Source organism: Helicoverpa zea, chromosome 29, assembly GCF_022581195.2.
Source record: "Helicoverpa zea isolate HzStark_Cry1AcR chromosome 29, ilHelZeax1.1, whole genome shotgun sequence".
NCBI classification, from domain to species: Eukaryota; Metazoa; Arthropoda; class Insecta; order Lepidoptera; family Noctuidae; genus Helicoverpa; species Helicoverpa zea.
This window is the reverse complement of record NC_061480.1, coordinates 2,775,165-2,917,099: the sequence shown is the minus strand read 5'-3', so window position 1 is coordinate 2,917,099 and position 141,935 is coordinate 2,775,165. Positions and strand designations below refer to the sequence as shown.

Below are 141,935 nucleotides of genomic sequence, written 5' to 3'. Positions count from 1 at the left end.
TACAATAAAATGATAATGTGTGCAGTGGGTATAAAATTACACATTACATACAGCGTCGCTTATCTTATCGTGGTGACATTTCTGATTCTTGACACCGACCTCACGGTAGATAACGTTATGTTAGAAATTACTGTCTGATGTTACTGAATTGAGTTCAAATAAGTCATCATTCTCCTGCAGTAATCCCAATTTTATTTGTAGACGACGTACCATGTTTTCTTCGTCCATACTCTTCTATCTGCCGCCATCTCACAAGTAACATTCTTTCTAGCCATATCAACTTTCACACAATCCATCCATCGTTTCTCTGGTCGTCCCGTTCCTTTACATCCTTCCACATTCATGCTCAAAACCTTCCTCACAATATGGTCCTTATTCCTCCGTCTCACATGTCCATACCATTACCCTCATCCTCCGAGCCTTTTTCCCAATCATGTTGAGGTCGGCTTCCAGTCTAACCGGATTCAGCTGAGTACCAGTGCTTTACAACAAGCGACTGCCTATCTGACCTCCTCAACCCCGTTACCCGGGCAACCCGATACCCCTTGGTGAGACTGGTGTCAGACTTACTGGCTTCTGACTACCCGTAACGACTGCCAAGGATGTTCAATGACAGCCGGGACCTACAGTTTAACGTGCCATCCGAAACACAGCCAATGGTGTCTAAAATATACTTAGAAAGTACATACAAACTTAGAAAAGTTACATTGGTACTTGCCTGACCTGGGATCGAACCCGCGCCCTCATACTTGAGAGGTTGGTCCTTTACCCACTAGACCACCACGACAGTTCATCATCAGTTGATCAGTCCATCCATACCATTACCCTAACCTACAAAAATCATAAAATTATTGATCTAAAGTAGTTTTTTTTTCATGGAAACTCAAACTATTTTTTTCTTATTTCAAATAGGCCTATGAAATCTGGTTAGGTGCACGGTTCCAAAGAGTTGGTCTCATGGAGAAGAACCGGCAAGAAACTCCATGGACACACTTTTTAAAAGAAAATAAAATTAATTACATATTTCATTTAGTAGAAACCCAAACTATTTAAATATTCAGGTTAAAGTGGAACGTATAATAGTAATAGTAACTAAATTAAATTAGCACGTGTTTTTAACTTCCTGTGCGATAAAAATACACTATGGGAATTTTGTCTAATTAAATTACCCATACATAGTAATAATCATGAATAAAAATCAGAAGTAGGTGTTTGCATATTTCCTTTAATTTTAATGGAAATACATTTGGTAAAACCATGTCAATTCTATTTTTTCTCCTTCATTTAAGTGACTAAGGTCTCTCTTTGTCTTTGACTCCCATACAAAAAATAAAAGTTTTTTGACCATTCCAGAGATAATGGTACGGAACCCTTCGCAAGAATCCGAATAGCACTTGGCGGGTTTTATTTTTCAAAAGTAAGGTCCGGTTAGTACAAAGTTAATATAGTTAATCACTATTGTTTTAGTAATAAGAGTAAAACAAATTATTTACAAGAAAAAAAATAATGAACGTGTGTGCGTCATTCGAATCATAAAAATAATCATATTATTATCAAGTTTTTTTTTATACAAACTGGTTTGAAAAATCGCATGTCATTTCATCACGCGATTACTAATGAAAAAAAAAGTCGTGGTGGCCTAGTGGGTAAAGAACCAACCTCTCGAGTCGAACCACCATCGAACCTAGACCCTCATGTGTGGGTTCTAGGTCAGTCAAGTACCAATGTCGTTATCGTTACAGTTACAACCTTTTTATCGTCCCACTGCTGGGCTGCGGCCTCCTCTCACACGGAGAAGGATTGAGCATTAATCACCACGCTAGCTCAATGCGGGTTGCTGGTTTCAGACTTTATAGTCCAGGTTCCCTCAAGATGTTTTCCTTCACCTTTTTTATCAGCCATTAGTGTTCAAGATATACTTAGAAAGTACATACAAACTTAGAAAAGTTGCATTAGTACTTGCCTTAACGTACGAACCAAATGAATATGACCACGTAATTTATTTTTGACCTAGTCAACTACCTACCCAATTTATGTGAAGCTAGTCTCAAAATTCAATATCCAATCCTAAAACAACGATAGATTGATTATTCAAATCCGTGGTAAGAAAAAATGGCAGCCGCTCTAAATGGTATGGTCAATGACCACGTGCTCGCTACTTAAAACACGTGGTCAAAAATTATCTTATTTACATGTATATTGCAATATTTATCTTTTTGTTATTTCGTATTTTGTTTATATCTTAAATATCTATGTGTTTGTATCCTGTTAGGTACTTTTTGAGATATATTTTATTGTTTTAAATAACTTAATAGACGTACTTAACCTAAAAAAACAGTAAGTGCGAGTTTCGTGCATTAATGATTCCTTGATATTTTATTTACAGAATGTTCAAAAATCATGTCGGTTGTATCATGTATGTTGTATGGTAGACCCCGTAAAAAATAATGTATTTTTATAAGCATAGGATCGCCTTACCCTTTGGGTATGGAACCCTAACAAGAGCACAGATTTTGGACGATCGAATTAGCAAAAATAAAAAGGCTTTTTAGTTTAGATACCTACCTAGTTACCATGTTTAAAATGTATAACTTCATAAAAGTTGAATTTAAAAATTAATAATTTAATTATATTAGTATTAGTCCGTGATTAGTATTCAATTAGATCTCTATATAAAATTTAGGTACCTAAGTATATCGTTTTAAAGTTGTAGAATAAAGTTAAACTTGAAAAACTGAAATAACATTATTTTAAAACATAATAAAGTATGTTATTGATAACAATTTGCCCTAGTTACTGATATCTAAACAGTTATGACCTAAATAACTATAAAAAAACAAAATGATTAAGTAGGTATAAAAAATATGGCTCACTCCGTTTACGAGACCTTTATCAGAGTTCCGTTTAATAATTCTAAAACCAGGCTGAACCAAGGTTCCGTATCATCTATACTAATATTATAAAGCTGAAGAGTTTGTTTGTTTGCTTGAAAACGCTTATCTCTATTGGTCCGATTTGAAAAAATATTTTATTTTATTTTATATCGAGGAAGGCTACAGGCTACTTTTTATCTCGGTACGGGCAGTAGTTCTCACGGAACGCGGGTGAAACCGCTAGCAGAAGCTAATTTTCTATAAAATTGCAAAAAAAAAATGTTTTTTGTATGGCAGTGCTCTGAAATATAAATGATATAATTTGATTGAATCATTAATTAAAACTAGCGGTTTTCTTTAGTTTACCTGGACTAAATATAGCCTATGTTACTCGGAAAGAGTGTAGCTTTCTAACAGTGAAAGGATTTGTAAAATCAGTTCAGAAGTTTCGGTATTTTTTTACATTAGTACCTACAGATTAATTTTCTGTAAATATTCCAACATTTCATCAGAGTTAAAAACACAATAACAGTTTGCTAAGCTATAAATAGTAAATACTCAAGTACTTGTGTATTCAAATGATAAAAACATGACATGTAGTCCCTTTAAAAGGTCAACAGCCCTATTTCCTTTGTCAACTACCAAGTTATAAATTATTTATAACCATATATCGTTGCGTTAGATGGAATAACTTAATTCTTGTATGTTATACTTAGTTTATATTGTAAGCCTAGCTGTGCATAGAGGTTTGACTTGCGTCCTTCTTCCTCCTGCCCTGTTCCCAATTTTATTTGGGGTCGGCGCAATAAGTCATACTCTTCCATTTTTCCCTGTCACTCGTCACTTGCGTCCACAGAGAACCCCAAACCTAGATAAGAACATGTTATAAGTTGCTAATGTTGCAATCAGTAAAGGTTCCGTCAAAATCTATCTAGCCAATTGAAACTTGAGCCGGGACTAACAGACAAGATAAAATTCGACAAGTGTTGCATGTCATCATCATCTGCTGAGCCTTTTCCCAACTATGTTGGGGTCGGCTTCCAATCTAACCAGATGTAGCTGAATACCATGGTGCGACTGCCTATCTGACCTTCTCAAGCAAACCCAGTTACCCAGGCAGCCCAGTATTTCTTGGTAAGACTGGTTATCAGTCTTTCTGGCTTCTGACTACTACTTCTACTACTACCAGTAACAACTGCCAAAGATGTTCCTATAACAGCCGGTCAATCACTCAATTTTATGGCTTTTTTCTCAAAAAGTATCATTGGTTTAGACTGGAAGCCAACACCAACATAGTTGGGAAAAGGCTAGACAGATGATGACTTGCTTTTACAAAATCAGTAAATTAAGTATGCCACAAGCTTCTACATAAGTTACAACATTCAGTTTAGTAACATTTTAGCAATGGCCCAACTATTGGTAGAGCACACTGCATGAAAATTACTTAAAAGTTGTTTGTTTGTTTGAATGAACTATCTCTGAACAGGCTTTGCCTGGTTGGGAGCTCATGACGATATAAAATGTCATATTTAAGTAATAAAAATTCTTACTTGAAAAAATATTTTCAAGTGTTAGACCAGAATCACCACAATTATTGGGGAAGGCTACTTTTTATTTTTTATCCAGGTGTAGAAAGTGCATACGCAGTTGGAAGAGCTACTGATAGCTTATCTGTTACCTATAATAGCAATGTAAGTCCAGTTGCAGAGCAGATACTGAAATAATTCTCAAAGAGAATTCATAATGCATAGCAATTAGCATAGCTAGGCAGAGCTAGGCATTGAATGTGCTAATACTGCAAAATTTCTTAAGTAAAATCCATTGCACATAGCGTAGCCTAGGCATTGAATGTTAGCTAAAATAGTTATCTGATTTCTTATTATAAAATTATGTTAACTTCTAAAGTAAATCTAAAAGTTACATTGTCATCATGATTTTCATAGTAAAAAGGTGAACATATATGTGGTATGAAGATAAAAAAGGCTGGAGATCATGTTGGCTAAGAGAGAACCAAGTGCCTAAACCTATACTGTATTTGAATAGGCACTTAACTAAAGGTAAACAGTCTTGATGGGACTTCACACAAATACATATCAAACAAATAAACTACTGCTTGAAATAATGATTCAATTAATTAAGTAATTGTTATTATTGTATTTACAATACATTGATTTTTAACTGCATATCATTTTTAAACAGTGTTTTTAAATTTTCATATCAAGATTGTTTAGCTAAGTGACTGTGTTTTATGATGGCACGTTAAACTGTAGGTCCCGGCTGTCATTGAACATCCTTGGCAGTCGTAGAAGCTAGTAAGTCTGACACCTGTCTAACCAAGGGGTATTGAGTTGCCCGTGTAACTGGGTTGAGGGGGTCAGATAGGGCAGTCGCTTCTTGTAAAGCACTGGTACGCAGCTACATCCGGTTAGACTGGAAGTCGACCAAAACATAGTTGGGAAAAAGGCTCGGAGGATGAGGATGATGATACTCAAATGGAGTATAGTTCCTTCACACAAATGTTAGAAATTAATTCATTCAGAATCTAAACTACTGTTATTATAAGTTTAGTGTAAACTAATATTATTAAGAAGAGTATTTGATAAAATCCCTATGGCTCCAAAAGTTCTGAAATGATTTGCAAAATTCTTTTATAATTGGAAAGCTACACTATCTGGGCCGAACATGGGCTATATTTTATCCAGGTATGGGAAGTATAGTTCCCAAAAAAACGGCTTGTTGTACAGTCATAATTAAAGCTTGTTGGATCAATATGTGGATGAAATCATCAATGTTTTTGTTTATATTTATGTTTTTATCACCCAAACAAACAATGGAATTTACTATTTATTGTGTCATTAAGTGTTTGTTATTGTACATGTTTGGCAGTCTGAAATAAAAAGGCATATACATAGGAGAATGTTTTTAAAGGACTTACCAAACTTCAAGATCCCCAGTTTTCTTGCAATTCCAATATTGTTGCTGTCGCAAGTTTTCGTTTGTTGTAATTGTTTGTATGTCCCATATTATGTTTGTTTTGTTGTTTTTCTTGTCAGTCTCTTGTAGACTAATGTTTTCTTGCTGTTTTGTGCTAAAAGAGAAAATTTGCTCCACTCTTGAAGAGTGACGAGCTTGTGTACGTTTTTAGACCTCTGCAGAAACTCAGAACCATCTGGCGGGCTCCGGAGAGCCCTGGGAACAGGACAGGAACTGGGGATGGGACAAGGTGGGACAGGATGCTGCGGACAATGTTGCGTAGAGCGGCCACCGCCAACGCTCAATCTTCACTTAAAGTATTACATTACAAATTAATTATAAAAAACTTGTAAAATTCCAAATATACTCGTTTTTTTTTTGTACATCACAGAAAGCTCCTAGACGAGAGGGCCGCAAGCGCCCGCAGCTGAGATCAATATACTATACTGTACAAACATATATAATAGACTCCCAATCTTCAACAGTCGGCTTTCACATTTACCGTATTGTTAAATTTTAAAATCTACAACTAGGGTGCGCCGGGCCGGGCCTCACACATACGTTTAAAGCTTTGGACGGCAGGTCCTCCCGCCGGGGCGGGCCCGGCGCGCACAAATAAAATACACATCGCTCTCAAGATAAATAAACGATACGACTAGCGACGCGGCAGCGCGGCGCGGCCCGCCGGCTGGCCGACAACATAACAGGCGCCGCCGGGCGCCCGCGCCTGCCGCGTCCGCCGCCTCGGCCCGCGGGCGCTCCGCCGCCGCCCCTAACATTTTTTTGTGTTTTTCTCTTGTTTATAGGGCCAGAGCGACGGCGGCAGCGCCCTCCGGGCCGCGGCTGCACTTACCTACTAAAATTTTCACAAAATAATACCTAACGCCGGAATTTGGTCGGCGGCGGAGCGCGGCCGCGGGCGGCGATGGCTCGCGGACGGCCGCGCCTCGCGCCTCGAAATAAAAAACTTAGCACTGAGCGGCGGACGCGGCCCGACGGCCGAGCCGCCGCGTCGCGCCCGCGCCACTTATCACTAGCTTAGAGTCCGTATGGCGGGCGGCGCTCTACGCCGTCACGTTGAGGAGCAGCTTGAGCGGCAGCGCGCGGTCGGGCTCCGGCCGACAGCGGCCCTCGCGCCGCCAGTGCGTGGGGGGCGGCGGCAGCGCGGCGGCGGCGGGGGCGGCGCCCCACTTGCTGGCGGCGTAGCGCTCCGAGCGCTCGTCGCGCCGCTCGCGCCGCAGCGCCGAGCGTCGCCGCCCGCGGGCCTGCTGAGCGCCCGCGGCCGTGGGGGGACTGGGCCGGTTCATGTCGCGAGCCCCCGGGTCTTCTTCGTCAGACTGCTGTTGATGCTCCTTCACTGTTACGTTTTCACGGACACTTGTATAATATGTCGCCGGGCACTGCGTTGTTTCAGTCGGGGGTGCTCCGTAGCGACGCTCGCGTTCTCTAAGCCGGCCGCGACTCGCTCGGGTGTTTCACAAGATGGTCGCCGCTCGCACGCGAGATTGTGTGTGTATGTGGCTTCGCTCGATCGCCGTGATCCGCCGGGGTCGGCCTCGAACCGCTGTCGATCTGCTTGGATGACACGTCGAAACACTGCACTTCTTAACTTTCACGACTGATACGTCGGCGGTCGCGCTGCTAGCTCCTATGATGATGATCGATTATGGGAATAAAATATGGACGCCACCTCTCCATTATTCGCACCTTCACCTCTCGATTTCGACTACGTGACGTCGGTGGCGCTCGCGGTATTTATACCGTAATGGCGGCTGCGCGACTCGGGCTGCGCAGTGGGGATTTAAAGCGTTCCATTCACGACCCTTCTTTTTGTTGCGATTATAATAACGCAGCTTAACTGAGTTTGTAGTATAACGGTAATAATTTAATAATATGCGTTTTATTGGGGTCTATCCAATACTACGATGGGTTAAAGGCTCACAGATAAGAAAAGCTTAAAAGATTACAGATAGATTAGATAGAAAGATATTACATTTTGTTTCAAGGTGAATTCTTTAACTTTAGTTACTATATAAATTGGCTTTTTGATTTTTTACCAAAAGTTCTTACAATTCGAATATTATCCGACATACTATTATAGGTATATTGCATTAAAAAGATTATTTTATTTTATTATTTAAATGAGAGGTTTTCTTTTTAAAATTGAAAAAAAAATGTTCCTAAAAAAGTGACAGATGGCGTTGTACCTACTCCATGAGTGTGCCTTTGCCAAACAAAAAAACAACATTGCAAAGAGCCCTCAAAAGCCGAGACCCAAGAAATTCAGATTTCGGTTTTCATTTCTGGACATTTGTTTTCTCTCTCTTGGGACATTTGGATGATAATCAGACTGACTTCTTTTCTCCTTTTATTCCTTTTTTTTTCATATTTTCTATCTTTAAAATTGTTCATTACAAAAACGTTTCGTTATACCTGAAAGTGATATGAAATTGATAAGATATGACGCCCCATTCCTTGCAGTAACTGCGCTATCTAACTGGCAGCTAGAAATATAATAATAAAAAAGAAAATGCATCATTGTAAGAACTTTCGGAGTAAAACAAATACTTAAAAAAAAACATACCGGCCGAATTGAGAACCTCCTCCTTTTTATTAAGCCGGTTAAAAAATACTTTGTTTTAACAGAATAAATAATCTGTTATCTTTGAGGTAGATTATTACCTTGATCCATAACATCACGCCAAGTTAATACAGTACATTCTACAATTATACAGTACATTCTAAATGAGGCGTTTCGCCTGAAATATCAAATAACTATTTTTATTTTTGAATTTTCCGCCATCAGTCGTAGCAATCACCTTAAAAATTATCAATGCACATTTTGCCATTGCTGGTCCTAGAAATCTGAGAGCCTTTTAAGTTTATTATTTTTAACCAAGAACAAAAAAATATGCCATACCTACCTAGATTTTGAAAAATCGTTTCCCGGAATTAAATAAAAGCTTTAGTGTGAAAAATTCTTTCTACCTTCTTATCTTATCCCCAGTCATTAGCGAAGTGAAACGATACAATTAAGTTGTATACGGATTGCATTGACTACGTGACTCAGCTAATGGATTACTGCGACAATTGTCATTTCGTAATCTGAAGCCATTCGAAACAATTAGAATAGTTAACGTTCTCGTAAGTCGTCTATTAGTGTATTTCTAATTTCTAAGCATACTTTCCTTGAATTTAAGTGGTAACCTTGAAAGTGATGGTATTAAATTGTAAGCTTAAGTTGTACCATAGGAACTCAAAAAACAAATCTTTGTAAAAAAATGGGGGAATAGGTATTAAATTCTGACATAAATATATAAAACTAACTAATATAAAAATGCCAGATAACATTAAAAATCGCAAAAAAATATTTACAAAAAAAACGCATTATCATATTCTAGAAACATCTCGAAAAAAAAGTCGCTCCGTCCAACCGTGAATGGAGCGCTTTATTTGCAGCCTAGAACCAATCTGCTAGCAACGTTGAAAAAAAACGATGAAAACAAGGAGGTTGAGGGTATAACCCAACCATGTTTGGTAGGACGCTCATACAAAGACTCCCGTAAATTCGTGCCAACATTTCATTTAACCGGGTTATTGCAAATGGCCGTTGTGTACTAACTGTGTGTTATTTTCGCATAGCCCACAAGTAGATAAGGAATTGTTTGTTTTCATTTCAATAACTAACTCCTTGTTATCAGAGCTAATAATAATGTAATTTAGTAGGTACACTGCTATATGTAGGCATAAAACCGTTTCATAACAACCCATTTAATACGTAACACAGTAGGTAAAACTAAAGTTCCTTTTTCGGTCTAAAAATGTAAACATCGATCTATTTTGGGAGCTAGGTAGCTTGGAAATAGCATATTTTCGTTGCTTGCTCCTCCTTTAACACTTAAAAGAGAAAGTTTAGGGAAATGGGCTGTTACTAACCAATGGTTCAGTAATTTTGTAAGAGTTTGCAACAAAATACTACGTCATCACAATACGTGCTTGGTTGTTTGTTTAGCAGAACGCGTATTGTCGTTTTGTCACGTCACACGTCTGACCCTCTCCTTGAATGAACGACAGGAACTACTGTTTTGTATTTCAATATCATAGTTTTAATATATTGAGAAGTTGTGTAAAAATAAACGCTACTGTACTGCTAGTAGGTTGACTACTGGAGCGTGTAAACGAAGCATAAAACCTTTGAATGAAAATACTGGGTTGGCGCTTGGCGCAGCTTCTGTAGGTTTAGATACAATTTAAAAGAAACCTTATCAAAGTTCTTTTCGTGAATTGTCTTTCGCACTCAAATAAATACCCTTTTGTAATAATTTATTGAGAGTCCAGTACTTAAGTAGGTATTCAACTCGACCACTAGACCGAATGTAAACATCATAGATGTGAATTTGCCCGTTTTTTTTTACAATTTGTACAGCACAAAACAGTGAATAACTGTTCCTTTGCAGAAAATGTAACAGACAAAAGGGTAAAAACAGGTGTTTTTGAAATTCTAAAGAGTCTGTCTACATGTCTGCCGTTATACCTGACCTTTCGTTTTTATTTGCTTTCTATAGTGGTGTATAAAAAGAAAGGGCGAGCTCTTAAGACTGAGTTTGCTAGATCAGCCAGCTGCGCAGGACATATTTATTATAGTTAGTGTGCATTTGCTTGAACACAGGTGCTCTCACTATTCTTTCACTCTCATAGCGCGGTGCGACTACAATCCGACACCACCGGAGAGAGATTACAAGCACCACCGACATTAACGTGCGACACGATGCACGGGTGTATCAGTCACCTACTGCCAGACTGTCTGAAAGTACAGAAAACCATACTTACTATGACCACTTTAAATCTTCATTACTTCTTTGCTTAAATCTGTAGCATCTAAGCGAGATGCTCATAAGCGTACTACGCAGGCCTGAATAGGACTGTATTTAATAAAAATGCTTCAGCAAGATTGTAAAAGTATTTGTAATCTGTCAGACCATTTTTGACGGAGAAAAATTAATAAAATATAAAATAAAACACGCACACAAAAAGGTAGGAAGGTATAAAGGTTTTAGTCCGCCACATGTTCCCCCCGGCCAGACCGTGACTACGGTCGATAAAAATCGGGGAACTTTACACGACGCCCGCTTCTCGTTATTTTCGCCCCAGATGTCGTATTGGTGTTAGTAGTGTCAGCTCTTGTGATTTCATGCTGCGCCTCATCACGTGCTATGAAAGCTGGTTTGAGGCGGTCGACTGACACGTTGCTTGGCTTTCCCCGTATCTCGATCTTGAAATATTTTTCATGCCTCTGTAGAACCTTGTAGGGCCCCGCGTACGGTGGTTCCAGTGAACGTCGTACATGATCTCGACGGAGGAAGACGTGGGAGCAGGAATGAAGATCTCGCGGCACGTAGAAGGGCGACGTGCTATGCCATGCTGCAGGTTTCGGAGTGAGGCTGGCCATGTGACGTCGTAAACGATTTGCGTACTCGGTGACGTCAGCTGTGGTGAAATCTGCTTGCATAGATATGAACTGACCGGGAAGCTGTAGTGCTTCCCCGTAGACGAGCTCGGCTGGCGTAGCTTGGATGTCTTCTTTCCACGAGTTACGCATGCCGAGTAGTACCAGTGGAAGAGCTTCCGTCCACTGCGAAGAGGTGTGGCACATGATGGCGGCTTTCAGCTGCCGATGCAGCCGTTCCACCATGCCATTCGCTGCTGGATGGTAGGCAGTGGTGCGAAGATGCTCTGCCCCCAGCAAGGCAGAGAGAGCTTTGAACAGGTGACTCTCGAATTGGCGGCCACGGTCAGTGGTCACCCGTGCCGGACAGCCGAAGCGGGCCACCCAATTGGCCACCAGCGCTGCTGCGCAGGCCTCCGCCGTGATGTCCTTCAAGGGGTAAGCCTCGGGCCATCGAGTGAATCTATCGATGACGGTAAGACAATACCTGTAATCAGACGAAGGGGTTAACGGTCCTACGATGTCGAGGTGGATGTGAGCGAAGCGAGAGGATGGGGTTAGGTAAGAGGAAGGTGGGGATTTGGTATGGCGAGTGACTTTAGAAGTCTGACATGGCAAACACTGCCTCGCCCACTCTCTACAGTCTTTGCGGATCCCTGGCCACACATAGCTTTGCGTCACCAGTCGCACTGTAGCTGAACATCCAGGGTGATGCAAATTGTGCAACGATTCAAAGGCTTGCTTCCGGAGTTGTGGTGTCAAATACGGTCGGGGCGTAGCCGAGCTAGTGTCACATAGAACTTGTGCGTTGCCAGTTGGTGTAGCAACCTTTTCCAGCTTCAGTGAGGACCCATTTCGAATGAGGTCTTGCAGTTCTGGATCTGTTTCCTGGAATTTTGCAAGATCTTCAAAGTTTATTGTCGGTGACACTTCCTCGATTCGTGACAATGCATCAGCAACCACATTTTCCTTGCCCGGGATATACCTTATATCGGTAGTAAATTGCCCTATAAAGTCTAGGTATCTGAATTGCCTTGGTGAATAGCTGTCTCTGTTCGACTTGAAAGCAAACATCAGTGGTTTGTGATCGGTGAAGATCGCGAAGTCTCTTGCCTCGACCATATGTCGAAAGTACTTCACTGCTTCATATACCGCTAACAACTCGCGGTCGTACGGGCTGTATTTTCTTTGAGCACCATTTAGTTTGTGCGAATAAAAGGCTAGAGGTTCCCAGTTAGCTTCTCTTCGCTGTTGCAGGACAGCGCCGATAGCAGTATCAGACGCGTCAGTAACGATGGCCAACTCAGCTGAAGGATCCGGATGAGCCAGTAGGGTTGCGTTGGATAATGAAGTCTTGATGTCTTCGAATGCTTTGAGGAGTTCTGGAGTCATATTGACTGGATGTGCTCCTTTGATTTTCGGACCGGCTAGTATTGCGTTCAATGGGGCTTGTAATTTGGCCGCGTTTGGGACGAATCGACGGTAAAAATTAATGACACCTAAAAATCTACGAAGGTCCTTGACCGTCTTGGGAACTGGATACTCTTGGATAGCCTGTATCTTGGTACTTAGAGGTTTTGTTCCTGCAGCTGACACATGGTATCCTAGAAACGTTACCTCTGACTGTCCGAGGTGACACTTTGAAGTGTTTACCACTACCCCGTATTCTCTTAAACGGGCGAATAACTGCCGTAAATGCCGCTCGTGCTGTTCATGGGTCTGCGAGAATACTAGGATATCGTCGATATACCCATAACAAAACTCTAAACCGAGCAGCACTTCATCGATGAACCTTTGGAATGTCTGAGCGGCGTTCCTTAAACCAAAGGTCATAAATGGAAACTCGTAAAGACCGAAAGGCGTAGTGATGGCGGTCTTCGGAATGTCGTCTGGATTTGTTCTTATCTGATTATAGGCTTTGACAAGATCTATGGTGGAGAATACTGTGCACCCTGATAGCTGGTAGGAGAAATCGTGGATGTGGCGTATAGGATACCTGTCTGGTATCGTCCTAGCATTTAGTGCCCTGTAGTCGCCACATGGTCTCCATCCGTCGTCTTTTTTTTTCACCAGGTGAAGAGGAGCGGACCAGGCGCTCTCCGACCGTCTGGCCACACCACTTGCTAGCATCTCTTCGAATTCCTTCTTGGCGATTAATGTTCGAGCTGGATCGAGACGTCGAGGTTTGCTTGCTACCGGTGGGCCTGGAGTGGTTCTTATGTGGTGCACCGTGTTGTGCTTACCCAGTACATGTGTTCCTGGTGGTCGGGTGATTTCTGGATACTCACGAAGTATTTTATGGTAATCTGTATCACCGACTACTGCCTTCACGGATGCAATGTCGTCCGATGACTTGCAATGGGCTCCTGGAACCGATAGTGTCGTAGTGTTATCTATCAATCTCTGATTTCGGCAGTCGACAAGTAAATTATAAAAACTTAGGAAGTCGACCCCTATAATCGGTCGAGAAACGTCAGCTACCGTGAACTTCCATGTGAAGTCCCTTCTGAGCCCCAAGTTGAGTCGTAGCTGTGTTGGCCCGTATGTGTGTATCATCGTATTATTAGCTGCAACCAAATCGAATTTTGACAGTTTCACCGGCGTTTTTACTACCGACCGAGGGAAAACACACAAGTCTGAGCCAGTATCCACCAGGAATTGCATTTTCGTATTTCGGTCGGTTACAAACAAACGGCCTGTTGAAGAGGGGCAGTCGTTGGCCGCTACTAGCGACCGCCCTTTGCGTTTTCCGACGTAAATGTGCATGGTTGTCTACACTTGTTTGCCTTGTCTCCAAAGGTGTAGTGGTAGTAGCAATGCGGGTGGTTCGGTGGTGGCTGTGGAGTCCTAGAGTTATTAGAGCGACCGCGATAATACCTTCTTTGGTTGTGCCGAGACTGTGAGCGAGAGCGAGAGCGCCCTCTCCACTTGCTGTTCATTTGCGATGACAGCCGGGCAACTTGTTTTGTAAGTTCGCTTACTTCTTTGACCAAGTCCGGCGCGGTGCTGGTAGATGCAGAGGTGGCAGCGACTTGCGGGGTGCATGGTACAATGTCGTACACCCGGTCAGCAATCTCTGCTAGCTTTTCTACCGGCAGGTCGGCAATCTGTGAAGCAATCACTGTCTGTATATTTTGCGGCAAGCGGTTAGTCCACAGACTTTTCACAAAATCCGAAGCACCAGCGGGTCCAGCTAAATTTTGCAGATGCCGTAGAAACTGAGAAGGCCGGCGGTCACCTAGCTCCTCATGGATTAATAATTGCTGGATCCGCTTCTCCTGTGACGCAGAAAGACGATTAATTAATTCAGTTTTTAATTTTTCATACTTATTTGTCTCTGGCGGCTTTGTGATAATGTCTTTAACCTGCATTGCGTACTTCGTTTCTAGTTGAGTAACCACGGTATAGAATTTTGTCGTATCGCTACTTATTCTTCCTAGGACAAACTGGCCCTCTATTTGGGCGAACCATACAGCTGGTTCTTCCGGACAAAAGGGCGGACAACGCATTGGAAGTCCGACTTTCGATACTTCGCACTTACTGTCAGCGTCGGAAAAAATTTCTGGCTCCGACATTTTTGTAAAATCGCTCACCGCTTTTTGAATAGATCACGTCGGGGTCACCAATGTAGCATCTAAGCGAGATGCTCATAAGCGTACTACGCAGGCCTGAATAGGACTGTATTTAATAAAAATGCTTCAGCAAGATTGTAAAAGTATTTGTAATCTGTCAGACCATTTTTGACGGAGAAAAATTAATAAAATATAAAATAAAACACGCACACAAAAAGGTAGGAAGGTATAAAGGTTTTAGTCCGCCACAAATCCATAGCTTCGGCCCAACCCGGCGAAATAATAGCGGAATGCCACATACGCTTCAATCGTAATTGAGTCGTGATTGGATCTCAGGCGGATAGAATCGTATGTCGCTTAAGAAAAATTTGCAGAATCGAGCCCCAGTTTGAACTTGGAAAGTACACACAAACTTAGAAAAGTTGCATCGGTACTTGCCTAACCTGAAACCGAACGTACTCTCATACTTCAGAGGTTAGTTGTTCAGAAAATAGGCCACACGACATGAGTAAAACAGGGTCAGAAACTATCTAACTGCGACCTAACAACAGGACGATTTAAACTACACAAACAAAGTAATTTAAATTATCATAACGTAATACTGTAGCGTATTCATGCATTTTAAGGTCAAACGGGGTCACGAAATAAATAGTATTTATAAACATTCGGCCTAATGAATGTTATCAGTAAACTGTAACTTAGTAACGACTTATTTACTGAGCCCAGCCAAGTTATCCTCAAAATGGTGCTTCAAAGGGGCGTCTCCATCTAGATGTTTGCACGTAAAACAGTTAAATATATTGGAAAAGATAATTTAAAAAATAAAATTAATTGCATTGATCTGGATTCGAACCTATACTTACGAAGTAACTATTATATAATCTGTGCCTATACACATACTTCGCATCAAAAAATTCGTCCCCATCGCTGTCGACTGGGAGCGTACCCAAGAGGCTGGCAGCATTACCTCGTTGGATGGCCATGCTGATCCTTTGTCCGAGGTAATAGCCAGCCTTTTGGTCACGAGAAGCGTCAATTAACCATTAACTGTTTTGTATCCGGGCTTTTTAAATGTGAAATCATCAAATGAAGGCTATCGCTGTGGGTGCAGCGTGAGGGAGTGTCAGACTCTTACTGACTAACGCCCACCATGTTCCTTCTTAAGCCCTTATGTACCAAGGCTAAGGTAACTTTGAATCCGGGCTAATAAAATACATACTGCTATAAATAGACTAACTTCTTTATAAAAACATGTTCTTCGTACTTTCAGTTTTTCACGGGTTTTTTGCAGTCTTTATTTTTGTAGATTGCATTGATCATAAATAACAAAGCAGAAGGATTAGGATCTCCTTAATTGCAGTTTTTTACTTTTCGTAATTAGTACAAATAAGATAATATCTGTAAAACTGTACCTACCTAAGGTGTATTTTTTTCTGCTTATTTTATGAATCGTTTAGGTAACTTAGGTTTTTTACCCACTTCCCAAAAAGGAGGAGGTTCTCAATTCGGCCGGTATGTTTTTTTTATTTTCTATGTATGTACATCGATTACTCCGAGGTTTATAGACCGATTTACGTGATTCTTTTTTTGTTCGACGCGGAATAGCTGCCAGTTGGTCCCATAGTCATCAGGTCAGGATCTGATGACGGAAACCCTGATAAATCGAGGGATACCTTCGAAAGTTGTAGGCATACATAGGGTAAAAACTTGACACTCAGATGTATTCCTGAAAGCACTATTCAACAGTGAAGGTTTGGAGCTGACCTGATGATGGAGACCAGAGAGGGTCGAGGGAACTTGACATCTGAATATGTAAACTACCTCGTGTTTGGGCTTGTATTATTTGTATTGACAAGACCTTTGCAAAGTGAAGGCTTGGAGCTGACCTGATGATGGAGACCAGAGAAGGTCGAGGGAACTCGACAACTGAATATATAAAATACCTGGTATTTGGGCTTATATTCTTTGTATTAATGAGAACTTTCCATTTATATGGATAGCAGCAGACAACTATTCGTATCACTGAAACGGTGTAAATAAAAAAACTTTTTTACAAAAATTAAACCGACTTCCAAAAACACTAAAAAGCAAAAAACAAAACTAATTTTAGGTGCATCGGTGCATATACACCACACACACATAGCACATAGGTGCATGCCGATGTGCCATCATGTATTTTTATCATAAGCTTTTTTAATACCTAACAATTAGTAGTTTTACTGAGTAAACGAATATTTTTGGATACTCTCTATTCGAAGGCAAAGTCAACGGTTTTTATTTCATACTAGCTTCCGCCCGCGGCTTCGCCCGCTTTGAGTTCGGTTATATCGCGTTTCCAAGAGAATTCTTCAAAAGTCCGGGATAAAAACTATCCTATGTTCTTTCTCAAGGTCAACTCTATCTCTGTACCAAATATTAAAATCAGTTCAGTGGTTTAGATGTGAAAGCGTAACAGACAGACAGAGTTACTTTCGCATTTATAATATTAGTAGGGATTGGGATAGAAGTATTACAAAGACTAGACGAGAGATTTTAACTTTGATGCAGCTGAGGGGTATAGGTACCTACAGTTCGAGATATCTATTTTAAAAATTGGTATAACGGTAAGTCATTAAAAAAAACCTTTCTAATTTACAAAACTTCAATATTATACAGGCCAGCTCATTACTACCCCTACATTTTTATTTTTAGTACCTAACAACTTTTTGTCCCACATGACGTTTTCAATAAATAATTTGTAAGTACCATTAAGTTTCACCCTTTATGAGAAATATAATGGCGGACTGCAGCTTACAATAGCGGATAGGGGTGAATTGTTAAAAGTTTTTGGATCGATAAATTCAATGCTTTAATTTAAAATGGCGTCTAGTATGTTAAATGTCGAATTTTTGATAAGTTTCTTTGTTAAAAGTAAAGTCAAATCGTTCGCATTTAGGCCTTTATTAGCACTTATGAACGTCAAACATATAGGTAGATAAGTTTGATTCTAGTTGCCCATTCCAAAAGTAGCTTCATATGGAGAAGAACGGGCAAGAAACTTCATGGTTTGGAATGAAATAAGCTCTAGTCTTTAGGTCTTATATAGTCTCTAGTCTTTTTAAATATTATATTCTCTATCTCTTCTCTATAGTAATTAACACTCTCGACAAACAAAACTGTTTATTTAAAATGCTTATCGTATTACTGTAAAGGCTACTATTTCGCTTTGAAAATTCAAAATCAATATACAAGGGCTTAAAATACACAATTTAATTTTTAAGAGTAAGTATATAGGTACATTTTCATAAAATAAGCTACTCATTTGATTCACATTTAACAAAAGCTGCATCCATTTTGTATTTGGATAAAACATGGCCGCCACGCCGACATACTAATTGCAGGAAGGGCAGCTGATTTCGACTTTTTTTACGCATTTTACGGCCTACATTAACTTGAAACGCGGTGAAATATTAAATTAATGGAACTGAATATTTAAACATTTCTATAACATCGTCATTATCATCATCGACCTTTTATCGTCCCACTGCTGGGCTGCGGCCTCCTCTCACACAGAGGAGGATTGAGCGTTAACACCACGCTTGCTCAATGCGGGTTGGTGATTTAAGACTTTATTTATATAATCCAGGCTTCCCCGAGATGTTCGTCAGTCATTGGTATCCAAGATATACCTAGAAAGTACATACAAACTTAGAAAAGTAGCATTGCTTGCTACTTGCCTGTAGCTTGAACATTATGCCAACTTATAACAATAAGTTTGTATATCAACATTTAACAGCTGTGAAACCTGCCAGGATGTGGGTTAACAGCTGACTTGTTTTATTTTTATTTCTTTATCTCTCTTTCCAACACTAACCACGTCCCTTTCCCAATAACCTATCCATCTTTTATTTTGGTTACTACAGATAGGAATTTGACACATTACTTGTATGGGGCTTATGTCAAAAGTCCTAGTAAGCAAGTTAAAAGATGGATTTATTATTGGGTCCGGTTATAAGTGTGAGAGAGATAGATAAGCTTCGCGTGGGACTACAATCCTTGGTCCCGACAGTTATTTTGATAAAAAATCGGGATTGGAATGTTAAAGCCAGACGCTCTTAAGTTTCTGAACGATTTTTTTTTGCTTTTTTTTTTGTTACGACGCTCATACTTGGGTTGTATTCTGCCTTAGCTTGTTCTACGCGATAAAAATGTGTTATTTTTATGAATTTAATATTATTTGGTTACCTATATACACGTGGTAGATAAGATTTTATTTCATTGAAGTTAATTACGGATACACTTAGGTAGGTACTCAGTAAAGTGCATACCTACAACTAGTCGGATAACTTTGCCACTCTCAAGTCAGCTACCTATTTGATCCCAGCGGGGCCCAGCAGGGCCAAGGCCTGCCGGGGCTGCGGGTTGTTCGAAAGAGATACCGCGGCCCTGGTACATAAAAGGCCTATGACGGAACACGACGGTTTTTAGTCAGTAAGAGTCTGACACTCCCTCACTGCTAACCCACAGCGGGAGGGGTCATTTGATGATTTTTAACGTCGGAAAAAAAAAAAAGCTACCTATTTGATGCCTTGCACATTCGTAGTAGGTACTAGTGTTTTGCTTACACTTGAAGTCAACTTCAGAGAGGTACAGGCATTTGATGAGAGCTGCACTAACACATACTCGTACTAACACCTACATTATATCCCGAGCCTTTTCCCAACTATGTTGGGGTCGGCTTCCAGTATAACCGGATGCAGCTGAGTACCAGTGTTTCATAAGGAGCGACTGACTATCTGACCTCCTCTCAGTTACACATACATAAGGTAACAAAAATGTTTATGATACTGACTGCCGAGAGACAGTAGGTACCTAAATTAAATTTAAAGATATAACCACAAAAGGATGTTTTCACAAAAATAATTTATGTCATCATTACGTATTTTTATAAATACTAAGCCTAACCGGATAATGTTTTGTTTTCCGTTAATAACAACGTTTTCTTTTGCATAGATTAGATTATTTTCTGTCAAGTCTAAAAACCAGTTTTACATAGGTGCATTTGATTGCTCGGGTAACTGGGTTGAGGAGGTCTGGGGCCCGATTCTCCTAATTTTACTTAAGCGACATACGATTCACGTTCGACTCGGTTCGACTGAGATCCAATCCCGACTCGATTACGATTGAAGCGTATGTGGCATTCCGCTATTTTTTCTTTGAAATAAACGTTTTTATCCTTTTCTGTCATTAAATAATGAATCATTTTGTCTGCAAATGATTAACTATTGCAATATGATTGTAGAGCAAACTACCGTATAGACCAAAATCACCAAAATTACAGACCAATCACAAACCAATCGAATGTCGTTGGAATACGATTGGTCTTATATTAGTAGATAGCAGAATGCCCGATATGGTTAAAACTGCTATTGCGATCATATTGCGATTCGATTTCTATTCGATTTTGACATTATTAACTTAGGAGAATCGGGCCCCAGATAGGCTGTCACTCCTTGTGGCACACTGGTACTCAGCGGCATCCTGTTAGACTGGAAGCCGACCCCGACATAGTTGGGAAAAGGCTAGGCAGATGATGATATGTAATTTAGGTATACCTAATCGTAATTACGCATATTGTTATTGTCAGACCGAACGTCATTGACATGATTACTTTGTTTTGTTGGTTTTTTTAATCTCCTGAAATTAGGTAGGTATTTAGATTTTTATCGTAAGATTATTTTTTTAGTTTGTCTATTTCACGTAGGTAAGCGTATTTTTTCAGACAACTGGATCATGACTTAGCTTATGGATCTATAAATATCTGAACCTGGGTTATAGGTTCCAATCTAACTTTGGAAGTTCCAAGTTCTATTAAAATTGATACAGCCATCCCGTTTCAACAAAGTGAGTAACTTTTTTTACATTTTAAGTAAGAATAGGGCTTGAGAGTGCACCTGTCTTTCGTAGGTCGTCCGGAAACCACACATCCACGAACCGACCGCGTCCAACGTTGCTTAACCGTTTTTTATTGGAAATCATCAAATGCCGGCTTCCGCTGTGGGTGCAGTGTGAGGGAGTGTCAGACTCTTAGACTCTTACTGACTAAAACCAACCATGTTCCTTCTTAAGCCCTTTATGTACCAGCGCCGCGGTAACTCGCGCGAACAATCCCGCAGCCCCGGCGTTGCTTATACTTATGATAGATCGACATCGGTGGCTGTTGATTAGCCACGAGCACCTCCAGCCTTTGAGTAAAGCCACAGGAAACCTAAAATTCTTCAAATAACAGTTTTTGTTTGTATAATTCATAACAAATTACGTCATTAACGGTTATCATAAAGATAGATATCTTTGTATGAGTTATCAAGCGTTTTATTTGCTGTTTCACTCAACTAGGTATGTATACTAATATAATAAAGAAGAAACGTTTTTTGTATGTTTGTCTGTCATTTGAACATCTTTGGCAGTCGTTACGGGTAGCCAGCTGAAGCCCGTAAGTCTGACAACCAGTTTTTCCTAGGGGTATTTGGTTGCCTGGTTAACTGGGTTGAGAAGCACAGATGGAGCAGTCGCTTCTTGTGGCACACTGTGGTACTCAGCAGCATCCGGTTAGATTGGAAGCCACACCAACATAGTTGGGAAAAGGCTAAGTAGATGATATTTTTTTGTTTTGATCCACCCTAAACGCTCTAAAATACTGAACCGATTTGAAAAATTCTTTCACTGTTGTAAAGCTACACTCCCGAGTAACATAGGCTATATTTTATCCCGGTACGGGCAGTAGTTCCCACGGGTCGAGTGAAACCGAAGGGAAACATAGTTAGAAGATAAAGTACCGGTTATCTTTGCGAGGTTTCCATTGAAAATGATAAGTGGATAGTAAGTTTCCTGTCAAGCATGACTGCATGAGTATTTTAGTTTTTTTTTTAACAAACAATAACTGTTATGACTCATTTTCTTAGCCCTGTTTAAGGGTGACTGGTATTTAGTGATTGATACTTGAAAACGTGATTTTACTCATGATTCCAAACAACTTTTCCAAATCGATTTTCTATCTTTTACGAGTCACACTATATCAGTGGCGGCGTAGCATCGGGTGGCACCCGGGGCGGACTACCTATTGAGCACCCCAAAAAAAAAAACGACAAAATATTATCACGGACTAAAATTGTAAATTAAAGTAGGTACTTAAAAATCTTGTAGAAATCATTAATGGTGCTTTTTGCTAGGCTTAACATAAAGAAACCGGAGACAGATCACTGCAAAGTTATAGAGCGCTAGCGAAGCGAGCCCGTAGTTTTTGAGTTTTGAGACATAAAAAAACCGAAACATGTTTCATAAAAACCAGAGTCAAGTGAAAAAGCCGCGAGCGCAGCGAGCGCGAAATTTTTGAGTTTTGGGACACAAAAGTACCCAAACATGTGTGAAATGAAAAAAAGCACTCCAAAGAGAAGAAGCTGCGAGTGCAGCGAGATTTTTGATTTTTGGGACGCAATGATACCTAAGGCAATTAGAAAGAAGTCGCTGTTAAGTGAAAGGCGCGAGCGCGAAGTTTTTGAGTCTCGGAATACAAAACTACTCAAACAAGCACGAAATTTTTTGAGTTTTGGGACACAAAAGTCTCCACCTCCTAAGCAGCTAACAGAAATCGGCAGCGTAGAGCATCAGTTGTTTTTGATACTTCGTTTCTTTAACTTTTTTTTAGATTAAAGACTCAAATAGTAAGCACAGAATAAATCAGAAATGATGAAAAAACCCCGCGAGCGAAGCGAGCGGATTTTTTTTTCTAACTTTGAGGAAGTCATTTAAGTAATCAGGTAAAAAAAAGTAAGAGAGGGGTGACAGCCGGACTGGCACCCCTCTCAGTGCCGCCTCGACGTTTTGCGCATGCACTGTTGTAGTTTTGTTTAAAATTTGAATAGCGTGCAGTGACTGGTAGTGAATCTAGGCTTTGCAGATTAGAATGGCATCCTCAGTGAGTTCTGCCTGTACCATCCTGGTCATGCAGATATGTGCCGACCGAGATGGCACCCCCCTAGACGTGGTACCCGGGGCGGACCGCCCCCTCCGCCCCCCCCTTACGCCGCTACTGCACTATATACTTAAAGGTACTTATGTAAATGAAAAGAGTTGTCTCCTCCAGTGAAGAGTTCCCCCGTGTTTCGAATGGCATAATAAACTGTAGGTCCCGGCTGTCATTTGAACATCTTTGGCAGTCGTTATGGGTATGCAGAAGCTAGGAAGCCTGACAACCAGTTTTAGCTAAGCGTAGGTACTGGGAAAAAGCTCAGCAGATGATGATGAGAAAAAACCTCTAGAATATTGCAAGTAAACTCAAAAATATTCCACATCAATATCAATAATACTTATTTAATTAAAAACTAAAATGTTTTGAAACACTTTGGTAGTCGAAATATCTAGAACAACGGATAAAGGAGGTTTGATAGCGACTTGTTTTCAGCGTCATTGTAAAATAATAACATACATTATCTGTGAACACAAACAAAGCTATCAGTTTGTTTTATTTTATATCTTAATACTTACTAAGTAGCAAATCCGCTCTGTGTATCATTTTGTAAATATTTCTCTTCTTTGTGGTACTTAGGATCGTAAAAATATAAAGCGACTTCAAAAATATAGGTAGCTAAAACCTTCTCCTAAGTCTGACTAAACCGCATCAGAATAAGTTCAGCCAAACGTACATTCAGGTTAATAATAGCTTAGTTATTGACTGATGTAGTTACTGTTATTCAATTATTATTATTACACATGACGAAACATGTTTTCATAGGTACCTTTACTTCAGTTATTTCTGAAGATAACTGAAAGAATTAAGTATTTTATTCTGACGTTAACGCATGGCGCCATACCGTCTCAAGCCAAACCTTCAATGGTTAGGTGATTTATGTACCAATATTGATAAAAACTTACGTTACCTACAGCTTTCGATTTTATAGGTATCTTTATCTATTAACAATACTCTTTTAGATAAACGTTTTACACACCTTATTATAATTTCTGAACTGTGCACCATGTGTCACGGCCGCTGTCAAACTGACAGCAAACAAAATTTTCGCACGTCAATTTGACAGCGAGTGAATCCTGTAGAATTTTGATTTTCGCAACAAAAATATTTACGAATTTACAGAAATGCGAAGGGAATTCATCATAGTTTTGTTAGGAATTATATGCACATCGACTTTATCGTCTTTGCTGTCCGGCTATGTGCAGATAGAGACGGATAAAATACTTTTAGACACGGTAATCGGTGCTGTAGGTGCGGGAAACTTTTCTTATTGGCAATTAGGCCATACTGGACCTTTGCTGGTGGAATTAACGTCTTTATCCGGTGATGCGGACCTTTATGTATCAGATACTGTGAGGTATGTCACTCAAAATAGTCATTTATATGTATTTTTTTAAGTTTTCCATCATCGCCTTCACTAGGTTATGTTTTGGTTTTAATTAAGCTGAATTCATTGAAAAGGATAACTATGGCTTCTTTTTTATTGAGAACTGATGGCACATATGTTGCCTAGACCCCCAGTCTCGCTAAGACTGTCCAGTGAATAATTGTTATATTAAGCACTTGGTAACCTTTATTTCATGTTCATATTAAAATATTGATCTGTTTTGCTTCCAGGCCAAGTTATGAGGTAGATAAGAACAACTTGAGCTCAGTGACATGTGGTCCTGACATGGTGCATATACCATCGGACTTCCCTAGACCTATTGGTAAGTATAACATGTAAAAAAACAGAACATAGATGAAAAATTAGAACAGTCATTTACTTTAAGTAGGCTGAAAAACAGCACTTGTCAAAGGTAGATTTAACCAAAGTACAGCCACTAAATATGATTTTACTGAATAGACAATGATGAAACAAAATTCCAAGTTCTAACACTGTCTGTCAAATTTAACAGACAGTGGCTATATCTAACTACTACTACTACTACTAACTAGCTTCTGTCAGCACTTACCTACAGTCACATCCAGTGAGAACTACTTTGTGCCTCCAGATAAAAAGCCTATAGCTTTCCTTGATAAATGGAAAATCTATCACTAACAAAACTTTACAAATACAGTCTAGTACTTCCTGAAATTAGCAATTCAAACAAACTCTTCAGAAGTATTATATAAGCAAAGATATCTTTGAAAACAAGGAGTTTTAAAGTAATATAATGTTATTAAAAATATATAAAAATACCATTTCATCATCTACCTAGCCCTTGCCCAACTATGTTGGGGTCAGTGAGCTACTAGTATATTTCACACTATATTACTTAGGTACTCAATTCAATATTTTTTTGTAATATTCCAGGTATAGGCATATTCGGTCACTGGTCCCACTACATCTCGGAGTACAGCATCCAGGTATTCCTAGACGCGTCTGCCGTGCTCACTGAAGAACAGGTGCTGGTCATCGAGAGAGCCCAGCGGGGACTCGGAGAGAAATATCAAGGTATATTTATGTAAGGCAAAGTTTGTGTACTGAGGGAACTTCTTCCTGCTTATGGATAAGTAATAAAAAAAATTAATATTATTTTTGCATTCACAAAATAAGGGTGAAAGATGTTATGTTCTTTATTTACCAAAATGATAATATTTTTTTACCATCTTTCTGGCAAATAAACGATTTATTATTGTTTATTTATATAGGCTGTTTTGTTACTCTGATATAAAAAGAATACGTCTTATTCCTGCCAAGAATTACTGCTTAGTCCTGAAAACAAATAAATAAGAATAAAGTTTCGAAAAATTCGTCTATTATATAGTTTTAGGTTCAAAGAAAAAGCATATTTCGCATTTATTTATACTATTACCAGCGAGGAGACTACTTAAAGTAGCGTGTATGTAATTCTACATTACTGTCAAGTTTCATCAAAATCCAGTAATTTTTTGTCTGAAAGAACATCAAACAGAAAGAGGAACAAACATCCAGTACATACATACAAACTTACTCTTCTATAAGTTTGTAATATTCTTAATATGTATCTATGTTTGTTACGCTTTCCCGCTAAGCTACTAGACGAATTTTATCAAACATAGCCTACAGCTAACTTCAGAGTACCAAAAGTTATTTTCCAGCTCACTATAAATAAACATTTTCTTTTCCAGAACTCGACAAGAGAAAAGAGAAGCCAGCGGCTCGTACCAGTAAGACGGGCGAGGAACCGAAACCACGGTTCCTGAAACTATTGAATATCATGGACATGATATTCGAAATGTTTGTACTATAGGTAAGTTCAACTTTTATGATATGACCAGAGGCTCAATAATTATTCTGCTAAGTGAACTATTTATTTCACAGTGTGACAATTGGATAACAATTTAATCTCAATATAAAACCAATCGTATTCCAATGGCATTTCATTGATTTGATTGGTGTATAGGGTAGTCTGCTCTACAATCATATTGCAATCATTTGCAGACAATATGATTCATTATTGAATCACAGAAAAGGATAAACTTCCATTTAAAACAAAAAAATGCGGAATGCCACGTATGCTTCAATCGTAATTAAGTCTTGCTTGATTGAAACTTAGTTGGTTCTCAATCGTATGTCACTTAAGTAAAATTAGCAGAATAAATCCCCAGCTGTCTCTCGCAGTATCACTCGCGTACCGTGGGAACTACTGCCCGTACCGGAATAAAAAAAAATACTCAGGTGGTATAGCTCTCCAACAGTGAAAGAATTTTTCAAATTGCGTCATTACTTTTGGAGCCTTTAAGGCCTAAGCCTTTTCAACTAAAATTGTAATTACTTTTTCAAGGATTTTTTATGTTTTCAGGTAATGCTACTAGCAGCTTTTAAGACAATTTCTCTCTAGCAATATTCCCCCGGTGTGCGAACAAAAGAAATTGCGCGCGAACATTTGTAAAATGTCCGCAAAACTGCAATCGTCTCGCGCGAACACATGCTAGCTGTGGACTCGCGGAATAACCGTATCATCATCATCTCAGGCGGCGGACGTCCACTGCTGAACATAGGCCTCCCCCTTAGATCTCCACAGATACCTGTTGGGGGCGACCTGCATCCAGCGTCGACGGCGACCTTTATAACGTCGTCTGTCCACCTTGTTGGTGGAACAATCTTGTCATATGCAAAGGCAAATTAAAGGCTTTTGAGTCTTTGAAATGAAATGTGACTTCCCCTGTGGCACCCGGATTAAAAGTAGGTACATAAATATTATTTCATCATCCTCCGAACCTTTTCCCCAACTATGTTGGGGTCGGCTTCCAGTCTAATCGGATGCAGCTGAGTACCAGTGCTTTACAAGAAGCGACTGCCCATCTGACCCCCTCAACCCAGTTATCCGGGCAACCGAAAACCCCTTGGTTAGACATATAGAAATATTGTTTCAAAATGAAAATTCTCACTTATTTTTTATGTAAAAAATAACGCTTCCTAATTGAAAGAAAAGACTGTAGTGTCCAAGATAAACTTAAGCCTATGATGTTTACCGACAATGTACCTACAATTGAACAACTGCGTAAGAAATACATAATATATGTACAGTAGACTGCAGATCAGTGGTAACTGTCATGCACCTTAATTCAATAGTAATAAGTACGATTTTCCTATAAAACTGTTACCACTGACCTGAAGTTGAATGTACCTATTGTCTTGCCAAAATAGCAAATATACGTATGTAAAACATTATGTAGTATTTTTTATTAGGTACATAGAAAATTTTGTTTTCGCTTTGTCACGTCGAGTTGAGAAATTCGTTTATTTTACCTACATGAGTAAACATTCTATCATTCTAATATTGAGAATCCATTAGCTTTTTATATTTAGAAAGTAATTAATATAATTAGAAAAATATTAAATTGTTTTTATCTAGTCATTAAAGTTATTTAAGATTTTTATTTGGTCTTTTATTAAAATCCTACCTAGCTAAGTGTGAGTTGCACTATCCAAACTAATATAGGTAAACGCGAAAGTAACTCTGTCTGTCTTTTCTTCACGCCTAAACTATTGAACCGATTTGTGTGAAATTTGGTACAGACATAGTTTCTAACATGAGAAAGGACATAGGATAGTTTTTATTACAAAATTTGCCCGCGCACTTCCGATAAATCGGTGGCCAATTTTATGTAGGAGAAAAAAGAACAAACTGACAGCACTATAAGCACAGGTCCTATAAAAAGTCGGTCAAGAATCCCGTAAAAAATTACTTGTACTTGCTATAAAAATCGGCACGTTTATTTGTCCTACAAGAAGTCGTAATTTCTAATCGGACCAGTAGTTCCTCAGATTAGGGCATAATAAATAAGACAAAAATAAAAGCGTGTCATAATTTTATTTACAGACTAGTTACACTGATTTGAACACATAAAGTACTTCATTTTTCAGCTACCTAAATACCTATGAAGCTTACACTTAAAAAACATGTATAAAAGAAAAACTATGCATATTGCCAAGTTGCTTTTTAATATTTTTCAATTCATATTTATAATACACGGTCAAAAAACGTTAAAATCGTAAATTTACGTTTTGAATGCCAACTGCCGACCGCACATGCAGCGACTGCATGAAGTCGGCCGCAGCTGCACTACTGGGGCCCGATTCTACTAATTGCAGACCAATCGCAAGCCAAGCAAATGTCATTGGAATTCGATTGGTCTTATTTTAGTAAAACTGCTACTGCGATTCAATTTTGACATTATTAACTTAGCAGAATCAAGCCCCTGGTTTGTACATAATGTATTTATATGAAACCGTTTCGGATCGAAGCGGCAGCACTACGTGCAGTCGCCCTCAGATATCGACCGATATCATGCAGTCCAAGTGCGGTTGGCAGATAGAAGATAAATATTCGTTATTATAAAAACTGGTAAAAAAATGCTAAAATTAAATGTTAGTTATAATTGACTATTATTATCAGATCTTTAAACTTAATAAATAATTTGTTTGGTACATTTAACACACAATCTTAAATTAGAAAAACAAAGAAAATACACTTCTGGACACATCTATTGGCCCACCTTAGAGTTTAGGTTTTGATGGCCCCTACCGAAATATGATTGCTAGATTGAACAAAAACTGTTGATGCAGTTTTAAACCTGATACATTTTACCATCTTTTTCGATCGTATTGTCTTAAATTTGAATTCAGAATACCATACGACATGGAGCTACGCCTAAGAAGTCGGATATGTGCCTCGTTAAAAGCAAATGATTTTTGAATAAAAAACATGTTTTATCAAATACAGGTTTAATTTAATAACGCGTGTTGCCTCCATAGGCATCTACCACAGCTCTCATACGATTAGGCATAGAGTTTATCAACCGCTCTATGAAGTTTTGAGGGATCATCTCCCATTCCTCTTCAATAGCAGTTTTCAACTCCTGCATCGTCTGGGCAACTGGCTGACGAGCCCTAACACGTCTTTTTAGCTCGTCCCACATGTGCTCAATGGGGTTCATGTCTGGACTTCTTGCTGGCCAGTCCATAACTGTGATATTCACATGCCAAAGATATTCCCTGACGATGCCGGCCGCATGGGCTCTTGCATTATCATGCATAAAAAGGAAATTTGGGCCCACATAGTCTGCGTATGGTATCACGTGAGGTCCTAAGTACTCACGAATGTACCTTTCAGCATTTAATGTTGGCAGCCGTGGTCCTGTAACAACCTCAAGTTCAGTTTTGCCGTTCGCGGATATACCGCCCCAGACAGTCCATGAGCTACCGCCATAAGCAACCCTCTCTTCAAAGCAGCATTGTGCGAAACGCTCTCCCTTACGTCGGTAGACCTTCTTCCTTCCATCATTGCCATGTAACACAATTTTAGACTCATCAGAAAAGAATACACGGCTCCAATCTTGCTGTGTCCAATTTAAATGACTGCCTGCGAAATGAATTCGCGCTGTTCGGTGGGCTCTCGTTAGTTTGGGCCCATTAGCTGGCTTGTGTGGTACCATATCGCGTTCTTTTAACCTTCTCCGAACAGTTCGAGCGCTCGCACGTGCTCCATGGAAGTCGCGAAGTTGATTTTGTATCTCAATGGAGGTAAGGTGACGATTTCTCAAGCTGGTCGTCACGATGAATCGATCCTGCCTTTCAGTTGTGACCCGAGATCGTGGCCTTCCTTGGCGACGAACAAAGCCGCCAGTCTCTAGGTACCTCCGATAAACATTTCGGACCGCAGATCGACTTAAATTAAGTTGAGCACTCACGTTTCTTTGGCTGTGTCCGGCCTGAATAAGTGCCACAGCTTGGGCGGCGACTTCAGGTGAAGTATCCATAGATTATTGAGAGAACCTCACCTTAATGTTAAGAATAAGTAATGTTTGTTGCAAAACCAAAGATATCAATCACTTTTTCAAGAATTAAATCCAAGTAAACCAATAAAACCAAGTTTTCTTAGTAATCGATTGTTTGATATCAACAAGCAGGCTCCAAATTGTCTCTTGTTTCTTTGAATTCTGTATTCGAAATTAAAAAAAAGACTATTGAATGAAATTGTGAATGTGCAAGGTTCAAAACTGCATAAAAACCTTTTGCTCGACCTAATATAAAAATTTAGCTAGGACCAAACGAAACTGAAAATACAAGGTGGGCCTATAGATGTGTCCAGAAGTGTATAATATTAAATAAAATATGAATGAGTATATCGGGTGTGTCGTACCTAATCACATTAAATCCTATCACATATACTTTTTGATATTCTATAGCGAATTGTTAAAAAAAATAACCTAATCCATTCACTTGTTTAGCCACAGGAGTCATTTTTCGTTTTCATAATTTACAACATCATGTGTAAAGCAGAGATAAAGATAGGAGTATCGAATGTTTTGATCCGTTGACATTTTTCAAGGGAGAATTTTCGTTGTTTGTAATGACTGACTCTTAAATGGTGTTTTAATTCTCGCACAGTTTTATTCCATTTACTTTGTTTGTTTTTAGGTATTCTATTTTTTTCTTTGTGCTAATCGACATAATATTAACCAGTATATTAACGTATTTAATTTAATGCGATTAGGTACGACACACCCTATAAATAGAAAAACCTTATTTATATTTCTCTTAATAATATTTAATGCAGCCTGTCTGCAAATTATTTGTAAAATAAAACAGCGGTGTTGCTTGCTACCTAAATATAAATTCTACGCTTAGAGCATTAAACCAACTGGAACCGCCGTGAGCACAAATTTCTATGCAAGGCAAAGAAATAGTCGGCGGGTTGTTCGAAAGAGATACCGCGGCCCTGGTACATAAAAGGCCTACGACGGAACACGACGGTGTTTAGTCAGTAAGAGTCTTACACTCCCTCACCGCGCGTAACCCACAGCGGGAGGGGGCATTTGATGATTTTTGACGTCGTTAAAAAAAAGGCAAAGAAATAGTGACAGTTCAATCATGCATTTGGAGGAAGGAAAGATATCGGAGATGCCATAAGGCAGGTAGGTCAGGCGCCTTCTTGTAGCTCAAGCAACGTGCGGTAGCCGGGATCACTTACTACAACTAACGAGGCGTTCGGGTTCCTTGTCTAATCAAAACCAATCTGTCAAAGATTGGTCTTGATTGATTGGTGATTTTATATTGAAAATAATGGGCGGAGCCAGTAACGTTCGTCGTCACTCGCCCCGCATGTTGTCGCGTTACTTTCTTAGGAGATATTGCGTTATGACATATCCGCTAGTCATTTTGTTCTAAATGCACACGGTTAAAGAAGTCGTGTTGCGATTCCAGGTCAGGCAAGTACCAATGCAACTTTGCTAAGTTTGTATGTACTTTCTAAGTATATCTTGGACACCAATGACTGTGTTTCGGATGGCACGTTAAACTGTATGTCCGGGCTGTCATTGAACCTCCTTAGTAGTCGTTACGGGTGGTCAGAAGCCAGTAAGTCTGACACCAGTCTAACCAAGGGGTATTGGGTTGCCCGGGTAACTGGGTTGAGGAGGTCAGATAGGTAGTCGCTCCTTGTGGCACACTGGAACTCAGCTGCATCCGGTTAGACTGGAAGCCGACCCCAACACAGTTGGGAAAAAAGCTCGGAGGATGATCTCCGCTCGTCATTTTGTTCTCCATGCTCACAGGTATTGCATCTCCAGTTGGTCACATACTCTAAGATTTCTACTACAATAAATAACTATTATCCTACCGTTTATATTGCACTACTCATCTTTTTTAACATTCTTAGCGTTCGCTAATATCTTCTTGCATTCTTGATAAATGCCGTCGAGGTCAAATGCTGCTTTTACGTTGTCTTTTGAGAAAAGGAATCTGAAATTGAAATAGATTAATGTTTTGACTGGAAGTTATGCACGACATAGTTTAATTTATAACTCAATTATTTTTTTTTAAACTGTTACAGTTTCTGCTCCTGGATAAAAAGTGGCCTATTATAGCCTTTCTTAATAAATAGGCTTTCTTACACTGTTTTATTTTTTCAAATAAAACAGTGTAAGAAATAGAATGTAGATAGGCCTATAAGGCCCAGTATGCATGAGCCAGTTATTTATAGTACTAGGTAAGTAGGTACTCCTCCTTTTTGGGAAGTCGGTTAATAAAGGGAATGCTAAAGAACTTACTTCTGCAGCTTCCCAGTGTGGTCAGCCTGTGGCCTCCTCATCTTCTCCTGTCCGTCTGCCAGGACCAGCACGGTGGGCAGCTGTCTACTGGTCGGACCGTCCTGTACTCGGTACTTTGTGGCTGATTCTGGGTATCTGGTGATGAAAGAGTATGGTGGTTATTAAAGTGAGTTGGTGAAGAGGATAAAATATGTGTTCTTTTGGATAAATAAAAAGAAACTGATATATTTTTTAGAGGGAAATCAGGTTCTTTTTTTAACGTTTAGGTATAGTTCGGCCATTCAGAGAATGCGTTCCTGACACGTCGCGATTGAACTGACGACGTAACTTTGCAATGGCGTTGCAGTTACGATAAAAATATTTTTGCTGGTTGTTTACCGTTTTAACAATTGAGGAGCATTAAAACAACATTATTATATCAATAATCAATGAATGTTATTACGTCGTCAGTTCAATCGCGACGTGTCAGGAACGCATTCTCTGAATGGCCGAACTATAGTAGGTAATGTTTACGTTTACTCCATTTGAGTAGAGAGTTAAGTAACTAAAGGTAAATAATCTTCATGTGCTTTTTTTTACACAAATACTATATTGAACAAATTAAACTACTGCTTAAAATAATGATTCAATTGCTTAAATTATTGTATTTTGTTTTTGAACTGTTTTTTTTAATTTTTTTTTTTTAATTAAGTCATATTATGAGAGTTTATATACTTCTGTTGTTACAGATGGTTTAAGAGAGAGCGAATGCCTATATGACGCGCACTGGTAAACTAGACGTTGACCATAACGTTGTTAAGAAAAGCCTAGGCACACCCATAAATTCTTACCTTCCAACATCAAGCTTCCCAAACTTTAAGTTATCCAGCCCATAACTCGCCGACAGCTCCGCAAACACCGGTGCAAAGTTAACGCAAGCTGGATGCCAAGCCGCATACAGGCAGACTATCCACGTAGTATTCTTGTGGTGTTTGAGCTCGTCTTCTAAGACTTGAGGGCCTCGGAAGTAGGTGACGTGTTCTGGGCCCATGTACGTTGGTTCTGGGAGTAGGAGAGCTGATAGAATGAGGATGGCTCCATATGGAAGACCGTATCTGGAAGAAATGAGGATTTCATTTTTAATACGAAGGTGTAAGGTAATAATTTTGTTGGTCTGTTGTGGAGTTACAATTAAGAAGGTGGGTTGCCCAGGTAACTGGGTTGAGGAGGTCAGATAGGGCAGTGGCTCCTTGTAAAGCACTGGTACTCAGCTGAATCCGGTTAGACCGGAAGCCGACACCAACATGGTTGGGAAAAAGGCTCAGAGGATGATGTCAATAAAATTATTATTAATTATATATATTACTACATATTATTCATTCAAAAGTCTATCTATCTGTCCAGCTTTTATGCCAATTTTACTTGAAACCAATTCAACAAGATATATCTGGTATACAGATTGTGTACTGCAAGAGTGTCTGAGAAAGGACCTAGTCCACTTTTTATTCACATAGAGGCAAACGGCTAACTTTAAAAATTTATTTTGTACCAACTGTGACAGTTCATGACTGTTTGTTTTAGTATAATTAGGTTTATTTATGAAGTTAACAATAACAAGTCTTATTATCATAAAGGTGATAATTACAGGTGATAAATATGTAATAAGTAAGGTGACAAGTCTTCTTAGGTTACTAATAATATAAAGAATATCTATTGTACTTACTGAACCAAAGAAAGAATGAATTTGATAAAAGTGAATTGATATTGATAAATTATTTATATGAAGTTACAAAAAAGGACAGTTTTAAGCTCCAGATAACAAAAATCTGGTTCAATAATCCAGAATACCGCTCAAAACTGGTTACAGTTAAATATAAATAAGTTTTAATTGAAAAAATAGGCAATAAGGACCACTTACCTAATATCAGCATAAAACCATAGAATTAAGTTTGCAATCTTCGTATAAACAAATGAAGACGAAAGATAATTCACCATGGTCACGCTTCCCGCCTTCCTAGTCCTTAACATTACGACTATAATCAAGAAAAATAGGATTTCCGTTTCTCTGCTGTCTAGCTCACAGTCGGCACTTGGAAATAAAAAGTTACAAATATAACCCGTACGCTTACACGTAACGTAAGATAAACTTAACAGGATGTTAAACCAGTAATATGGTTTTATTAATTGCTTCAAATCTGTTTTGTAAGACATGGTTTTATAATATTTTTATGTTATTTTAAAACACAATTTTGGGCTCGCCGCAGTCCTCAATTTATGACATCTGGGATATGACCAGGGGGAGGACACTCCGTACATTTTGACAGCTAAGTAAACGAAGAGTCGCCACCTTTTATTTGGCCCGGAAACTATTTACTATCTAAAAGATACCTTAAATTACCAACAGATGGCACTACACTATAATCGATTTTGTTTGTTAATATAAAATTATTTATGCAATATTAATTAGAGAAAAGTATGAGGAAAATATTAGACACTTTAAAAAAAGATATAATAGGCGAATAAATTAAATACGGTTTAAAAAAGCACAAATATCAAATTTCATCTAAAAAGACCTGGTGTCAGTATTCCAAGTAACTTAACAAAACCGATCATAATAATATCAATATGGCGGTTTTTTGCATTCCGCATACACGCGTAAATAAAAAGTAATATATAATAATTATTTGTTTTCCTTCGACCTTTTACTATATTAACGATGACATTTTCTATTAGGGTAAGTAGCACCATGTAACTATAACGATAACCAATGTTATAGTTATATGGTGCTACTTACCCTAATAGAAAATGTTATGAATATGATGCATAATTATAATATTTTTATAGCTATAGCTATGTAGGTAGTTCGGGGCCAATTTAGAGAAAGATGGCGCATTGTCAAATTGGGTTGCAAGAATAACACGTGAGTGGGCTCTCTTTTCCCTATATATTACTTTACTCTTTGGATATGACTCTGTTACACGAAGCTATCTGCAAAAGCAGTCAACTGTCAAGATAATGCTGTCAGAAGAGAGAAGGATGGCAATAACGGTAACGATGTTGGGTAAAAGAAATAGCGTATCTCTAAAAGTCGGCGAAATTGTTTCGTGTATACGAGATTTTTTCAAATTCATACTCAGTCGGAGTAGCTTGTACCGGGGCTGCGGGATTGTTCGAGAGTTACCGCGGCCATGCCGCGGCCCTGGTACATAAAAGGCCTACGTCGGAACACGACGGTTTTTAGTCAGTAAGAGTATGAGAGACACTCACTCAGCGCTGCTAACCCACAGCGGAAGTGGTCAATTGATTTTTGACGACATAAAAAAAAAGTCGGAACTTTCGGTACTTTATTCAGAAACCGTGGAATTACGTAAAAAATACCTGTTCACTTTACAAATTATCAGCCTGACTTAAAAAAAACGGAATTTAGCAAGATTTTTTTTTAGTAAGAATCTGAAAACAGTCATTCCGGCTGTAGCAGGCCTAGTTTTTATTGGTGTTCGAAGGGAAAACATTTATTTCAGTATGCTTAAAAACCGTAACTCTAATTATACAAGAAAATCAAAATGAAAAACATTAAATCGTGTCAAAAAATAGATTTTATTATCAGAAAACTTAAATTAATGAAATATTTTTTTTATATTCTCTAGCGGTATTCGATAAATAACATACTATATAATTACATAAGTTGCTGTTTGTTGGCGTTTAACTCTAAAACTACTGAACGGACTTTTATGCGGTTTTCACTCTTTCAATAGACGACTGATTCATGATGGTAATCGGATAACATTGATGCGCAGGAGATTATCTATTATTCCTGTAAATATTAACGAAATGTCTTATTGCTTAGATATTCAGTCAAATTATTTTTGGGAAAGCACCATATATACTATTGTAGCATAGCAAACATACATATGACTATTATATTTAATCATCAATGTAGCTCAATTACAGAGAATACGGCGTATATTTGAACTTAAACTTGTCATGTCAATTAAAATCATTTTGAAAGAGACATCAAAAGAAAATGCCATATTTATTTTAAAAAATGGCAAAATACAAAGGTTGGCTTTTGAGTTGAAATCGGTAGGTAGCTACGCAAAATACATGTCAGCAAGTCAGCCTTCGGCGTCGTCCTAATTGACAGCGATCGCACGATGGCGCGATGCGTTTTTCATCTCACGATCTCACTATCTCACTTGCGAGGTTCAAATAGGACACGTGTGCGTTCGCGCAGCGGAATGTTGTTGAATTTAAAGATTTTAATTATGCAGATAATTAGTGTAAGACGTCCTATAATTGTGTATGGTAAATAAAAATTTGTGTATGCAGCCATTGTGGAGAAATTCACCAAAAACAGATTCCGCTGGTGTGCGTTCGCGCAGCGGAATGTTGTTGAATTTAAAGATTTTAATTATGCAGATAATTAGTGTAAGACGTCCTATAATTGTGTATGGTAAATAAAAATTTGTGTATGCAGCCATTGTGGAGAAATTCACCAAAAACAGATTCCGCTGGGCGAACGTTGGCGAACGTTGTCCTGGCAGAACTTTTTTTAATCCATAGACTTTAGAAGAAAAGAGATGTGTCCGAAAATTAGTGTGTATTTGTGTATAATTGATTATGTATGAATGAAATCAGTGCATGCATAAACTTCGGAGAAATTCAAGTTTCCGCTGCGCGAACGTTTGGCCATTAGCTAGTTTTCATATAAAGCGCTTACATAGAGAGCTGTAGATTTTTACATACGTTGTTTTGAATTTGTTTATATTTGTTTAAAAAACAGATTTAGAAAAAGTCGTAGGGTTTAAAAGATAAAAATATAAACGTAAAATACACTTATTAGGTCTTAGTTCTTAAAGTATGCAGTTTGGGGTCTAGATTTTCACGTTTACACAAACCTTGTAAGTGTCTCCAACATGTTGCCAAGTATCAATGATGTTCCGTTAGTAATTAAAAAGTTATAGGATATTTTACCATGAATAGATCACTGTTTACAAAGCAGTCGAATATCAAGACGTTCTAAAGGAATTGCATGGTAAAATGTATGCCAATAATTAGTTTAATCATTCAACTATTCACTTGCAAAATTTCATGTCATTAAATTCAGTAATTAAAGAAAGACAATTATAATACTGACGGAGCATCGAAAACCTACATAATCCGACCAAGTTCGGATAGCTACAAAAAAGCGGCCGTGCCATATGTCTAAGAAACGTTCTTAACTTGGAAGGTTAGTATATTTATTAATATGGTACAGTTGCGTACACAAGCTTTAGGCAAAAATAAAACAATTGCATTTCTTGAATGAAAAATATTTTTTTAATAATAACGCCACTATCTACGACATTTTAGTTAAAATACGTAACGTTTATTAACGTTATTTTTAATCACGTAGTTAAGTAATTTATGTAAGTATATAATAATAACCCCCCCATGGGGCCACCTTGACGTGGTGGGGGGGCTTGTGGGAAGGCATGAACACTAAAAACAGTCAATAAGAACTAGACGACCCTGTGCCAATTGGTAAACAGGAGGTACCATCAGAAAATATAGTCATAACACCTCGACTTACCCTTTCCAACTAACGGTCCCAATTTCCCAATTTCCCATCCCTTTTCCTTAAAATCTCTATCTTATAAATTATAAATCCTATCTTCAATGCCTAATAACATATTTATCTTATTATTTACTTTAAAGTATGTACTTTGCAGTCATCTTATAGCTTTTACCTTTGAACTTTTCTCTTTCATAGTATTTTGATATATTTCTCCTAATTTAATGCGACTACGAAACAGAGTAATAATACCCCAGGCGGGTACCGGAGCTAACCGCGATGGAGAATCCCGCTCCACGGCTTCCAGCCTGGGCTGCCCTTCGTATTCTGGGGGGGGCAACGTATCGCAGCGAGCTGCCCAGTCACAGATTGTTGCAGCTCAACATGATGATGACACGTCATCAACTTCATCAACATCATTATTCCCTTCATTACCATCATCACCACCTTCGTATTTACTACGTTCATCACCAACATCCTCATTAATGTCAGTAGATGTTGTGACGGAGGCCACATTGGCCGATAATCCCTCACCCACTACTGTCCCAACCAGTACGCGCAAAAAATGGAGTGAAGATATGAATACTTTCATTTGGCGTACATATCTCACCATCACAAAACTAGAAACCGACACAAATTCATACCTCACATCACTACATCAACAGTTCATTAACAAATTCCCACACATGGATGTCTCTAAACAAAGAATTGGAGACCAACGCAGAGCAATAGTTAACAAAAAGTTACTAACGCCCACTACACTTGATACAATTAGATCAGAAGTTAGCACAGATTTACAGACAAACACAAATTGCACACAAAATCAGACACCATTTCAACTAGATACCACCCAAATTAACTCAACTTCACACACAACAACACTCCCAAAGAGCAGAATGAAATGGTCAAATGAGCTCAACGAGACTCTAATAAAATGTTACTATATTACTACGAATATGGAAACAGACATTACCATGTGGCGAAAAAAGCTAAGAGATATGTTTATAGAAAGGTACCCAGAATTGTCACACTTGTCTGAACAACGAATATCAGATCAAAAAAGAGTAATAATTAATAATAAAATGATATCAGAATCACGCCTTTTAGAAATAAAAAATCATGCCCTTCACCAATTAGGTACTTACAGAGAAACGCAAAATCTACCTACACAAACAGTTATCGAAAATACGTCTAGACTATCAACAAATACATTTGAACAAAACCCATATACACAAGCGACAGAAGTAGAAACGGTCACCCACTTCTTAAACAGTATCGACCCAGACGCACTTACACACACCTTAGTAAACGTACAAAACATACCACACAATGACACCGACACAGACGTAATTAGGAAAATAGAGGAGACCTTTAGTTTAGCACTACAACACTACACAAACATTCATCCGACAAAACGAGATTATATACCCAAACAAAAACCGTCCAGAAAGTTAGCAAAAATAGTTAGTCACATCAACGAACACATTTTACCTAAACATACAAGTAAAGACACAGAGTTTGACCAACTGCAGACTATCATTTACAGTGCAGCTTGGACAGCTGCAAAAACTAATGGGAGTAGACTCTCATTGGGCGCTTCTGATAATACAACGACGGTACGACACAAAATCCGTAAACCCAAGTGGCAAAAGAGATTAGAATCCAGAGCTGCAGATCTAAGGGCCAAAATTGGAAGGCTAACAGCATATATGCAGGGTTATAGGAGTAGGAAACTTAATGAAAAAGTAAATATTATTCTAGAAAGCTATAAAATACATTCGACTCATGAAGAACCAAACACAGAGCTTGTACACTTCCTAGATACTCTCAAACAGAAGCTTACACTTATAACCAGCAGACTAAATAGGTATGTTAAATGCACATTACGCAAAACTCAGAATAATAAGTTTAAGTCCAACGAGAAACAGTTTTACAGATCATTAAAACAATCTACCACAAATCAAACAATAAACAGCAATGAAAGTAACACAAACGCCTCTTTGCCTAGGATAGACGAATTTCATCAATTCTGGGCAGGGATATGGGAGAGGCCTATGAGCCATAATAGTCAAGCCGAGTGGATTAAAACAGAAAGAGAGAGCCTTAAAAACTTAGAAGAAATGTCGTTCGAACATATCCCAATAGATACTTTCCATGACGTCCTTAGCAAATTACATAATTGGAAAGCACCAGGTTCAGACTACATACACAATTTCTGGTACAAAAAATTTACACACATTCACCCATACCTCTACAACTACATAAACAGCTTTATTAAAAACCCTAACACATTACCTACATACATAGCGGAAGGACTGACATATATGATACCAAAAGACACCAATGACAGTAGTAACCCAGCCAAATACAGACCTATCACCTGCCTCCAGACTATATACAAAATTATAACTTCATGTATTACCCATATAGTTTATAAACACCTTGAAACAAATTTAATTTTATCAGAAGAGCAGAAAGGGTGCCGAAAGTTAAGCCAAGGTTGCAAGGAGCAGCTGACAATAGACTCTGTAATACTACAGCAGGTTAGACGCCAGAAAAAAGATCTGTTCACGATGTATATTGATTACAAAAAAGCATACGACTCGGTGCCACATACGTGGTTACTTGAAGTCCTAGAGATATACAAAATTAACCCACAAATAGTTTCATTTTTAGGCAACATCATAACACAATGGACAACACGTTTACATGTAACAACACCCACTGGTAGCACTGAAACCGAACCCATTAAGATACAGCGAGGCATATTTCAGGGAGACGCATTCAGCCCCTTATGGTTCTGCTTAGCATTAAACCCGTTATCGAAAGCATTAAATATAAGTGCACCAGGATTTAAACTGATATTAGGCGACAATACTCATGACACACACAAAATAAATCACCTTCTATACATGGATGACATCAAACTGTACGCTTCCTCACAGGAGGACTTATACACGCTAGCTGATATCACAGACAGTTTTTCACAAGATATTAAAATGGAATTCGGTATCGACAAGTGTAAAATCAACTCAGTCATGGGAGGCAACAATTATGAACACACTTACACAACGCAAACAGGCGAAACAATAGATTCTTTAAGTGAACACGAAACTTACAAATACTTAGGATACATTCAGGCTACACAAATAAAACACAAAGACATAAAAAACAAATTAACACAACAATTTAAACACAGACTTAAATCAATACTTAATACTCAACTACACGCCAGACATACTATTAAAGCAATCAACACCTACGCTATTCCCGTTTTGACCTACTCATTTGGTATTATTAGTTGGACCAAGACAGAACTTAAAAATTTACAGCGCATCATTAACACAACACTAACCAGACACAGAAAACACCATCCTCGCTCCTGCATCCAGAGACTATAGTTCGGCCATTCAGAGAATGCGTTCCTGACACGTCGCGATTGAACTGACGACGTAACTACATTCATTGATTATTGATATAATAGAAAGAAAAGAAGAAAGAAAATACATTTAATTACGTAATTGAGGACGCATACATAAGTACCTACATAAACAATCAATATAATAAATAAAACAAAAAAGGGCTAAAATAGAAAGAAAACAAACATGAGGGGGTAGTATGCGTCACAACCACGCAATACGGCCCTCGCTCAGCATGATGCTGCGACCCCGTGCGAGACAAAGTCCCAGCGCTGATTTTCAGCGACAGCCGAAACTAACGTTATGGCGTCCAACGGGTGATTATGCGAATATGTGTTAAATAAATTGTGTTTAAATATATATTAAATAAATAGTGTTTCTTTGAAGAATATAATAGAATATAATTAGTTTACTCCATATGATCAAAATACATGTGGTCGCGCCATTAATTATCTATGCCTGTAAACCATAGAGGTCAGTGCTGTAACTTAAACATCTGTCAAAAACTATTTCAGCTACTGAAAATAAAAATGTATTTTTAATGGCGACCGACGCTTTCGTACTTTATTATAAGAGGGTAATATGCTTTACAAAATATTGTATAGTGTGTATGTATCATACGAGATAAGTATCTTGAGCAACGAGTGACTAAGTTTTATCTTATCCCAGTTTGGGATCGTGCGAGGTGTTATAAAATATGCTTTGTCATGACGGTGGGTGAGTAGAAGTTACACGTGGATTGCGAATAGTACGTAGTAAGCAGCATTCAACTTTAATTAAAAAACAACATTTTAGTTAAATTAGGGAATATAAAAAGTAAGGAATAATAATGATTTAATTAAATTTAGAATTAACATTAAAATCGTAATGAATTGATATCACAGGTACATAAAAATATATGAGGACATAACAAAGAACACAGATGAAGGATATTTGGAGCAATATGAGCCGACACAGCCCCTCCTCCAAGATTGCTCAACGATCAGGAGCCACGCTTCTGCTACAAGTGTGCCTCCAATGCATCCCACGCCTCAGGAAATCCCTACACCAGCGCATGTACGCCATGACCCCGTAGGTAAGTGACAATACAAACAGTTACCATGCGTATCAGCCAGTTTGTTCCCTTAATAAATGTTTTTTAAGTAGGTATTTGAATGGTAACTTTGATTTCAGGCGTCGCAATGGTGGAGGGATATCATTCCAACAGCGTGTGGCTGCAAACTTGAAACAACCTCGGAATGCTATGGTACGATGCATTGGTACCACCAGAGGGCATACCACGGACCGGAGACCATGATCTGAACGGATGGGTTTCCAGGTCAACTTGCTATATAGGTATTCTGGTTTTTTTGAATCAATAACTCCAAAAAGCAAATTGGCCAAGTGCAGCCTCCTCCTGGCTGCCATCTTTAATATATCCAGATTATTTATGTACGGAGTCACGTGGCTTCTTCGAGGAATGTTTGTGCAGAACCGAACACAGGCATTTTGAATACGCTGTATAACGTGTTCTGTCCTAGAAAGAAGGCATGGTCCATACACTATATCACAATAGTTTAGCCTAGATAGAATAAGACTGTCAACGAGTTGTTTGCGCAATGGGATGGACAGGTACTTTCGTATTCCATACAGAACCTTCAGTCTATAAAAACAGTTACGCAGAACATTATTGATATGGGCCTCAAACCTTAATTCGGGATCCATAGTTAAACTCAGATTGCATACTAGCTCAACTCTCTCAATGCTCTCGCCCATGACTGTCAACGCAGGATTAGTGGTCAAGATTGTACGCACTTGGTTCCTAGAACCCAGAACTATAAACTTCGATTTAAGGGGGTTAAGTACCAGAGAGTTCACTTCAGACCATTCAACCACTCTCTGCAAATCTTCGTTGATTTTCTGCACAGCCACAGATGTTTCATCAGCCTTGAAAGAGATGTACAATTGTATATCATCGGCGTATATAATATCGGCATATGGTAATTACAGTGAATGAATGACTTTGTGATATCTGCACTGTACAGTATGTACAACAGGGGCCCCAAAATCGAGCCTTGAGGAACGCCCCTCGACACGCGGAGGGGGGCGGATGACACCCTTGACCCATCTTCTGTGTGCAATTCCACTAACTGAGATCGATCGGAGAGGTAGCTTCTAAACCACTCAACTGCATCAGGGTCAAAGCCGTAGAAAGCCAATTTGGACAACAATAGAGTGGTGTTGATTGCGTCAAAAGCGCGGGAAAAATCTAGCAATGCCAGGATTGTACCCTCCCCCCTATCGCGCGCTTCAAGAATATTCCCTACAACATCAGCCAAAGCCGTTGCAGTACCCCTACCCTGTCTAAACCCTGATTGCAGATCTGGAAGAATTTTATTTACCTCCAGAAAATTTACTACTTGGGAGTAGACTACCCGTTCTAGAATCTTGGAGAGGCAAGGCAGAATACTGATAGGTCTCAAGTCCTTTGTACTGACTGGATTATTATTTTTGGATATAGGTCGGACGATAGCGCATCGCCATAGTTCAGGGAATGTACTCGTGGTAATAGAGCAGTTAATTATACCAGTAATGGCTTGCAAGGCATTAGGCAAAGCAAGGGATATCATATCAAGGCTGATACAGTCGATACCTTGTGCATTAGATCCCAGGCTCTTAATTATCTTAAGAACAGCCTCGGCGTTGGTCGTTGTAAGACTGAATGTGGCATCACCAAAGCTATGTGTCTCAAAGTAGGACTGCTGTGACACATTTAGATGACAGTTGCCCGGCACATCCAGGAACGCAGCATTAATTTCATCAGGGTTGTTGAAATGTCCTGGTAGTAATCTTTGCGTGTGATCTGGCAGCACATCAGACTTTAGGTTGCGCCATAACAGTTTAGGGTCCTTAATATGGTCATTGATGCTCTTTGTGAAATATGATTTCTTCTCGCTAGCCAGGGCCGTAATAGCTTGATGCTTGAGTTGAAGATAATATTGCTTATGTCCTGGTAACTTAGTTTTGCGAAACCGTGCCCTTGCCTCATCTCTCATCTTCGATATTAGCCTAACATTATCAGTTATCCACGGAGTGGGACGGGTTTTAAAGGTCATGCTTTTGAGAGGAGCATGGAGATCAAAAAGCTGATTCAAAAAGAAGTTAAATGTTTGCACCATATCATTAACATTACTCATGTCACCAACCGATGACCATGGTATATTCCCCAAATCCATTATGAAGTAGTCCTCCAGTATGTTTTTGAGCGGACGAAATACAACCGACCTGGGTTTGAACGTAGGCTTTTTAAAAATTGTCTCGCATGTGATAAACGAGTGATGGCCAAGCTCACTAATATGATTCACAATGACGTTACGAGTAGGAGCATCTGTGCAGACAACATCAATTAGCGAACTACTGTCTCCCACATAGTGTGTGGGTGTTTGCACTAGCTGTTGAATATTCAAGTGATTGAGAAACTCCGTAAGTTCTTTCGTTTTTGTGCTATCAACATCTAACATATTAACGTTAAAGTCTCCCAACAGAATCAGATGATCATAAGGTGCCAACCCACTAATGCTGTCAGTCAAGGCGTCCAGAAAAGTATGTAACTCTAGCCATGGTGGACGATAAGCAGTGCCAATGAGTAGTTTTTTTTTATTGACATTGAGGTTCAGCCAGAGCTGTTCCACATTGCTGTGCTCAGGATGAGGTCTGATGCGCGCAGTGATTCCATTTTTAAGGTAAAATGCGACCCCTCCGCCTCGCCCACCACGGACAGTCGTGGGACGCGGTATGTGTTTAAGTCTATACCCAGGCACACTAGGCGCGCGGCCATCCTCACCCTTGCGCAACCAAGTTTCGTTGATAGCCATTATATCCACGGAATAGTTGCCCATGGCTATCAGAAATTGATCTTGATTAGTCCCCAGTGAACCTGCGTTTAACAAACCAAACTTGATGTATTTAGCTGGAGTCATTTGCATTTGTTATGTACTGTAAATTTAATTATGTATATAGATTTTGTTTGTACTGTATATAGTTTTTTGTGTATAATGTATATAGCTATTGTATAAAATATATATAGTTTTTGTAGATATTGTTTGTGTATATAGCTTTGATATATAATGTGTATAGCTTCTATATATAATGTATATAATAATAATTTTTGTGAAATGTTAGTGTAAGATTTAACGTGTTTATATAATATAGTTATATAGATTTGAAACAATTTTGACTCACCATATAAGCAAAATATGATAACCCCCTGATAGAAAAGAGTGTGACGCATATTCCCCCACTCATGAATGCTAGACACACACAATGACAAAAATAATAAAAACAGACAGTAATCAAGTTGTTTCATTGACAGATCCAATAATCGCAGCAATGTCCTCGTCGGTGCGGATTCTTTGGGTGGAGTCACCCGGGCCCTTCCTAGCCAGTATGCGACCTCGCTTCGTCCAAACAAACCTCCAGCTGAAGAGGCTAGCAGCGTCTCGCGCCTTCCGAAACAACCGGCGATTAGTTTTAGTGAGGCGCTCGTTAAGGAAGAAACGCTGCGGCGGGCCAGACATGTCCAGGTCAGCAGTCGTCGCGCCCCGGCGCACGCGCGCACTCGCCAGCAGCTGGTCGCGCACATCGCGCCGCGCCAGGCGTACCACTATGGCGCGCGGCCGCGGCACCGCCGGACCGGCAGAGCTTGTGGCGTTGAGCTGCCTACCGCCCACCCGCTCCGCACTGACGATGTCACGTTCCTCCAGCGTGACCCCCAACTTGAGGCCTATTACCTTGGCAATGTGAACCGGGTTGTCAGCTGTGCTCTCGGGAATATTTGAGATTTCGATGTCATTACTGAGAAGGTCTTGATCCCTGTCGTTCAGTTCCCTCCTTAATTCTTCCACAATCCCCTCCACGGATGAATGTGTGGAAGGGGAGGTCTCCCGCCGCTGTTCCAGTGCATTAATTCTGGCCTCCAGGCCGTCAATACGGGTATTGCAGCTCTGCATGGATAATTTAAGATCCATCATCTCCTCCAGCATCTTGCTGCGGAACTCCAGAAGGTCAGCACGCATCGCCCTCAACTCCTCCACTAGAGTCAAGTCGGAGCCAGCTTGCGGCGCAGGGGGAACAGACGATAGACTCGCAGATTGTTGCCCGACGGTCTCAGGTAAAGGGCTGGAACAACTAACAGTCCTGGTGTTGGGTGAACTCGGCACCACGCTTGTATGTTCTACAGGGCTGGTGCTAGAACAGGGAGGGCTTTCCGCAAGACCTCTGACTGGAGTATCCGCCCTATTGTCCCTTAACAGGTTCTTCTTACACTCTGGGCAGCGCCAGCCTGCAGGGACAACGCCTTTTGCTACAACTCCTACGCACCCTCTGTGGTACGCCATTTTGCATTTACCACATTTAGCGCCCTCTGCCGGTACCATAAAGCGACCGCAACCGTGGCAATTGACACCAGGCATGATGGTAGGCAAATAGGTAACTTGCGTCTGAGGTGATTCGCCGTTCACACGCTAGATGGCGCTGTTAACTCGATGTCGATCGTTGACAGATAACGAGAATATCAGCCCTCTGTCTATGCCGTCGGTCTGTCAAATCGAGAGAGACGAGAATATCCGACACTTATTAAAAATAGAGGGTAGAACTCAATTACGCAAAGTCACTGTAAGTATTGTTTTGTATAGTTTAGAACCTTAAGCACTGTTTTTATTAACCACTTTAATATATGTCACTGTATGTTTCACTGTGTTCACTATAAATAAAGTCACTGAGCCGAAACAAGTGTTTATTATTTTTTAAGAATTAAAAGTATGGACACAGATCTACACCGATAGACGTCACAACTGTCAGTAATAATGTTGTTTTAATACTCCTCAATTGTTAAAACGGTAAACAACCAGCAAAAATATTTTTATCGTAACTGCAACGCCATTGCAAAGTTACGTCGTCAGTTCAATCGCGACGTGTCAGGAACGCATTCTCTGAATGGCCGAACTATAACGCTGCCAAGAAAAGACGGAGGACGAGGTATAATAGATATTATGAATTTACACAACAAACAAATAACTACACTAAGAACATATTTTAACACAAAAACTACACATTCTACTCTACATAAAGCTATAGTCTTCAACGACCACAAACTGACCCCTTTAAATATGCACGATAAAACACCACAAAACAACGAAAAGCAAACAGATAGGCAGACTAAGATAATAGAATGGGCTCGGAAGTCACTGCATGGAAGACATCGTCTGGACCTAGACCAAGAGAACGTCGACAAATTAGCGTCGAACGACTGGCTAAGGCGAGGCGACCTATTCCCTGAGACCGAAGGGTTCATGGTGGCAATCCAAGATCAGGTGATAGAAACCCGCAACTATCAAAAGCACATCATGAGAGCCCCCATTCCGACGGACGTTTGCAGAAGATGCAGCAGCGCATCTGAAACCATCCAGCACATCACAGGTGCATGCAAAGCCATAGTTCAGACAGACTACAAGTACAGGCATGATCAGATAGCCAACGTGATTCACCAAAAACTTGCCATCAAATATAAATTAATTCTTTCACCGCCTGTACCTTACTATAAATATAAACCCGAAGCAGTTCTTGAAAATGCCACACATAAGCTTTACTTCGATCGCGCCATCCTCACTGACAAAACAGTTCATTACAATAGACCGGATATTACTTTAATAGATAAAACTAACAAAACAGCACAAATTATAGACATTGCAGTCCCAAACACACACAATTTACAAAACACCATAGCAGAAAAACTTTCTAAGTATACAGACCTCAAAATCGAAATAAGCCGAATGTGGAGATTAGGCAGTGTTACCATCATACCTATAGTACTGTCAACAACAGGCGTCATACCGAAACAATTACATCAGTCTCTAAAAACCTTAGACTTACCACCGAATACCTATCAAACCCTACAGAAAGCTGCTATTCTGAACACTTGTAGAATTGTCAGGAAATTCCTACAAAACGAGACAAACGATACACGTACAACAGCATCACACACAGCACACATTCAATCGCACATTCAATCGCACAGCCAACACACACACAATCATACCACATTAAACACACATACAACCCGCAATCAAGACACATAGGCTAGCACTTGGCTTCGGCCCGTGCTAACCTACAAAACCCGGTAGATAACTGCCGAGATACAAAAATGTATAACAACAAATAATAATAAAAATATTTTTGTACACGGATATTTAAATAGAGAAGTACTTGTTAATTGAAGATTTATTTTTATCGTAGATAGTGGCATTATTATTAAAAAAATATTTTTCAATCAAGAAATACAATTGTTTTATTTTTTCCTAACGCTTGTGTACGCAACTGTACCATATTAATAAATACTAACCTACCAAGTTAAGAACGTTGCTTAGACATATGGCACGGCCGCTTTTTTGTAGCTATCCGAACTTGGTCGGATTATGTAGGGTTTCGATGCTCCGTCAGTATTATAATTGTCTTTCTTTAATTACTGAATTTAATGACATGAAATTTTGCAAGTGAATAGTTGAATGATTAAACTAATTATTGGCATACATTTTACCATGCAATTCCTTTAGAACGTCGTGATATTCGACTGCTTTGTAAACAGTGATCTATTCATGGTAAAATATCCTATAACTTTTTAATTACTAACGGAACATCATTGATACTTGGCAACATGTTGGAGACACTTACAAGGTTTGTGTAAACGTGAAAATCTAGACCCCAAACTGCATACTTTAAGAACTAAGACCTAATAAGTGTATTTTACGTTTATATTTTTATCTTTTAAACCCTACGACTTTTTCTAAATCTGTTTTTTAAACAAATATAAACAAATTCAAAACAACGTATGTAAAAATCTACAGCTCTCTATGTAAGCGCTTTATATGAAAACTAGCTAATGGCCAAACGTTCGCGTAGCGGAAACTTGAATTTCTCCGAAGTTTATGCATGCACTGATTTCATTCATACATAATCAATTATACACAAATACACACTAATTTTCGGACACATCTCTTTTCTTCTAAAGTCTATGGATTAAAAAAAGTTCCGCCAGGACAACGTTCGCCAACGTTCGCCCAGCGGAATCTGTTTTTGGTGAATTTCTCCACAATGGCTGCATACACAAATTTTTATTTACCATACACAATTATAGGACGTCTTACACTAATTATCTGCATAATTAAAATCTTTAAATTCAACAACATTCCGCTGCGCGAACGCACACATAGGACACTCTGATGAAATCTGTATGTTTGAACTCATCGAACGACGAGAACGCATCGTGTCATCGTACAATCGCTGTCAATTAGGACGACGTCTTAGATGAAAAACGCATCGCGCCATCGCGCGATCGCTGCGAATTAGGACGACGCCTTCCACTATTGTGATAAGGTTGAAAATGTATTGAAATGGATGGCTGTGCCGTAAGGACTGTTTCGAAGTTGCGTATACAATGATATACGTACACAAAAAAATCAAAAATTGTCTTTAAGGGTGCATCTACACGGTACAAATAGCTTGCGCATTATGGTTACATGCATTTTAAAATAGTGCTTTTCCAGCGACTCGTGCATGTCCCAAAGCAAAATAAAACCCGCGTGCTCTTGTCACTTGCGCATGTTAACTCGCTCCAGCTACATGCACCGTGTGGATAATCTTAGAGTCAATTTTAATTGAATACCTAAAGCAATTAATAAAATCAAACAAATACTAAGGCCAAGAAAGAACACTGTCAGGTTCTCTATGAGCCTTGTCCATATGCTTTTTAAGTTCATGTTTTCTAACGAAATTCGCAGGACATTTCAAACAAGGCAGCCTAAATCCCTTATTGTGCCTCCGTTTAGCATGTTCCGATCTACGCGACGCAGAAATGAATTTCTCTCCACAATCTTCACATTCATACGGTCTTTCTCCAGTATGCCTTCGCCTGTGGTAAACGGCAGCCATTTTGGATACTAGCTTCACGCCACAAATGTCACATTCGAAATTTCGAACGCGGGTGTGTACAACTGTGTGTTCAGCCAGTCGCGTTGGGGTGTAAAACCTTTTTCCGCACCATTGGCACTGATGAGGTCGTATATCCATGTGTATCCAGAGTATATGGTTCTTAAGTTGGGGTCTAGAGTTATATGTTTTGCCGCAATGATCACACGTGAACGTAGCTGGGTCACGGATATTGGAGCGTCTATTTCGCGGCATATTTTGAGCGTTAGGCTTAGCGTCTGGTTCACATTGGGACCTATGTTCTCTATAACAACCTCTGTTTGTAAACTGGCTCCCACACGCTCTGCAGGTTCTAACCGCATGCATTTGGGAATGAGACTCAAACGAAGCGTTTCTTGGGAACGTCCTTCCACAGTCAGCACAAGTCAGAACGCCAGCTTTATGTGCCTTCTTCACATGTTTTTTTAACTGTACTTCACTTGGACATAGAATAGGACACTTTTTACATAAAAATACAGTCTCATTATGTACGGAAGACAGGTGTTCTTGCATTTCTTTGCCTCTGACGAAGACGGAGCCACATATTAAACAGGCTTCCTTATGCCCACTGTTTCTTAAATGAGTATTTAAGTAATAAGGGCTGAGAAAACTTTTACCACAATCAGGACAGCTGCAAGACGGTCCTGTACGAGCCCCTCTCGGTTTTCTATCGACTGTTTTCTTTGTTACTCGATTCCTTAATCGATTAATAATCGTTTTGGCGTCACTAGTGTTGTAGTCCTTGAATGTTTGTATCGTTAAGTCTGGGGTTATGAAGGCGCATACAGACTTCACGGGTGGGGCAGCTGAGTATGGTAAAGTGGATAGGTTAACGAGGGCCTTTTTCCATACTTTTTCTGAGTTTCTGACGAAAAGGCGGAACTCCTGGGCGGCGAGGGCGGTGCTGGCACAGGTGACGCATGCGCCTAGTGGTATTAGGGATTCTTCGGTCATCTGGAAAAATAATAATGGAATTGATAAAACGGTGACACGGAATTCTACATAGAAATGCCTATCGTATTCTGTTTCCACTTTTGAAAGTAATTCATATCTTAGTATGGCCCGGGTAACTGGGATGAGAAGATCAGATAAGCAGTCGTTTCTTGTTGAACACTGATACTCAGCTGCATTGGGTTAAACTGGAAGCCGACCTCAACATAGTTGGGAAAAGGCTCGGGAGATGATGCGTGAATCTGTACCAATTCTACATCAGATATTTTAATGGCTTTTTAGTCAGAAAACGGTCAATTAAATAACTGTTCTAACATTTAATGATGTTTCTAACTGCAAGATACCTACTATTTACTTTTACGTACCTACTATTTCTATTTACGTACTATTTATAGTTTTTCAAATAGGTTGGGCATAAAAATAAAAAATACCGTTGTATATTAAAACTATATTCTTAATTTATCAAATATCATTGTTTCGAAACAGTTAACTTAATTAGAACAAGAGTATTAAAAGCAAACATACGAATTTATTATGAACACAAAATAACTTAAAAAAATAAATACTGAAAAGAAATTCTTTAAATATTTCCAACTCTTTTAATTACGGTGAGTTGCACGATTTAACTATAACGATAACCGAACCATTTTCAGTTGTCAAATCGCTGAGTTGACCAATGGGTGGCAAGTATACGGCTGGTTATGGTTTGGTTATCGTTATAGTTAAATGGTACAACTGGAGGAGGCAAAATACGTGTTTAGAAAGTGACATTTGCAGTCATAATCAAGTTTATAAACAAAACTGAATAGGTTTTCAGAGATTTTTAAAAAATAATTAACGAAAATTTTCGCCAACTTCGGAACAAGCGAGCTTTTAAATTAATGTAAAAAACAATTCATCACTGCCGAGAATCGCACTTAAAAACAACCTATCCCGAATTTTTAAACAATATTGGTTCCATCAATGAGGTAGTCAGCCTACTCCTTCTCAAAAGTACTCCTCAATCTTTTAGTAACAGGATTAATCTCCCTTTTGGCAGGCATCACTTCGACCACAGAATAATGTACGGACAAATAGTGTTTCTTTAGCTCGCAAGGTCTCACAAACCGAGCCGAACACTTCTCGCAGCCATGCTTCAAATCTTTAACTCCTCTATGCCGCCTCTTTATATGATCCAACCTTCTAGAAGACGAGAGGAACTTATCGCCACAATGTTCGCACGTATACGGTCGTTCACCAGTATGAATTCTCTGGTGTAATTGAAAACCTATCTCAGTACGTAGTTTAGCCCCGCAACAGCATTGGAATATCTTCCGTTCTGTCTTATGGACTCTTTCGTGAGACCTCAAGTGGGATAGCGTAGAGGTTCTCTTTCCGCAAGTCTGACAAACGTAGGGTAAGACGTTCAGATGTTTTTGTATCATGTGAATCCGTAACGAGGGTTTCCGATCGTAAGATACGCCGCAGTGATCGCAGGAATAGTGGGAAAACTCTACGGGTTGCCGGTCAGAGTACTTGCAATGTTTCTGGTGGTATTTAAAACATTTGTTGTTTTCATAACTTTGGTTGCAAGAAGGACAGTGGAAGAGGGAGTGAGAAGGGGCGTGAGCTCTCAATGCTCGTTGGTTTATGTAACTTTTACCGCAAACATGACAAGGATGGGATAGCTTATCGTGAGAATCTTTGATATGTTGTTTCAACAGAATTTCGGCGTCAAAAAGTTTGTAACACATATTGCATTCGTAATAATGTAGCTTGTGTTGGCTCAACAAATGCTTGCCCAACTTTTTCTTGTTCACTACCGCACAGCAGACGCGGCAAGCTCGCTTTAAAGTGTTACCAAGATGGTGGTTCAAATTATCAGGCGTGGAGAACTTCTTCCCACAATCCGGACATTTGCAAGCAGCTTTCACGCCTAAAATACGTCTATGTTTCTGCGGTTTTTCCGGCTCGACCTCATACTTCATATTTAGTCTTTCTACAGCGTGTTTTGTGGTTGGTACGCTGTCTATTTGGTCTCTAACTATGGTCTTTTCCTGGTTGTAGAATATGAAGTAGGCCTTATCTTTGTCTGTTGGCGGGTAGACTTGGGAGATGTAGTTTGAGGCTTCTGTCCAGTGGTGTGAGGACAGCGCGCATAGGTTCTTGAAGGTAATGGCTGCTAGGGTGTCGTCAGAACAGCTCCAACATAAGCTGCAGGGGAGCGCTGGGTCCATCTCCATCTGAAACGACGTTTTCAATCAGTCCGCTCCTCTTGTTTATCTTTAAGTTGCCAATCTTTGGTTAAATTGACTCGAGTAAAACTTCCTATTATTGCTTTAAAAGTCGTAACGCGAGTTAACGAGTTGGGTTTAATCTGGTTGTGTATTAACGTAGTATTTTTTCGTAGGTTATTTTAATTATATAACTTAATACAAGCTGGATGGCAATTGCATTGACAAAAGAAAAAAACATTTCACATTCTGTGATATTTATTGAGAAAAATAAAATAAACCTGTAGTATTATGTACAACTGAACTTTAGAGTTAGATAGAATAACATATTTAAGTTTAAAATTGGAAAATAAATATTTAACAATGAAGTTAAAACTATTAGCCAAAAGGACTTTTATGGGATTAAAACACGAAGTCAGCCAACAAAAATTGTGATTATAAATTATTATTAATACCAAAATAAAAATATACACCATTTTTCAGAAATTCAGAAAGAATATTACTATCCAAATGTGAAGCTTCGGAAACGTTCACTTTATCTAACTCGCAACACCCACCATTTCTAGCTCATGTTTTTTCTTATGCTTCTGAAAACCCCTTCTAGTACTATACTTGGCACCACAGGGACAAATAAACCTGTCTAGGACTTTCTCATGAATATTACTATGTTCTATCAAATGACTGCGACTGGACATTTTCTTTCCACACTTATCACACTGAAAGGTCCAACCAGTCATATGTACATGCTTTATATGCATTCTTAATACATTCTTATTGGTATATGAAGCTTGGCAGTGGTCACAAATGTATATTAGTCTATCTTTAATGCGAGGAACACAATTTCTTTTGTGGTAGTTAAAACAAATGCGGTTTGGGAACTTTTTACCGCATCCGCAAATATTAGGGATATGTTTATTCATGTGGCTGATTAAGTGGCTAGAAGTGGCGAAAGTTTCGTGACAATCTATACATTCGTGGGTACCTTTATTGTGTTTTAATTTATGTAGTTCTAAATCAGACTTTCTGACGAAACTATTTTCGCAAAATAGACAAAAATGTACAGATAATTTGTGGGTCTTGCAATGATCTTTGTAATGTTTAAAGTCAAAAATTTCAAAGCAATGCAAACACTTCTTTTTGCGAAAATAACCTATGTGTTTGTTATATTTGTTGATACAACGAAATGGCGCATCGCATTCCGGACACACAAACTTCCTAAACTTAGACGATTTATTTATTTTCCCTCTAATTTTCACTTTATGTCGTCGAAGCCTATTATTTAGACCGCGTAAGGCGTCTTTCCGCGTTTCAATTTTGCCAACCGTTCTTACGGTATCAATGTAAGTTTTAATATCATTCCCGATTTCTATATAGACATTTTTAGCATCGGGAGAAGGAGTGTAATTGTTTAAAAAGGTTGATATGTCATTCCAACGTTTTGCGGACTCCTTGCAAAGTCTTAAGAAAGGCAGTAAGGAGGTTATATCTTGGCTGCAATTGTCGCATATGTTGGTTGGCAGCGGTGGTGTGAACTCGACCTAAAACAATGAGTTTTTTTGGTCTTTAGCTTTTGTTTATTGCAATAGGTGGTTAAAGAGGTCGGTCATTTTTTTACTGATTTTATTTGCCATGTTTGTTTGGGAGAAATGTTTAGATTTTTGAAACCCTAAAAAGAATACAGTGTACCTACGCATAATATTGCAAGTTTTTTGTACGTATTTTAATCAATAAGTACGCCGTATTTTGAGTTTTAAAAGGTGTAGAAACCACGGAACAAAAAGTTTTTGGAGGCACGAAAGTTCCATAGGAAATGTTTAATCCGAAAGGATATTTAGCTTAAGTAGGTACATCATCATCTGCCCAGCCATTTCCCAACTATGTTGGGGTCGGCTTCCAGTCTAACCGCAGCTGAGTACCAATGCTGTACAAGGAGCGACTGCCTATCTGACCTACTAAGCCCAGTTACCCGGGCAACCTAAAATTGCGGTGCATATATTAAAAAGTAAAACAATATTTTCTTGAATATTTGGCTAATCTCTAAAAGTGTTGGACCGATTAACGGGATTTTCAATGGCAGATGATATAATAAGTCTTGAATTCGGCTTATTTTTATCTGAGTACGGGAAGCAGTTCCCTTCAGACGTGTGTGTGAACGAACTTGTTAAAGATCACCTAGAAGGTAGTCCAGTCTATTCCACCACCTCCTTAAGCTTGGGTACTCTGATAGGTCCTTCACAATCCTGATGCTTCCTACTATGATGCAGTAACCCTCGACAGCTACTGAACTTCTGATGGCACTCATTGCATTCAAACTGCATCAGTTGTTCCTTCCCTTCACCATGCACCGAGTTCACATGCTTCTTCAAACGATAAGGCAGTCGGAACCTAGCTGGACAGAACTCACAAGCGTGCTTCAGAACGATGTCAGAATCTCTGTGACACTTTCTGATGTGTTCTGATCTTCGAGAGGATGCGGAAAAGGAATCACCGCAAAATTTGCAGGTGTATGGTCTTTCCCCGGTGTGCAGACGAACGTGTTGGACGTAGCCTAATTTCGTTTTTAAAATGATACCACAGTGACCACATTGGAAGGACTCGGTTGACTCGTGTTTTTTGACGTGAGTGGTCATGTGAGCTGCTGCGAGCAACTTCCCACAGTACACACAAGGTCTATGTGTATTCTTCATATGTACTATTTGTATGTGTGCTGCAACGAACTTCTTGCCGGCAAACTTCTTCTTGCAGTAGTCACAAATGCATTCGGAGTCCGCGCTACCACGCATACCAACTTTGATGTCTTTATTCCTCTTTTTTACAGTAATTGTAACTCTGTTTTTAGTTTTATGAGCGTCGAGACGCGTTCTATCAAGATTACAGCAGCGTTTAACGTGGTAGTGGTAACATTTCTGGTTTCTAAACAGCTCATCACAGCCAGGACATGTTTTTGGCGTATGAACTGATAGATGAGCGTAATAAGCGTGTTGGCTTTGAAAGTTTTGGCCACATTCACCACAGGTGCAAGCTCCTGACGCATGCGCTTTAGAAAGATGTGTTTTATATTGCGTATAAGTTCGAAACATAGCCGGACACTTCTTACAGTCATAAGGCTCTCTTTTATGTTCCTCAATTAAATGTTCTATCAATTCCTGTCTAGTCATGATTGCAGCACAAATGTGGCACGCACGTTGGTTGTTGGACGACTCCTTCAAATGTTGGCACAAATGTTGGGCATATAGGAATCGCTTGCCACAAGTCGGGCACTGACATTTAGTGCTTTTAATATTGTCTGATTTTGTATTAACTGGGGACGTTGGTGGTTGCGTGCTCTCCTGCTCTTTTTTAAGATCCTGCTTTGTAATACAAATACTATTCTCAGTAATAATAGCTACAATATTGCTGGTGCAATTTGTGTGGTTTGGTATGCCGTTCAGCAGTTCGAGGGTGGTCTCCCACTGCGAGGCAGCTCGTCGGCACTGGCTTCTGAAGTCAGCGGCTTGGAGCGCTGACACTGAGCAGGGGGAGCACAATCCTAGAGGCAGGTCTTCATCCAGCAGCACCTGCAACCACCGGACTAGTCAAACGGCCAATACGCTGTATTCCTTGCCTTCTTATAAGATCCTATGCTTTCCATTTTGGAGATTGTTTTTATTTTTAGGATACAGAGTGGAGTAGTTACGTGGAGTACTTAATAATTTAATGTACAATGCTAAGATTCTTAAGCTATTTTAATGTCTTGAAGTTAGATAAGGGTAGAGTTTCTCTTGTAGGTTTAAATAGATTAGGTACTTTGTATAATGATTCCTGCATTTGTAATAAATTAAGAGCACAGCTATAAAAGCTGGTGCAAATCAAAGTTGTGTATAAAAATAGGTTAGTTGTAAAAAAAAGATTACGGAATGTTTGAAATAATTATCTGATGCTATGGAAGCTGAGTAAGATGATATGATCCTAGATGACAGCTCTATTCCAAAATAGCCAGACCAAATTGGATGAGAGTGGCAAGAAGTAGGCCAAAATGGAAAGATTTGGAGGAGGCCTACATCCGAAGACGGACAACCTAGGGGCTGTGGATGAGCCAGATGGACAGATGGATGGATAGTTCTATGGTCATTAGGTATGTAAGATAGACTTAATTATTGGAGACCTTAATTGCAGAGGCTGTAAGCAGTCTAAACCTTAAATTTTCTTTTTTTCTTATACAGCCGTGAGATTTATACGAGGATGTGTAAAAGATTAGGCTTATAACAGTTTTTCTGATTTTATATAACTACATCAAGTTCCTGTTTTGCACAGAAATTAACAGATATAAACTTTCAATGTAGCTTTTAAAACAATTTCAAATCTTGTTCATTTTTGTTTGAGTATTTTGCGAAGAAAGATACAGCCAAAATAAAATTTGGCCTAAATAAGTCAATAGGTAATAATAATTTGGCACGATAATTTTGTGTATCGAATTAATACGAACATAGTAAATTGTATTAGGCATACTTATGCCTACATTATTATATTTATTTAATACCTAGTAAAATAACAAGCGGAAAGTACTCTATCGCAATCGAATGACGTCATAGCTGGCTTCGTAAACGCCAGACAAATGAAAAACAAACGAATTATTCCCTAAAAAGCGTTTAACTTCAGTAAATCTAATGATTTTTCATAATTTAAAATTTAAATCTACAATCTATATAGAAGTAATAAAGCCGCAACATCCAACGAGATTATAAAAAAATAATAATTTTCATTTTTCATCGAAACCCAACGGCGGCCATCTTGCGACCACCTCGGCGGGAAGACGCCGTTCCGTTTTGCACAGAAAATAAACAAATCGTTGGATGCCGAGCTTTGATATGTCAAAAAATATGTTACCTCAACTCCTGTGATGACTTCTAGCAGTTCAGCGAGCGTCACAGGCTTGTCTCCATCCATCATGACGGTGTCTTCTAAATGAACTTGACCCTCGCTCGTATCGCCCATGCATATTCGGCATCTGTCTGAGCCGTCTCCACGCACAATGTGGGACACCAAAGCCTTAATATCCACTTGCCGGCTCATTTTCGATATTCCTCCGAGTAGGTTTTAATAATTCAGATAGTTTTTCAATTATTTTTTCTGTAAAACTAAATTCAAGACGTCACATGCGTGTCGCCGAAATAAAGTTTGACGTTTGTTTGTAGTGATGGAGTGGTGTTCATAGGAGTTTGATGTTATCGATATGTGTAAAGGTTTTATTTATTCTATCGATGAATAAAATATTAGAAAATTGAAAAGTGAACTATACTTCTTTTGATAGGGTTTTGCGAGGATGACATAGGTAACAAATATTTTAATAAAAAAGCAGGATCACAGTAAGCAATTAGAAAAATATTTTTTTTTGGATGGCCCTGAATTAAAAGTTTATTTTATTTTATGGAACTGTTTAAATCAACCGTGATTCATAATTTTTACATTAGGGACTTTTCAAATAACTTTAAACCATTGGTTTCAATGTTCTATTCAATATATATATACAGTTTTTTTTTTTGTTTCATGATCACCAATCTTAAGTAGTTCATTTATTTATTTGTCAACATATTATTTACATTTTTAAATATTAAATTATTAAAATAAAAAATCATTCTCTATTATTATAGTTCGGCCATTCAGAGAATGCGTTCCTGACACGTCGCGATTGAACTGACGACGTAACTTTGCAATGGCGTTGCAGTTACGATAAAAATATTTTTGCTGGTTGTTTACCGTTTTAACAATTGAGGAGCATTAAAACAACATTATTATATCAATAATCAATGAATGTTATAATTTTGTGCCAAACTGAGTGTCAAATAACTTGGTAAACAATATTTTTCTAAATCTATACTGCGCTATTACAAGGTTATGTCAGCGGTTTATATTTTGTAGTGCTGTGCTAAAAATAACAGGCAAGTATCGTAATCTGTTCTTATACAGTTATAATATAAAATAATACGTTTTGATTTTCTTTTTAAGAATTGGAAAATAATGGACTATAAGACTTAATTATAACGTTTATGAAATATAAAAATAAAACTATGACCAAACCGCATTTTTATACTTAGATTAAAAATGGTAACCCCAAATGGCGTTATGGGCCGCCATTTTGTGACGCTAAAACAGTCGTCCGTTGTCGTTTCGTGCGCATAGACCACGTTTTTCAAGTGTTTTCGATCTGTTTTTATTTGATTACCCGGCTTTTGTTAGACCGAGATATCAGGATTGATTCTGTTATTGATAATAATATAATTATACATGTAGGCGAAGATGATGATGAAGACACCACCTCCTCAAGCAAATCGGAGTCTGATTAATATTCTGTTCGCACATTCAATTCAATGTGCTTGTAACAAAGAATAAATAAAACAATTTTATTATATGAATATTACCTTTTTTTGGTTTCCACTTAAATAACTAAAATATAAAACAAATGATTCCGCCAATTTAAAACGAAAATAATCTTAAAATAATGCGGCGGTTCATTTTGAAGGAACGGTAACGAACTCAGTGTTATGTTGTGCCCATCACTAGTCGTGACTAACTGATAGGTGTCAGGAACGCATTCTCTGAACGGCCGAAGTATAACAATAATGGATTACATATGACATGACGATAAATCGATACTAATGGTTTACGCCACATCCCTAAATCAAACCGTTCCATTTCTCTCTGCCGACCAATCAGAATCACGTTTAGTTACTACACCTGCGCCCTCAAATACCCATATCTGAAAACAAGCACAAGTCTCCTTATAATAAAGATCCATCTAAAATAAGTTTACGTTTTACTGATATTTATAAGAAAAATATTCTTACTGGAGTATTTGCGAAGCATTTCGTAAACAATTTTTATATTTTATTGCTAAATTCCAAATTTTCCCCGTCTTTAGGCAGCGAAGCAAAAGTCTAGCAACTCTCTTAGTCAGCTGTCAAAGTCATTCGGTTTTTGAGGTTTTATTTGTGGAAAAATCTAAGTCAAAATGGTAATTTAATTTAAATTTTCTGCTATAATCTTTAACATTTTCTTACTTTAATCAACACAGATTTTTAGAGCGTGATGTAAATTATAAGTCTGAGTTAATATTTTGTGTGATTTGTGGTTAATTTTATGTGAAAAAGTGATACAAAAAGTTGAGGGTTAAAATTCGAGATAGATTCGGAATATTGTGAATTTCACGCAATTTTGTCGTGAAATATTGCTGTAATGGGTATGGAAGTCTGTCGTTATAATAAAAGCTATTATAAACCGGCAAAAACAGTAGTATTTGATACGTAAATAATAATTTTCTCCCGGCTTTATCTGATGTTCAATTGTCATTGTCTATGAAAAGTATGACTCGAAATCACAACTGTTCATGTGACTTGCTTTTAAACCTATAATTAAGTTAAAAAACACTTTAATTCCTACTTATATAGCTATAATACGATGAAATACGTCTAATATAACAATTAAAATTCATGTATTTTCTATTTTAAGTCTAAAAATACAAAAAAGTTTAAGAACACTCAGTTATAGCTAAAAAAAATTAATTAAAGATCTATTTGGCCTCAGCTGCCTTAGTAAATCATTATTTATAATGTAGCCTAACAGTAAACATTACTCTTAATTGATAACAATATAATAAGTAAAGATAATAATAGTAGAAACAATGGATGGATTGTATGAAAGTAAATATGGTAAGAAAGAATGTTACTTGTGAGATGATGGCAGATAGAAGAGTATGGAAGGAGAAAACATGCTGCGCCGACCCCAAATAAAATTGGGATAAGGGCAGGAGGATGATGACGATGAAGAATAGAAGCTCAAAGCTGCCATAGTCAAACCGTTCTTGTATGCACTTGTGCAGACATAGGTGCACTCCCTACTCCTTCACTATTAAAGTCCTCAGGACTTCTGGGACTTACCTGTATGTGTGAAATATTTATCAAATCAATAATATTTCCTTACAGCAACCACAGATCCTCGTGCTAAAGGAAGGGACGGACCAGTCCCAAGGCAAGCCCCAGCTCATCTCCAACATCAATGCCTGCCAACTTGTAGTAGATGCAGTAAGTACATATCATCATCATCATCATCATCTCAACCATAGGAGGTCCACTGCTGAACATAGGCCTCCCCCTTAGATCTCCACAGATACCTGTTGGAGGCGACCTGCATCCAGCGTCAGTACCTATAGAATATGTAATCACTAGCTCCAATGAGCAGGTTCACCTGCGTACTGTAGGAACTACTGCCCGTACCGGGATAAAATATAGCCTATGTTACTCGGGAAGAGTGTAGCTTTCCAACAGTGAAAGGATTTTTCAAATCAGTCCAATAGTTCCTGAGATAAGTGTGTTCAAGGAAACAAACTTTTTAAGCTTTTTTACAATTATTAGTCTATGTAACTTAGGATATTGTAAGCCAATGATTATAAACAACGGATCCAATTTCTGAACAGAACTTTGAGGATTAGAAAAAGATATGAGGCTTACTATAACTACTTATTATCCACTTCGACCAACCCATCATTAACTTTAACCAGACCCAAAAATTCTTGCAATCTTTTTTTTATTTACCACCGTTTCACCTGTGGCCCTAGGAAACCTTTCCCACTCTCACCTATTGTTTTCAAGCTACCTTACCACAAAAATTCATTAAAATCGGTTCAGTCATTCTTGATCTATAAAAACACAGTTACTTACACATATTATCTAATACAAAAGGCTCATGCAGAAGGCAATGTATTCTGTTAACTCACACCGCACTCCTTCTTCTCATATTCTTATGTCTACATGTGGACATTGGAGTGGGTTACATGTTTGTGCAACTATAGTTCGGCCGTTCAGAGAATGCGTTCCTGACACCTGTCAGTTAGTCACGACTAGTGATGGGCACAACATAACACTGAGTTCGTTACCGTTCCTCCAAAATGAACCGCCAAATTATTTTAAGATTATTTTCGTTTTAAATTGGCGGAATCATTTAAATTTTTATTTTAGTTATTTAAGTGGAAACCAAAAAAAGGTAATATTGGAGGAGGTGGTGTCTTCATCATCATCTTCCCCTACATGTATAATTATATTATTATCAATAACAGAATCAATCCTGATATCTCGGTCAAAATGTTCCAAAATCAGGTTTTTAGTCTTCTCAACAACCCTTGCCCAGTCATCTCTTGTGACTTCCCCGCAGGCTTCTTTTAATAGGGTCATCATCTTTTTCGTGCTGAATGGCGGGGAAGTATTGTGGCGGGCGGCGTAACCTTTTATTTGAGCCCAGATTAGCTCGATCGCGTTATATTGGCAATGATACGGTGGAATTCTTAGAACGCGATGACCGTACTCCAGAGCCAGTTCATCGATTTCGTATCGCACATTTGCCGCTTTATTTTCTTTAACTAATTTAATTAGCTCTGCTTTTAGCATCTGCATATTTGCGTCAATGCCTTTTGCTTGTAACCAAGCCACCATTTCTTCTTTTTTATTAGCTTGGGTAGGGGGTTTCTGTATTTGAACCGAGTGATAGGAGGCATTATCCATGAATATTACAGAAGGCTCTGCTAGGCTGGGCAAAAGCACGTTCTGGAACCACTCTTTAAATGTAGTGGCATTCATTTCCTCGTGGTAGTCATTTGTGGTTTTTGATTGAAATGCCAGTAACGCGTTCTCCACAAAGCCGTATTTTGCAGAACCTGCGTGGCATATTATCAGACGGGCCCCCTTACCCATTGGTACTTTTGACGTTGACGCTTGTGTATCATCCGTCCAGGAACGGGAAACCGTGTGATTGGCGTTTAGCCATGTCTCGTCAATGAACACGACATTATCCCAGTTATCAATTTTTTTTGCTTCCCTCAAAAAACTTATCCTTTTTAAAATTACGTCGTATCGTTCTAATAAAATTTTTCTTTTGTCTGTTTTTTTATACGAAAAACCTATATCTTTTAAGATTTTGGTTAAAGCAGTTTTACCCCCCCTAAACAGTCCAGCTTCTCTTAAGGATGCCAAAAGCTTCTTCCTGTTGAGATATTCATTTCTGGAATAGTAACCATATATATGATTTCTGATTGCATCGGCGTCAAAGGTGTCAATATCTGTCACGGGTTTAGTTCTACGTTTCTTCTTCGGAGTACGTAAAATATTATCTTCCATGCCAGTCGAGCCGAACTTTTCTTTATTAATATTTGTTATCGTTCGTTTGCTAACTCCAAGCGCCTGAGAGACGCGTTCTTGTACTTGTTCGACAGGTATCAGGGGTCCGCAATTTTGCCGCTCCCGCTCAAAGTAATCTTGCAGCTTGATGATTAACTCACGGGCTCCACTTTTCAATGTTTGTCCACGTTTAGGCATTATTATGCACCAAAAGTAAAAAGAACGCAATAAAAAACACAATCGAAGTCCTATTTAGCGCCGATGTCAGTTTGAAAAGCAGAAACAGTCTTAAGGAGATGAGTTACGCACGAAGAATTTATGTCGACTAATTTATTTATACGGGCGGCGCCCTATTTATATGTGTACGCCTGCGACAACGAAAATCTGATTTTGAAAATTTAAAATTTTGAATTTGACATTTGAACTTCATTGTATTTTTCTTCATGACTATTGAAGGTTGCGAGTCGAAAAGGTTGTATGCGTTTCATGTCGCTACAAGTCCATTAAACATAAGCCGGATAATCAAATAAAAACCATAGACATAATATAGTAAACAGGACTGCGCACATATTATACTACTTACTTATTGGTGTCTATGAGATTAAGCTATGTGAGACAAATCCGAATTTGCTAAGATTATTAAACACAGATTGGTATTGAAGTTTTAACTTACGCAGTTTGTTACCTTAAGATACTAATATAAGCTTTTAATAATTAGCTGAAATTAGCTGTATTAAATTCATAAAAGTTATCTTATAGTCCATTATTTTCAAATTTTAAAAAAGAAAAACAAATCTTTTATTTTATAATATAAGTATAACTGTAAAAGAACTGATTACGATACTTGCCTGTTATTTTTAGCACAGCACTACAAATATAAAGCGCTGACATAACCTTGTAATTGCGCAGTATAGATTTAGAAAAATATTGTTTACCAAGTTATTTGACACTCAGTTTGGACCAAAATTATAACATTCATTGATTATTGATATAATAATGTTGTTTTAAATTTATTTCATCAATTGTTAAAACGGTAAACAATCAGCAAAAAATTTTTATCGTAACTGCAACGCCATTACAAAGTTACGTCGTCAGTTCAATCGCGATGTGTCAGGAACGCATTCTCTGAACGGCCGAACTATAGTTTTAAGTATTTTCTTGTATTTTCTCTAGCATGTAACTGTTTTCTGCCCCTAATAAAATAAAATAAAAATGTTTCTCTTAAATATTCACATACAAAAATATATTTTTTTACCGTTCAACTAGTGACGTTTCGAAAGAGCTTCTATCTGCCTTTTTGAAATAAATAATTTTGACCTTACTTGCCACAACTTTAACCAACACATTATCATCTGTGACCAGTCAATGTAATATTTTATTTTATCTTACCTGAAATCAGTTACTACTAAAACCAAATTTCTTATACATCAAAAGTCAATGTACCAAAACTTCCTTTCCCCAGGTCCGCACAACCCTGGGCCCTCGAGGCATGGACAAGCTGATCGTAGACCACAACGGCAAGGCGGTGATCTCCAACGATGGAGCTACCATCATGAAGCTCCTGGATATTGTGCATCCGGCTGCTAAAACCCTGGTGGATATTGCTAAGTCGCAGGATGCTGAGGTGAGATTTTTTTTTATGTTGTAAGATGGTATGTGAAATTGTGGTGGTTTCTGAGTGAATAGAATAAAATTTGATTTTGGAAATATGAGTATATTTTGAAGTGCAGAAATCCTGTCTTAATTTTTAATTATATATGTAACTTTATTTTAAGGATTTTAAAGAAGTGTGGGATTGAAACACAATTACTTGTTCTCACCCATGGTTTCACCTATTTCTCGAGTGAACTACTTCTATATAAATACTCTTCCGCCCGCGGTTTTACCCGCGTCGCAAAGACTACATCCTTAGCCTAGATGAGGATAAAAAGTATTTTATGTCCTTCCCCTGGGTCTAAGCTACTTCCCCACAATTTTTGGCCAAATCAGTTCAACTATTTGTGAGTTATAATTAGTAACTGAAACAATTTTACTTTTAACCAACTTCAAAAAGTAGTTATTTCTCAATTAGTCTATATTTTATTTTATAATTGTTTTTATAAAATACCTATGATTACTATATGATTAATGTTAATGTTATAATATTTATGTATAGTATTTTCTATGGGCAGTATACCTGATTTTTATAAATAAATAGAGATAGTATAGAATTCAGATTAAAAAGTTAACCAATGATTAAAAACAAACGGATCCAATTACTGAACCACCGTGTGGCTCATGATAGTAGATATGAGGTTAACTCTTAAGTGCTACAGTTAACTTTAACTATAACTACACTATAGTTTAACCAGTGTAATGTTGGTTTTGCAGGTCGGTGATGGCACCACGTCTGTGGTCATCCTGGCTGGAGAGCTTCTGAAGAGATTGAAGCCGTTTGTTGAAGAAGGTATGTGGTATATTTAAATTATTTAAATGAAAAGAAAATTTGTTAATTATGTGGGTATTTTCTTTTTTGTAAGTTTCAGTGGCATATTGTCATAACAAATTGATAAACAATATTGTTCTTGTAAATTTTTTTCTTAAACTTAAAAACGTTTTTACAATATTAAATCCAAAATACAGTTTGCAATAATGGACTGTAATTTTCTAATTCAACGAAATGAAATATCGCGAATGACCTTACTATGTATATTTTGGAAAGACCCTAAAATTCCAAAGATGAGAAGTCATAATTGGCGTATAAGCGAAAAATCGATCGTAATTTACTTTTAAATACGGCCGATTCCAATAATCTATCAATATGTTGATTTGCTTACTATAGATAGAATTTTACATAAGCCACATAGGTACTAGTAATGTCAAATACTTTCCCTGGGAGGCCTTTTGGGGGCTATTGTTTGTAAATGTTGATACCCAAAAAGCGCTTTTTTTTAGCCAAGTTTGAATAAATGATTTTGAGTTGTCTTTATATCTAGTAAACAAACAACATAGACAGAACATTACGAAAAACCATAAAAAAACAATGATTATAACAAACGGATCCAATTTCTGACCTTCCCGTGAGGACAACACACGTTTATGAGAACGCCCACATCATCATCATCGTCAGCCTATCGCAGTCCACTGCTGGACATAGGCCTCTCCAAGTGCACGCCACTGAGATCGATTTTCGGCTTCTCGCATCCAGCTCCTGCCAGCCGAACGCCCACACAACTACACTATTTACACACACAAACTCACGTTTTTTTTAATATGTCTTTCTAGGTGTACATCCGCGTATTATAATTAAGGCTATTAGGGTGGCGGCCAAACTTGCAGTGGATCGCGTCAGAGAATTAGCGGTGAAAATTGATAATACGTCGCCTGAGAAACAGAGGTATGTGTGTGATTTTATCTATACTAGTATAATATAATAAAAATATTTCTGTCTGTTTTTACAAACAATAGCAATTCAACCTATCCAAATCTGTCAAATTTTACCAACCGCATACTAACCTTCTGCTTTTGTGACAAGTTTGAAAATCAATCGAAGTTTTTTGATAGATCCAGGGAGGGACGAAGTAGCGAACCGATTAAAATAATCTTTCACTGTTGTAAAGCTACACCGTTCCCGAGTTACATAGGCTGTATTTTGTTCCTGTATGGGGAGGAGTTGGGAAAAGAGTTGCAGTTGAAACAAAAAAGCTAGTCTATACTAAAATTATAAACTGTTTGTAAAATGTGATCTCTCTCCGGGCGGTGGTGCAGGGTTGTCGAACCATCGCGCCATGAGAGTGTAGGAATAGTGAGTGCACTATAATATGTCCTGCGTAGCTGACTGATCTCGTTATATCGGGTGTGTCGTTCATAATCACATTAAATGAAATGCGTTAATATACTGGTTAATATATGTTGATTAACACAAAGAAAAAAGAAAAATACGTAAAAATAAAAAAATGCATTTTTCAAACAAAGTAAATAGAATAGAAATGTGCGAAAATTAGAACACCATATAGAAGTCAGTCATTACAAACAGCTGAAATTCTCCCTTGAAAACTGACAGCTGTCAACTGATCAAAACATTCGATACTCCTAACTTTATCTCTGCTTTACACATGATGTTGTAAATTATGAAAACGAAAAATGAGTCCTGTGGCCAAACCACTGAATGGATTAGGTTATTTTTTTACAATTCGCTATAGAATATCATGAAGTACATGTGATAGAATTTAATGTGATTATGAACGACACACCCGATATGCGAACAGCCGCCGTGGCCATAATTGTTCCAGACGCTATTATTAATGAATATGTAAGCCAATGATTATAAACAACGGATCCAATTTCTGAATAGAACTTTGAGGATTATGTTAAAAGAAATGAGACTTACAAATACTACTCATTTAGTTGTACTATCCACTTTGACCAACCCAATTAGTACATGCGTAGTTGGGAAAAGACTCAGCAGATGATGATGTGTGAAAAGTCGTATCAAGATTTAAGCAGAGTGCCAAATGGAATACCTATAGACAAATAATTTTCTATTATTTTTTATCAGTTTATTACACTCTTTGACCAGTTAAAGATCCCTATTTTGTCTACAGGGAGCTTCTGACCAAGTGTGCAGCCACCGCTATGTCTTCGAAGCTGATTCACCAGCAGAAAGACCACTTCTCCAAGATGGTGGTTGACGCTGTACTGTCCTTGGACGCTCCACTGCTGCCTTTGGATATGATCGGTGAGTCTTGATGATGTCTTTATTTGGCTAGCCGTTTTGTCGAACGGAAAAATATGTTTAATTTAAAAAGTAAAGTGTGTTTAATATATTTTTTGCTTATTTAAAAGATGGATTATAATATTATTGTAATTATTGTAATTTTTTTGAGTTCTGTACCCAAACGGTAAAATGGGACTCTATTACTAAGACTTCATTGTCAGTCTGTCACCAGTCTGTATCACATTAACTGTGATAGTAGGATAATTAAATTTTTCATAGACTCTTATTTGTATTGGCGTTATCGCAACAATAAATAACTAGAATAATTTTAATAATTTTTTATTTACTCAAAAACAATAATACATTTCTTCTTACAAAACTAGGCTGACAGATTACTTATAAAAAGAGAAGTAGCATCTGCAGCCGAACTAGGCGTGAGCCTGTATCTCAGCTTACAGCAGAAGCTAGGATATAATTATTTTTGGGCTCCCACACAATAAATGTTATTCTTACATATGCTCGTTTTAATACATAATGTACGGAACTTATATGCACAAGTCCAACTCATGCATGACAGTTTTTTTTATGTACAAATAAATGTCGTTAACGTGGTGATTAACGCTCATTCCTTCATCCGCAGATGATGATAATTTGGGTACAAGAATTTTGTAAAATTCAAGCCAATTTAATCAATACTTATTCCTACCAACAGGTATCAAAAAAATCTCCGGTGGTGCTCTAGAAGACTCGTTCATGGTAGCCGGAGTGGCCTTCAAGAAGACATTCTCGTATGCTGGCTTCGAGATGCAGCCCAAGAGCTATGAGAATTGCAAGATTGCTCTGCTGAACATCGAGCTTGAACTTAAAGCGGAGAGGGATAATGCTGAGGTGAGAGTTTAGTTTTATTATACAAGTGTGTAATACCTAATCACATTAAATTAAATACGTTAATATACTGGCTAATATTTGACGATTAGCATGAAGAAAAATAATAATACAATAAAAATGTGCAAGAAATAGAAAAGTCAGTACAAACAAGGAAATTCTCCCTTGACAACTGACAGCTGTTAAGTGGTCAAAACATTCGATACAACTATACTTTATTTCTGCTTTACACATGATATTTTAAATTATGAAAACTAAAAAGTATTGTAAGTGATATGATTGAATGTGATTAGGTACAACACACCAAATATAACTATCAGGAGTCGTTACAGGTAGTCAGAAGCCAGTAAGTCCTGGTAACTAGGTTGAGGAGGGTTGACAGTCGCTCCTTGGGGCACACTGGTACTCAGCTGCATCCGGTTAGACCGGAAGCGGACTGGGGTGGGATAAGTTGGGGAAAAGGCTCGGGAGATGTACATATCCATCCTCCGAGCCTTTTTCCCAATCATGTTGGGGTCGGCTTCCAGTCTAACCGGATTCAGCTGAGTACCAGTGCTTTACAAGAAGCGACTGCCTATCTGACCTCCTCAACCCAGTTACCCGGGCAACCCGATACCCCTTGGTTAGACTGGTGTCAGACTTACTGGCTTCTGACTACCCGTAACGACTGCCAAGGATGTTCATCATGCAAAAAATATTTACACAAAATACATATTAAACAAATAAAAAATGTAAGCCAATGATTATAAACAACGGATCCAATTTCTGATCAACTGTGAGGATCTTAAATTAATATGAGGCTTACAAATAATCGTTATTGTTAAAAGAACTACAAAAAAGCTTGGATGCGCAGGTGGGACTGATGACAACTATACCAAAGTTTCGTTTCATCCTGGTATGGGAAGAATTTATAAATATGAATTTGTCTCAGGACACACAAAATTAATCAATGTTTATTTATTTACTTATAATATACTTCAACGCCTAAATGTTCTTTTACTAATGTATGTTTTTATGTTTTGTATATAGTATTTTATTTTTACTATTGTATATACCTTCCTTCTTTCTTTCCTTCATTTGATTAAAAAGTCAGAAGTCTAGACTATCTATGTACCAAATATAATTTACATTGGATAACTAGTTTTGTTTTAACAAAATAAATTATCTTTTATCTTGTCTTACAAGTCCCCAATAGACTGATTTACTTTTATATTTACTCACTATACCCATTTAAATCGTACCCAGGTCCGAGTAGACAACGTATCAGAATACCAGAAAGTGGTCGACGCTGAATGGCAGATCCTGTACGAGAAGCTCCAAGCTCTTCACGCGAGCGGAGCCAACGTGGTGCTGAGCAAGCTGCCCATAGGAGACGTGGCCACGCAGTACTTTGCTGACCGGTGAGTATCCGGCTAGGCGCTTCCTTAGTGTAGCTCTTCACGCGAGTGGAGCCAACGTGGTGCTGAGCAAGCTGCCCATAGGAGACGTGGCCACACAGTACTTTGCTGACCGGTGAGTATCCGGCTAGGCGCTTCCTTATTGAATTGAGTAATTTAAACAGTCTCGAAAAATTTTGACCTTTGACCTTGAATTTTTTGGAATTTCGTCCTTGAATATCTCAAGGCAACTTAAAATTTAACATATGCAGTCTGAGGTTTAATGCTAACTTTAAAGGTAAATTAATTTTGCTTTGGTGGGTAGGAAATTCATTCGTAAGTGTCAAAAAAGAATTATACGACAAGCACTAAAGTTTTTTAAATAAGCACTTTGATGGTAAAGGAGAACGTAAAACACTCTTCCCAGCGCAAATATAGGAAGTGGGTGAAGGGTGGGCGTTTTGGTTGCTGTCTTTTGTAAATTTCTTACCTTCGAAAAGTGCTGTTTTGCAGCCAAGTATATAGTAGTACTTAATATATATTTTTTTGTCTTCTAGTGACATGTTCTGCGCCGGTCGCGTGCCTGAAGAGGACATGCGCCGCACCCAACGCGCCTGCGGGGGCGCAGTCCTGAGCTCTGTACGAGACCTGCAGCCCTCCGCCCTCGGCACCGCCGCCGCCTTCTCCGAGCGACAGGTCGGCGGCGAGCGATACAACATGTTCACTGGTGAGTGTAGCTGCAGGCCTCTGCCCTGGGCTGCGGGATTGTTCGAAAGAGTTACCGCGGCGCTGGTACATAGGCGGCCTACGGCGGAACACGACGGTTTTTAGTCAGTAAGAGTCTGACACTCCCTTACCACTGCTAACCCACAGCGGGAGAGGTAATTTGATGATTTTTAGTCGTTAAAAAAAACTTAGACTTAACTAAAGCGAAGCACAACGGACAGGTTTTAAAAACAAGCAAAAGAAAGTCTTTGCTCACAAATATTAGTCACTTATCACGTAATATTTAAAAAATACAATATCTTTTACTAATGATTTGATTTCAATATTTCCGAACACAGCAATAGCGCTAAGAATATTACTTACACTGCCGGTTTCAGTTACATCTGTTGAAAGATCATTTACAAAATCAAAAATTCTTAAAAAAGATTTAAGATCAACCAGTAACTTACTTTATCGGGAATTCGAGTATTTAACTCTAATTCCCCAATAAAGTAAAAATCCTAGCCATGTTTTTCTTCACCCCTAGATTTCACTATTCCTTCCTATATACTTTTTATTTCACTCCTTCTCCCACTAACTCCTGCCTTCTCCTTTATCCAGGTTATAATAAAGAGGTGGCTCCTGATGGTAAGATTATAATGCGCATTGTTGTAGTACTATGTATATTTGTATTAAGATAATGCGTAGATTTCTTTCCGTACACGGATAAAATGTAGACTAGATAGTGTAGCTTACCAAGATTGAACCCAACCTTAGCTAGAAACTAGAAAAAATGGTTATTGTATGTATTCTTGTATTTAGGTTTCAAAAGTAGATAGTTCTCTAGTGATTTCTAGAGCTAGAGGACGTCTTAACGACCCCGGCATTGATTTCTATGACCTTCGAAATGTTGAATAGTTTGATAATAAAGTACTTTGAATTTTAACCAATACCTAGTTATCCTTCGTGTTCCGCTCCAGGTCAATTGTACCTTGGTGTTTGCGACTCATTTACTGAGTTGACCTTGACCTTCAAAAATGACCTTGAATCTTTAAAACTGTCTAACGTTCCTATGCCTCATTCCAGGATGTCCGGCAGCGAAGACGTGCACCCTGCTCCTCCGCGGTGGTGCGGAACAGTTCCTGGAGGAGACTGAGCGGTCGCTGCACGACGCCATCATGATCGTGCGCCGGACCATCAAGAACGATGCCGTCGTCGCTGGTGAGTGACTGTTGTGACCTTAGGTCCTCGTGTAAACCTTCTAGAGTGGAATTGGAATTGAAAAAAAAGGAATGATATTACCAAACACACATTATAAGCAATACATTGTTGCCGACCCAAAAAAAACCGCCTCTCAGACAGAAATTTCGATGTCAAATCTGTTATTTTAATTAAAAATTCATATCAAGACTTTTATCTTTAGTCAAGTTCTTACTAAGAAAAAGATGTCTCTTCTCTGTTTTAAAAACTAAAAAATAGGTACCCGCTTTGTCGTTGTAAGCCAATGATTATAAACAACGGATCCAATTTCTGAATGGTTGTGAGGATTTTAAATTGATATGAGGCTTACAAATAATTATAATCTTTAAAAATACACAGAAGTAGTTGTTTCCCACTCTTTGTTAAAACTGCTATTGCGATTATATTGCGATTCAATTTCTTTTCATGACATTATTAACTTCGGGCCCCTGTTAACTTCCAGATCCTAAACCAACCAACAGGTTTTATAAGTTCACTAACGCAACGATATAAAAATGCAATTTTACACATAGTTAACGGATTAACGATTAACTTAAACTTGCGTTAATTCTTCCGAAATGTAACGCTTTAACGTTTAACGAAGCTAACTTTTTTTCGTAGCGGATTAACTTAAAAAAGGAGGTTTTCAGTTTTATTGAGTTCGATTTGTGCGCAATTATTTCACGTTTGGTTGAGCCGATTTTTTCAGTCAGTTTTCAGAATTAGGTTTTCGACATTATTTATTGAAGTTGATTTTTTTTGTAGAAATATTTTCATTTCTAAAACTTATTTATCTTCCCCAAGGTGGAGGCGCCATTGACATGGAAATCTCTAAACACCTCCGCGAGTACGCCAAGAGCGTCGCCGGGAAGGAACAGCTCCTGGTGGCAGCAGTGGCTCGCGCCTTCGAGGCAGTTCCTCGGCAGCTGTGTGATAACGCCGGCTTCGATGCCACAAACCTGCTTAACAAGCTGAGGAATAAGCATCATAACGGTATGTGAAATATATCATCATCTGCCTAGACTTTTCCTTAAATATGTTGGGGTCGAAGAAGCTAGGATGCTGGAAGGATGCTGCTCAAGATAGAAAAAAGAAGTGGAAGATCCTGTGAGTCCTCAGTCCCTGATGAGGGCATAACCATCATTAGGTTGGGGTCGGCTTCCAGTCTAACGCAGCTGAGTACCAGTGTGCCACAAGGAGCGACTGCCTATCTGACCTCCTCAACCCAGTTACTCGGGCAACTAGATATATGTAGCTTGGTAAGGAACAGCTCCTGGTGGCTGCAGTGGCCCGCGCCTTCGAGGCGGTTCCTCGACAGCTGTGTGATAACGCCGGCTTCGATGCCACCAACCTGCTCAATAAGCTGAGGAATAAGCATCATAATGGTATGTATCAAGTGCCTAGGCCGTTCCCTAGTAGCTGAGAGTCCAGTCTAACCGGATGCAGCTGAGTACCAGTGTGCCACAAGGAACGAATGTCTATTTGATATTTTTAATTTTCATCCCAACTTCCCAAAAAGGACCCCTCCGGTCACATTTGAAATTATATAATTTCTAGAGAAACAATGACAAAGAATATATTTGAGATATGTTATTTTCGCGAAAGAAACTCTTTAGCTTTAGGATATTATAAGCCAATGATTATAAACAACGGATCCAATTTCTGAACAGAACTTTGTGGATTATAGAAAAAGATATGAGGCTTTTATTTTACTAAGATTAGCAAACAAACTTTTCAGTTATTTAATATGAGTATAGATATAGACACATATTTATTAGTTTTTTTACACTTATATTCTTTAAGTATCTAAGTGTCCACTATTTCTTGTAAGTTAGCACCGGCTATCGCTGAAAACCAGCGCTGGGACTCTGTCTCGTTTCGGGTCGCAGCATTATGCTGAGCGAGGGCCGTATTGCGCGCTTTAAGACTTTATTTTTTTCTTTCTTTTGTTGTTTATATTGTTCAAGATATACTCTTGCGTATTTTACACCTGCGATTAAACTTATTTTTCTTTCTAGTTTATTTTTTTTACCATTTGAAGCTATCGACTATCATCATCATCATCTCAGGCATAGGACGTCCACTGCTGAACATAGGCCTCCCCCTTAGATCTCCACAGATACCTGTTGGAGGCGACCTGCATCCAGCGTCGACGGCGACCGACATATAAGGTCGTCTGTCCACCTTGTTGGTGGACGTCCTATCGATTATATAATGTCTTTATTTCTATGTCTACAACCAACTCTAAAGTAACATTTTCCTCGTCCCAGGCGAGGTGTGGTACGGCATCGACATCCAGAAGGAGGACATCGGCGACAACTTCGTGTCGTGCGTGTGGGAGCCCGCCGTCGTCAAGATCAACGCCATCACCGCCGCCTGCGAGGCCGCTGCACAGGTAATACTTAGATACTTACTTACATATGTAATTTTTATTTTATTTATTTGGCTCGCCAACAATTGTTAACACGATAAAAATATTAAATGTTATGCAGGTGGTGCAGTTTATTTTATAGGTAAAGTTATCGGCACGGATATTGAGCCCTGACCTTCACCTGCGCAGAAGTGATTTATTGGTTTATAGCTATAAGTGTACAGTGCGCAAAGCGAACCCCACTCTTCCGCCGAGAGCTCATTATCCGTACCGATAACTATAACGTGAGAGTCATATGATGAGAGTTATATGTCAGTTTACTGGAGCTCGATTTTGCTAATTTATGTGTCAATTGGATGTCAATTGAATCTCAATAGCAGTTTTAATCTTAGCGAGAATTCTGCCACAAATATAAGACTAATCGTATTCTGATGAAATTGCATTGGTTTGCCATGTGATCTATAGGGTAGTTGCTTTACTACATTTGCAAACAATATGATTGATTATTGAATCACAGAAAATGGTATAATATTTATAACAAAAAAATTGTGGTATGCCACATAGGCTCCAATAGTAATTATGTCGTGATTGAATCTCAATTGGATATCCATCGTACGTCGCTTAGGTAAAGCAATCGAAGCTATAGCTATTTCAAGTTGTTTTACATGGCCCTGTCTCAATTTTACCTACTTATATCCGTACCAAATTTCATCTCAATTTGAATAGCCGTTTTACCAGGAAGACGACAACACTACTATCTTGTGCACATTTATTTATTATAGTTCGGCCATTCAGAGAATGCGTTCCTGACACGTCGCGATTGAACTGACGACGTAATAACATTCATTGATTATTGATATAATAATGTTGTTTTAATGCTCCTCAATTGTTAAAACGGTAAACAACCAGCAAAAATATTTTTATCGTAACTGCAACGCCATTGCAAAGTTACGTCGTCAGTTCAATCGCGACGTGTCAGGAACGCATTCTCTGAATGGCCGAACTATAGCAATGAACTCGCAACTAACAAAAATTCTAAATTTTCAGATCCTGTCCGTAGACGAGACGATAAAGAACGTCAAAAGCGGAGACATGCCGATGGCCGGAGCCCCGGGACGCGGCATGGGCCGGCCTCGCATGGGATAGACCATGCATGCATGCACGCCTTACTCACATACTCTTAGCTTAACGTGAAGTATTACAGCTGTTGTTGCGTCGAAAATAATAATAATCATCATCATCATCTCAGGCATAGGACGTCCACTGCTGAACATAGGCCTCCCTCTTAGATCTCCACAGAGACCTGTTGGAGACGACCTGCATCCAGCGTCGACGGCGACCAGAAAATAATAGTTATTTGATAAACAAGAGTGCAAAGTTGCTTTTTAACCGCGGGCTCAATTTTGATGACCGAGCAAGCGAAGGATTCTAAAATTGAAACACGAGCGTAGCAAGTGTTTCAATAATTAGAATCCTGAGCGATAGCGAGGGAATCAAAAGAGCACAAGGTGAAAAATCTTTGCACTCGTCAAAGGGTAAAACTACTCTTTCCGAGATGGTGGGATGAAAAAAAAATGCTTAAGGTCAATAAAGTTTGGCAAATACTTATATCGGTCCGAAAATTACCTAAAAGTATATGGGTGTATCAATCATCAACTTCCAGACTATGGGCTGCTTTGTGAAAGTTTCTAAAACCCATTAACCATCTTTAATAAGACTGGTTGTCAGATTTTCTGGCTTCTGACTACCCGTAACGACTGCCAAAGATGTTCAATGACAGCCGGGACCTACAGTTTAACTCGATCCGAGCGCGCTGAGCATTGTTCATCTTATCGTATATTGTTATAGAAAAAAGCAGGTTATTTTTGCATTTATATACTTCTATGATAATATTGAATGTTGTGTTTCAAAAGCAATATACAGCTGTAATATTGAACGTTAAAGCTATATTTCTGTCACTTCACGCTTAGTACTAAGTTATTATAGTATTATCTAATAATTATATTAATAAACTATTAATACCAATTTCATTGTTTTCTTTTGTAACTATATCGACATTCACACAATCCATCCATCGTTTCTTTGGTCGCTCATCACATCATCCTTCGAGCCTTTTTCCCAACTCTGTTGGGGTCGGCTTCCAGTCTAACCGGATGCAGCTGAGCACCAGTGTGCCACAAGGAGCGACTGCCTAACTGATCTCCTCGACCCAGTTACCCGGGCAACCCAATACCCCTTGGTTAGACTGGTGTCAGACTTACTGCTCTCATCTCCTCACAACATGACTCTCATTCCTCCGCATCATATGCCCATACCATGACAAAATAAAGAATAAAACAACTCAATAAATGTATCGTTTGTCTGTTTATTTCATACAATATTTATAAAATACGCCTCTAGCAATAAGTTACAATCCGCTAAGAATGATACAATTTGCAAATTGCCGACATTTTTCACATATGAAGCGAGAAAAAACATTAAAATTGACAAAAATATAATAATACTAGCTTCTGACCGCGGTTTCACCCGCATCCCTGCTTCCCGCACCCGGATGGTGACAAAAACTATTCAAGGAAACTACTGAACCGATTTGAAAAATTCATTCACTGTTGGGGCGCTACACTCTTCCCGAGTAACATAGGCTATATTTTATCCCAGTACGGGCAGTAGTTCCCACGGGACGCGGGTGAAACCTCGAGAAACAAGCTAGTAGGGTATATTTTCGTCAATTTCAAATGCTTTCTCGCTTTCTATTTTAGCGACTGTCTAAAAATTAGTTACTTTTGATACAAAAAATGCATTTTAACACCCGATAGTATTTTTTTCAGTATTACATAGATGTTTTTTTATGTAAGCGGGTGAGCCACAGGGTGTTTCAATATATCTTAGTTTTAAATACAGTATGTTACTATTTATATCTATTGATATCAACCAGCATGTGATATAAACATGAAATTTATTTAACTAAACTAAATATTAAATAATAAGTAAAACATTTAGATCCATTTGCAATATTGCTCCCTGCAAAAGGCATGGTGAATGAAAAAAAGTAATTAGTCCGTCTTTTAGATAACCCTAAAATAATGGACACGTATTTTTTCTTTTCTCTCACAAATAAATAACAACGAAGATACAACACGATTGAATTTTGTGTTACTTCAGTTTTGGGTACAAATTTTACATAAACGTGATTTCACAAGACCCCGCTTAAAGTTTTCATATATCTTAGTAAATTATTATGGCCTTACTACAAAAACTTAAACATCTTTTGAACACTTATCTAAAAAAAACGTGGCTGCAAAACGGACCTTATTTCAACGCTATAATCTGTCTGGGGTGGACCACCTCAAAGAGGTGACTGGAGGCCAGATACAGGGAGCGGTACATATGGCGCAGAACCGGACCGAGTGGAGAAGATTGACATACAGTCACGATTCTCAGCATTGAGGGAACAACCAGAAAGAGATAATCTGTCTAGACTAGTGTGTGCTAAGTATGAATGTAGATGAATGGAGAGGAAGACCTAAGAAAAGATGGATGGATTGCCTGAAAGAGGATATGAATAGGAAGGGAGTGAGTGTCAGTATGACGAGTGACAGGGGAAATGGAAGAGGATGACATATTGCGCTGACCACAAGTAAAATTGGGAATAGGGCAGGAGGAAGAAGAATCTGTCTAGACAAGTGTTCGACAGATGTTTGAAAGTTTTTGTGGCACGACAGTTAATGTTTTGCTAAAGTAAAAAATGTTGTCAATATTTTTTGGTAACCTAAAAGCCAGACTAATTAGAATCTAATTTTATCACGCCTATTTTCATAATTTAATGAGCAGTATAACAAATGAGCCTTAACAACGCATCCTATAATAAGAATTATTACTAAATTATTTACATATGTACTTATAATAATAGCCTATATCTGCTACGATTAGTAAAACAATTCATATTGTTTAGTTTTTAGAGATTTTTTCAATATATATCAAGTGTGTTTGGAGTGTTGATTCCGAGTTTTGTAAGCAAATGTGCTCGATACGTAATTATAACTCTATTGAAATAAAAAGTCGTATGCTACATCACATGATTTAGTTAGACCAAAAGGTGTTTCGAGAAAAATCTAGATTTCCATATGGTATATCGTTTCATTTTTGACAATATTAAATTAACGCAATTTATAATTCATTTTCAATAAAATTGTTTTTAAATATTGCATTCCAAAATTCTATTTAGACACCACTCGCGAGTGTAAGTACGAGTTCGCGACGAGCGGCGTTTGGCCACTGAGGCACAAACTTAATTCCGTCTTTTGCAAATTGTAGATTAACAGCCAGTTTCTTCATCAAAAGTAAAAGTCAAAGTAAAAGTAACGGTCAAATTCGTTTTTTCTATTAGTTTTGCTGTCACTTTAGCCTTGAAAAAACGAATTTCACCGTTACTTTTACTTAAGACATTACTTTGACTTTTACTTTTGATGAAGAAACTGGTCGTAACTCAATACCTCTAACTCTTCGGCAATCTATTATTAGGAAAATTATTTACATAACCGCTACCGCACTCCACGAGCCGTACCTAAGTGTATTTACGTCTTTAGTTTACTTCCTACTTAAGCTAGGGTTCCGCCGAAAAATTGTGAAATGAAAAGGGTTCCGAAGCCAAAAGAATTCGGGATTCAGATATCACATATTCATTCATTTTGCAGGATAATAATGTTTATTATTTCGCAAGTGAGCGCGTTTATAGTACGATCAAGTACCTTTAACAGTTTTTATTAAATAAACAATTCTAAGATTAGTGTTACGTGATTAAATGAAAATTCTTCGCATGTTATTTATAGTATGTATCAATACATACAAACTGTAACACCTATTATTTAAAAAAAAGAGTAACCATGGAGTTTCTTGCCCGTTCTTCTCCATAGGAAGCTACTTTTGGAATGGGCAACTAGAATCAAACCTATTTATAATTTTTGACGTTCATAAGTGCTTGTAAAGGCCTAAATGACTAAAGTTATATAGTAACTAGCTGACCCCGCGAACTTCGTATCGTTTAAACCTTCCCTGACACTCTACAATGATTTTGAAACCAAAAAAAGCCAAATCGGTCCAGCCATTCTCGAGTTTTAGTCAGACTAACGAACAGCAATACACTTTTATATATAAGAAGAAGATTTACGCATCGAGAAAGTTAGCTTGCAAAACTCGGACTAGACACTATAATATAGCTCATACTGTTGACTCGTATTTTCTACACAGAAGTCAGTATAGTCTTTGAGTAGGCACTGTGTAGGTCAGATGAGGCGTCAGATGGGGCGTCAGTGTGACGTCGCCGGGCAGCACGTCAGTGGTGCAGTGCGTGGTGTGGGGTCAGGACTGCGCCGCCCGGGGGTAATACGGAGGTTAATACGGGGGCAGTGCCTGCTACGCCGCCAACGCCTCCTCCCATGAAGATAACCTGAGAAAGAAGTTATATTAGGAGCTGTCTTACAATGTCGAGGGTCGGGCTGTATCAATCCCCAGCACTCAGAGACACTTAAGGGTTGGCCCACATTTGGCAGCACGGAATCGCCTTTTTCCGTCGCCCTTTCTCTTTCTGTCGCTTAGAACTGCCATTTGCTGCTAAACCGAGACAGATTAAGTGATGGCGATCGCCTCGAGGATTCCGCCGCATTATGCTTTCTGTCCCGGTCTAGCAAATGGCAGTTCTAAGGGACAGAAAGGGAAAGGGCGACGGAAAAGGCGATTCCGTGCTGCCAGATGTGGTCCAACCCTAATGGTCACTAAGGAGTAATTTAAATAATCATTAAATGTCTCTGAGGGAGTAAGACTATCAAATGATTAACAACACTAGACCACGCAGAAAAAAAGATGAGCAAATATGCTATAAAGGCTCGTATTCATGGTAAACTTTTGGTTATAAACAAAGTTGCATCGAAATGTTGCATATTACTTAAAAGCTAAAGTCAGAATAAAACCATCCAAAATCAGAACTACGTCATTAGCCGCCTCGCTTAGGCTATATTTTATCCCGGTGCGGGCAGTAGAACCCACGGCATGCGGGTGAAACCGCGAGAATCACCTAGGTTTAATATAAAATGAGTATATTACCTGTGAGACAGGCGTGGCGGGCTGTCCGGGGGTGGCTAACACATACTGCTGTTGCCTGACACCGCCTACCTGAAACATATACGCTTATTTATATTTGTAACTAGCACTTGTATACTAAATAAAATTATTAATCTACATTTCTTCTTCTTCCTGCTATGGTCACAATTTTATTTGGGGTCGGCGCAATATGTCATCCTCTTCCATTTCCCTGTCACTCGTCATACTGACACTCACTCCCTTCCTATTCATGTCATCTTTCAGGCAATCCATCCATCTTTTCTTAGGTCTTCCTCTTCCTCTCCATCCATCTACATTCATACTTAGCACACACTTTGTTGCATGTGTATCATTACTTCTCATTACTTGGCCATACCATGTAATGAGAAGTATCAAGTCCATTTGTAACTAACACTTAAATATAAAGTAATATTATAAATCTAGTAAGTAGCTAGCTTAACGGGTAAAGATCCAGACTTGAGAAATTCCATATACACTAACTTAGAAAAGTTGCATTGGCACTTGCCTGACCTGGAGTCGAACCCACACACTCATACATCACTTCGTCTTACCCACTAGGCTACCACGAGTTTTATGTGAAATATAGTATAGTATAACAATATTATAGCAACAGTATCGCCCGCACCTGATGCACCTGCTGCGGCTGCTGTATGCTCTGCCGATGCTGCTCGTCGGACTCCACCACCACCTGCTCCATGAACGATGTACCGCCTACAACAGAGATGAATATATAAATATAGTGGTAAAACAGGACTTGCTGCTGTGAAGTTGGATGACAAGAAAGAGAGTCTCTTACACACAATATTTTATTTCTGTAAAAATGTACATAAAATGTACTGTATAGTTATCGGCACGAATCTTGAGCTCTGACCTACATCTGCGCAGAAGTAATTTATTAGCAAAGAACCAATCCCGAGTGACGGCTATGACGCGATGCGCTGCGGGCCAATCACCGCTTTAGCCCCCGCGCCTCACTTCATACCACAAGAGGGACCCAATAAATTACTTCTGCGCAGGTGAAGGTCAGAGCTCAAGATTCGTGCCGATAACTATACATAGGCTCGACGGTTAGTGCTGTATATGTAGGTTACTATAGAAATGCCATGAACAAGAACTCAGACAGTCCGGGTATGGGATGAAGCTCTCCCAGGACACTGGTGAAATCGCGAGAAAACAAATATTTTGTTTGTACCCTGAAACTACAGAACCGATTTGAAAAATTCTTTCACTGTTGGGGGGCTACACTCTGCCCGAGTAACATAGGCTATATTATAATTTATTATAAACGCGAAAGTTTGTATGTATGGATGTTTGTTACTCTTTCACGCAAAAACTACTGAATGGATTTTAATGAAACTTTACAATAATATAGCTTATACATCAGAATAACACATAGGCTACAATTTGTAAACATATTGTTCGAAATACTAAACCTGCGCAGACGAAGTCGCGGGCACCAGCTAGTAGGCTATATTTTATCCCAGTACGGGCAGTAGTACCCACAAAACACGGGTAAAATTTTATAACTTTGTCTTTCGCGCTTTCACGTCAAAACTACTGAACTGATTTAAATGAAATTTGGTACACCAGAGCCTGAGTTAGGACATGAGCGTTTTTTTTCTGTTGCAGGAAATAGTTTCCTAGGGACGCGGGTGAAACCTTGTAAAATTGCTAGTATTAAAATATAAATCTTACCCGCACTATTAGTAGTGGTACTATTGAGATTTTCACAGCCAAACAGACAATGTTGCACCGTCCACCGCGGCTCGAACGGTATGTGAGTTTTCACCTGAAAATAATATGAAAGTAATGTACCATTTTGTGTAGAAAATTACATTACATGTAATTATTAATGATAATAATTTTTGTGACGATTGTATATTATTCTAATCGCCTTAGTTCAAAAATTGATTTAGGTCCGAGTTTGCTGTAGAACAAGGCTCAAGTTCGGTCCAATTTTGCAGAATATATTTGGCAGTCGTAACTGGTAGTTAGAATACCCCGATTACCACAATATCTACTATTTTATATCATACTTATACTCTGTTTATATTGGTTTAAAAGCTTTTCCAGAATCCGCGAAAAATAAAGATACGTCCCCCCTTCTACTCCCTTAGTCTTTGTATTTTAATAAGTTTATTTAGATAATATGTATGTAAAGAAAATAGGTTTAATTTAATTTTCTTTCTTTTTGTTTGACGAGTTTGCACTGCAATAATAAATATGTAAGTATTACATGATGATCACGATAAAAATAAAATGAAATACCCTTACAAACCTTTAATTCAGTAGTAAGCATGAGTATATGCCTGCAGGGCAGCCGGAACACTTTGCTGAACAGGCACGAACACTCCTGAGTGGAGGTGCCGTATTTGCTGATCGCTGCACTGCTGTGCTTTCTGAAATAGAATAGAAAAAATATATAGTGCTTAAAATACTTAGCTTTAGTGTAGGAACTACTCCGCGCCATCCATTTGCGCGGATGTGTTGTCTTGGATATTTGCCTTTTTAAATTTATTAATTCTCTAGTAATCTAAAACTAATCTAGTAGTTTAATTTTGCAAGCCTCATGGTAGAATGTTGTCAATGCTAATATTAATAATATAAGATCCCAGTATGTACCCATATTCGCACCCATAACTAAATAAATTAATTTGATAAAGATAAAGAAAGGTTTTTTGTTTGTTTGTAACAGATAATCGTATAGCTTGAGAAAAGACATAGGGCTACATTTTATCCGGTTGCAGGAAGTAGTTTCTTAGGCCTGCTCCATTCCGCTGTGTTTCCGAGCCACAGGGAAATGCTGCTATGGAATAATGCGGAGCGAAATGCGAGGGGAGTGGTATGGAGCAAAGCGGTGCGGTGTGGAGTAGAGCGGAGCGAAATAGAGGAGAGTGGTATGCAGCTTAGCGGTGTGGAGTGGGTCGGAGCTAGGTATAGCTGAGCAGAGTAGAGCGGTGTGAAGTAGGGTGGAATGAAGCAAAGCGGAGCGAAATGGAGAGGAGCGGGTGTAAGAGCTAGTACATGGTTCTAATAATTACCTGCCGGCTCGATCGTCGAGACATTTCTGCGCCAACTTAGTTTGATGGCTCATCAAATTGTATGCGTACTGCGTTATCGTGTCCGTGGGAGATTGCTTTAAATTCTCTGTGTCCTGAAAACATAAAATTAAAAGTTTTAAAAACATTAAAATGCACTTAAAAATACATCACAGGACTTTTCTAACAAGTCCAAACAAGGCTATGTAAGATGCTCATGTTCATCATCATATTTTCTTACAACGGGTGTGTCGTTCACAATCACATTAAATGAAATGCGTTAATATACTGGTTAATACATGTCGACTAACACAAAGAAAACTGTTTTTGAACATAAAGTAAATGGAATAAAAATGTGCAAGAATTAGAACACTATATGAAAGTCAGTCATTACAAACAACGGAAATTCTCTCTTGAAAACTGACAGCTGTCAACTGATCAAAACATTCGATACTCCTAACTTTATCTCTGCTTTACACATGATGTTGTAAATTATGAAAACGAAAAATAACTCCTGAGACTAAACCACTGAATGGATTAGGTTTTTTTTTTTACACTTCGCCATAGAATATCATAAAGTATATGTGATAGGATTTAATGTGATTAGGTACGACACACCCGATATATTGATTTATTACTGGTTGGTTAACTTAGTTTTAAGAGATTTTTGTACCAAAAATTGGCATACCCATTTTACGGCGGAACATGCAGCTCATTTGATATCTGATTCTACATTGATATCTTTAATACTAGCCATGCGACAGTGAGAACGCTGAGCCGTGATTTCTTAAAAAAATATATAATTTGATTGTATGTTTTGACTCAGCTTCGCAGTTGTATATTACTGTGTAATTTAACACTCATGTCTGTACACGATATTATTAGATAGTATACAATAGTTTAAAAGTGGTGACCTATAAATTGGCTGCATGTTACATAAGTCGTTTTATAATTATTTAATGTTAATGCTGTTGGTCCTCCAAATAATAAATAAATAAATATCAAAATGTAACACATTATGATAAACCATATTTCACGCATATAAATATTCTTTTCATCCCACCATCTCGGAAAGAGTAGTTTTACCCTTTGATATCTGAGCGCAAAAGCCGTTTTTATCCTCTAGAGCGGCAAAGTGATTTGAATTGAGAACATCGTGTGCAATACTCCATTTGTGACAATCTTGATAAGACTTTTCAAACAAATACATATTAAACAAATAAAATACTGCTTAAAATAATTATTTAATTAATTAAGTATTTTTTATTATTTTTTTTACACAGATTTTTAACGTCGTTTCATTTTTAAAGTGAGTTTTCAAATATATGAACTTTAATAGGTACATCTTTTTAATTTGACACTCATATGTGCGCGCCATTTTGTTTTAGTAATTTCCTCGATGAGGTGGGATGAAAAGTTACGTGTTGCACTCGAGTGCAAAGATTTTTCACCTTGTGCTCTTTTGATTCCCTCGCTATCGCTCAGGATTCTAATTATTGAAACACTCGCTACGCTCGTGTTTCAATTTTAGAATCCTTCGCTTGCTCGGTCATCAAAATTGAGCCCGCGGTTAAAAAGCAACTTTGCTCTTTTGTATAACAAATAACTATAATCATCTTACCCGTAACCTGCTGAGCGCGAAGGTTCTTCTCTCGTTCTCCAGCTGGTTGGCCACCGTGAAGAATATGGACACAAACTCATCGAGCTGTACCTCGTTGCGAATCATATTCTGGAATTTTGTTACTAGTCGTTCTAGACCCTGGAAATAAATAAAAAATGGTGGTTATTAATCTATATCTATACTAATTAATAAAATAAAGAGTAAACATTTTTTGTTTGTAACCAAAAGACTCTTAAACGAATTTTTAAAATTCTTACACAGTTGTAAAGCTACACTCTTCCCGAGTAACATAGGCTGTATTTTATCCCGGTACGGGCAGTAGTTCCCACGGGACGAGCGTGAAATCGCAGGGAAACGACTAGTATTATTTAGGTTTAGCTACATCCGGTTATACTGGAAGCCAACCCCAACATAGTTAGGAAGATAATCAATCAAACCAAAAATCATTTATTTAACTTGGCTGCAACAGCACTATTTCAAAATTTAAAGACTAACAGCTTTACTACAAAAACTGCAGCCACACTTTTTTTAGACAAGCGTTCAACAGACGTTTAGAAGTTTTTGTGGTACGACGATAACTGTTTTTACTGTAAAGATTTACTGGAAAAAAGTGGCTCAACAAAGTCCCCAGCAACACATGTATGTCAATAAATTAGAACAACCTTTCGAAAATGTTTTATATATAAATTGATCTACAAGTTTTCCCTCACCTTATGCAATATATTAGTATAGTTATCAGCTTCGAGCCAGGCGTCGAGCTTGGCGAGCGGTCCGCTCGGCCGCGACAGCGCGTCCCACAGCCGCAGCGTGCCCGCGCCCGTGCCGATGATGCCGCGCTTTAGTACCTGCGGAGGGGAAGATGGTTTAGATCTTAAATATGTAATCAAAAAAATAATAATTAAATAGTTACAGCCTATTTATCGTCCCACTGCTGGGCTGCGGCCTCCTCTCACACGGAGAAGGATTGAGCGTTAATCACCACGCTTGCTCAATGCGGGTTGCTGATTTCAGACTTTATAGTCCAGGTTTCCTCAAGATGTTTTCCTTCACCTTTTTATCAGCCACTGGTGTCTAAGATATACTTAGAAAGTACATACAAACTTAGAAAAGTTGCATTGGTACTTGCCTGACCTGGATTCGAACCCGAATTCAAAAAAATATGAGGGCAATATTTTTGAAGATCGCAAATCAAACCATTTGCCTTTTGACATTTGTCTTATGTCGATTATTCGGTTAAATTAGAAACAAATCATTACCAATTTCAGTAGCTACTAGGTGACAGCTGTCAGTTGAAATCTTGATGTTGCTAGCTAGCCACTACATCACTTGAAGCACACGGCACGGTGTCACGGCATAGCTACAGCATATATGATGCCACCTATGCTCTCGTAGCCGCTACGCCACCCGATGTTACTACGCTCGTAGTCGCTACGTCACCTGCTGGCGTAGCTACAGCACCTGATGTTGCTAACCTTGTAGCTACTACGTCACTTACATGTTACTACGCTCGTAGTCGCTACGTCACCTACCGACGTAGCCACAGCACACGATGTTACTACGCTCGTAGACAATACACCACCTGCATGTTTCTACGCTCGTAGCCGCTACGTCACCTGTCGGCGTAGCCACAGCAACTGATATGACTACGCGCGAAGCCGCTACGTCACCTTGCTGTTACTACGCTCGTAGCCACCACGTCACCTTGCTCATAGCCGCTACGTCACCCCAAGCTACTACGCTCGTAGCCGCTACGTCACCTTGCTGTCACTACGCTCGTAGCCGCCACAGCTACAGCACCGGTGAGGGAGTGTCAGACTCTTACTGACTAAAAACCGTCGTGTTCCGTCGTAGGCCTTTTATGTACCAGGGCCGCGGTATCTCTGTCGAACAACCCGCAGCCCCGGCAGGCCTTGGCCCTACTGGCAGTACCTGCAACTGCTGCTGCGTATGCTCGCCTCGTAGCAACGCGAGGGCGTACGTCTTGCAGTGCGCGGCGACGTCGGGCGGCGACAGCAGCGCGTCGTCGCGTCGCGCCGACTCCACGCACAGGCGGGCGCTGGCTACTGATGCTTGCCATACTGAGCATGTTACGTGTGCTGACGGGAACGCTGAGCGGACCGCCTGGAATGATGGAGGGTATGTTGTAACAGGTTTGTGAGGGGTCGGTTGTGACATGACAAAGTTAAGTATAAGGTTAAGATCAAATTTTGAGTGCGGCGCGGGCCGGCACGAGCGTTCATGTACACAACAACATTGATTTATAACAATCTTAAAACGCGCCAAGTTAACCACGCGTTGTCGCGCGTTTATTTAAAATTTAATTATTTTTATTCTTCGATTAGGATGAAATTTTGCACACGCTTTGAGTTTTGATGACAACACACGACTAGCTAATAACGTCATTATAAATCCAATATAGCGGCCTCTCTAAGATGGCGGACTGGCTGTTTGAAATTCACCCCCATGATATGAGTGTCAAATGAAAGGGTTTGCTATCAGGAATACGAAAAAAATTGTAAAAGTAAAGTAAAGTTTTCTGCATTTACTTTATTTTTTTTTCTCTTTAAATAAGCGAACTTTATCATCTTCTCTATAAACTATCTTGCTGTGCCCATTATTTTTTGCATTTATTTTTAACTACTAACTTTGTACACATAATGGAATGCAATAACGTATTGAGTTGTATGATAAATTTACGCATCAAGCAAGTTATCTTGCAAACACACTAGATACTTTGGTTGTGGGTAAAAGCCAGTTAAACATAGAACATACCTGTTGACATTTCGTAGGGTCACAGACCACACACCGCACCTGTCTCCACGCCGGGTTGCAAGATTTGAAAGTTTCAAGCAACCATGTGAGATCTTCACCGATCAGGGTTGAAATACCTGTTGGAAAAACAGAGAAAAATTGTAAACTGGAACATAATCAATACATTTTTTGAGAAATCATCATCTGCGTAGCCTTTTCTAAACTATGTTGGTGTCGGCTTCCAGTCTAACCGGATGCAGCTGAGTACCAGTGTGCCACAAGAAGCGACTGCCCTATCTGACCTCCTCAACCCAGTTACCCAGGCAACCTCTTGGTAAGACTGATTGTCAGACTTTGTAGGCTGATTTGAAAAAATCTTTTATTGTTAGATAGCCCATATATCGAGGAATGCTATAGGCCACTTTTTATGCCGGTACGGGCAGTAGTTCCCAAGGGACGCGGGTGAAACCGCGGGAAAACAGTACATATTATATATACTAGCTTTTACCATTATACCAGCGGTTTCATCCGCGTCCTTTGGGAACTACTGCCCATAATGAGATAAAATATAGCCTATGTTACTCGGGAAGAGTGTAGCTTTCCAACAGTGAAAGAATTTTTCTAATCAGTCCGGAGTTTCGAAGCCTTTAAGGTACGAATAAAAAAAATCTCCTCTTTAATATATTATAGTATATGCTCATGCTTTTTGACTCACCAGCACTAACAATAACAGATTTCCCGTTTCCATCTTCAGCTAAGAACAGAGTCACATTATGTTTCAGTAACGGCGTCCCCGTCCCACCCACAGTCGGTATTGAGCTATTAAATTCTATTCCTGAAACAAAAACGTTCATATTAGGATCACCAATCCGCCATTTTGGATTCCCGCTATGTTGGATTTCAGTCCCGTGACAAATTTTTTCGAGTAGAATATGTGTCTTGTGAAAAAAAAATGAGATTCTAATTACTCTACATTTTAGATTGGAAAACATTTTTTTTCATTAAACAAAACAATAAATATTTTCTAAGATATAACGCAACAAAGATTGTTCTTGTAATTTTCAGAATTAAGCCAATTTTATGAATGATCGTTGCGTATGCTTTGGGTTTGCGTTTTTGTGAGAGCTCAGCGCTGTTGTAAGGCTAGTAACACACGCACCGAGTTTAAATACGGCTGGGTTACACTGAGGGATTTTCGTACATATAAAAAAATACGTACCCATTTTATTGTAGTTAATCATTAGCATAATTATCCTTAAATTTGACACAAATGTAAGTCAACAGTTTGTATTTTAATATGGGCCTTGAAAAGCCTGAATTCATCATCATCATCTCAGGCGGCGGACGTCCACTACTGAACATAGGCCTCCCCCTTAGATCTCCACAGATACCTGTTGGAGGCGACCTGCATCCAGCGTCGACGGCGACCGACATAAGGTCGTCTGTCCACCTTGTTGGTGGACGTCCTACGCTGAATTAAATAAATATATAATAAGAAAACATACCAGTCTCTATGCACAAGAATTGCGGTACAGCGTTGAAAGCCAGTTGCATGCTCGGCGTGGTTAGATACACGCATTGTATGCAACCCGATTGCGAGTGTAGGAGCTTTACACCGGCGTCTGAAAAAAAATATTGGTATATTAATAATACCTATATATACGTCCAAGGCTGATTTCGGCCAAGGCGGCTGTTCTCATACAGAAATTAATTTTATCCAGTGCGCAAACTTTGTCAACTTGTAGTTAAATAAGTTTTATAGATACGTATATTTTTATTTTGTCGTGTTTTAGTAAAAAAAAGAAAAGTTATTGATAGCGAAAGATGTTTATTTTGTAACCGGTTGTACAATAGTTGGTATCCATATTTTGCTGGTTTTAGGGCGGACAAAAGATTTTTTTTTTCCTGCTAATGCAGATATGTTCTGTTAATGATTCTGGACACCCCAGTATTTTTTGTGCACTGCTTAAAATTCATTCCTGTATAAGGAGATCAGCCAGCTGCGCAGGACATATAGTGCACGAGAATTTGCGCAGACACAGGTGCACTCACAATGTCGGATCGTCGTCGCATCGCGCTATGAGAGTGAAGGAATAGTGAGTGCACCTGTGTCCAAGCAAATGTGCACTAACTATAATATGTCCTGCGCAGCGCAGCTGATCTTATATGAGAATAACCGCCATGAGAGTGTGCATATTATCTTACTTAATTTTCCCAGCAAAAACACACAGGAAGTGGTATAGTGTGTCCATATTAGGGGCTGTCTTTTGTAAATTTTGACGCACAAAAAAGAACGCTTTGGTAGCCAAGTTTAAATAAATCATATTGAGCTTCTTTTAAGTACTTCCCGCTCAAACACCTCGGCGGATTTTTGTAGCAACATATAGGCTGCTTTTTACGGGTATGGGCAGTGGTTCCCACAAGTTAGTAAAAATTAAACTTACCATAGTTCAACTGTAGCTTTCTAACGACAAAGTCATATTTCTGGTTGAGCCAGCGCACTGCACCTGTGCCTGTTGCAACCAGCTGGTCTTCATTTGTCACCACTTGAGGTTCAGGGCTGGAAATAACATGAAGGATTAGTATTAAGTGATGAGAAGGGCTTGTAGCTAAGTCAAATAGAATCGATTGATAGTAAAGTTAAGCGACGCTTGGCGCAGTCGGCCCGTGGATGGGTTTCCCAAGTATGCTATACTTGTAGGTTTGCCATCATCAGCCTAGCCTTTTACCAAGGGTTAGCTTCCAGTCTTAACCGGATGTAGGTGAGTTCCAGTGTTTTACATGGAGTGACTGCCTATCTGACCCAGTAACATAGGGAACTTGATATACCATGTTAAGACTTCACGACTTCTGACTACCTGTGACAACTACCAGATGTTCAAATGGAAGCCGCAACCCACCAGTGTATCAAGGCTTCCGAAACAAGGAAGAACTCATTATGAGAAGATGTTCACCCATCCATCAGGCATTTCCTAACATTACAATGGATTGAACCGCGCTACATATTTTTCCCTAACATTTTATATCATGGATTCATAATTTACAACAAATACATACGTCTCCGTAGCCTCAGCGGGTGAGTTATCGATGATGGCCACTTCATACTCCTGCTGGCCGTCCACCGCAGTGCCGCTGCTCAGTTCAAACTGCTGGTATGTGTTCTGCGGCTCTTCCACTTGTTGCTGGAAGATAAGTAGTTAGGTTTATTTAATGTATGTTCAGGGGGAACTACTAAAAGTAGCCTATTATATATATACAGCCTTACTTAAAAACGTGAATTAAATAATAAGTAATACTTAAGGGCAGTTTAAGAAAATTCTTACTTATAAATGTTGCTTAAGCATGTCTTAACCAACATTTAATCACTACTTAAGACTTTAAGTAGTGATTAGTTAAAATGTTGCTTAGAAGGTGATTAGAGATTTTTATAAGTAAGGGGGATAGTCTATTACTTATACAAATAAACAAAATAATTGTAATGAAATGAAATCGTTTATTTTGCAAGTTGGACACGTCAGGGGTCGGCATTTCCTGACTGACTTATTCCTGAGATGAAACTCTGAAATAGTGTAGTGTCTATTTCTCGTTTAGAAATGTACCACATCAACCGAATTGGGCTGATGATGATGGGTACGTAACGATGCAAAGGAAGTGATACAAACATAGGATTTAATTTTATATTTACAAACAAGTTTTGACCATAATTTATTATTAGTCTTTACACATATATGGTATATCTATAGATGTAGACCAATGTAGCCTGAACCTAAAGGTATTTTAATTTGATTAACTTCTATTCCTTGAAAAGACTGAATAACTCGCAAGGAGTAACTTGGGCTACTTTTTGTAAAAGTCCAGGAAATGATTTCCTTTGAACATTGTTAAAACCGCAGGGAACACCTTTTACAAGTATGTCAATGGTTAGCATCAGCAGCATTACCTTTACAAAAATTAATCATCGGAGGAGTCAACTACTTAGACCTTATTGAGACATCTTTCAACTCTAAAGTATCTAATGGATTATTTGTGTGTTAAACACACAATTCTACGGAGTTGTTAGATAAGAGTAAACTGCAACCAAGGTAGGGTGCAGTTTACTCTTTCTCTAGGTGCATGAAGTAGTTCCCCCGTAGCAAGGGGGATTTAGCTAATCTATAGATAATATGTAATACAATGTATGTAATACAATAGATTTTTGTTCCCTAAAGGTTCGAAAACTACTGAACCGATTTGAATATACATTTTATCCCAGTACAGGCAGTAGTTCCCACGAGACGTGGTAAAACAACGCGCGACAAAATGTTGACAAAACATGTAACAAAAACAAACTCACCGTAGTAACTTCAGTATTACTCTGCACGAAATTAGCGCCTTCTTCCTCCGGTTCTCCTTTCACGTCATAGATTGTCTCTGCCATGACAATTCTTCCAGAAGAATCCATGGTCCACATACCACCGAACGCGAAATTCGACGGGTTTCCGCTCTGTTCGTAAAGTATGACCGTGTTAGGACCGAGTTGAACTGGCTCTCCCTTCATGTTTACGAAGACTGGCTGCTCGAAGTTCCCTTCCACCAGCTGCCCCGTGTGAACTATCTGCTGGCCCTGCTCAACAGGAACCTCCACAACTTGATTCACGACTTCCACAGTCTCTTTTTTCTCTTCATTTTTACGATTCACCATTATTTTACTTTTTTTCTCACTCTCACCACTGTCTTCAGTTTTTCTTTTAATCACAGTTTTCTTTTTGTTTTTCTTGTCCATTTTTACGTTTGTTATGTTTGTTTTCTACACTAAAACGAGCGTTTCAACGTTAAATATTGTGTTGGATTTACAGAAAAACCGCCTCGCCCATACGACATTTTAACCTATTTTGTAACAATGCGGGGTTTTGGGTGTTTGGAAATTACACACAGACACGTAGTTACATTTACTTTTGTAAATAAACAATGTATTTTATTGTTTTGATAACAGTTAGATGAGATAATTTTAAAATTATACCCGTGCGAAAAGGACAACTCAGTGAGACGCCATTTTTAAATGGAACTAAGCTTTTTCTCTTTCTTGCAGTCGTGGCATCCCTTTCCGCTTGGTACGATTCGTTCTGAAATTGTACTAAGCATGAGTAAATAAGACGCTTATGTTATTCAGTTTAACTAAAATAACATTTGAAATCCTGATGATGTTTTTATCTTCATAAAGATTCTTCATCAATGACTATTGTGTAAAATTAACTGCCGAACTTACAGTAAATATTTATTATAATGTGCTCAAGATTACAATATAATTTGGCAAATAGATAGATCCGGAACGCGTCCATCAAAAGTTGAAAACCATCGTGACTTTGATAAACGTCAAATAAAAATAATCCTTCAGTATTTTTTTACAATCGAAAACAAATAACCTTCGAGGTTAATTAAAATCATTATTTATGAGTAATAAGGTCGAACAAAACCAGTTTTCATGCTTATTCTCAACACACTTACGATTCTACTACAAGTGGCCTTTATAGTGTCTATGTCATTGCTGTCCATGAATATAATCCGTTATTTCACTGGTGGTGTTAAAAAGATGGCTTTATTCGCTCCTGCTATGTTTGTAAACCATGGGGGAGGCCCCATGCCTCTTCTGGGAGACAAGGACCACGCAGGACTGACGAATTTCCTTCGAGATGGAGTGCAAAAACATTTGAACTTGAAAGAGGTCAAGGCGATTATATTAGTGACTGCTCACTGGGAGGAGAAGGTGGTAACAATATCTTCAGGTGAACACCACAATCTTTACTTCGATTACTACGGATTTCCACCAGAAACTTACAAATATAAATACGACGCGCCCGGAGATCCAGCTCTCGCCGAGCGCATTCATCACACGTTGAAAAAGGCGGGAATCAATTCAAAATTGGATTCGAAAAGAGGTTGGGACCATGGAGTATTTGTGCCTATGATGTTAATCAACCCATCAGCCAGTGTTCCTATAGTACAAATTTCTGTACTTTCAAACCAGGACCCAGAACAGCATTATAATTTAGGAAAAGCATTATACGAGTTTAGAAAAGAGGGCATAGCTATATTAGGGTCCGGAATGTCTTATCATAATATGAGGGAATTCATGATGAGTATGTCTCAATCAGTAGTTAATGAAGATTTTGATGAATTTTTAAATAAAGTCTGTACGGCAGAGAGTGAAGAAGCGAGGAAGGAAGGATTACTGTCTTGGAGACAACAGAAGGGTGCTACGGAGGCTCATCCAATGCGTGCTGCGGAACATTTTATGCCGTTAATTGTGATTGCGGGTGCTGGGGGTTCTAAGCCTGGAGAGAGGATTTTTAACTGGGATATGGGTGGTAAATTCAGATTAAGCGGATTTGTATGGAAAGAGGAATAATTTATCGGCAAAGGTGGGCGTTAACTTGTTAATTGTTAATTAATGAAGTCAACCAACAGATTAACTTTTAAGGCCTGGTTGTTCATACATCACTGTACAGTTAAAGTAAAAATTTGACCGATGTCAATTTTGACCACGGTTAATTTGACATTTTTATTCTTCTTCTTCTTTTTGTTTATGGCTCCTTCATTTGTATCGAAGATTTTGCCAACGTCAAGGTAGGAAATGACACTGATCGGTTTTTAATTAAAAATAAAATAATACTTATTATTCTCTAGTGACTACAGCGATTGTAGAGCTGAAAAAGGGGGACAAAACATTTGTTAGTATTTGTGACAAACACGAGACGGCACAGCTGTTAGAACAGACATTTTTATTATGAAATTTTAACATTCGTTAAACTAACTGGTATTTCAACAACGCTTTTTGAATTTAAACCCTGTTAATTTTACTGTAACTAGAGTTTAACCCTAACCTTGATGTAACTGAGCTTCAAACAACCGGGCCTTAGTTAAGTCCAAAAAATGGTTAATGGTCTAGTTAACTTATGTTAAATAATACTTTAGTAAAAATTGACAAAGTTAACTTTGTGATTAACTGTACCTACATATGGTATGCTTTTCCAGTTAATTAGAATCAGCATTTAAAGTTTTGAACCATTGTTAATGCTTTTAATTTTGTGATCATGAACTGATGCTATTATGTTCGTTTTAAGCATATTTTTTTGTAAATTAAAGATTTTTCTTGTATAGATGAATGTGCCAAGTTGTAAAAATTTTTTTTTTTGTGAGTGAGTTTTGTGGTCTGTGTTGCCAGCTTGAGATTTCATTATAATGGCAATTTTACTCCAATTAGGTAATAACTTGGAATAACCATATTTTCAAGGTTAAAGTAAATAATCAACTGTGCTACAATCATCTGCAAGGATATTGAGCCCTGACCTTCACCTGCGCAGGTGAAGGTCAGGTGATTTATTGGTTTATTGCCTTAAGTGTACAGTGCGCAAAGCGATCCCCACTCTTCCGCCGAGAGCTCATTATCCGTGCTGATAACTATAAAAAACTAAGCAATATACATACTTCATCCCAACAGTGTACTGTACTTACTGTACTTGGTTATCCAATGGTAAAGTTATTTGGCAGGAACTGTATTTTTCCTGTTATAAAGCCAATTTTTAAATAATAATAATTTATCTTCATAAATTGGGATAAGGGCAGAAGGTTGATGATAAAGATGTTTATTTTAATTTGTATAAAAAGAAGCACAAATTAAACGTTATTCTTTAGCAATAATATTATTTTAAGAGACAAAAGAGTATTTTATTGTAACATACCTGTGTAAACTAATTTAAGCATAAGTTATTTATTTTTAATTATTTTAATAAAAGGTAAACATTATTTATTTTATGTTTTTTTTTTTTTTCTCAACCACTTTTATTAAAATAGACTTAATAAATATATATGTACTGTTTTGTATTTTATAATCAATGCAATCATTTTGTGAGTGTTTAATTTATATTTTGTGTCACATGGAAACTACTCTGTGAAACCAGCTAAAATTAGCCTTCTTCAATAAATAGGCTATTTAACACAGGAAGATTTTTTAAAATTGATCCAATAGTTCCAGTCTTTATCTTATTCAAGCAAACAAAACAGCGAAAGTAACTCTGTCTGTCTGTCACGCTTTCACGTCTAAACCACTGAACTGATTTTAATCAAATTTGGTACAGAGATAGAGTTGACCTTGAGAAAGAACAGGATAGTTTTTATCCTGGACTTTTGAAGAATTCTCTTGGAAACGCGATACAACCGAACTCGATGCGGGCGAAGCCGCGGGCGGAAGCTAGTTTACTATAAATATTAGTTAGGATAAACTTGAGTTGTAAGATAAAGTTTCTAGATAATTGAAAATAACAGGTCATAATGACACAGCAGATTAAGATTGATTTAATCGTCATCCTTATTGCTACCATGAGACACGGAATTGCCATTCTAAAGTCATCCTTAGTTTAATGATTAATTGATATAACAACTCGCAGTTTTCTGCGGTCTTACGTATCCTAGGGAATTTACAGAAACCAAAATAATAAAGGGTACTTAAACATTTTTTTGTTAGTTGTCCTGACGGCTCCGATACTACGGATCCGATGTGAACAATTCTTTCACAATTAGAAAGCTACTCTTCCCGAGTAACATAGGCTATATTTTATCCCGAAAAGGGTAATAGTACCCACGGGACACGTGTGAAATCCCGGGAAACAGCTAGTAAAAAAAATAAAAACTATGGCACATGCTTGAGGCGTTAAATAGCTAACTTCAGACATTTTAAGTTGTTAAGAAGTGTTATTCAGTCCAGAATTTTATTTGCCTTATTTAAATAAGTAAATTATATAAAATTCATGTAAAAATGCAATAAATAAATTAATTTGTATTCAAATCATGTGTGTTTGTAGAAATATTCTAACAGTTAAGGGACCATTGTAATAAATTATTTTAGCTTTAAGCGTTGCTTGTTATTAAGTAAATGGTGTTTGGATTTTTTTTTTTATTATTATTTTTATTCATGAGTGATAATCTCGTCATAACGAGTTCTTCCGTGTTTCGGAAAGCACTATTAATTGTCTGAAAACCAGTCTTACCAAGGGGTAGGTATTGGGTTGCCCGGGTAACTGGGTTGAGGAGGTCAGATAGCCAGTCGCTTCTAGTAAAACACTGCACCCATAGCGGGAGGAGACATTACTATCAAAAATATTTGTATATTTTGCATCGAAGAAATCTCCAATCCAATCTAGTATGCTTTTTATGCTCTGTTTATTATGAAACACACGAACCTTTGTTGTGTCTGTTCTAGAATAATTAACGGGCCTTGATCTATAAAATTTGACTATATAGAAACCAGCTGTATCCTGCGGTTTCACCTGTGACTTGTGAGTAGATCTGCCATCTGTCCGGGTTTCCCCGGATTTGTAGTTTGGTGGCCGTCCGGGGGCCTTTCCGGGCGGGGTTTAGAAGTGTCCCGCGAAAACCCGGACACTTCATGTAAGGAAGCACCTCATTTAATTTAAGTATATTGTAATAATCTTTTTTTTTCGGACTCATCCGGGGGATAAAATCCGATTTTACGTCAAATGTCCGGATTTTTTAATGTTTGTCCGAGTTTGGCGGTATTCGAGATGGCAGCCCTACATGTAGGGTTGCCAGATTCAGGTATTTCGATTCCGGGATAATACGAGGATTACGAAAAAAATATGAAAAATTAGAATATCTATCTATATTTTTTGCCTTTATTCAGAATTCGCATGTTTGAAGACTGTTTTTGCAGTCCTTTCAAAAGACTTGTGAAATCTGGGCTATTTAAAACGAAGAATTGCAATGCAGCGGGGTAATAAAGGAAGGGAAGCGACCTGCTACTATTATCAAAATGAAGAAAGCTAGTGTATGACGGTATTCGAAAATCCGGGACTAAAAGATGCAATTCCTGGACACGGGACAAGACTAGTAATTCCTGGACAATCCCGGATCTCCCGGCCATCTGGCAGCCCTACCTACATGTGAGTAACTATACTACTTCACAGTTCTGTAGGTACATAACTTTCAAAACTGCTGAGCTGATTTTACTAAAACTTGCCTTTTATTTTGTAGCAGCAATGCAGGTAAAATAAAACAGCAATGATGGTGTAAAGTAGAAGAGTATAGTATATCGTATATTTTGTAAATACAGAACGAGCTTAAGTCTAAAATAACAGGGGCCGAAGTAGTGTTAACGCTCAAGCGAGAGCGTCGCGCGATTGTCCAATAAGAACGCTCTGATAAGACTCTGTGAGTACCTAAAAGAAACGAGACAGATGCGCGCGCGAGCGAGATAGCACGAACGTAAATATAACGCGTTCGGCGCGAGCGGTCTTCAATCCCATGTTGTGGGTGGTGTAGCGAAGCGTACCTCACAGTACCCCCCCCTTAGCGAAGCGTACGTTTGGCTTGCATACTCTGCCGGTCCTGGTGACGTAGGGTTGCTGTGAAGGTACAGGATCCACGATGCTCGGTGTACTCGTAGGACACGTAGTGTTTGGCGAATCATTTTCGTTGCAGATGTATGCCGGTTTCAGTCTATCCAGCGATACAACTGTCTCTCGATTCGGTAGCTGTATCTTGAAGAATTTTTCGTGTCTCTGTAGCACAGGATACGGTCCATCGTAGGGTGGTGTCAGCGGCGCTCGAACGGTATCGTTCCTCACAAAGACGTGTGTGCACGTACCGAGGTCCTTATGTATGAAGGGACTGGCTGATGTTCTCGTGGTAGTGCACGAAGGTGAGAGTGACGTCATCGTTTGTGTGAGGCAGCGTACGTAATCTTCGTCCGACATGTTAATTGTAGTAGTAGACTGACAGTTGTGACGTCTATCGGTGTAGATCTGTGTCCATACTTTTAATTCTTAAAAAATAATAAACACTTGTTTCGGCTCAGTGACTTTATTTATAGTGAACACAGTGAAACATACAGTGACATATATTAAAGTGGTTAATAAAAACAGTGCTTAAGGTTCTAAACTATACAAAACAATACTTACAGTGACTTTGCGTAATTGAGTTCTACCCTCTATTTTTAATAAGTGTCGGATATTCTCGTCTCTCTCGATTTGACAGACCGACGGCATAGACAGAGGGCTGATATTCTCGTTATCTGTCAACGATCGACATCGAGTTAACAGCGCCATCTAGCGTGTGAACGGCGAATCACCTCAGACGCAAGTTACCTATTTGCCTACCATCATGCCTGGTGTCAATTGCCACGGTTGCGGTCGCTTTATGGTACCGGCAGAGGGCGCTAAATGTGGTAAATGCAAAATGGCGTACCACAGAGGGTGCGTAGGAGTTGTAGCAAAAGGCGTTGTCCCTGCAGGCTGGCGCTGCCCAGAGTGTAAGAAGAACCTGTTAAGGGACAATAGGGCGGATACTCCAGTCAGAGGTCTTGCGGAAAGCCCTCCCTGTTCTAGCACCAGCCCTGTAGAACATACAAGCGTGGTGCCGAGTTCACCCAACACCAGGACTGTTAGTTGTTCCAGCCCTTTACCTGAGACCGTCGGGCAACAATCTGCGAGTCTATCGTCTGTTCCTCCTGCGCCGCAAGCAGGCTCCGACTTGACTCTAGTGGAGGAGTTGAGGGCGATGCGTGCTGACCTTCTGGAGTTCCGCAGCAAGATGCTGGAGGAGATGATGGATCTTAAATTATCCATGCAGAGCTGCAATACCCGTATTGACGGCCTGGAGGCCAGAATTAATGCACTGGAACAGCGGCGGGAGACCTCCCCTTCCACACATTCATCCGTGGAGGGGATTGTGGAAGAATTAAGGAGGGAACTGAACGACAGGGATCAAGACCTTCTCAGTAATGACATCGAAATCTCAAATATTCCCGAGAGCACAGCTGACAACCCGGTTCACATTGCCAAGGTAATAGGCCTCAAGTTGGGGGTCACGCTGGAGGAACGTGACATCGTCAGTGCGGAGCGGGTGGGCGGTAGGCAGCTCAACGCCACAAGCTCTGCCGGTCCGGCGGTGCCGCGGCCGCGCGCCATAGTGGTACGCCTGGCGCGGCGCGATGTGCGCGACCAGCTGCTGGCGAGTGCGCGCGTGCGCCGGGGCGCGACGACTGCTGACCTGGACATGTCTGGCCCGCCGCAGCGTTTCTTCCTTAACGAGCGCCTCACTAAAACTAATCGCCGGTTGTTTCGGAAGGCGCGAGACGCTGCTAGCCTCTTCAGCTGGAGGTTTGTTTGGACGAAGCGAGGTCGCATACTGGCTAGGAAGGGCCCGGGTGACTCCACCCAAAGAATCCGCACCGACGAGGACATTGCTGCGATTATTGGATCTGTCAATGAAACAACTTGATTACTGTCTGTTTTTATTATTTTTGTCATTGTGTGTGTCTAGCATTCATGAGTGGGGGAATATGCGTCACACTCTTTTCTATCAGGGGGTTATCATATTTTGCTTATATGGTGAGTCAAAATTGTTTCAAATCTATATAACTATATTATATAAACACGTTAAATCTTACACTAACATTTCACAAAAATTATTATTATATACATTATATATAGAAGCTATACACATTATATATCAAAGCTATATACACAAACAATATCTACAAAAACTATATATATTTTATACAATAGCTATATACATTATACACAAAAAACTATATACAGTACAAACAAAATCTATATACATAATTAAATTTACAGTACATAACAAATGCAAATGACTCCAGCTAAATACATCAAGTTTGGTTTGTTAAACGCAGGTTCACTGGGGACTAATCAAGATCAATTTCTGATAGCCATGGGCAACTATTCCGTGGATATGATGGCTATCAACGAAACTTGGTTGCGCAAGGGTGAGGATGGCCGCGCGCCTAGTGTGCCTGGGTATAGACTTAAACACATACCGCGTCCCACGACTGTCCGTGGTGGGCGAGGCGGAGGGGTCGCATTTTACCTTAAAAATGGAATCACTGCGCGCATCAGACCTCATCCTGAGCACAGCAATGTGGAACAGCTCTGGCTGAACCTCAATGTCAATAAAAAAAAACTACTTATTGGCACTGCTTATCGTCCACCATGGCTAGAGTTACATACTTTTCTGGACGCCTTGACTGACAGCATTAGTGGGTTGGCACCTTATGATCATCTGATTCTGTTGGGAGACTTTAACGTTAATATGTTAGATGTTGATAGCACAAAAACGAAAGAACTTACGGAGTTTCTCAATCACTTGAATATTCAACAGCTAGTGCAAACACCCACACACTATGTGGGAGACAGTAGTTCGCTAATTGATGTTGTCTGCACAGATGCTCCTACTCGTAACGTCATTGTGAATCATATTAGTGAGCTTGGCCATCACTCGTTTATCACATGCGAGACAATTTTTAAAAAGCCTACGTTCAAACCCAGGTCGGTTGTATTTCGTCCGCTCAAAAACATACTGGAGGACTACTTCATAATGGATTTGGGGAATATACCATGGTCATCGGTTGGTGACATGAGTAATGTTAATGATATGGTGCAAACATTTAACTTCTTTTTGAATCAGCTTTTTGATCTCCATGCTCCTCTCAAAAGCATGACCTTTAAAACCCGTCCCACTCCGTGGATAACTGATAATGTTAGGCTAATATCGAAGATGAGAGATGAGGCAAGGGCACGGTTTCGCAAAACTAAGTTACCAGGACATAAGCAATATTATCTTCAACTCAAGCATCAAGCTATTACGGCCCTGGCTAGCGAGAAGAAATCATATTTCACAAAGAGCATCAATGACCATATTAAGGACCCTAAACTGTTATGGCGCAACCTAAAGTCTGATGTGCTGCCAGATCACACGCAAAGATTACTACCAGGACATTTCAACAACCCTGATGAAATTAATGCTGCGTTCCTGGATGTGCCGGGCAACTGTCATCTAAATGTGTCACAGCAGTCCTACTTTGAGACACATAGCTTTGGTGATGCCACATTCAGTCTTACAACGACCAACGCCGAGGCTGTTCTTAAGATAATTAAGAGCCTGGGATCTAATGCACAAGGTATCGACTGTATCAGCCTTGATATGATATCCCTTGCTTTGCCTAATGCCTTGCAAGCCATTACTGATATAATTAACTGCTCTATTACCACGAGTACATTCCCTGAACTATGGCGATGCGCTATCGTCCGACCTATATCCAAAAATAATAATCCAGTCAGTACAAAGGACTTGAGACCTATCAGTATTCTGCCTTGCCTCTCCAAGATTCTAGAACGGGTAGTCTACTCCCAAGTAGTAAATTTTCTGGAGGTAAATAAAATTCTTCCAGATCTGCAATCAGGGTTTAGACAGGGTAGGGGTACTGCAACGGCTTTGGCTGATGTTGTAGGGAATATTCTTGAAGCGCGCGATAGGGGGGAGGGTACAATCCTGGCATTGCTAGATTTTTCCCGCGCTTTTGACGCAATCAACACCACTCTATTGTTGTCCAAATTGGCTTTCTACGGCTTTGACCCTGATGCAGTTGAGTGGTTTAGAAGCTACCTTTCCGATCGATCTCAGTTAGTGGAATTGCACACAGAAGATGGGTCAAGGGTGTCATCCGCCCCCCTCCGCGTGTCGAGGGGCGTTCCTCAAGGCTCGATTTTGGGGCCCCTGTTGTACATACTGTACAGTGCAGATATCACAAAGTCATTCATTCACTGTAATTACCATATGTACGCCGATGATATACAATTGTACATCTCTTTCAAGGCTGATGAAACATCTGTGGCTGTGCAGAAAATCAACGAAGATTTGCAGAGAGTGGTTGAATGGTCTGAAGTGAACTCTCTGGTACTTAACCCCCTCAAATCGAAGTTTATAGTTCTGGGTTCTAGGAACCAAGTGCGTACAATCTTGACCACTAATCCTGCGTTGACAGTCATGGGCGAGAGCATTGAGAGAGTTGAGCTAGTATGCAATCTGGGTTTAACTATGGATCCCGAATTAAGGTTTGAGGCCCATATCAATAATGTTCTGCGTAACTGTTTTTATAGACTGAAGGTTCTGTATGGAATACGAAAGTACCTGTCCATCCCATTGCGCAAACAACTCGTTGACAGTCTTATTCTATCTAGGCTAAACTATTGTGATATAGTGTATGGACCATGCCTTCTTTCTAGGACAGAACACGTTATACAGCGTATTCAAAATGCCTGTGTTCGGTTCTGCACAAACATTCCTCGAAGAAGCCACGTGACTCCGTACATAAATAATCTGGATATATTAAAGATGGCAGCCAGGAGGAGGCTGCACTTGGCCAATTTGCTTTTTGGAGTTATTGATTCAAAAAAAAACCAGAATACCTATATAGCAAGTTGACCTGGAAACCCATCCGTTCAGATCATGGTCTCCGGTCCGTGGTATGCCCTCTGGTGGTACCAATGCATCGTACCATAGCATTCCGAGGTTGTTTCAAGTTTGCAGCCACACGCTGTTGGAATGATATCCCTCCACCATTGCGACGCCTGAAATCAAAGTTACCATTCAAATACCTACTTAAAAAACATTTATTAAGGGAACAAACTGGCTGATACGCATGGTAACTGTTTGTATTGTCACTTACCTACGGGGTCATGGCGTACATGCGCTGGTGTAGGGATTTCCTGAGGCGTGGGATGCATTGGAGGCACACTTGTAGCAGAAGCGTGGCTCCTGATCGTTGAGCAATCTTGGAGGAGGGGCTGTGTCGGCTCATATTGCTCCAAATATCCTTCATCTGTGTTCTTTGTTATGTCCTCATATATTTTTATGTACCTGTGATATCAATTCATTACGATTTTAATGTTAATTCTAAATTTAATTAAATCATTATTATTCCTTACTTTTTATATTCCCTAATTTAACTAAAATGTTGTTTTTTAATTAAAGTTGAATGCTGCTTACTACGTACTATTCGCAATCCACGTGTAACTTCTACTCACCCACCGTCATGACAAAGCATATTTTATAACACCTCGCACGATCCCAAACTGGGATAAGATAAAACTTAGTCACTCGTTGCTCAAGATACTTATCTCGTATGATACATACACACTATACAATATTTTGTAAAGCATATTACCCTCTTATAATAAAGTACGAAAGCGTCGGTCGCCATTAAAAATACATTTTTATTTTCAGTAGCTGAAATAGTTTTTGACAGATGTTTAAGTTACAGCACTGACCTCTATGGTTTACAGGCATAGATAATTAATGGCGCGACCACATGTATTTTGATCATATGGAGTAAACTAATTATATTCTATTATATTCTTCAAAGAAACACTATTTATTTAATATATATTTAAACACAATTTATTTAACACATATTCGCATAATCACCCGTTGGACGCCATAACGTTAGTTTCGGCTGTCGCTGAAAATCAGCGCTGGGACTTTGTCTCGCACGGGGTCGCAGCATCATGCTGAGCGAGGGCCGTATTGCGTGGTTGTGACGCATACTACCCCCTCATGTTTGTTTTCTTTCTATTTTAGCCCTTTTTTGTTTTATTTATTATATTGATTGTTTATGTAGGTACTTATGTATGCGTCCTCAATTACGTAATTAAATGTATTTTCTTTCTTTCTTCTTTCTTTCTAGTCGGCGCGAAGAAATCCGATGGCACACGTAGCGTAGAACCGTAGGTCATTAGCGCGGGACTTAGGTTGTTGTCTTCACGCAGCGCTGTTCGGAGGCCAAGTAGTACGGTGGGAAGTTCGTCACTCCAGTTGGTAGTTGCGCCTCTAGCCATTAACGCAGCTTTTAGCGTACGATGCCAGCGCTCTATTTGACCGTTTGACTGCGGATGGTATGCAGTTGTACGTATGCGTGTAATGCCGAGTTTCTTCATTAGCGCGCTGAACAACGACGATTCAAACTGCCTGCCTTGATCGGTTGATATACGTAGTGGGCAGCCGAATCTCGCAATCCAGTTTTCATACAGCGCTTTTGCGACGATCTCAGCTGTTATTTCGCGCACTGGTACAGCTTCTGGCCACTTTGTAAATCTGTCCATGATCGTAACACAATATCGATAATCGTAAGATAGTCGAAGTGGGCCAACTATATCGATATGTATGTGTTCGAAGCGTTGAGATGGCGGGAAACTTCCTAGCGGCGTGACGACGTGACGATGTACTTTTGCTCGCTGACAGCCGACGCAGTTTCTTGTCCACGTTGTTACGTCTTTGTTCATGGATGACCAGAAGAACTTCGATGTCACTTGCTTCCTAGTCGCCTTGATACCAGAGTGGCAGAGATCATGTTGCGCTTTGAATGCAGCAAAACGATGTGCCGGTGGTAAGTATGGGCGAAGCGTGGACGTTGACATCTCGCACGTGATTGGTCGTTGCGTGCCAGGCAAAGTAACTGAGATGAATTTTAAATTCGGCTGCAGCTTCAGTTGTTTCAGCTCATCGTCTTGATCTTGATCACGTGATAACTTGTCGTAGTCGATGTTTGACGGGCATTGTATTTCGTCAATACGAGATAAGGCGTCAGCGACTGAGTTTTCTTCTCCCTTTACGTACACGATGTTCTTGACGAATTGACTGATAAAGTGGAGTTGTCGCTCACGTCGCTGAGTGTCGCTGCTACTTTGCGGCCTTGAGAGCGCATAGGACAGCGGTTTGTGATCAGTGTAGACGGTGACGTCACAGCCTTCGATGAGTCTTCGAAAATGTTTCACAGCCGCGTAGATCGCTAGTAGTTCGCGATCATACGTGCTGTATCGTGATTGCGTAGCACTCAATGTTTTGGAAAAGAATGCTAGCGGTTTCCAGGCTGCGTTGTCACGTTGTTGTAGCACCGCTCCAATGCCGTGGTCAGAAGCGTCCGTCATGATGCAGAGTGGGGTGCCGGCGATAGGGTGCGATAGTGTTGCACATTCCAGTATGCTTTGGCGGCATTTTTGAAATGCTTGTTCGGCGGCCGGCGTCCACGTGATAGGCGTTTTGTCATTCTTTTTCCCATTGTGCAGATATTTGTTGAGTTCACTTTGCATGTCGGCTTGATTTGGTAAACAATCTCTGTAGAAGTTCAGCATGCCCAGGAAACGACGAAGCTCGATGATAGTTTTCGGTTGAGGATAACTGGATATGACTTTTATCCGTTCTTCGGTTGGTTTTATGCCGTCCGCTGTTACTTCATAGCCGAGAAAATTGATTTTCGCCTGTGCAAATTCACATTTGTTTACGTTGAGTGATACGCCGTATTTGTTCAAGCGGTCAAGAACTCGATGCAGTAATTCCTTGTGTTCTTGTTCGTTATCTGAGTACAACAAGATATCGTCGATGTATGAAAAACATCCCTCGATGCCGCGCAGAACCTCGTGCATGAATCGTTGGAAAGTTTGACTAGCGTTACGTAGGCCAAACGGCATGCAGGTGAATTCAAACAACCCGAAGGGTGTGATGATTGCCGTTTTCTGAGCGTCTTCTTTGTTTATTGGTATTTTGTAGTAGGCCATTTTCATGTCGAGTTTTGAAAAGATCTTCTTATTGTGTAGTTGATAGGTGAAGTCTTGTATGCGCGGAATCGGGTATTTATCTGGTAGCGTGACTGAATTTAGACGTCTGTAGTCGCCGCACACTCGTAGACTGCCATCTTTCTTCTTTACTACATGGAGTGGGCTGGCCCACGGGCTCTTGGAAGGTTGACATATGCCCATTTCCATCATGCGTTCGAATTCGTCCTTAGCCGCTTTGTATTTGTCGGGCGGCAGGGGGCGAGCACGGGCGAAGACAGGTTGTCCCGTAGTCTCGATGTGATGCACGACGTTGTGTTTAGCGGGCGTTTTCAAGGACATAGGTCGCAGTAGATCTGGATATTGCTTGAGTATGTCTTGATATGTCTGCTTGTTGCTAAGTACGTAAACGGCTTGTTGCATCGACGAGATTTCTACGGCGTTTATCGATAGTTGTGTCACCTTGTCGATTAGCTTCTTTTGATGCAAGTCGACGAGGAGTTTGAAGTGGCGAAGGAAGTCAGCTCCGAGTATCGATGTTTTGACATCTGCGACTACAAATGACCAGCGAAATCGTCTTCTGAGGCCTAGGTCGATTTGTAGATCTTTCTCGCCGTAGGTATTGATTGGTGAACTGTTCGCGGCGTATAGTTTGTATGATGTTGGCGAACATTTCTTCTTATGTATTGGGGTGGCGGCTAGGACGGAGATATCCGCACCGGTGTCAACGAGGAAACGGTGATTCGTGTTGCGATCGAAGACACATAGGCGGTTACTTGTCGTAGTTACACCGACGTCCGCCACGGTCGGTGCCTCTTCTAGTTTTCCGACTTCTTTTGATTTCGCCTAGCGCACGGTGACACGCAGCGTCTTGCCTGATCTCCAAATCGGTAGTGGTAGTAACATACTCGATTGGGATCGTGTTGATGCCTTGCAGTGGACTTTGATCTTGAGCGGGAACGCTGATAACGGCGATGGTTTGGTCTTCCACGGCTACGAAGTTCGGAGATCTCGAGTGTCAGATTCTCGAGTTGTTTTGAGAGAACTTGTATCTGCGCGGACATGATTTGCTGGTTTACTGCCGCAGAATCTGGTTGAGATGAAGAGACAGCTGCGATATTTGCCGACTCGGAATATTCCATCATCTTGTCTGCCATTGCCGCGAGCATATCGAGTGATGAATCTGTGTTCACAGACAGCACAACTCGCAATTGCGGCGGAAGGTGGTTCATCCACTCAATCTTGATGCCATCTTCGGTGATCATGTTGCCGCCGAGTTCGCGCATACGTCGTAGCAACTGAGACGGTTTTTGGTTGCCAAGTTCCAATCCGCTGATGAGGTTCTTAAAGTTTTTCACCTCGGACTGCTCGTACACGGAGAGAAGGCGTTGTTTGATGGCCTCGTACTTCTTAGTTTCTGGCGGCTTGATCACGATGTCTGTGACATGTTGAAGGTCGGTCGGTTGTAGTTGGCCCAGGACGTAACGATATTTGTTTTCGTCACTGGTCTTCTGCGGCTCGACGACGGCTTCGAATTGAATGAACCACATGCGAGGATATTCACGCCAGAAGGGAAGGAGACGCGACTGCACGGAGACGACAGCGAGTTCTGTAGGCTCGCTAACTTCTTGCTTGTGTTCCATCATTTTTCTCTCGGGGTCACCAAAATGTAGCAGCAATGCAGGTAAAATAAAACAGCAATGATGGTGTAAAGTAGAAGAGTATAGTATATCGTATATTTTGTATTTTTTTTTTTTTTTTTTTTTTTTTGGTATGGCATCTCGCAGTTCAGCCTAGGAGGCCGTGTACTGCTTAACCGGACTTTTCCCTGTGGATGCCTAGAATTTAAGGCCTCCAGCCAGGGGCGTAAAACAACTTATAAACTAAGCGACTGCGCTAAGGGTACCCCCTGTGGGGTCGGACCTCGGCTTAGGGCGTCGCTGGGGAGGCAGCAAAGGGACAGGCTGGATCATATGATCATTATTATTAAATGGGGAATTTAAAGCTACTGGCTCAGCTCGCGGGCTGGCTTGATGAGCAAGGGTCGGGAGGACAGAGAACGGGACGTCGCGGCGGACCTCGGCGGCGAGGTTTGTACGAACGCGGTTTGTGTTTGTATAGGGTGCTAGTGAGTTTACTACTCTCTTGGAGGACAGTTATCTCATCGTCAGGTTCTAGAAGGGCATGCCTAGGGCGGCGAATCCTACTGATGCGGGAGGGAGTGTAATTACTGGCTGACACGATAAGTGAGTTATCATGTTTCTCAGCGCGTTCGAAGTACCGTATGGCGGCACGCTTCATATACTGGCGGATGGTAGGGATTTTTAAGTCGACATGAAGAATCTCATTTCGAACATAATAGGGAGCTCCTGTGATTTTCCGTAAGGCACGGTTTTGAAGGGCTTGCATTCTGTGAAGGCGGCGATGGCTTGCCTGTGCGAACACAGGGCAAGCATACATCATGACGGGGCGTATGCACGATCCGTAGAGGCGTAACTTGGATTTAAGAGATAATTTGCTCTTTGAATTGAGCAAGAAGTGCAATCTGCCGTACACAAAGGCTGCTCTAGAGCGCACCTTACGTATGTGCTCGGCGAATGAGAGGCGCTGGTCTAAGATTACACCTAGATATTTGGCATGCTCCTTCCAAGGAATCGGCCTACCAAACATGGTGACTGACGGGGGCGCGGGAGGAAGCCTACGGCGGGGGCTCGAAAAGAGTATGGCCTGGCTTTTGTCGGGGTGGAGTTCGATTCTCCATAGCCTAGTCCAGACACCTAGGGTGTTGCAATAGGCTTGGAGATGTCTCACTATGGCGGCTGGGCTGCGGCCTGAGCAGTAGATTGCCGTGTCGTCGGCGAATAAGGCTAATTGAACATGCTTGTTCTTAGGAATATCGCTAGTGTATAGCGTGAAGAGGATGGGGGAGAGTACCGAGCCTTGTGGGACGCCAGCTTTTATAGGGTGGGCCGAAGAAAGAGTGCCGTCTATGCGATAGCGAAAGATGCGATTCGACAAAAAGTCTCGTAAGATGACGACGAGACGGTCTGGGACACCGAGTTGGTAAAGCTTGTAAATCAAGCCTTTGTGCCAGACTTTGTCGAATGCCTTTGCTATGTCGAAGAGAATCGTGCCGGTGAGTTGGCCACGTTGGAATCCGTGGCTCACACCTTCCACGATGCGGTGGACTTGTTGGACACAAGAGTGATGGGTTCGAAAACCAAACTGTTCTAATGGAATAAGACTCTTTGCTTCGACGTAATCTTTGAGACGCTTATAGATAAGTATCTCGTAGATCTTGCCGAACACATTGAGTAAACTGATAGGGCGATAGCTGGACGGGTCTGATTTTGGTTTACCGGGTTTGGGAATACCGATTACGGTTGCCTCTTTCCATGCCTGTGGGAACAGGTTATGGGTCATGGCGCAATTGAAGATCGCGGTCATGAGCATTACGAGGGAGGCGGGTAGGATTTTGAACACTTTATTGGTTATTCTATCTGGGCCCGGAGCTTTACGGGGTTTGAGACGTTTGATGATCTCTGCCACTTCGTCTGGAGTGACGGGTGGCAAGGGATCGTCGGGGTCTTCTTGCGGTGGTAGGGAGGATCTGCGCTCGACCTCGGCTTCGACCTTTAGTAGGTGAGCCGGGTCGACCGGTTGGGTACTAGGCGAGCATTGAGCCTCGAGGCTGTCGGCCAGACATTCCGCTTTTTCATCGTCCTCGAAGGCGATGGAATTGTCGGGGCGTTTGATCGGCGGGGTGGAAGCTACTTCATCGGATTTGAGTTTCCTTTGAAGCTGCCAGAAGGCTTGATGAGTCGGCTCGAGTTCACTCAGCGTCTTGTCCCAGCGCGTTTCACGCATCTCAGCAAGGCGTTCCTTTACAGCACGCTGTAAGTTACGCATGTGAGACTTGTTAGCGTCGCAGGGAAAAGTACTGTAGGCACGGACAGCCGCGTTCTTCTCGGTCACCAGAGCACGCACGTCATCCGGGAGCTTGAAGCGATGAAAGCTCGTCGCTTCAACTCTACGTGAACACTTGTCCACGGTGGATTGTACGTGCTCGGTGAACGAGCCGATCGCGCCCGTCATGTCAGCGACTGAGTTGATTTCATCGGGAATTGATTCTAACTGGGCGGAGGAGGATTTCAAGCTTTCGCTTAGCATTCTCCAGTCCGTGACAATCTGGGTGGGAGGAGGGCGATCCGGGCCGAGTGGGCCTGAGCGCGAGGCTAGTTCCACAAGAACCGGTCTGTGGTCGGAGGTGAGCTCGTGTAGTACCTCGATCGAATGTAAACGTAAGTTTACGTTCTTGAGGAGCGCTACATCGAGAACGTCGGGAAGGTGGTCGACTATATTAGGAAAGTGAGTGGGATGCATCGGAGCGATGACATCGAAGTTGAGGGATTCACACTGATTAAATAGCAACCTGCCTCTTGGAGAGGTAGTGTTGCTATTCCAGGCGGGATGTTTGGCGTTTAGATCGCCTGCTATTATTACAGAGTCGCTCAGGCCTAGTAAGGCTCTGAGATCGTTCGTGAAAAGGATCGGGTCGTAGGACTGAAAGGATGAGGACGTGGGAGGGCAGTAGGCCGATACGAGAGTGATCGACTGGTGCTGGGACATGGCTAGTCGACAGATCGAGGCTTCAATGCAGCTTAAGTCGGGGGGAGTGATCTCTACACAATGTAGCGATCTTTTATAATAGATAAGCGTGCCGCCTTTGTGGCGTGTGATCCTGTCATTTCTAATTAACTTGTAGTTAGCTATATTAGGGCCGCGTACACGCGGCTTTAGGAAGGTCTCTTGTACGAGAAGAATGTCTATCTTATGGGATTGTAGGAAGGCGGAAATCTCGTCGCGTTGGCCGAGAATACCGTTGGCATTATAATAGCCAAGCCTAAGGGAATGGGGTTTAATTTTGGATGTATTATCCATTTCTATTTCCTAAAGTGAGGCAGGTTTTGAACTGCCTGGGCGACGTCTGAATACTCCTGCATAACGGAGTAGAGTTTGATAAGGTCGCCATTGCTGGCGACTATCTCCCTCGAAAGTTGTTGAGCTCTGTCGCTCGTGAATACAGTGAACGTGCTCAGTATAACGTTCATAGAACTGAGCGCTGATACTGGGCTAGAAGAGGGCGCGACGGATTTGGATGGCGCTTGCGCTTGCGCGAGCTTGGCGGCTATAGGAGCCGCGGAGGGCGCGGAGGGCGCGGAGGGAAGGACGGGAGGGACGCGAGGTAAGCTCGCGGGCGCCGCGGTGGAATTATTCACCGGGGCGGGAGTTGGCTGGGGCTGAGTTGGCCTCGGGGTTGGAAAGGCTCTCTGATGGTTGAGAGGGTTCCATGGGGAGGGCCGTTGTGGGCTGAGACGCTCGGGAAGTTGAGCGGTAGGTAGCCTCGCTGATGGGCTTTCCCTTAGCTGGCGGGCGTTTGCACGCTTGGCCAGCTTGGGAGACGTTTTTGGGGCCTTTGGGCAGCCGCGGTAGTTGGCGGGATGGCCTGAGGCGCCGCAGAGTACACAGCTCGGAGGCTCGGTGCACAGAGTGCGGTCCTTGGGTCGCGGGCAGTCGGAGGTGCCGTGTTGGCCTAGGCATTTCACGCACCTAGGCTGGGCGAAACAGTTGCGCTGTGAGTGACCCCACAGTTGGCAACGGTGGCATTGGGATACAATGCCAGATCTATTTGGCTTCTCGATTGAGATGCCGGTTAAATTACACACCGATTTGATGTTAAAAATCGGGTGGATTTTGGAAGGACACGGCTCGCATACTACGAGCACCATGTCGAAGGCGTGGCCGCTGCGGGCGCGGTGCATCCTATGGACTTGCGTCGCAGGGATGTTTTGTGACTTAAGGTCACTTAAAATGTCATCCGAAGGGATTTCCTTCGGAATACGGGTAATGACGACCCGGAGAGGTTTTTCCTCAGGGAGGGAGTACGTATGGAACGAAATGTTCCTCGCTCTTAGCGCTTTAGTTATTTCCCTATAGTCGTCTGACGTAGGGAGGACGATTTTGATACCGTTGCCGGTATTGGAGGCCGATCTGTAGTTGATCTTACGATCAACACACAGCTTGGACACTTCGGTCCATTTCGCCTTGTCCTGTAAGTATACAGGCGGCGGAGGTTTGCTTTTAGGTGCGCTTTTGGGCTTAGCGGCACCTTGGGAGGAAGCGACCTGCGAGGTCGAGGGTGACGGGGCGGGGGATGCTGTAGACACAGCGGGCGGGCTAGGGAGAGGAGATGCGGCAAGGGCGATGGTCTTGCGCGCCTTGTCGTTGTTTTTGTTCTTTTTCCTCTTACCTCCCAGTACGACGGTGAAGTCTTCATCGGAGGAAGAGGAGTCAGAGGGCTCGGAGGGTTGAGCATCCTCAGGGACGGGTGAGGCAGAGCGGGAGGACGAGGTGTCCATGCATTCGGCGTCGACGTTTGACGCAGGTGCACTCGCCTGAGTTATTTCCATTGTCTGTGAGACAATGGGATTAGAAACAATGGTCGAGTGCAGCTGGGCATCGACCATTGTATTGGGGATTACCGTTTCCGCTAATGCGGCGGTTTTCCCCGAAGAGACAATTATAGGCTCGACAATGGGGCGCGGCACAGCTGCGCCGGCCTCCTTTGTTGAGCCGTTATCTATAACACAATAGCGCGCTAGGCGCGGGTCCTTGATATCAAGGTTACTAATAATGTCGCCATATTTGGCGACGATGTCTTGGTCCTTGAGGAGGACCTCAAAGAAGAACTTAATTACTTCGGTAGTCATTTTCCCGTGAGGGAAGAGGGCTACCGAGCTAAAAGAGGTGGGGGCCTAATTATAAAAACCTAACAACCTATCTCCTATCTCCCCGGGTGGATGGGCCCGGGGATGTGTAACCCTCCCTGCCGGGTATAGGCAGGGAGGTGAGTACCTATTGGTGAGCCCTAAGCTTGTAAACCGTTCGCCAGTCTTATTGTGCGAACGGGCCCTAGCCAGTCTAGTGCGAAGGGTATAGAGATACCCAACCGACACCAGGTGTGTAGCTGTGAAAGCAAACCAGATGCAAGGCACGACTAGGAGATCCCCCAAGGCCGAAATCCGAGCTCCCGTCCAATTGACTGCCTTGCCCTGAAGGGGTTCGGCGGGTGTGATTGGGTCAACACCCTCTCGGCTTCGTTGGCACCGTATGGTTTCAACCGAGAACCACGAAACTGTGGCTTTTACCCAGAAGGGGTCAAGTGAATTTACTTGACACAAACGTTTTAGAAACAGGATAATCGTCCGCCGCTTTGAAAAAAGCAGCTTTAGATTGATATATTTGTAGTCGGCAGAGCGACTACGGTGAGCGTTACGTCGGGCGTAACAAAGACAAAAGTCGTAAACGGGCGAGCGCAGAGCGACACGTCCGTACACGACGAGAGTCAGAAGTGGAGTCGTATATTTTGTAAATACAGAACGAGCTTAAGTCTAAAATAACAGGGGCCGAAGTAGTGTTAACGCTCAAGCGAGAGCGTCGCGCGATTGTCCAATAAGAACGCTCTGATAAGACTCTGTGAGTACCTAAAAGAAACGAGACAGATGCGCGCGCGAGCGAGATAGCACGAACGTAAATATAACGCGTTCGGCGCGAGCGGTCTTCAATCCCATGTTGTGGGTGGTGTAGCGAAGCGTACCTCACAATTTCCTGGGAAATCGTCAAATGAACCCACCGATTATGGGTGCAGCATGGAGGGAGTTCCTCAAGCCCCTTATGTACCAGGAACACATTTCAACTGCAAAAAAACTGTATACAAATCGGTTCGTCCGTTGAGTTACGATGCTAGACTCAGATAAACGTCGGTGCAGGTTTATTTTGCACAGAAAAATGATAATTTTGAGGAAAAACACGTTACATTATTGTTTTATAGCTAGAGTGTATCATTCTGATGCAGATTCCAGTTATTATTTAATATCATTCGGGTCACGTTATCTGTGTGACCACATTATTAACATAAAATAAAACAACTTTAGAGTTTAGTATGTTTGTTAGCAAATAGAATATCGTTATATAAAGATGTGGTGGCCTAGTGGGTAAAGAACCAAGCTCTTAAGTATGAGTGTGGGTTCGATTTCAGTTGAGGCAAGTGCCAATGCAACTTTTATTTTTAAGTTTATATGTACCTACTTTTTAAGATTGTCTTGGACACAAATGGCTTTGTTTCGGAGAGCACGAGAAACTATAGGTCCCGGCTGTCATTTGAACATCTTTGGCAGTACATATGTGCCTATGCATCGATGTTTAGCAGTAGTTACGGGTAGTCAGAAGCCAGTTAGTCTGACAACCAGTCTTACCTACCTAGGAAGGAGTATTGGGTTGCCCGGGTAACTGAGTTGAGCAGGTCAGATAGACAGTCGCTCCTTGTGGCACACTGGTACGCAGCTGCATCCGGTTAGACTGAAAGCCGACACCAACATAGTTGCGAAAAGGCTAGACAGATGGCCGGTTTTTATATCGAAGCAGAGTCATAAAACATACTAGTTTATTAGTATTCAAAACCAGACGAGCAAGAATTATTATCACTTATTTATTTAGTATGACTAATCAGTATTTATTCGTTCGTATCGCGAGCACGTATTTACTTTGACTGATAAATAAGAAATTACTTGTCATCATGAAATTATTTATAATAGTAATTGTATTGTTACCCTTATGTCATTCCAAAATGGAGGACGCATATTTCGCGCCATCGGTATTTTTAAATCATGGCGGCGGACCGTATCCTGTTTTACGTGAAAAATATAATGTGGAAATTGGTGATTCTTTGAAGAATGTGTCTAATTTTGTTGATTTGCGCCGTTTGAAGGCAATTATTATTGTTACGGCTCATAGGGAAGAGGAAGTTGTGACTATATCGTCCGGGGGAAGACATTCGTTGCTCTACGACTATTATAACTTTCCTCCTGAGAGTTACGAGTTCAAATATGATGCTCCAGGTAATATATTTTTATTTTTCAATTCATCATCTTCCTATCCTGTTCCCAACTTTGTTGGGATCAGCTTCCAGTCTAACAGGATGCAGCTGGGTATCCAGGGCGTAAACCTATGTTAAATTTATGTGGGCCAGTGCTTTTCAAGGAGCGCCTGCCTATCTGACCTCCTCAACCCAGTTACCCAAGCAACCCAACTAAGTAATATTAAGTTTTTCTATTAATCCGTTAAAGATCGAATTATAGTTAGTACAACGCCTTTAAAAAACATTTATTCTTCATTTTCAAGTGCGGTTATAAAGATTTTTGATTAAGAATGGACTCTTCATCCGCCTAGCCTTTTCCCAAATATACTGATTCCCAAACTCCAACTGACTCCAAGTCCGATATTATATTTCCATCCGATATTTTTCGATTAGAGATTGTTGACTATAATTAATTTATGTGAAGCTGATGTTAAAATTCAATCTCCAATTGCAAAACAACGGATAGATTGCTAATAGAAATCTCTGCTAATGAGAAAAAAATATATTTTCCAGGGGATCCAGAATTGGCGGGAAAAATACACGAAGCGTTCAGAAACGCGGGAATCGAATCAGCTCTAGACGACAAAAGAGGTTGGGACCACGGAGTTTTCATACCAATGATGTTAATAAACCCCAAAGCGGATATCCCAATAATACAAATATCTATACTGAAAAACCAAAACGCAGCCCAGCATTACGAAATAGGAAAAGTTTTGTATCAATTTCGAAAAGACGCTGTCGCCATATTCGGTTCAGGGTTGTCGTACCACAACATGAAAGAGTTCAAAAAAGCTGACCCGGAAAATGAAAAAGAAATAGTTAATTTGGATTTTGATAATTTTTTGAATGACGTCTGCACTGGAGATGAAGAAAATCGCAAGAAAATTATCTTCTGGGATCGGGAGAAAGGAGCTCTTGATTGCCACCCGTTGGGCGAAGCGGATCATCTCATGCCATTAATTGTAAACGCCGGTGCCGCTGGAACGCGCCCTGGGAAGAAGATTTTTGAATCCGTGTTTTTGGGTAAATTCAAATTGAGTGGTTTTATGTGGGATGAAAAGTGAAAATATTATTTACATAAAAATTATAAATATTTACTCCTTTAATTACATAAAAAAATATTTAGTTTTACTTCTAATCCTATATAATACAATGTACACTAATATAATTAAGAGCAAAATTATTAAACGCGATATTTATTTATCTCTGCCTTTTAATTCGGGCATTCAGTAGCAGTATAATTATACTGTGTCACCATCCTAGAATCGAAATGCAGAAACTTCAACTTTTGATATTCAATAAAATGGCTCTGTATGAAACTCTGGTGCCTCAACAGATGTGTAAATGCTGTTATAGTCTGCGTGTTACAATTTAGATCGTCTGAAGGTGCCGTAGATACGAGACCACGGAGGTAGTATCGAGTGACGTGACCTGTCATTTCTGGGAATGCCAGGCCGCCGCCGCTGTCGCCTTTGCATACCGCTGTTCCTGAAGAAGTTAAAAAGGGAAATGCCTAAGTTCACTGGCAACATAAACGTCCGTTTTCTTAAAGTAACTGATTACTTTGGAACAAACCAACGTCTCAAGTATGAGTGTGTGGGTTCGATTGCAGGTCAACCAAGTACCAATGCAACTTTTCTAAGTTTTTATGTACTTACTTTCTCAGTATATTGGGCACCGAAGACTGTGTTTCGGAGGGCACGACAAACTTAGGTCCCAACTGTCATTGAACATCCTTGGCAGTCGTGACGGGTAGTCAGAAGCCAGAAACTCTGACATCCAGTCTTACCAAGAGAGATGCAAAGTAACTGGGTTGAGTAGGTCAGATAGGGCAGTCGCTCCTTGTGGCACACTGGTACTCAGTTCCACCTTAGACTGGAAGCCGACCCCAACATAGTTGAGAAAGGCTCGGGAGATGATGAAGAACTTACCATTAGTATAACCAGCACAGATCTTATCTGTGGTGATGAAAGAGGTGAAGTCATGAGGAGTCTCGTTGAAGCACCTGTTTAAGCTGACAATCGGCAGCTCAGCCACTTTCAAGAACGGAGACGGCTGACCAGCTGCTGACGTGTAGCCCCAACCAGCCACCTGGGAGGAGAAAGTCAGTATTGTTTGGTATTCCTTAGCTTAGGGTGCGTCTACACGGTGCATGTAGCTGGAGCAAGTTAACATGCGCAAGTGACAAGAGCACGCGGGTGGATATTTTGCTTTGGTACATGTGCGAGTCGCTAGACCAGCACATGTTTGTAAAATGCATGTAGCCTGCGCATGTGCCTCAATATGCGCAAGCTATTTGGACTGTGTAGAAGCAGCCTTAAAGTCACCCAGATACTGCAGACTATTTTAAACAGTCGGCCGACTGTTGACTCGGTGGTTGTTTTTAGGGTTCCGTACCCAAAGGGTAAAACGGGACCCTATTGTTTTCGCTCCTCTGTCCGTCCGTCCGTCTGACACCAGGCTGTATCCCATAAACCGTCATAGATAGAGAGTTTAAATTTTCACAGATGATGTATTTCTGTTGCCTGTATAACAACAAATACTGAGAACGAGAATAGAAAAAATATTTTGGGGGCTCCCATACAACAAACGTGATTTTTTTGCTCGATATCGATAACGGCAACAGGTAGATGCGGTTTTATAAATAATGGTACGGAACCCTTCGTGCGCGAGTCCGACTCGCACTTGGCCGGTTTTTTATTTTTGTAATTAGTTAGAAAAGTGCTTCACAGCATGCTAACGCATCGCATTGTAAGAATCTGTAATGTTGGTGTTAAGGATGATGAATAAATACATAAAAACCCGTAGCCCACCCTTTTCCTCACCTTTCCCAAACTCCCGGCCTTCAATTGTTCTTCATCAAACTTATAATCAAAGTCCAGACACACTGGTCTGATGTACATGACGAATTGCAGTCCTTTGTCCAAGATCACCAGAGCCAGATCGTCCTGGAAGTTAGTCTCAACTCCTCGGAAACGAGGGGGGATCTTTATGTCTATAACCTGGAGAAATATAATAAATTTTTTGATTGCATTTATGGCAGGGTAAGTTGAAAATATTTTTTAAAAGCAGAAAATTTGTAATTTTTGAAGATCAAAACAAAGGACAGGCCTCAAAAACGTCCCATCATCACTTTTTTGAAATGGGAAATCATAAAATGACCCTTCCCGTTGTGGGTTAGCAGCGTGAGGTAGTGTCAGACTCTACACCAGGCAAATGTATGCCGTGGCTGCGGGATTGTTCGCGTGAGTTACCGCGGCGCTGGTACATAAAGGGCTTAAGAAGGAACATGGTTTGGTTTAGTCAGTAAGAGTCTGACACTTCCTCACGCTGAACCCACAGCGGGATGAGGCCAAATTTCTGACAAAGTATAAAGAATAGACAGAACCCATAAATAAGGGTTTAAAAGGGGCAACTCACATCTTGTCGTTGTACATAATCATCTTGAGGGTCATCCCAGTCACGGTATACCTTGCCAGCAGCTACAGCATACTTGCACGGCAGCATACGATGCCCAGATTCCCAGAAACAGTGGGCAGCTGGGGAAAACATAACAATAAGCTGCTTGTCATGGTGGCCAGTCACTTGAGCAGGAAAAATTCTGGTGGCCTATTGGGTAAAAAACCAACCTCTCAATATGAGTGCGTGGGTTCGATGCCAGGTTAAGCAAGTACCAATGCATCTTTTCTTAGTTTATATGTGCTTTCTAAGTATATCTTGGACTGAATCTTGGAAACTGCCGGCTGTCATTCTTTGGCAGTCGTTACGGGTAGTCAAAAGCCAGTAAATCTGACAACCAGTCTAACCTAGGGGTATTGGGTTGCCCGGGTAACTGGGTTGAGGAGGTCAGATAGGCAGTCGCTCCTTGTAAAACACTGGTACTCAGCTTTATACTTTCTCCAGCTAGCATGTTTGATGATCAGAACACAGAAGAACAAGCTACAATGCTTACCAGAGACAACAACCTTGGAGCTGATGATGGAACCTCCACAGATCTGTTCGTAAGGTGTGACCTTCTTGGAGTATATTCCTGCATGCCAGGGCAGCTCCCCTCTCTTGGCGGGGTCACCTCCAGCCATTAATGGTATGCCTTTTGATACTGGTTTTCCACAATCTGGATAATTTGTTCCAATATACTATAGTTATCGGCACGAACCTTGAGCGCTGACCTTCATCTGCGCAGAAGTGTTTTATTAGCAAAGAACCAATCCCGAGTGACGGCTATGACGCGATGCGCTGCGGGCCAATCATCGCTTTACAACGCCCCCGCGCCTCACTTCATACCACAAAAGGGACCCAATAAATTAATTCTGCGCAGGTGAGGGTCAGCGCTCAAGATTCGTGCCGATTATAACAGTTTGAAACAAAACCTTAGTCCTGGTGGCCTAGTGGGTAAAAAACCAACCTCTCAAGTGCATCCTCTCAAGTACCAATGCAACTTTGTATGTACTTTCTAAGTATATCTTGGACACCAATAACTGTGTTTCGGATGGCACGTTAAACTGTAGGTCCCGGTTGTCATTAAACATCCTTGGCAGTCGTTACGGGTAGTCAGAAGCCAGTAACTCTGACACGAGTTTAACCAAGAATAAGCCCCTAACTGGGGTGAGGAGGTCAGACAGGCAGTCGCTCTTTGTGGCACACTGGTACTCAGCTGCATCCGGTTAGACTGGAAGCCGACCCCAACATAGTTGGCAAGAGGCTCGGGAGATGAAATGAAATCTTACCAATAATACACGTAGCTGTATAATTCCACTTGCCATCTTTACACATCATAATAGGCAGGTCCCCATCAGGATTGTAATGGTAATTCTTGCAAACTGGTTGCACTCTGGTACCTTCAGGGACCATGAAGTCACATATCTTGTAGCCTGTTTGCTTGCCAGAAAGCAGGCATCTGTACTCTGTTCGAAGGTTCTTTGCAAGTTTGCATAAAGCTGAAAAAAAATATTTATTTTATTGGAAAACTCCGGTTTAGGAAATCCCTACTAATATTATAAATGCGAAAGTCTGTCTGTCTGCATGTCTGTTACACTTTCACGTCTAAACCACTGAACTGATTTAAAAAAAATTGGGTACAGAGATAGAGTTATCTTGAGAAAATACTCGGCGCGGCTTACGAAATTCGTCGGCCGCGCGGGGCTGTCGCGGGCCTCGGCAGCGGTGCCATACATTTTCATAGGTTGACTATTGTCGCGCGCGGCCGACGACTGTCGTAGGCCGCGCGCGGCTGCGACAGTCGAGATCCATGGAACTCTACCTTAAGGGGAAACATTTATATTTGTGCCCTAGAGGTAGGGGCTCCGAAACTGAACCAATTTGAAAAAATCTTTTACTGTTGAAAAGCTACACCCTTCTCGAGTAACATAGGTCCTAGGTTATATTTTATTCCAATAAAATTATTGGCTGATGACAAACCTTGACAAGTTGGCAACTCATGATTCCAATTTCCATTATAACAAATAACAAATGGCTTCCCAATTAATCTAAACGGTTGATTACAAGTATAATTCAGTACTACATAGTCGTCTACATAAGATGGTACGTTAGCAACTTCTAATTTCGTGTAAGACCCGTGTTCTGGTTGCGGTGGAAGCTCACAGGTAGTAGAACGAGGTCTGCAAAGAAATTACATCAACTTTGATATTTTTGGCTTTTGAATAGACATTAGATTTTCTATTTTTTTTCGGCGTTCTCGAATGCATTAGCGTTACAGAGTGCTACGTCAGAAGCCGTCAGGCGGGTTTGAAAAAATATGCAGCTCACTCGATAAGAAGCAGAAGAATTAAAATAGACGTGAAAAATAGTGATTCTAATGGAGTTTGTTCCACCACTTGTTCTTCCCAGCAATATCACATAGGAAGTGGTGAAGGGTGGGCGTTTTGGAGGCTGTCTTTTGTAAAATTTTGACGTTCGAAAAGTGCTGTTTTGCAGCCAAGTTTGAATAGACGATTTTTGTTTTTTTTAGACTAGAAACTTACTTGCGATTTCTGCGTAACTTCTCGTGACTTCCATCACTGCACTCGGTAGTACCGTTGCACCGACTCACATCTTCTACGCATGCGCCATTCTTACACTGGAATTCTCCATTTCTATAACATAGATATTAGCATTATATTAGTATGTACAAACAATGAGTCGTGGTGGCCTAGTGGGTAAAGAACCAACCTCTCAAGTTTGAGTGTGGGTTCCATTCCAGTTTAGACAAGTACTTTGACACCAATGACCGTGCTTCGGAAGGCACGTTAAACTGTAGGTCTCGGATATCATAGAACATCTTTGGCAGTCGCTACGGGAAGTCAGAAGCCAGTAAGTTTAACAACCAGTCTTACCAAGGGGTACTGGGTTGCTAGCAACTGGGTTGAGGAGGTCAGATAGGCAGTCGCTCCTTGTGGCACACTGGTACTCAGCTGCATCCGGTTAGACTGGAAGCCGACCCCAACATAGTTGGGAAAAGGCTCAGCAGATGATGACAAACTTATTAGTAGACCTTACCTGCAGATTAATCTTGTGGTCCAGTCCTCAGCAATAGGTGAAGCACTAATATATTGGGGCCATATTAATAAGAGCACTGAAAAAATAATAAATACGACATACATAATAGTACGATCAAAAAAACGATGGATGGATTGTGTGAAAGTCGATATGGTTAGAAAGAATGTTACTTGTGAGATGACGGCAGATAGAGGATTATGGAAGGAGAAAACGTGCTGCGCCGAAGACGAATAAGTTTGGGGGGCAGGAGGATAATGATTTATTAGTGAAAGGAAATATATATATTTGAGAACAATTAGGTATAATGCAATAACAATCAATACTAACATAGTAAAGAGGAAACATCATTTTTGTTTGTTTGAAATTGTATGTACAATTCGTTACTACTTAAATTATATTACATAATTATAACCGGGTTCGATTCCCGGTTCGGTCGACATTTGTGTGATGAGCATGCTTGTTGGCCGTGGTCTGGGTGTTACAATATGTATTTATAAATATGTATATGTGTAACTATATGTAGTTTATCAGTTGTGTTAGCACCCATAACACAAGTTAATTAATAACTTACCATGGGGCTAACCAACCGTGTGTGAAAAGGTGTCCCGACATTATTATATCTTGTATGTCTCTACCAGACCTCGGGACTATAGAGTCCCGGATTTTTGGGAGGCGAACGTGGGGCCGAAGCCAACACGCTGAAGCCCTTTTGAGACAACTTTAATGAAATGGTGACACAAAACCGACAATTATCCCTGTATACACTATAGAAATGTACCCAAGGACAATCCCCGGTTCTGTGCTAAACTATTGCTAACTATGGATGAAAACTACTTGGGCTATTGTGATGGGATGCTAGTGGACTAGGAATGGGGAAACTACGGGAACTATGGCACCTGCCGATAACAATGTAATAAATACACGTAAAAATGGCAGGTGGAGACTCGCCAACTCACTTACTGGGCCCCCGGGAATCAGTCGCTAAATCGCAACAAGGGGGCAACAGGTACATGAGCGGCTGAAGGGTGAGGATACCTCGGCGGACTTTAAACGCAGATCACGCGCTCCCTGTGGGTCCAGCATCACCGGCCCACTCGCCACTTACCACGAGGCACCTACCCTCCGAGCGGGCTGCTAACCCTACTCTAGCGACTCCACTCTGACCGGCCGGTGAAGGCAAGCCAAGAGGCGGGAGACCTATCCCCCGTCATGCTTCACTCCGGCAGGCCGGAGATGGGGGACAGTATACTCTCCCTGGAGCACTCGGATATATAGCCCCGCGGGGTCGCTACTCCCCGTCATCCGCCTCAGATGCCCTGCGGGGCTTTATTATTATAACTTCCCCGATTCTTGTACTAAAAATTAAATAAAGATAAAATAGTAAAAATACTTTTTACTATTTATGCAGTAAAAAAGTATTTTTATAGCATATGGCAACATTATTTTGTCTATGCACCGTGATGTTTTGCCGTAGTGTTGCCAATTCCAATAAACTCCCCGATTTAGGGGAATTCAATTTCCTGGAGATTAGCGCTCTCGGTGGAGAATGACAAGAATCGGGGAAGTTTGGGAAAATATGCCTAATTATTTATGATCAGGACAAACCAGGATATTTATTAGAATAATGATTATTAAATACTAGCTGTGCTCCCCGACATCATCCGCGTCCCGGGGCAGTTTCTTTCCATACCGTGATAAATAATAATAAGTCCAAGGCCGATTTCGGCCACGGTGGCTGTTCTCATATGAGGAGATCAGCCAGCTGCGCAGGACATATTATAGTGCACAAGCATTTGCGCAGAGACAAGTGCACTCTCTATTCCTTCACTCTAATAGTCCGACGGGATTGTAATCCGACACCACCGGAGAGAGATCAGGCGCAGGACCTACATTAACGTCCGACGAGATGTACGGGTGAATCAATCACCAACTTCCAGAGTCTGGAAGCTTTGAAGTCTGGACCAGACTTCAAAGCTTATAAAACCCATAAAGCGATTTCGGCCCGACCCAGGAATCGAACTCCGTCACAGCAGTCGCGCTTGCGACCACTAGACCAACGAGGCAGTCATCCATCACCGTGATAAATATAGCCTATGTTAGTGTAAATATTTTTTGGATTTTTGTTCTCAATAAGAAAACCTCCTATTGACGTCGTCGAGACGGGGAATCGAGATTTTTTTTTGGCAACACTGCTTGAGTTCTCATGGTACTTTTTCATAACACTATCGTGTCCATAAATTTCGTATTAATTTAAAAAAAGTACTCTGCGACTTGTGTGGACGTTAAATATTTTATAATTTCTGCAATAGTACTAATTTGTTGTGTCTGAATGAATGCTGATTCCGACTTTTGTAAATTAACACTCACTATACGTAATTATAAGTCGGCCAAAATAAACAGTCGTTACATCACATGATTTGAATAGTACGCATTCGTTCATTTTGCCGGATAATAGTGGAGTGCATTATAAGAAATACGAGCAAGTGCCGATGACAGCTTTTGTTAAATAAACAGTTGTAAAAGTTAACTTGCAAAACTCACACGGCCCTGTTAGAATCGAGAAGCCTGCACAATACATTCGGTAAGTTATCAGCGCCTTGTTCGCTAAGTAAATAATGTCAAAATTGAATCGCAATAGCAGTTTTAACCTTATCGGGCATTCTGCTGCTCATATAAGACCAATCGTATTTTTGGTTTGCCATTGGTCTTCCATTTGGTCTATAGGGTTGTCTGCTCTACAATCATATTGCATTCGTAAATCATGTGCAGCTAATATGATTCATTTGAATCACAGAAAAGGATAAAAACGTTTATTTTAAAGTAAAATAGCGGAATGACACATATTTCGCTTAAGTTAAATTAGCAGAATCAGGCCCCAGAGTTAAGAGAAAATTCATTAATCACCTTTCTATTAGTATCATAACTACTTAATAATTGCAAATTATTATTACAGGGTACCGGAGACAGCCAACAGTCGACTTTTGACAACGATGGTGGAAATACTTATTTTAAAAGTGAGATAAACCAGTTTGGCGTTTCTACAAAGTAGCAAGTTTGCATTCATTGCTCGCAGCGAATTCGCCAGCCGCCATAATAGTTAGTGTTTTGAGAAGCATTCTAATGAAAAAAGTGTTTGTGTAGTCAAAATAAGTGCTGATAAACGAATAAGGTACATAACGAGACGCCATTGGTGTGAATTTGACGTCTGTTATTTGTCAACTGTCAACTGTCAGTGTCACTAACGTCAACTAGCCGCGTTCCAGTGTCATAATTAGGGATAGTGTTACATCTTTAACATACGCTTGTTAATCCAAGTTATGCATTCTCTCGAGTCATTCACTTCACGTTAGATAAACGTTGTATTATTTCTAATTGTTTGTTTTGATTTCTTATCACTGTAATTTGTGTTTTCAGTTTCTTATTTTTGTTATATTAAGTCGTGTATTTTGTTTAATAATGGCCACAGGCGAGAACAACGCATCCCATAACCTTGGAGCCGGAACTAGTGAAGCCACATTAATTTCACATATACTTTTTGCTAACACAGTAAACATGCGGCCATTTTGGCACGACATGCCAGCACTATGGTTCGCTAAATTGGAGGCAAATTTCTCTATTCACCAAATTACGGGGGAGGATACAAAATACGATTTTACTGTTAGCCAACTTGACGGAAAGACTGCATCCGTTGTTGAGGACATAATAATGCAGAAGCCGCTGGAAGAACCGTACTCAAAACTGAAGCAGGAGCTGATCTCTCGCTTTACGGAGACTGATATGAATAGAATCCGCCAACGTCTTGAAACGCAAGAGATTGGTGATAAAAAACCTTCATGTTTCTTGCGGTCTCTCAAGGTTCTGGCTGGTGACTCATTCCCAGAGGAGGAATTGAAAAATATTTGGCTAAAAAAGCTGCCTTTAGACTACAGAGTACAATTTTTTTGCCGGCGGCCTATGTCACTGGATCTGATGGTTGAGATGGCTGACAAGTTATATGACGTATTATAATTTGGCTAGACGGCAGTTTTCTGACCTGGGGCCCGATTCTCCTAATCTTACTTAAGCGACTTACGATTCACGTTCGACTCGATTCGACTGAGATCCAATCCCGACTCGATTACGATTGAAGCGTATGTGGCATTCCGCTATTTTTTCTTTGAAATAAACGTTTATATCATTTTCTGTCATTCAATAATGAATCATTTTGTCTGCAAATGATTTACGATTGCAAAGTGATTGTACAGCAAACTACCGTATAGACCAAAATCAGCAAAATGGCAGACCAATTGCACACCAATCAAATGTCAATCGAATACTTTATTAGTAGCAGAATGCCCGATATGGTTAAAACTGCTATTGCGATCATATTGCGATTCGATTTCTATTCGATTTTGACATTATTAACTTAGGAGAATCGGGCCCCTGTTTCAAAAATCTTGTTTTTTGAGTTATGCATGCATACCATCAAATTCCTTTGACGAAAACCCAGCAACAACAATAAAACAGATTTTAAAAATAAAGGTATTCTAACTGTATATAATAACATTTTTCTATACAGAACACTTTTACCACGCACAGAGACAAAGGACGGTTTTTCATCTCTTCAGAAAAAAAAGGTTTTTGAGTTAACCTCTTTAAGATAAGCGATATTGTTATTTTGTAGTAAGTAGGTAAGAATTAGTTATATTCTAAACATCTTTGTAAACCTAGTATAATCTAATAAAGTTTATAAACTAAATTGAAGTTTAATTTCAACTAACGAGGCACGCCATCGATACAAATAGGTATAAAACAATAATTTTTCTGTTTGTAAAGGCTCCGAAACTGCAGAACCGATTTGAAAAATTCTTTCACTGTTAGGAAGCTAAAGTATCCTCGAGTAACATATATATATGTCGGAGACTGTCAATAGTACGGACACTAAACGTCACGCAAGCGCGCCCTCTGGTGGCGTTTCCGGTGAAACAACATTTTGGCGCGCTTGGCAGAGTGGTGGCGGTCAGCGTGGCGTCCGCGGAGCTCAGTCTTGGGTCTTGGTTCAGTCTTGATCGAGTCTTGGTCGAGGCTTCGTCGAGTCTTCGTGGAGTTGTCGCGTTACTGCCTTTCGTTACGTGTAGTGTACCTAGTGTTATTGCCTAGCGTTGTAGTACCTAAACTAATTGTAGTGTCTTATAATTTTTGTATTGTAATGGTTCTTCTAACCTAACAGACAGAACATGTGTTGCTGGGGAGTTTGTTCCGCCACTTCTTCTCCCCAAGCCAAAACACATAGGAAGTGGCGAAGGGCGGGCGTTTTGGGGGCTGTCTTTTGTTCTGACTAATTTGAATAAACGTTTGAGTTTTTAGTTTGTTTGAGTTTTGAGTTTCTTTGAGTTATCTCTTTGCTTGATTACCCTAACTGATGTCGGACGATAGTGCCATCCTGATGACGCCTCCGACATATATATAGTAACATATACACATACTCACTTGATTTGTAAACATTCACAAAGCAGCCCGGAGTCTGGAAGTTGGTGATTGATACACTCATTACCTATACTCGTGCATAGGAGAGCACATTAATGTCGTAACTGCTTGTGATCTCTCTCCGGTAGTGTCGGATTGTCGTTCCATCGCGCTATGAGAGTGAAGGAATACTGAGTGCACCGCAGTCCAAGCTAATGTTCGTGCACTATAATATGTCCTGCGCGTCTGGCTGATCTCCTTATATGAGAACAGCCGCCGTGGCTGACAATCGGCTTTGAAGACACCATTATCATCACTCACACGGTATGTTTCACACTTTTTTACTCAGAAATATTTATAATACAGAAAAGTATTAAAACAAAAAATACGCACCGCATAAAATAGATATTATTATGAGCTTCTCGACTAACATTTTGTTCGTGTCACAATATACATAGTTCAACGACGTCTGAACGTATTAATAATTAAACTATTATCACGGAATTTTAGATAAACAGAGTATTTATATTAATAACAATAACATAAATAAGATATACTTCAATACACTGCAAGCTTTTAGTCGGCCGATACTTTGTTTGGCTTCATAAATCAGTATGAAGATGAATGGTAGTACGCAAATTACAAAGGTCAGGTATTTAGCCAGTATCAGACCGACTGAAAACTTTGATTGTAATCAAGATTTTCTTTCAAAAATATTTTTCTAACCATCGCATCGGCCGACTGTTTCGTCTTTTGTTCAGTTTAGTTCTGCAACGAATTTTTCAATTGGTGATTCATCTATTATTAGGTACCTGATGGCGAGGTTCCACCAATATTGTTCGCGAAAAAGCTTTGTTCGCAAAAAATAGAAAAGCGGTGGAAGAATTAAGAACCCTCAATCCTTTCTTCTGTTAAGTCGGTTCATCGTCTCAGTCGAAAGACGCTCACTGGCGGACTGCTGCCTCACCCAAGGTTCGTCAATTTGCTCGATCTTTAGAACCCGCATCCACTGCTTCCGGCGAACTTGGCCAGATCGTCCGTCCATCGGCCATCCGTTATTCGATCGGACTATGTATATAGGAAAACAAATAAAAAAAACTTGTAGCACACAGCTAGTATTCGTAGTGTTCGAGCCCAAAGGTTGCAGTTTCGCGGACATTTAAGGAATGTTCGCACGCAATGTGTTTGCTAGAGCGAGTAAATGCTGCACTCCGGTGGAATCTCGCCTTAATAAGATTTGGGGTCTTTTATTAGGCAATTACCTACCTAAACAACTACATCATTTCAGTAGTAATATAATGTAGGGTACAATAATATTCCCCACTGGGGGTTTTCCCCGCAGTTTCACCCGCGTCCCGCGTAACTACTGCTCGTACCGGGATAAAATATAGCCTATGTTACTCAGGAAGAGTGTAGCTTTACAACAGTGAAAGATTTTTTTCCAATAGGTTCAGTCGTTTCGGAGCCTTTGTTCCCAAACAAACAAAAAAATGTTTTCTCCTTATTATATTGGTAATAATTGGTATAGATTAGTAATTAACTAATGCATTTTTCATGTTCCTTTTATTTAACTACTAGCTTCCGCTCGCGGTTTCACCCGCGTAGAGTTCGGTTATATCGCGTTTCCAAGACAATTCTTCAAAAGTCCGGGATAAAAACTATCCTATTTTCTTTCTCAAAGTCAACTCTATCTCTGTACCAAATTTTATTAAAATCAATTGAATGGTTTAGACGTGAAAGCGTGACAGACAGACAGATAGAGTTACTTTCGCATTTATAATATTAGTAGGGCTGGATGAACACATAATTATTTTGTGTCACGCTTTTAACAAACAAGTAATTATGCAGATGTTTACTGCATAGTTACCTGCATAGTTTTCTGTATTAGATAGCTTTTATCGTGGAAGGCTTTAGGCTTTATCCAAGTGCGTAATTGAAAAAGAATAGTTACCACGGGACGCCGCCGTTGACACCGCTGTCGAAAAAAACCGTCGGACTCGCGCACGAAGGGTTCCGTACCAGCAAAAAATCACGATTGTTGTATGGGAGCCACCCCCCGCCCCAAATATTTATTTTATTCTAGTTTTCAGTATTTTTTGTTATAGCGGCAACAGAAATACATCATCTGTGAAAATTTCAACTCTCTAACTATCACGGTTCATGAGATTCAGCCTGGTGACAGAGGGACGGGCAGAGGAGAGAAAACAATAGGGTCCCGTTTTAACCTTTGGGTATGGAACCCTAAAACCAACTACGACGTTTTGTACGGAGCCAATCTATGTGCTCTGCGCAAAAGGGATGGCGGTATTCGTCCAATTGCCGTGGGGACTACTTACCGTCGTATGGTAGCCAAAATCTGCTCAAAATTTTGTAGTGAGGAAGTTTCGGACAAATTTCAGCCCCTGCAGCTAGGTTACGGCTCGAAAGGGGGCTGCGAGGCTGCCGTACACGCCCTGTCGACCTATCTAAATCATGGGAAAGGAGATGTCATCCTGAAGGTTGACATCAAGAACGCCTTCAACTCGGTGAATAGGGACACCTTGCTGGCAGAAGTCAAAAAAGAAATACCCAAAATTTACTGTTTTCTTTGGCAATGCTATAGATACCCAACAAAATTATTATATCGGAACAACCTATTAGAATCCGCTGTTGGCTGTCAACAAGGTGATCCACTCGGGTCTGCGATTTTTAGTTTGGCGATTAACCCAATTATTCGGCAGCTAAACTCTGAATTTAACGTGTGGTATCTCGACGACGGGACCCTGGGAGGCAACAGAGATACTGTTCTTAATGACTTAGTTTTCCTAAAAGATAAATTCCACGACATTGGCCTCGACCTCAACCTTTCTAAATGTGAACTTTTTATACCCGACTCGACTGACAGACAGACTATTCTTCAAAATTTCCTCTCAATAGCTCCTGAAATTAAACCGATAGACCAAAGTTCTCTTTGCCTCCTTGGATCGCCTATACTGGAAGATTCATTTTCGGATTTTATTGAGAAGAAAATTCAAAATTTTAATAATGTTTCGGAAAGGCTACTCAAAATTAATATGCATGCAGCCATCACCATCATACGGTACTGCTGTTTTAGACCAAAATTTACGTATAACTTGCGTGCTTCCCATTTATGGAAGCACACCAGCCTTTTGGACAAAATCGACGAAATTATACGACATACACTATCATCCATTTTAAATGTGGCCTTGGACGACAGAGCTTGGTCTCAAGCGACTCTTCCCATCCGTATGGGAGGACTTGGCGTCCGTAAAATTTCCAGTGTAAGTTTACCAGCCTTTATTTCCTCGGTCCATGGCACTGAGAAATTGATCAGGAAAATATTACCCACCACACTGGCCAATTTTGAGGTGCCAAGCCTGACTGAGGCTTTAAATGCTTGGAAAGTCGCATGCCCGAACACCGACTTACCCGCCAACCTGTCCTCCCAGAGACAGTGGGATGAGCCGCTCTGCAGAGTAATACGGAAAAGTTTAATCGATACGTCAATTACTTCTGCAGAGCGAGCGCGCCTACTGGCTGTGGGTGAATGGGAGTCGGGTCTATGGCTTCTTGCACTTCCGTCCTCAAACACAGGCACCATGTTTGATGACACCACCTTCAGACTCGTCGTTTGCCTCCGACTAGGTGCTCCATGCTGCTCTCCTCATCGCTGCCACTGCGGGGAAGCTGTCAACAGCCTCGGTCACCACGGCCTGTCGTGCAGCCGGAGTGCCGGCCGCATACCACGACATGCCAACATAAACGACGTGATCCGTCGCGCTCTTGTTGCCGTCGGCGTGCCAGCCGTACTCGAACCAAATGGCTTGGCACGCGATGATGGCAAGAGACCAGACGGCATGTCGCTATTTCCGTGGAAGGTGGGTAGGACTTTAGTGTGGGACGCGACATGCGTCGACACTCTTGCGCCATCTCACCTTCCCGGAACTGCATGTTGTGCTGGCTCCGCCGCTGCACAAGCAGAGAACCTCAAGCGGCGCAAATATAGTAACCTTATAGGCAATTACATGTTTGAGCCGTTTGGGGTTGAAACTCTGGGGCCGTGGGGTCCGAGGGCGCACCTTCTTGCCAGGGATATTTCCCAGCGCCTGGTTGACACTTCCCGGGACCCAAAGGCTGGCTTTTATTTCGCACAGAGGTTGAGCATTGCCATCCAACGTGGCAATGCTGCCAGTCTTTTGGGTACATTACCCAGTGACAGCGATGAGGAGCAATTTTTTGATGCACTGTATTAGTTTTAAGTTGTATATATATATATAAGTTTATTTTATTTTATTTTCAATTAATGTAAATATGTATATTGTAAAACCAACTTCAATAATATACACTCAATCCATCCTTGGTCTAGTCCTATAAAAGAGGTTGCTAGTAACTGGGTTGAGGAGGTCAGATAGGCAGTCGCTCCTTGTAAAACACTGGTATTCAGCTGCATCCCGTTAGACTGGAAGCCGACCCCTTTGGTAAGACTGGTTGTCAGAAACATGTACACAGCGGAATACTCGATATATCGAGAGGAACCGGGTGTTATCACTAGACTTGTGTCTGGTTTGTGGAAAGCTGTGATAAGATGCGGAAAGGCGTTTTGTGAGGAAACCAGCATGCATGGTTTTTATCACATTGCGGCTCCTCGAAGGCATATGATAGAGAGGTAAGTTGAGGTTCAATTTAACTATTTTACCTTTCCATAATCTATCTTTATTTATTTTATATCTTATAAATCTGAAAAGTTTGTTAGAACGCGCTAATCTCAGAAACTACTGGTCCGATTTGAAAAAATCGTTAATTTATTTAGCCTATATAATGAGGAAAGCTATAAGCCACGGGACGCAGGTGAAATCGCAGTGAAATAACTAGTTATGTTGACTTTGCAATAAAAATTGGTAGGTACTCAGAAAGTCCTAAGAAATCAGATAGGCAGTCGCTCCATGTGGCACACTGGTACTCAGCTGCAACCAGTTAGACTGGAACCCAATCTCAACATAGTTAAGAAAAGGCTCGGCAGATGATAATGATGTATTCTCAGGATCCTATGGGTAGCAGCCACAGCTCTGGCCATCTGGGGCGCCCTAGATGTTTCCCTGGGCCAGCTGCAGAGGTACAACGATTCTCCAACCGTGGTGACCTTGGAAAAAGACTTCAGATCCTGGCGGTTTAACGTACCTGCTGTCACCATGTGCTATAAGGTTTGTTTTGAGAGTTAAGAGAGGATGGGTGGCCAGTGATCTTGGATTTAAGGGTGTGAGATCACTGGTGCCTCTTTAAGATGTAAATTCATGATTACCTAACACTGACAAAGCAATACTAGTCTGTCTTTTTAGTCTCGACCTAAATATATGTTTTATACCTAAGTTTGACGGCTACGGGACTGATTGTGGCACCGCAGACCTTGAACGGATGAACTTATTTTGATGTTTTTGTAGTTGAAAGTTGATTCTTCAACGATGGTTTTAACAGCTGCCAATTTTCATGACGCTACGATGCTTGGAAGATGGTTAACCTTAGATTCCATTACATATTTACATACAGGTGGATCTAATAAAAGCGTGTTAATATAATACCAGAACCACAGAGTAAGGAAAGCTAAGCAGATATGCCATAAAGCCGGTAGGTCAGGCATCTTCTTCTAGTTCAATTACAAATGATGGGCATGACCAAAACTATCAGTTACGAGTGAACTAACAAGGCGTTAGGGTTCTTTAAGACATCTTCCAACGATTTTTAGTATTCCAAAAAAATATCAGGTCCAAAGAAGGCGCATACCAGTAATGTTCCTCATCCCCCACACACCCGAACTTTGACTCACTACTTTCCTAGGAGATTTTCCTACTAACTTTGTACTCCACTAATTTTGTTCTCCATATCTAGAATCGAGTGGACCCAGCAAAATTGCCAGCAGCAATCGAAAAACACTTCGACACAACGCCATCTGACGACAATTATGATTACTACATCCGTTTGGTTGAAGCCATTGCTAACTCCGACCTATTCCATCTGGAAGCTTTTGAGGAGTTCAGTAGTTTGGAGACCAGCCTCGATATGTTTCAGATTGCTGTTGATGTAAGTTGATCACCATCATCATCAGCATTTGTATCGTGGTACGTGTGTGCTGCGGCCTCCTCTCTCACAGAAGGATTAAGCGTTAATCACCACATGTTCTCATATAAGCAGACGTACAGCACAAGCATTTGCATTTGCTTGGACACAGGTGCACTCACTATTTCTTCACTCTCATAGCAACAATCCGACACCACCGGAGAGAGATCACAAGCACGACCGACATTAACGTGCTCTCTGATGCACGGATGTATCAATCACCAACTTCCCGAGTCTGATCTGCTTTGGGAAAGTTTCTAAAACCCACAAAGCAATTTCGCCCGAGAACCCGAGACCTCGTGCACAGCAGTCATACTATGCGACACAAGATACCAACGAGTTATCACTACATAGTATAAAACAAAGTCGCTATTTCTGTCCCTATGTCCCTTTGTACGCTTAAATCTTAAAAACTACGCGACCGATTTTCACGCGGTTTTTTTTAATAGATAGAGTGATTAAGGCGACGAATTGGTCAACAATAATTCCATAACCGGCACGCGCATCTAAGGCGCCAAAAGGGGTCGGAGCGTCTGAGCGGGGCGAGGATAATAATACGCGCGCTAGCTTATAACTAAAAGTCGTAAGCGACAAAATGGTTTTGTAATTTTATTATTTGGAAATGATAATTTGATAAAAATTCCTTCTACAATTTTAAAGAGTATGTATATACTCAACTACTAAAAAAGTTAAGAGGCTTAAATCGGTCCCGTTTGCCCATAATATGTGAATCTCTTTTTAAAAAGAGGTATGTTTGATATATTTTTCTCTGTTATAAAAGTTACCTAATCATGTTTTGACGTCTAACAAAATAAGGTTTATATCATGAACTTTCAGGTAACCAAGTTTTATTTTGATCCGTTTTGTATTTACTGAGAAAAATTGAGATCCTTGGCGCCAAAAATTCCAATTCGTCCTCTTAAAGAGGAAAGTTTATATGTATAATAACAATCATTAAATAGTGGGGAAATACTGTTATCCCGTGCGAGTTGACTTATGATTATAATACAAATATGATATTCGCAGGTCATGCATGACTGCGATGTTAAAATGCGATCGTCTGACGAAGCTGTGTATAAATGGATCCCAGTTATGACGGAGAGCGGTGTTTGTTACTCCACAAACTCTGTGGCCTTAGCTGATGTGGCTATCACGTGAGTTCATTATCATCTACCTTGCCTTTTCGCTTTACGTTGGGATCAGCTTCCAGTCTAGCTTTATACAGTTGATTACCAGTGTGCCTTATTCCTCAACTTAGTTACCCGGGCTGATCGGTACTCCTTTCTAAGATTGGTTGTCAGATTTTTTGGCTTCTGTAACTAGTATATAAGATTGACAAGAGATAGTCTAGTCTGGGCTCACAATTTGCCTAGCCTTTTCCCTTCTACTACATGGAGCAACTGCCGATAAGATGAACAAGGGAGAGTCACAATGTAACTTTGTGTAGAATCATCATCTGCCTAACCTTTCGCAACTATGTTCGAGTCAGCTCCCAGTCTAACGAGGAGCGACTGCCTATCTGACCTCCTCAATCCAGTTACCCGCGCAACCCAATACCTCAGTAAGACTGGTTGTCACACTTTCTGGCTTGTGACTACCCGTAACGACTGTCAAAGAGTCAAAGATGTTCAAATGACAGCCGGGACCCATCAGTGCCTTTCCCTTTCCCATCGTGCCTTCGAAAATTCATGTTCCAAAAGATTAGACGTTTAAAAAAAATGTTTCTACATTGTGCTGTGTGGTGGTTACACATTGGTATTCAGTTTTATTTATTTTGTCACAGGAAAGTGAACCCTAACGACAGTATGAGCTGGCCGGAGACGTGTAAATATTCGTCTCTTAGCTGCTACATCATCATGGATGTACCTTCCACAGCTTATGTAAGTTACTTGGAGTAAGGGTGCGTCTACACGGTGCATGTAGCTGGAGCAAGTTAACATGCGCAAGTGACAAGAGCCCGCGGGTGGGTATTTTGCTTTGGTACATGCGCGAGTCGCTGGAACCGCACGTTTTTAAAAAGCATGCAACCTGCGCATGTGCCTCAATCTACTTGCACCGCATTCTTACATTCGTTTTTAATAGCAAGCTGCCATCGCATGGAGAACAAAATGATGACTAGCGGAGATGTCATAACGCAATATCTCCTAAGAAAATAGCGCGACAACATGCGGGGCGGGGGCCACGAGGAACGATACTAGCTCCTCTCAAACACGCCTTCTATGGGACCCGCACACTTTTTTCAAAATAAAAGACCAATCTATGGCAAATTGGTCGTGATTTGACAAGGAACCCGAACTTCTCGTTAGTTCTAGTAACTGATCACGGCTACCGCACGTTGCTTGAGCTACAAGAAGGCGCCTGACCTACTTTTCTTATGACTACTCCGCTATCTTTCCTTCCTCCGTGATTCATCATCTCCCGAGCCCTTTCCCAACTATGTCGGCGTCGGTTTCCAGTCTAACCGAATGCAGCTGAGTACCAGTGTGCCACAAGGAGCGACTATCTATCTGACCACCTCAACCCAGTTACCCGGGCATCCCCAATAGCTCTTGGTTAGTCTGGTGGGTAAAAATGAAAATTTCTTTCTAGTTCTACGTTCACTCTCCATATGACGTGATGGACCTAACGCACAAGCCTTCAGAAGTCATTCTGACACTCGTAAGGAACACGGAACTGAGTGTCACTGAGACCCGCTGTGGCCGAGGAGTTGAAGAGTTGCAGCCATCGCGAAGAGGTTGCCTGTATACTGATGAGCCAGCTGTTAGTGGGAGAAAGGTGAGGATCTGCATAGCTTTTTCCTCACTATTGTTACTGTTACAGCCGTTTTATCGTCCCACTGCTGGGCTGCGGCCTCCTCTCACACGGAGTAAGTGAGCATTAATCACCACGCTTGCTCAATGCGGGTTGCTGATTTCAGACTATTATAGTCCAGGTTCCATCAAGATGTTTTCCTTCATCTTTTTATCAGCCATTGGTGTCCAAGATATTGGCTTCTAGTTTAATCGATGGTAGCTGAGTACCTATGCTACCAGTGTGCTATATGGAGTGACTGCCTATCTGATCTCCTCAACCCGGTTACCCGGGCAACTCAATACCCTTGGTCAGACTGGTGTCAGACTTACTGGCTTCTGACTACCCGTAACGACTGCCAAAGATGTTCAATGACAGCCGGGACCTACAGTTTTACGTGCCATCCGAAACACAGTCATTGGTGTCCAACAGTGTTGCTTTCCAACAGTGTATATTTTTCAGATCGGTTCAGTAGTTTCGGGACCTTCGGGCATACAAACAAATGTTACTTTTATTTACGTTTTCAGGTCCACAGCACAAATACGTGTCGTTTGGCGTGCAGAAGCAAACTGGCGAAGGAATACTGCGGCTGCGTACCTTTCTACTACTTTTACGAAGGTATATCTCTACTAATATTACCTATAAATGCGAAAGTAACTCAATCTGTCTGTCTGTCACGCTTTCACGTTTAAACCACTGAACTGATTTTAATAAATTTGGTACAGAGATAGAGTTGAACTTGAGAAACAACAGGATAGTTTTTAACCCGGACTTTTGAAGAATTTTCTTGGAACCGCGATATAACCGAACTCTACGCGGGCGAAGCCGCGGCCGGAAGCTAGTATGCCATATCTGTTGAATCTTGACTCCAGTCTAAAGCCCTGCCGCGGCTAAGGGATTGTTCACGCTCATTACCGCGGCGCTGGTACATAAAAGGCTTAAGAAGGAGCATGGTGGGTTTCAGTCAGTAAGAGTCTGACACTTCCTCACGCTGCACCAACAGCGGGGCGTATTTACAGAGTGTACATAGCCAAAACGCATCCATAGGAAACTGGTCGCTGATATTTTGTAATGCTGTTTTTTAATTTGTGATTTCAAAGTATACACGAATTTTGCGTACTGCTCGCGTATAATTCGTAGCTTAGCCGTGCACATGCATCATTCCAATTTATACACGGTCAAATTTAACTATACAAAATTTATATTAGGTAAAGCATTAAATAAAAATGGCTTTGAATCTGAGTTTGTTTATTAAAAATGCTAATTAAACAAAAATGTATGTTGCCTTCTAAATTATTAAGTCAGCCACAATTAACGAGCATCTAAATAATACTATCTTAGCCACTATAGTTATCTTCTAAGTAAACCACTCTAAATACAACTCAGCATGATGGTTATTTTTTAGCATCTTTTGTAGCAGGCATTCTAACAGTAAACTTCTAAAATACTATTAAATGACATCATAAAATATATTTAATTAGCTTCTAATTTTTTAACTCAGTACGTGTAAAATGTAAGCAAGCAACATGCAGCAAGCATAGCTTCTGTCACGGCTCCGGTGCTGCGGGGCTCCGGCGGTCCCATGCGAGCTTATCGTCGCAGATGGTTTTCACGCTCACCACCGCAGCTTCGGCTTGCGGCTGAGGCTGGCCGGCAGAGCCGGCTAAAACTACCTGCGCTTCAGCTCGCAGGCCGCCTCGCCCCTCCGCGCCTACGCGGTTTTGAATTGCACTCTAGGGGTAGGGCAGACAAGGTTTTGCAGCGATTCGTTTTCGTCACTAACTTCAATTTTTAATACAATGTTTTTTAATTAAACAAGCATTATTAATATTTAAATTAACATTAAATGCTAGGTTCTGTTTTAATCAAAATGGCGAGCATGCAACTGCTCGCGAATAGATTGGAATCGTAAAGTTTTTCGCGCTTATTCCAATGTATACACGATTACTTTGCATGCGGACTAGCACTGTATATTATGGAACAAAGCAAGATACTTTGACCACTACAAAATATATGCGAGTATTTGCGTACTGCTGCTGTATACATCGGAAGACTTTGTATAAAAAGTGAATTCCAATCTATTCGCGACTAGTTTCACACGCTTGCGTACTAGCCATGTATATACTGTAAATACGCAACAGCGGGAGCCGTCATTTGATGATTTCCCTTCAAACAAAAGAACACAACTTTCAACCGACTTTTGGCTTTGAAATTGGAATTTGAACTGGAATTTGAATTAGAATTTGGATTAGAACTAGAATTTGAATTTGAAGTTGAATTGTAATTAGATTTGGACTTTGATTTTTGTAAACCCTATTTCAGACTTGACTGGTTATTTCAGAGGGTCCCCCCTGCACTCCTAAAGGCATGTGGTGCTTAGCCAGCTTCAAGCAGAAGTTATCTAATAACAACGGTGAGAAGTGTGCGTGTTCACCGCAGTGCATCGACTGCATTTACAAGGAGATATCTACAGCTGATCAGATCTGGTGAGCTTTCTGAAAAAATACTCCATTTCAGTAGACATGTAACTAAAGATAAATGGTCTTACTACAAAAACTTTAACCACTGTTTTACACTTGTCTAAAAGAAATGTGGCTCCAAAATGAACCTTATGTCAACGTCATAATTTGACATTTTTTTAGACAAGTCTTGATGAACTGACGTTAAAAAGTTTTTGTGGTAAGACGGAAAGAATCTTCATAACCTCCCTAGCTTTTTCCCAACTATGTTGGGGTAAAAAAATATTCAAGTCATTTTCGTTTTCATAATTTACAACATCATACGTAAAGCAGAGATAAAAAGAGTATCGATTGTTTTGACCAGTTGACAGCTATCAGTTTTCAAGAGAGAATTTCCAAGTAATGACTGACTCTTATATGGTGTTCTAAATCTCGCACATTTTTATTCTACATATTGACTTTGTTTGAAAAATTCATGTTTATATTTGTGCGTATTTGATTTTATTCTTTGTCCTAATCGACATATATTAACCAGTATATTAACGTATTTAATTCAATGTGATTAGTTACGACACACCCGATATATTTCAGATCATGAGTTATTTGCCAACAGGGATCGGCACCCTTTCAACCAGCATGGCTCAGTGAAGTTCACAGTGCAGGCCCCGAGGACCCGGTACACCAGGGAGATCGTCTTCCACTTCCAGGACTTAGTGGGTGAGGAGATCAGCTCTGTACTATGTCTATTACTATTTATAGTCTATACTTCTATATAGATATAACTAGCCGTTTTCCCGCGGTTTCACCCGCGTCCCGTGGGAGCTACTGCCCGCACCGAGATAAAATATAGCCTATGTTACTCGCAGATAATATAGCTTTCTAATGGTGAAAGAATATTTAAAATCGGTCCAGTAGTTTTTGAGTTTATCCATTACAACCAAACAAACAAACAAAGTTTTCCTCTCTATAATCCAAACTAATATTATAAATGCGAAAGTAACTCTGTCTGTCTGTCTGTCTTTTCTTCACGCCTAAACTACTGAACCGATTTGTGTGAAATTTGGTACAGACATAGTTTGAAACTTGAGAAAGGACATAGGATAGTTTTTATTACAAAAAAAAATAAAAAAAAATTATTCCGGACATATAGCGCCATCTATTGGTCAAATCAAAAATCTGCTGGTAGTCACTATTCCACGCGAACGAAGTTGCGGGCAAAAGCTAGTATTAGTATAGATAATAAAGAGGATACATTTATTTGTTTGTATCCACAAACGGCACGCGAGTGAAACCGGTGGTAAACGGCCAGTAAAACATGCGCGTCCCGTAGGAACTACTGCCTTTACCGGGATAAAATATAGCCTATGTTACTCGGGAAGAGTGTAGCGCCCCAACAGTGAAAGAATTTTTCTAATAGGTTCAGTAGTTTCGAAGCCTTTAAGGTACAATAAATAAAAAAAATGTTTCATCTTTATTATTTTAGTATAAGAAGAATAAAAAAAACCTACGAATTGAGAATCTCCTTCTTGGGAAGTCGGTTAAAAATTTACTTGTTTTGACAGTATCGTTCGGAGGAGCAGCTGGCCTATTCCTCGGCGCGAGTTTCATCAGTTTCGTGGAGATATTATATTTCCTACTAACCAGACTCTTCAAGACTATTGCAAGACGGGAAGAAAGAAAGGTTGTGAAGACTACAGCTGTCAAGGTGAGAGAAATCATCGTCTCCCGAGCCTTTTCCCAACTATATTAGGGTCGGCTTCCAATCGAACCGGATGCAGCTGAGTACCAGTGCTTTACAAGGAGCAACTGCCTATCTGATTTCCTCAACCCAGTTACCCGGGCAACCCAAATCCCCTTGGTAAGACTAGTTGTTAGATTTACCGGCTTCTAACTACCCATAACGACGGACGACCTATACCCAACAGAACATACACAGTCATCAGGTTTTAATTAATATAAGTTTTAATATAAAGTAATGTATAGATAAAGATCCAATTAATTCTTGTTTTCAGGTAAAAAAGCCGGCGATTTCTCATGAAACAATGAGAATTAATCAGCTAACGGCCATATTTGATGCGCAGAAGACATATGATGGCAGACCTGGATATTATTATTGAAATAAAAATATAACAAAAATATTGAAGGTATTATTAAAATCGTTTCAAACTAATAAAAACTTTGGGCCTTACTACAAAAACTTTAAACCCTGTTTTACACTTGTCTAATAAAATTTTGGCTGCAAAATGAACCATATGTCAACGTCATAATTTGACATTTTTTTAGACAAGGCATAAACTGACGTTTAAAAGTTTTTGTGGTAAGACGGTTAGTCTTTAATTTTTTATGCCTCTGCCATGCTAACATGACCATAGAGTAGATAGAGAGCCTTAGAAAAGAACCCAACGAAAACCCCGGTTTGTGTTATTTATAAATTATTTAATAGTTATTCGTAGTTTTTTTTATTCCTAATAGGTCTATGAAAGCTCTTTCGAAACGTCAAAGTAGTTAGTTGCACGGTTCTAAAGAGTTGGTCTCATGGAGAACAACCGGCAAGAAACTCCATGGACACTCTTTTTAAAAGAAAATTAAATTAATTACAACAGTTTTCTATCTATTTCTGAGAACGTTATACAATCCAAATTGAGCTAAAACGTCTTGAGGGAACAACTTCCCGAAACAGGATAAAAACTAGCCCTTTCTTAGGATCTCTAGCTAGATTATACTTCCTGTCCTATTTTTAATTTTATTTGGGGCAATTCAATATCCTTTTGTATAGATAGACTATTCGTAGGACCAAAATTCATTAAAT

The 141,935-nt window shown here is 40.2% G+C and overlaps 15 protein-coding genes and 2 long non-coding RNA genes across 18 annotated transcripts; 9 read left to right on the top strand and 8 right to left on the bottom strand.

Annotated features, from left to right (window-relative positions):
* Positions 1-14,018: 14,018 nt before the first annotated feature.
* On the bottom strand, positions 14,019-14,867 carry LOC124643915. The gene has a single exon (XM_047183040.1). It carries the CDS (start codon positions 14,865-14,867, stop codon positions 14,019-14,021), a length of 849 nt encoding a protein of 282 aa, XP_047038996.1.
* Positions 14,868-23,926: 9,059 nt separating this feature from the next.
* Positions 23,927-26,084, top strand: LOC124644281 (UPF0669 protein C6orf120 homolog). The gene is made up of 4 exons (XM_047183549.1): positions 23,927-24,226; positions 24,487-24,578; positions 25,166-25,306; positions 25,963-26,084. The coding sequence occupies exons 1-4, from the start codon at positions 23,994-23,996 to the stop codon at positions 26,082-26,084; spliced, it is 588 nt and encodes a 195-aa protein (XP_047039505.1). The 5' UTR covers positions 23,927-23,993.
* A 5,890-nt stretch (positions 26,085-31,974) lies between these two features.
* On the bottom strand, positions 31,975-34,657 carry LOC124644282 (thioredoxin-related transmembrane protein 2 homolog). Its single transcript, XM_047183550.1, has 4 exons — positions 34,289-34,657; positions 33,222-33,485; positions 32,392-32,526; positions 31,975-32,083 (listed from the first exon to the last, which is right to left on the bottom strand). The coding sequence occupies exons 1-4, from the start codon at positions 34,579-34,581 to the stop codon at positions 31,975-31,977; spliced, it is 801 nt and encodes a 266-aa protein (XP_047039506.1). The 5' UTR covers positions 34,582-34,657.
* An 8,125-nt stretch (positions 34,658-42,782) lies between these two features.
* On the bottom strand, positions 42,783-45,302 carry LOC124643913. The gene is made up of 3 exons (XM_047183039.1): positions 43,725-45,302; positions 43,002-43,269; positions 42,783-42,859 (listed from the first exon to the last, which is right to left on the bottom strand). The coding sequence occupies exons 1-3, from the start codon at positions 45,300-45,302 to the stop codon at positions 42,783-42,785; spliced, it is 1,923 nt and encodes a 640-aa protein (XP_047038995.1).
* Positions 45,303-45,496: 194 nt separating this feature from the next.
* LOC124643912 lies at positions 45,497-46,718 on the bottom strand. Its single transcript, XM_047183038.1, has one exon. It carries the CDS (start codon positions 46,716-46,718, stop codon positions 45,675-45,677), a length of 1,044 nt encoding a protein of 347 aa, XP_047038994.1. The 3' UTR covers positions 45,497-45,674.
* A 3,018-nt stretch (positions 46,719-49,736) lies between these two features.
* Positions 49,737-58,559, bottom strand: LOC124643911 (zinc finger protein 91-like). Its single transcript, XM_047183037.1, has 5 exons — positions 58,374-58,559; positions 57,548-57,608; positions 55,709-57,078; positions 52,398-53,522; positions 49,737-51,297 (listed from the first exon to the last, which is right to left on the bottom strand). Exons 1-5 carry the CDS (start codon positions 58,557-58,559, stop codon positions 50,071-50,073), a joined length of 3,969 nt encoding a protein of 1,322 aa, XP_047038993.1. The 3' UTR covers positions 49,737-50,070.
* A 1,810-nt stretch (positions 58,560-60,369) lies between these two features.
* LOC124644195 (T-complex protein 1 subunit eta) lies at positions 60,370-76,145 on the top strand. Its single transcript, XM_047183443.1, has 13 exons — positions 60,370-60,498; positions 61,466-61,564; positions 65,112-65,273; positions 66,020-66,095; positions 66,914-67,025; positions 68,233-68,366; positions 69,058-69,233; positions 70,476-70,630; positions 71,164-71,333; positions 72,398-72,532; positions 73,355-73,543; positions 74,821-74,945; positions 75,969-76,145. The coding sequence occupies exons 1-13, from the start codon at positions 60,496-60,498 to the stop codon at positions 76,065-76,067; spliced, it is 1,635 nt and encodes a 544-aa protein (XP_047039399.1). The 5' UTR covers positions 60,370-60,495; the 3' UTR covers positions 76,068-76,145.
* Positions 76,146-80,087: 3,942 nt separating this feature from the next.
* On the bottom strand, positions 80,088-93,567 carry LOC124644221. Of its 2 annotated transcripts, none has more exons than XM_047183470.1 (15): positions 92,782-93,567; positions 91,506-91,630; positions 90,893-91,008; positions 89,954-90,070; positions 89,164-89,283; positions 88,470-88,585; positions 87,627-87,818; positions 86,408-86,542; positions 85,698-85,835; positions 84,080-84,192; positions 83,317-83,437; positions 82,734-82,827; positions 81,664-81,749; positions 81,021-81,089; positions 80,088-80,367 (listed from the first exon to the last, which is right to left on the bottom strand). In XM_047183470.1, the coding sequence occupies exons 1-15, from the start codon at positions 93,208-93,210 to the stop codon at positions 80,254-80,256; spliced, it is 2,085 nt and encodes a 694-aa protein (XP_047039426.1). In that variant the 5' UTR covers positions 93,211-93,567; the 3' UTR covers positions 80,088-80,253. The 2 variants fall into 2 exon arrangements, with proteins under 2 accessions (XP_047039426.1, XP_047039427.1); XM_047183471.1 differs by having other exon boundaries at positions 81,021-81,085; positions 92,782-93,565.
* Positions 93,568-93,788: 221 nt separating this feature from the next.
* LOC124644238 (dioxygenase tasH-like) lies at positions 93,789-96,239 on the top strand. Its single transcript, XM_047183487.1, has 2 exons — positions 93,789-94,982; positions 95,203-96,239. Exon 1 carries the CDS (start codon positions 93,910-93,912, stop codon positions 94,831-94,833), a length of 924 nt encoding a protein of 307 aa, XP_047039443.1. The 5' UTR covers positions 93,789-93,909; the 3' UTR covers positions 94,834-94,982; positions 95,203-96,239.
* A 3,438-nt stretch (positions 96,240-99,677) lies between these two features.
* LOC124643910 lies at positions 99,678-100,899 on the top strand. The gene has a single exon (XM_047183036.1). The coding sequence runs from the start codon at positions 99,678-99,680 to the stop codon at positions 100,719-100,721; it is 1,044 nt and encodes a 347-aa protein (XP_047038992.1). The 3' UTR covers positions 100,722-100,899.
* A 194-nt stretch (positions 100,900-101,093) lies between these two features.
* LOC124643909 lies at positions 101,094-103,602 on the top strand. Its single transcript, XM_047183035.1, has 3 exons — positions 101,094-102,671; positions 103,116-103,383; positions 103,526-103,602. The coding sequence occupies exons 1-3, from the start codon at positions 101,094-101,096 to the stop codon at positions 103,600-103,602; spliced, it is 1,923 nt and encodes a 640-aa protein (XP_047038991.1).
* Positions 103,603-107,035: 3,433 nt separating this feature from the next.
* Positions 107,036-114,511, bottom strand: LOC124643887. Its single transcript, XM_047183014.1, has 2 exons — positions 114,275-114,511; positions 107,036-108,588 (listed from the first exon to the last, which is right to left on the bottom strand). Exon 2 carries the CDS (start codon positions 108,493-108,495, stop codon positions 107,668-107,670), a length of 828 nt encoding a protein of 275 aa, XP_047038970.1. The 5' UTR covers positions 108,496-108,588; positions 114,275-114,511; the 3' UTR covers positions 107,036-107,667.
* Positions 114,512-115,385: 874 nt separating this feature from the next.
* On the top strand, positions 115,386-117,029 carry LOC124644271 (dioxygenase tasH-like). Its single transcript, XM_047183535.1, has 2 exons — positions 115,386-115,806; positions 116,340-117,029. Exons 1-2 carry the CDS (start codon positions 115,485-115,487, stop codon positions 116,888-116,890), a joined length of 873 nt encoding a protein of 290 aa, XP_047039491.1. The 5' UTR covers positions 115,386-115,484; the 3' UTR covers positions 116,891-117,029.
* LOC124644270 (clotting factor C-like) lies at positions 117,023-122,392 on the bottom strand. The gene is made up of 9 exons (XM_047183534.1): positions 122,322-122,392; positions 121,808-121,918; positions 121,245-121,444; positions 120,554-120,763; positions 119,779-119,940; positions 119,247-119,365; positions 118,652-118,828; positions 117,758-117,917; positions 117,023-117,314 (listed from the first exon to the last, which is right to left on the bottom strand). Exons 4-9 carry the CDS (start codon positions 120,675-120,677, stop codon positions 117,040-117,042), a joined length of 1,017 nt encoding a protein of 338 aa, XP_047039490.1. The 5' UTR covers positions 120,678-120,763; positions 121,245-121,444; positions 121,808-121,918; positions 122,322-122,392; the 3' UTR covers positions 117,023-117,039.
* Positions 122,393-124,529: 2,137 nt separating this feature from the next.
* Positions 124,530-125,693, top strand: LOC124644291. Its single transcript, XR_006986043.1, has 2 exons — positions 124,530-124,902; positions 125,275-125,693. It is a non-coding gene; the product is annotated as an uncharacterized LOC124644291 (long non-coding RNA).
* A 6,400-nt stretch (positions 125,694-132,093) lies between these two features.
* Positions 132,094-139,157, top strand: LOC124643908 (pickpocket protein 28-like). The gene is made up of 8 exons (XM_047183034.1): positions 132,094-132,432; positions 132,808-132,967; positions 133,650-133,841; positions 134,904-135,031; positions 135,661-135,757; positions 136,467-136,652; positions 137,195-137,285; positions 139,009-139,157. Exons 1-8 carry the CDS (start codon positions 132,266-132,268, stop codon positions 139,155-139,157), a joined length of 1,170 nt encoding a protein of 389 aa, XP_047038990.1. The 5' UTR covers positions 132,094-132,265.
* A 282-nt stretch (positions 139,158-139,439) lies between these two features.
* Positions 139,440-141,231, top strand: LOC124644325. The gene is made up of 4 exons (XR_006986047.1): positions 139,440-139,525; positions 139,740-139,843; positions 140,689-140,831; positions 141,139-141,231. It is a non-coding gene; the product is annotated as an uncharacterized LOC124644325 (long non-coding RNA).
* Positions 141,232-141,935: the final 704 nt, after the last annotated feature.

Bases quoted from the DNA above. Each gene is read 5' to 3' on its own strand.
- LOC124643913 (XM_047183039.1), bottom strand. From the start codon at position 45,302: ATGACTCCAGCTAAATACATCAAGTTTGGTTTGTTAAACGCAGGTTCA. The intron at 43,270-43,724 runs GTAAATAAAATT...ATCTCTTTCAAG, and splicing joins AAGTAGTAAATTTTCTGGAG to GCTGATGAAACATCTGTGGC. The intron at 42,860-43,001 runs GTAACTGTTTTT...CCTTCTTTCTAG, and splicing joins CCATATCAATAATGTTCTGC to GACAGAACACGTTATACAGC.
- LOC124644271 (XM_047183535.1), top strand. From the start codon at position 115,485: ATGAAATTATTTATAATAGTAATTGTATTGTTACCCTTATGTCATTCC. The intron at 115,807-116,339 runs GTAATATATTTT...TATATTTTCCAG, and splicing joins GTTCAAATATGATGCTCCAG to GGGATCCAGAATTGGCGGGA.
- LOC124644238 (XM_047183487.1), top strand. From the start codon at position 93,910: ATGCTTATTCTCAACACACTTACGATTCTACTACAAGTGGCCTTTATA.
- LOC124643887 (XM_047183014.1), bottom strand. From the start codon at position 108,495: ATGATGGAACACAAGCAAGAAGTTAGCGAGCCTACAGAACTCGCTGTC.
- LOC124644221 (XM_047183470.1), bottom strand. From the start codon at position 93,210: ATGGACAAGAAAAACAAAAAGAAAACTGTGATTAAAAGAAAAACTGAA. The intron at 90,071-90,892 runs GTAAGTTTAATT...ATTTTTTTTCAG, and splicing joins AAAGCTACAGTTGAACTATG to ACGCCGGTGTAAAGCTCCTA. The intron at 82,828-83,316 runs GTTTGTAAGGGT...TATTATTTTCAG, and splicing joins TGCTTACTACTGAATTAAAG to GTGAAAACTCACATACCGTT.
- LOC124643912 (XM_047183038.1), bottom strand. From the start codon at position 46,718: ATGGCGTACCACAGAGGGTGCGTAGGAGTTGTAGCAAAAGGCGTTGTC.
- LOC124643910 (XM_047183036.1), top strand. From the start codon at position 99,678: ATGGCGTACCACAGAGGGTGCGTAGGAGTTGTAGCAAAAGGCGTTGTC.
- LOC124643908 (XM_047183034.1), top strand. From the start codon at position 132,266: ATGTACACAGCGGAATACTCGATATATCGAGAGGAACCGGGTGTTATC. The intron at 132,968-133,649 runs GTTTGTTTTGAG...CTCCATATCTAG, and splicing joins CTGTCACCATGTGCTATAAG to AATCGAGTGGACCCAGCAAA. The intron at 135,032-135,660 runs GTGAGTTCATTA...ATTTTGTCACAG, and splicing joins TTAGCTGATGTGGCTATCAC to GAAAGTGAACCCTAACGACA.
- LOC124644282 (XM_047183550.1), bottom strand. From the start codon at position 34,581: ATGTCTTACAAAACAGATTTGAAGCAATTAATAAAACCATATTACTGG. The intron at 32,527-33,221 runs GTAAGAATTTAT...TTTCATCACCAG, and splicing joins GGGAAGCTTGATGTTGGAAG to ATACCCAGAATCAGCCACAA. The intron at 32,084-32,391 runs GTAAGTTCTTTA...TTTCAATTTCAG, and splicing joins CACACTGGGAAGCTGCAGAA to ATTCCTTTTCTCAAAAGACA.
- LOC124644281 (XM_047183549.1), top strand. From the start codon at position 23,994: ATGCGAAGGGAATTCATCATAGTTTTGTTAGGAATTATATGCACATCG. The intron at 24,227-24,486 runs GTATGTCACTCA...TTTTGCTTCCAG, and splicing joins TATGTATCAGATACTGTGAG to GCCAAGTTATGAGGTAGATA. The intron at 25,307-25,962 runs GTATATTTATGT...TTTCTTTTCCAG, and splicing joins ACTCGGAGAGAAATATCAAG to AACTCGACAAGAGAAAAGAG.
- LOC124643911 (XM_047183037.1), bottom strand. From the start codon at position 58,559: ATGAGCCGGCAAGTGGATATTAAGGCTTTGGTGTCCCACATTGTGCGT. The intron at 57,079-57,547 runs GTAGGCCTCCTC...CCGTTTGACTAG, and splicing joins TAGGTTGTCCGTCTTCGGAT to TCCGGTGGTTGCAGGTGCTG. The intron at 51,298-52,397 runs GTGAGACCTTGC...TTATTTTTCCAG, and splicing joins AGAAGTGTTCGGCTCGGTTT to ATGACCGAAGAATCCCTAAT.
- LOC124643909 (XM_047183035.1), top strand. From the start codon at position 101,094: ATGACTCCAGCTAAATACATCAAGTTTGGTTTGTTAAACGCAGGTTCA. The intron at 102,672-103,115 runs GTAAATAAAATT...ATCTCTTTCAAG, and splicing joins AAGTAGTAAATTTTCTGGAG to GCTGATGAAACATCTGTGGC. The intron at 103,384-103,525 runs GTAACTGTTTTT...CCTTCTTTCTAG, and splicing joins CCATATCAATAATGTTCTGC to GACAGAACACGTTATACAGC.
- LOC124643915 (XM_047183040.1), bottom strand. From the start codon at position 14,867: ATGTCGGAGCCAGAAATTTTTTCCGACGCTGACAGTAAGTGCGAAGTA.
- LOC124644270 (XM_047183534.1), bottom strand. From the start codon at position 120,677: ATGGTCCCTGAAGGTACCAGAGTGCAACCAGTTTGCAAGAATTACCAT. The intron at 119,366-119,778 runs GTAAGCATTGTA...TGTTTTCCCCAG, and splicing joins CTCCAAGGTTGTTGTCTCTG to CTGCCCACTGTTTCTGGGAA. The intron at 118,829-119,246 runs GTGAGTTGCCCC...ATATTTCTCCAG, and splicing joins ATTATGTACAACGACAAGAT to GTTATAGACATAAAGATCCC.
- LOC124644195 (XM_047183443.1), top strand. The intron at 65,274-66,019 runs GTGAGATTTTTT...TTGGTTTTGCAG, and splicing joins CTAAGTCGCAGGATGCTGAG to GTCGGTGATGGCACCACGTC. The intron at 68,367-69,057 runs GTGAGTCTTGAT...TCCTACCAACAG, and splicing joins GCTGCCTTTGGATATGATCG to GTATCAAAAAAATCTCCGGT.